Source organism: Canis lupus, chromosome 9, assembly GCF_011100685.1.
Source record: "Canis lupus familiaris isolate Mischka breed German Shepherd chromosome 9, alternate assembly UU_Cfam_GSD_1.0, whole genome shotgun sequence".
Lineage (NCBI taxonomy): Eukaryota > Metazoa > Chordata > Mammalia > Carnivora > Canidae > Canis > Canis lupus.
In genome coordinates, this window is record NC_049230.1 from 16,463,581 (window position 1) to 16,572,479 (window position 108,899).

At 40.3% G+C, this 108,899-nt stretch overlaps 2 protein-coding genes, 1 long non-coding RNA gene and 1 pseudogene across 19 annotated transcripts; all 4 read right to left on the reverse strand.

Moving 5' to 3' along the window:
* Window positions 1–9,574: 9,574 nt before the first annotated feature.
* LOC119873247 lies at window positions 9,575–13,915 on the reverse strand. Its single transcript, XR_005364321.1, has 4 exons — window positions 13,865–13,915; window positions 12,228–12,277; window positions 10,967–11,068; window positions 9,575–9,913 (listed from the first exon to the last, which is right to left on the reverse strand). It is a non-coding gene; the product is annotated as an uncharacterized LOC119873247 (long non-coding RNA).
* A 96-nt stretch (window positions 13,916–14,011) lies between these two features.
* Window positions 14,012–27,153, reverse strand: LOC102154478 (annotated as a pseudogene).
* Window positions 27,154–42,174: 15,021 nt separating this feature from the next.
* On the reverse strand, window positions 42,175–62,533 carry LOC119876679 (myosin regulatory light chain B, smooth adductor muscle-like). Its single transcript, XM_038549497.1, has 7 exons — window positions 62,434–62,533; window positions 58,496–58,549; window positions 57,831–57,935; window positions 48,041–48,094; window positions 45,754–45,807; window positions 43,520–43,624; window positions 42,175–42,230 (listed from the first exon to the last, which is right to left on the reverse strand). Exons 1-7 carry the CDS (start codon window positions 62,531–62,533, stop codon window positions 42,175–42,177), a joined length of 528 nt encoding a protein of 175 aa, XP_038405425.1.
* Window positions 43,540–96,091, reverse strand: LOC119876629 (rho GTPase-activating protein 27-like). Of its 17 annotated transcripts, XM_038546973.1 has the most exons (16): window positions 92,650–92,853; window positions 91,982–92,413; window positions 91,274–91,456; window positions 90,962–91,042; window positions 90,807–90,890; window positions 90,384–90,451; window positions 89,971–90,061; window positions 89,364–89,468; window positions 65,574–65,678; window positions 58,496–58,549; window positions 57,831–57,935; window positions 56,755–56,805; window positions 55,963–56,018; window positions 55,177–55,282; window positions 46,278–46,383; window positions 45,777–45,807 (listed from the first exon to the last, which is right to left on the reverse strand). In XM_038546973.1, the coding sequence occupies exons 1-9, from the start codon at window positions 92,767–92,769 to the stop codon at window positions 65,640–65,642; spliced, it is 1,203 nt and encodes a 400-aa protein (XP_038402901.1). In that variant the 5' UTR covers window positions 92,770–92,853; the 3' UTR covers window positions 45,777–45,807; window positions 46,278–46,383; window positions 55,177–55,282; window positions 55,963–56,018; window positions 56,755–56,805; window positions 57,831–57,935; window positions 58,496–58,549; window positions 65,574–65,639. The 17 variants fall into 17 exon arrangements, with proteins under 17 accessions (XP_038402900.1, XP_038402907.1, XP_038402901.1 ...); XM_038546972.1 differs by lacking the exons at window positions 46,278–46,383; window positions 56,755–56,805 and adding an exon at window positions 43,540–43,624 and having other exon boundaries at window positions 45,754–45,807; XM_038546971.1 differs by lacking the exon at window positions 56,755–56,805.
* Between the last annotated feature and the right edge of the window lie 12,808 nt (window positions 96,092–108,899).

Here is a 108,899-nt window from a genome sequence, read left to right on the forward strand (position 1 = left end):
CTAAGTGAAATAAGTTGGACAGAGAAATACCAGTACTGTATACCACTGATATGTGGAATCTAAAAATGCTGAACTTGGGGTGTGTGCACAGTTGGATGAACATGCAACTCTTGGTTTTGGTTCACATTGTGATTTTAGGGAGCTCAGTGTGGAGTCTGGTTAAGACTCTCTCTCTCTCTCCCTGTTTAGCCCTCCCCCCTCTCAAACGAAAAGATCTTTAAAAAAGAACAAAGACAAAAATGCTGAACTCATAGAAACAGAGCAGAATGGTCATTATCAGGGGCAGAGGTAGGAGTTGGGGAAATGTAGAGATGTTAGGTAAAAGGTACAAACTCCCATTTCTAATGTGAATAAATTCTGAGAACATAATACAGAATGGTGATTATAGTTAATAACACTGTATTATATACTTGAAAGTTCCTATGAATAGATCTTAAATGTTCTTACCATAAAAAAAAGAAATAATTATGTGATGTCTCAGAGGTGTTGGCTATAGTGGTAATCACTTTGCAATATACAAGTATATCAAATCAGCAGTTGTATACCTTAAACTTTTTTTTTTGTATACCTTAAACTTACACAATGTTATATGTCAGTTATATCTCAGTAAAGATGAAAACAATAAGTACTCCTTAAAAAGCACAGGGGTGCTCACCAGCATCTGGCAGTCTTTCTATCAGATCCATGAATTCTCTTTCTTTGATGCTGATTCCCATGTTTTCTAAAAGAGTATCCAGCTTATTGACATCAACATTGCCTCCTAAGTAAGGAGCAGGAAAGGAATATAGTAAAATTGAATGTTTCTAAACTGGACCACGCATTCACTCTGTTGTGTTATTATTTCTCTTTATCAAGCATGTGTTTTATTACAATAAAAAACAGTTCACATATTTCTTAGTATTATTGTTAAGACTTTCAAAATGAATACCAGAAAACTAGTTTTGTTCAGTTAATAGAATAAAAATTTGTCTCAATTTTATGTTCGGATTTTGAAAAGTGAGAGCTAGAGAGGATTAGTATTTTATAAAACAGGAGTTGTTTTTGTTGTCTGTATTTTCAAATTATTTGCCTCTGCTTTTGACTGAAATCTTTATCTGACAGTTCATTCTTCACCTTTTGCTTTGTGTTTTTATTTTGTTTCTTTGGGGCTGAATTAGGAAAATTCAAGAAAGTTTAACACTTTCTGTTAAATCCTAGTGCAGGAACTACTTGGTTTACCTGGTAAAGTGCAGATCTACTGAAGAAAGCATAAATAAAAACAATTATATAGGAAACAATGATTCATAGTTTAACAACACAAATAAATGTTTCAGAGTCAATCTTTTCACTATGCTTCTTACTCACGTTTGAGAGACTTTATGTCCTTCATCAGCCTTTTTAGATATACTTTTCCATCAGCTATAACAAATGGGATATTTTGAAAATGGAGTCAGAAAGATAGTATACATCTTTTAATTTCAGAAAGAAAGAATTTAGAAATCTTTGCCTAAGGAACATTCAAATGCAAATAGATAAATAGATATGCCAAAATGTTCACTTCAGTGGTAAAGGAGTGAATTGTAACACATAGTATGAGATGCTCTTTTTTTTTCTTTGTATTGACAATGTAGAGAAAATAACATCCTCAAATGATGGCTGTGGGAGTTCAAATTACAATATTCTGGAAGGAAACGTGAGAAAACAAACAAAATATCTTCCATTTTGCAACTCTCCTTAAAGGAATTTAATCTTAAGAAATTTTAGAATGTTTGCAAAGATTTATCCACAAGGTTGCCAAATAAAAAAAGGATATGTATTCATAGATGGAGAACTAGAAAAATACACATGAGAATTTTCACAGTAGTTATCGCTTTGAGTTGGGAATAGAGATGTTTTATTTTTACTTATCTGCATTATCAAGTTTTCCATGATAAATATGCATGTTAACATTGTGAAGAGAGAAGAAGTATAAGTAAATTAATATACACATAAATATTATCTATCAAATTATCTACTAAGCACTAAAAGTAAGTGTACCAAAATATTAATAATGGTTATCTTTGGGTTATGGAATTAAAAAGCATTTTTAAACAATGTTTTTTGTTTTATTTAAGCTAATGAGGAAGTTAAGAACTGAAGCCTTTTCTCAGTGTACAAAATTACCCATTTATTGGTAAAGTATATATTTGATGCTGCAGAAACGCACATAGCTACATTATTAGTGGGTGCTGGGAAAACTGGATGCCTCTCTCCCTCTTCTTTTTTTTAATCCTTTCTTTTTCTTCTTCTTCTTTTTTTTTTTTTTTTTTTTTTTTTTTTACAAATTCAGTTGATCAGCAACTTGAGGGCTGAATAATGAACTTTGCCTTTGATGGCAACTTAAAACTGAAATGGGTTGGACTGATGATTTTTATTTTTTTAAGATTTTATTTATTTACTCATGAGAGACACACAGAGAGAGACAGAGAGAGAGAGAGAGGCAAAGACACAGGCAGAGGGAGAAGCAGGCTCCATGAGCCTGACGTGGGACTTGATCCTGGGTTTCCAGGATCATGCCCTGGACTGAACGTGGTGCTAAACCGCTGAGCCACCTGGGCTGCCCAGATTGATGATTTTTATTTTATTTTTATTTTTTTAAAGATTTATTTATTTATTTATTTATTTATTTATTTATTTATTTATTTATTTATGATAGTCATAGGGGGAGAGAGAGAGAGAGGCAGAGACACAGGAGGAAGGAGAAGCAGGCTCCACACAGGGAGCCCAACGTGGGACTCGATCCCGGGACTCCAGGATCGTGCCCTGGGCCGAAGGCAGGCGCTAAACCGCTGAGCCACCCAGGGATCCCCCAGATTGATGACTTTTTTTAAATTTTATTTATTTATGATAGTCACAGAGAGAGAGAGAGAGAGAGAGAGAGAGAGAGGCAGAGACATAGGCAGAGGGAGAAGCAGGCTCCATGCACCAGGGGCCTGATGTGGGATTCGATCCCGGGTCTCCAGGATCACGCCCTGGGCCAAAGGCAGGCACTAAACCGCTGTGCCACCCAGGGATCCCAGATTGATGATTTTTAAATGAAAATCTAAGTGATGAGATTTTTCTTTGTATTTTCATTAGATTTTTAACAGTTAAACAGATTTTTAACATTAGATTTAAACAGTTCTAGTTTTAACAGTTTAGCATGTTTAGTTTATTTCATAACTTCTCACATGTGTAAATAGTTCCACAAAACTAGGCCTATAGCACCCATAAGACTCACCATTAAGTGGCAGTGTCTTCAGCAAGTTCAAATGTTCATTAGGTGTGAGCTCAATCCCCAAGTTTCCCAAACCACTTTCAAGTTTATTACCATCAACTTTGTCTCCTTAAAAAAAAATGGAGTATTGACACATGACAAGTTTAGGATATTATAATGATGTAAAATAATGAAAAAGCTGGTTTAAGAATGTCATCCTAACATATATTCTCACATATTCCAATAGTGTTTAAGGATAATGAGGCAGAACTTATTTCTTGATTCTTCATAAAGAGGGAGTGGTCTCCTAAGATGGCAAGATACCGTACCATAATTGGCCTGTAATTTATGATATCTAGTCTTTAAAAATTTTTAATGTTGAATCATGTGATTATTATTTAAAGCAGTCCTATTAACTTAATTTTATAAAAATATTCATCTTATATTCTGTGCCTACCACATTTGGTTATTTAAGCTAGCAGTTATTAATTCAAAAGCTTGTAGGAGCTTAGAGGTAGAAGAAAGGAGTGAAACTGGCTGTGGTAAACTAGACAGCACATGCCTTGTCCAAAAAGAAAACGCACCAGTTATTGTGAGGGAATACAGGACCAGTGTTACTAGATCTTAGAAAACTTGACTACAGATTGTACTCAATTCATGGATGGCCAATTTGTTAAACCTCTGATTTAAACACTAGTTAAGATCAGTATAATACAGGTGGAAACTGGGGCACCTGGGTGGCTCCGTGGTTGAGCATTTGCTTTTGGCTCAGGTTGTGATCCTGGGGTCCTAGGATCAAGTCCCACATCAGGCTCCTTACAGGGAGCCTGCTTCTCCTTCTGCCTATGTCTCCGTGTCTCTCAGGAATAAATAAATAAAATCTTAAAAAAATACTGGCAGAAGCTACAGAAAATATAATTTATTACTTAAGCATCACCTTTATTTATTTATTTAAAATAATTAATTAATTAGTTAATTAATTAAATAATTTGAGAGAGAGAGAGAGAGAGAGAGCGCGCATGCACAAGTAGGGAGTGGGCAGAGGTAAAGGAAGAAGCAGACTACCCGCTAAGCAGGGAGCCTGGATGTCGGGCTCATGACCTGAGCCAAAGGTAGATGCTTAATCAACTGAGCCACCCAGGTGCCCCTCACCCCTTATTTTTATAGCCAAATCCTAGAGAATTCAAAATCAAAGGCAAAAGTAAAGTTGAATATAAATATTTCATTAAAATATGTAAAATATCAACATTAATAAATTTATGATATAATATTGAGAAAACACTATGCAAAATATAATACAAGGTTAGAATTTAATTAAAAATGTCTTAGTAATGTTTTACTCACCTGAAAAAGATTTCACTTCATTCATCAGCCTTTCCAGATCAACTTTACCTTTTACTGTAAGACAAGGAATGTAAGACAAGGAATTAATTGGATAGAAACATGACAATGAGGCCAAGAACATGGAGCAAAAAACTTAGCAATATTTATTTGCTCTAGAAAATTTAACCTTTTGCAGGTACACACTTTCAGTTAAAAAGTAAGTCATGGGGATGTAATATATAGTATGTTGATTATAGTTAATATTGAAATAATATCTGAAAGTTATCTAAGAGAGTAGATTTTAAAAGTTTTCATCACAACAAAAAATTGTAACTGTATGTATAATGATGGATGTTAGCTAGACTTACTGTGGTGATCATTTTGCAATATGTATAAATATTGAAAAATTATGTTATATAACTAAACTGTCAATTATACCTCAATATAAAATATAGAAGCTGGTTTCATACACACACACACACACACACACACACACACACACACACACAAGAAAACTTAACCTCTTGCTATATCTTTTACAAGAAGGTAAAAGAGGAAGGATGACAGCCTGAGTGATAATAAGCATGATTATTTCCTGGATACAATTAATATTCCAGCATTTCCAATGTATTGTGCTCAGGGAAGAAAAGTGGCTAATTCCTGTCATTTAATTTCTGAAAAGTGCTCCCCGCCCCTGCAGCAAAATAATACTCCATGTTGATGAGAAAATCTAGCCGTAACCTAGGAAACGTGGAATAAAATAGAGTTAATCATAAATTTAACGAACTTGTTTTTGAGTACCCAAAAAAGTAACAGTAGAATGGCCAGAAGAAGTCTATCAGTTACCAATAATGTTGGTAATTCTGTGGTGAGAATTTGTGGGCCTTATTCTTTGTATATTAAAGTATTCTTGGCCACCAATAACTTCTGCATCAATACAAAGCTACAGTCAGGGCAAAATGGAAAACATCTGTTGGTTTATCTGGGCTATTATAGGAAACCAAGCCTATCATGAAAAAGAGATGGGATCCTTGGAGCGGATTACAATTTTTTTGCCTGTCTTTGTATATGCATCTCTATGGTTGTCTATTCATCCTTTTCTTTGTCCATCTGGTTTATTACTGGTAAAATTCTGACCCAAGATGAAAGGTCTCTCTGCCATAGGTCATCTAATTCAGGGAAGTTCTCTTTCATTAAAATATTCCAAGTTCATCTCACCTGAAGAAGAACCTAGTAGTAGGAATTAAAACATCTGTGTGATAAAGGAAATTTTTTTAAACCAAAGTTGGTCATTTTCAATTTTACTTATAATTTTATTCTTACTCTTCTGTATTTAATTTAATAAAAATTTGGAAGGGCTTTTGTGAACATAGAGACTGGAGCATGGCTCATACCCTTTCTATTACTGCCTCAAAGCAGTTGCCTTTTGAAATTCAAATGTTGATGGTCTTTCTAGGCTGCTAGGGCTATATCAAAACTTGGGTTCTGGTTATGTTCTGGAAGAAAGAATGGGAATGGGCTTCTTTCCACTCTCAATACTAGGGAAGCATCAAGAGGTGTCAGAACACATAAACAGAACTGGAAAGCTGGGAAACGCTTTGCATTTAGAATCCTGAAGACCCTGCTGAAGGTCAATTAAAGGCCAGCATGAGGGCATTCTAATTCCTCTGACCTCTAAAAGATCAAGAAGGAATAAAACAGGTGGGCAGAAACATTTATTTCCCTCAGGTGGTGGAAATACAGATATGCCAGAACAAATGTTACCTTCTTTTCTATAAGTTTGAAAACAGTGTTATGGAATATATAATATTAAGTGCTAAATAAAGAATCTTGAAGTTGAAGGAAAATTATGTAAGAGAGATCTTAGGAATTGATCATAAAATTGAAAATGTAGAGCTAGGGAAGTAAAGACATTACAAAGGTCTCATGGTGGGGAGTAGGGGAAATGGTGGGAGGAATGAGTATTCTAAAAGTTTCCACTTATTGGGATTGGGGGTGGGGATGGAGTGGAAGGAAGGGATAAAGGTGAATGAAATATCTGATGGGTATGAGCATCCTGATGGAGAATAAAGCAGTATTTTGTTGCCATTAATAATCATATGTAAGTATGACAATGAATGAGAGGAAAAGAAATGCAATTTCCCACTCATTTTCTCTCCTGTCCCCTTTATTCCCTTTCACTATTTTTTTATATTCCCCAAATGAATGAGACCATATAATGTTTGTCCTTCTCTGATTGACTTATTTCACTCAGCATAATACCCTCCAGGTCCCTCCACCTCGAAGCAAATGGTAGGTATTTGTCGTTTCTAATGGCTGAGTAATATTCCATTGTATACATAAACCACATCTTATTTACCATTCAGAGAAAATGAGTGGGAAATATCAGAGAGGGTGACAGAACATGAGAGACTCCTAATTCTGGGAAACAAACAAGGGGTGGTGGAAAGGGAGGTGGGTGGGGGGTTGGGGTGACTGGGTGATGGGCACTGAGGGGGGCACTTGATGGGATGAGCACTGGGTGTTATGCTATGTGTTGGCAAATTGAACTCCGATAAAAAGAAATTTTAAAAAATTAAATTAAATTTTTTAAAAAAGGCAACAGGTTTGAGTGATGGAAACTTGAGCAAGGCAAAAGGCAGCAAGGCAAAAGGCCCCAAGGCAGCGACCAGGAAGATGAATACATACAGGCTCACTAAGTAACCCATCTTGAAATAGCCATAGGCCCTAACTGACCAATCACAACCAGGCACAGTTCCTAATATTACCAAATAAGGGAAAATTCCCTAAGTTCCCATACTCGCTTATGCTACCCTATAATTGTGGCCCCTCCCCACAGCCTCATTGCAGTCTCTTCTTTGTTATACTTCCCTCTCCATCTTGTCATCTTGTATTCCATGTATTCGATAAACTTCTATATCTTTTGTTCTGCCTTGGGTGAACTCTTTCACTGGCAGCACCAACAGCCTCCATCAGATCAGATCACCCCACACCTAGGAGTGGAATCTGGCTCATAGAGTATGTGTACTTTCAATTTTATTGGAGACTACTAAACTGCCTATCAAAGTTGTACCAACTGCCGCTTCCAACATCAGTGTTTAAGAGTTCCTGTTGCTCCACATAGTCACAAATTTAAAAAAAGAAAAGAAAAGAAATGCAAGAATTAATGAAATGTGACCCTCTTCTGGAACTTCAAAATTAATTAGGAAGAAAAGAAATATAATGAATGACAACTTGAACAAACCAGTATAATAAGCATAAGAGAAAAGAGAAAACAAGAGTAGAAAATGAATAATAAACATAAAACAAGATGAAAATAAATACATATATCCAGTATTACACTAAATTTGAACAAACTGAAATTACTCATAAAAAAAAAAAGATTATCAGATGGGTTCCTTAAAAACCCAGCTATATAATGATTTCACAAAATATATTTCAACCACATGATAAAGAAGATTGGAAATAAAGGAATGGGCAAAGATATATAAGGCATATACAAGCAAAAAGAAACCAGTGCTGGCAATTGTTAATATCAAAGTAAAACTTAGTGTCAAATCATCAAAATAGATGTAGATAAAGAAGGACATCAAAAGGTACAATTTATGAAGAATATTATAACAGTATAGACCTATAAAGCAAAGACTATTAGTAATTTAAGGAATTTTTTAAAAAGATTTATTTATTTGAGAGAGAGAGAGAGCACGAGTGAGAGTGAGTGTGTATGAGTGGGGAGAGGGGAAGAAGGAGAGAGAATCTCAAGCAGACTCCCTGCTGAGCGAGGAGCCTGACATGGGGCTCAATCCCAGGACCCTGAGAACATGACCTGAACCAGAATCAAGAGTCAGACACCCAACCAACAGAGTCACCCAAGTGTCCCAAGAATTTTATAAAAATTCAATTAAAGTAAGAGATCTTAACCCTCTTAATAGAAGATCTATTTTGTAGACAAAATAGAAGACACAAAGGAATTGAATAATACTACTGATAAACTTGATTTCATAATACATATATAGAAGTCCACATGTAGTCTCTAGAGACTATAAATTATTTTTATATGCCTACAAACTTAACAAAAATTTATTAAGTAATGGTTATAATGAAAACTTTATCAAAACAGAGATTTTTCTTAATATCTTAGTGGCTGCATTATCTGATAGAACTCCAAAGTTTATATATAATAAAAACTTAAAAGACTTAAAAAGAAAAAGAAAGTAAGAAATATATTTCTAGATATTAGATAATCTTTGTATCTACTAGTAGAAAGTAACAAGTAAGAACTCTTCATATCAAAATGAAAAGGACTTAGTGAAGCTGCATTCAGAAGAAAATGTATGGCCTTAAACTCCTTCATTTAATAATAAAGCACAGGATCCCTGGCTGGCGCAGCACTTGAGCGCCTGCCTTTGGCCCAGGACACGATCCTGGGGACCCAGGATCGAATCCCACGTCGGGCTCCCGGTGCATGGAGCCTGCTTCTCCCTCTGCCTGTGTCTCTGCCTCTCTCTCTCTCTCTCTCTGTGTGACTATCATAAATAAAAAAATAAATAAATAAAAAAAATAATAAAGCAGAAAGATGAAAAGAAACTTAGTAATCCTAGCAGGGTGGTATGAAAGAGAAACAAGCATTCCCCAAGTGGTGGGACAAACAATTAGATAAAAAGTGGGCAAACAATTTGAACAGATACTTTATAAAGGAAGTATAAATGTCTAATAAGGACTTGAAAAAGTACTCAATATCATTAGTTATCAGGGAAATGTAAATTAAGGCCATATTGAGATAGCACCACACACTAACAGGAGGACTAAAATTAAAAATAATGATAATAACAAATGGTGGTGAGGAGTTGAGCTATGAGAACCTTCAGACATTGTTGGTGGGAGCATGCATTCACTTTGGAAAAGTATCTAACAGATTCTTATAAAATTAAAGACACATTTACCCTATGATGCAGTATTTCTACTCCCACGCCCAAAAGAATAGTAAACACATGCTCAAAAATATCTCAAACAAAAAAAAAGTCTAATACAAGAATGTTCATAGCAGTTTTATTCATGATAGTCAAAAGCTAGAAAAAGCAAAGGCCCAACAATAGTAGAAGCGATAAACATGTTGTGTATATTTATACAATATTATTTAGCAATGAAAACAAATTACTGACACAAGCCATAACACAGATACATCTAAAACTCATATGCTGAGTAAAAGATACCGTGGCAGAACATATTTTTTAAGGATGGCTGAGCTATCTATTTTCTGTTCCACATGACTTTATTACTACGTGGCTGATACATCTCCCACCAAGAGTTTAGATGGAATCTGGGCAGGTCTTGTGATTGCTTCAATAACAGCATTTGGTGCTCTATGACTTCATCCTAGTTCAGATTTAGAGAAGAACTATTATTTTCTTTTTCTTTTCTTTTTTTTTTTTAAAGATTTTATCTATGTATTCATGAGAGACAGACACAAGGAGAGGCAGAGACATAGGCAGAGGGAGAAGCAGTTTCCATGCAGGGAGCCCGATGTGGGACTCGATCCCAGGACTCTGGGATCACGACTTGAGCCAAAGGCAAACATGCAACCACTGAGCCACCCAGGTGCCCCTAGAGAAGAACTATTCTCAGTTGTCTGCAATAGACTGTTCTCCATAGGCGACCCAGGTAAAAGTGAGAGACAGACAGACAAATACCGAGATGGCAGCCATGTAGAGCAGGTATTCTTTAGCCACATTAAGAAATAAAGAACATTATTAAATGGTTTCACTCATACAGGGAATATAAGAAATAGTGAAAGGGATTATAGGGGAAAGGAAGGAAAATGAGTGGGAAAAATTAGAGAGGGTGACAAAACATGAGAGACACCTAACTCTGGAAAATGAATAAGGGGTAGTGGAAGGATACGTGGGTGGGGGGATGGTGTGACTGGATGACGGGCACTGAGGAGGGCACTTGATGGGATGAGTACTGGGTGTTACACTACATGTTGGCAAATCGAACTTCAATTAAAAAAAACCAGAAAAAACATTTATGGTGGCATCAACAACCAAAAGAAATAAAGAACATTAAAGATAGCCATATATATATATATATATTAAATATCCTTTTTATGAATACTCATGTCACGTATTGGCAAATATGGCCAAAGAGTTTAAGTGGAATTTGAGCAATATCTATCAATTCTCCCTCTTCCACAGGGAGAAAATAGGTAAGGCTGAGTGAAAAAAACAGAGATATCTTGAAATCCTTCTCTCATTTGCACATAAAACCAGCAAGAGACAGGGTGTGTTCTTTCTTTGGACCTATGTTTTCCCCTGAGCTTTTCAGAATGCCTTCTTGATGCCAAACAGCATTTTAATTTTAACAGCCTATTATAAATAGGCTCATAAAAGTCACTTTTCTGTAGTGTTCAGTGGTATCCAAAATGCTCACCATCAACTGGCAGATGTATTATGTCTTTAAGCTCCTTTTCAGTGAGGTCCATGCCCATGTTTCCCAAAACTGCATCCACTTTACTGGAATCAATCTTCCCTCCTTATGGAAAGATATATATATATATATATATATATACATATACACAGAAGTTAATGTCCCTCAAATGTGGGATAACCCCTACCTTAGGATCCTGAGGATTATGGTTATCATGTTCATCCAAAGGACCAAAGCCTGATGAGATCTTTACGAGAGGAGTGTCAAAAGTAAGAGTTAGAGCTTATTGTTTTAATTTTAGTCTTCATGTAAGTATACCCAGTATAGAATCTGAAGGTGATGGGATGACTTCTCAGAGAATTCTAGTAGAGGGATAATAATTCCTGTGTTTTGAACGACTATTGTCTCACTTTCATCATGTTTATTTTTACAGTTAACTTCTAGTTATGGTGTTATGGTAAGGGAGGCTGGTGTTCCATTACCACTTAAAATTTATTTATTTATTTATTTATTTATTTATTTATTTATTTATTTATTTATTATTTTAAAAATATTTTATTTATTTATTCATGAGAGACACAGACAGAGAGGCAGAGACATAGGAAGAGGGTGAAGCAGGCTCCTCACAGGGAGTCCGATGCAAGACTTGATCCTTAGACCCTGGGATCATGCCCTGAGCTGAAGGAGGATGGATACTCAACCCCTGAGCCACTCAGGCATCCCTTAAAATTCAAGTTAAAGTAAAATAGTTTAAATGAAAATATTAATAAGAGCAAAAATAGTGTGTGGATTTGGCAGATATTATGAAGGTGGTATTGAGAACCTTGCTTAGACATGACCTTCCTCCTGGCCTGCTTCCTGTCTATCATTCAGTCTTAAGTTCCTTCAACTTCTTGAAGGCTCTTTAGAGCTCTCCTATGCTCTCTCTTTCTCTCTCTCTTTTGGCCTAAATGTCAGATTAGTAGTCTCTTGCTGCTGAGTAAACTAACTGATGAGGTGCTAACTTTCCCTTCACTTTTGCTGTGCAGCCTGGGCTCTGATTTCTTCTTCTGTCAAAGTTTGAGAAATCCAAAGAGATACATGGGAATTCTTTCCAAGTTACATCATAAGAAATGATATCCTAAAGAACATGTTAATCTATAAAAGAAACAAAAGTAGGTAATAATGTGTTAATAGGGTTGACAATTTAATTACAAGAAATTTGTAGAAATGCCAAACGTGATGATCTCAGATTGATTTGTGTTTTATTAAGTTTCCCCCTTACCTTTAAGAAAAGTTATACCATCCAGCAACTTCTTTGATAGACCTTTCCATCTGTAAGGAAAAGCACTGTTCAGGTCATAGAAACTTACAATGTGGAGTCTCATAGATGGTAAGAAAACAGCAATTTAAGTAAGACATTTTATGAACTACCGTAGAAATTTTCTGATTTAGTGGCAAATAATGAAATTATAGGGCATAGGGATACTGACATGCTACCATTCTGAAACATCTCTTTTCCTTTAATTTTGTGATATTTTCATTTTCCCTTATTATATTGCTCTTTCTTTTTCTCATTTATTCTGGCTTAAATTTCAGATCTTTTGATAGACTCAAAAGTTATAAAAGATATAATTATATAAAAGATATAATCAAACCCTGATGATAGGAGTCATGATGACATAATTGTTGATTCTCAAACTAAAGATTAAATGGCACAGGGTGCATGGGTGGCTCACTTGGTTAAGCATCTGCTCTTGGCTCAGGTCATGATCCCAGAGCGCTGGGATCAAGTCCTGAGTCAGGCTCCCTGCTCAGCCAGGAGTCAGCTTCTCCCTCTATCCCTCCCCTCCTGCTTGTGATCTTTCTCTCCCTCATGTTCTCTCTCTCTCAAGTAAATAAATAAAATCTTAAAAAAAGGATTAAATGGCACAGATAACCTTTTAAGATATAATAGGGTCTTTTATTTTATTTTTATTTTTTATTATTTTTAAAGATTTTATTCATTTGTTCATTAGAGACACACAGAGAAAGAGGCAGAGACATAGGCAGAGGGAGAAGCAGGCTGCCTGAAGGGAGCCCAATGTGGGACCCAATCCCAGGATCATGATCTGAGCCAAAGGGAGATGCTCAACCACTGAGCCACTCAGGCATCCCAAGATATAATAGAGTCATTTAAAATTATATAACATTGATCATAAGATTACTTCTGATAAGCAATAAGATGTAGACAATTTTAGAAATTTTTGCAATTTAATAATATGCTTCCCTGGATGACTATATTTTTATTTGAAATACTATCAACTGGCAGGTTTTTCACCAGTTGCAAGAGTTCCTTATCAGTGAGTTCTACTCCCATGTTTCCTAGAACCGTTCCTATGTCGTTGACATCAACAACTTCCTCTCCTTCAAAAGGATAGAAATAGTAATGTATGATTTTAAAGAACCATTTAATTATTCTAAAATAGATGAAATCTTCTAATACTGTTTAAGTATTAGCTCCAACTACTTAATGCATAATAAAGTCAAATGAATCTTGTTTCAGTATAGTTATGGCATAACACTGAAGTGTTTATTTCCATAACTTTAGCAATAATAGAGACAAAATACATTTGCATAATGCATTTCATAATTTTCTATTATGAGAGATTAATAATAGGTAATGAAACTTTAGTCTCTTTTTTTTACACTAACATATTTTCAGTAAATACCTTAATTTGGAAAAAAATGAGATCATAGGGCCTAACAAAATGTGGCACTGTGTTTTGTTGCTGAAACACTGACAAATCAAAGTCCAAGTCTAGGAAATCAAACTACAATCAGTTTATTAAAAAATAGCATAATTTAAAGGGAATAACAGGAAAGAATATACAATATGTATAAAGAATCAGAATCATATGTATTTGATAACTTCTTTCTTACCTGTAACAGCCTCCACTTTCCAACAGCATTTTCAGATCAACTCTCTTCTAGGCTGTAAGACAAAGTTTAATCAGAGAAAAACAATAAAATGGACTCAGAGAAAAGATACATAGGACAAGAGGTCCTTTTTTTTTTTTTTTTTAGAAAGAAAAGTAAAAACCAAACTTTATTGTTGCTTTTTACCATTTGGTAACATTTTTACACACAGGCTTCGATCTTCAGAATACCCTGGATTCAGTAGAAAAACCTTTTAAATGAAGTTTTGTACAATAGAAACTTCTCAGCAGTCAAAATTTAGACTGTAAAAAAATACATGCAAAACATACTTTTCTGAAAACACTTAACTTTGAACAAAGCACCGAATTACACAAATGCAGAATGAAAACAGTATTTCAACTCCACCAAAAGCAGTCATCATAAAAGGTGTAAAAGTCACCTAACTTCACTAGGCACTGTTCACTTTTTAAACAGGAGATAATAAAAAATATTGTCCACAAACAATATCCCAACTTTAGGGCAGGTTTCAGAAAGTCTTCATCTTCATGCTTTAATAGCGACAAGGTGAGTACAATCGAGATCTAGAACGTGATCTGTATCCTCCACGACTATAGTAAGGAGAAGGTGACTGCCTTCTGTAAATCTTATCCCTATCTTGAGCAGCTCTCCATCCTCCTCCTCCTCCACCACCTCCTCTGTATGATCTGCTATGGTAGTCACGATCATCATAGCCTCGATCATATATCCTCTGTCATAGTAATCCCGACGGCGTGAGTTGCCATAGGTAGGTCTCCCCATGTAAATTCCTGGTGTTGGGGTATGTGGTCTTTTTGTTATAGAGAAATCAACTCTGATCCTACGTCCATCAAGCTCCAGTCCATTGGCATGCTCTTTTGCTTCCTTGGCATCATCTATATTTTCAAAATATACAAAGGCAAATCCTCTGGAACGCCTAGATTGCTGGTCATATCAATAGACACATCAGCAATGGGGCCATATTTAGAGAACACTTCTCTTAGATCTCTTAGATCTCTTTCTGTAGTGTACAAGCTCAATCCAAATACTCCAAGACAGCAGTTGGGGTCAGGATTTGCCCGATTCCCAACATGATGCCTGCGAGTAGACATGGGAGAGTGACTGTGGCTATGCCGTCTTCGGAATCTCGACTGTAAGACCTGCTACGGGATCGTCTATGGGAGCGGGACTGAGATCCTGATCTTGTATAATGCTTTCGAGAACTTCTTCTGGATCTAGACCTAGATTCAGATCTGGACCTGGACTTTGATCTGGAATGCCTGGAATCTTCCTTGGAGCGAGACCTTGCAGGGGTATGCCTTGCAGATTTCCCAGATCCATGAGCACTTCTACTTCTGGAAGCAGAACGGGATTCTCGCTCGCTGTAGTTCTGCTCGCCGCTGTCGCTCATGACTCCTAGCTGCCGTTGACGCTGGACGGGCTTCAATTGAAGCTGCCAACCTCTGGCGCCTTCTGTATAGAGGCTCTGCCGCAGCCTCACAGAACGCACGGGCTCCCAAGCCCCGAGTACCGAAGCGCTCCGCACCGCCTCCGCATGGGCTCTCCAAAAGGTCCTTTTTATCTAAGATTTATTGTTCCAGAAGATGACCAAGGAAAATAAGTTCGTTTACAACGAGAACCAAGGTTGTATTAAATAATAAAAATGAAAATTGTAATAATAAGTTCATTTCATATAATATTTAAGAAAATTCAGGTTATAATGATAACTATTGCAATAGTTATTCTGTAGGATATAGAATAATTCTTTGAAGAGCAATGAATCAATACTAACTTTTACAAATGTGTTGAGATGTTATTTTTCTGAGAAAGGTTATTGTATCCTATTGAACTTTGAAACATCCTATTGAACTTTGAAACAAGATATATAAAAATAACTATTACAAAAATGATTGACTTTTTCCTGAGGGTTCCTTTAAATCTTTTGAAATCCATTATCAGTGTATGTTGAATGTCCTATCTCATTATTCATATAGAATTTTTCTTCTTCAATTATTAAATGTTCTAAATCTGCCAGGTCCACATTTGTTAGTGGCTTTGTGTGATTTGGGCAGTCCTTCAACCTTACTTTTACTTATTTATTGAAATTTTGGATCTTTCTCAATATTCGCAAGGATTGTAATTTTGTATTACCACGTGTTGATGCAAAGGGCAGACAGAGACTAGTGTTAAGCAGCAAGTTGATGTTTGAAAGGAGCTAATTACTTATGTGGTCAATTTAGTGATTCCCTAAACCTAATTGGTGGATAAGAACACAGCCAAAATCCTATCATTTTACCACATCACTTATATTCATATTAACTTAAAAACAAAATAAATTAGGTTAAAAAATTAGAATTTAAAACAGACTTTGTGTAACAAATTAAAAAATATATAAGCATATGAAGAAAAGGTAAATGTCCCTTCTTTTACCTCTCCTCAGCGTCATTACTACTCCTTACCATTACTAACAGTTTTGTGTATATTTTCCCAGACGTTCCTTTGCTTATAAAGGTATAATATATATATTTTAAATTAATAATACTATACATATTATTCTCTTAACTTTTTTTTTGTTAATAGAACAAAAGAAAGCATCTCAAAATTCATGAACAGAGAAATGAGGAATGGGTGAATGGACTGGGTTATACCCTTGGTTGATGTCAGTGATATTTGGATTAGTGAGAAAAAACATGTTGCAGATCCTATTTTTGTAAAACCAGACAACAAGAACTCCTCCCCTTCTCACTAGCACCCATCTCTACTCTGAGATGTATAAAGAAATAGATTACAGGTTTTAAAGCAACAAAAATGAACAGCCTTTTTTCCCTTGAGTTCTTCTGAAAGCTCAAATGGCTTTGGGCAACAAATAATTTAAACCTTTGAAACAGTCATAATTAATCTTGCAAGCTCAACATCTGTTTAAAAATCACATTGTTTTTCACAGTGCTCACCACTAAGAAGATCCTTCATCAGATCAAGTTCCTCTTCTGTAAGCTTGACCTCTATGGCTTCTAAAACAGGATTCATCAACCTTCCCTCCTTGAAAACATGAAAGGAAAAGGAAAAAAATGGAATGATTATAAAATATTTAGAAAAATTCATAAACACGAATTATTATTTTCAACTATAGGCATTACTGTTTTTACCCAGATTTTTTTGAGATATAATTGACATATAATATAAGTTTAAGGTGATGTAATTATTTTGATATATGTATACTGCAAAATCATTACCACATAAAGTTAGTTAGCACATCCACCATCTCATATAGTTATATTTATGTGTGTGTGTGTGTGTGTGTGTGTGTGTGTGTGTGTGTGTGGTGAGGTCAGTTAAGGTTTACTCTTTTAGTGTTTTCCACAGTGTTGTCAACTATAGTCACTATGTTGTACATTATATCTCCAGAACTAACTCCTCTTATAGCTGGAAGTTTGTATCCTTTGACCACCTTCGCCCATTCCTTTCCCCATCCCCCTGCTTCTGGCAACTACCAGTCAGCTCTGTTTCTATGAGTTTGATTTTTTTTTTAGATTCTACATTATAAGTGATATCATATACTGTTTTTTTTCTGTCTGACTTATTTCACTTAGCATAGTGCCCTCAAGGTTCATCCATGTTGCTGTAAATAGCAGGACTTCCTTCTTTTATTTTTTTTAAAGCTGAATAATATTCTATTATTTATGTATGTATGTGTGTGTGTAAGTGTGTACATACACGTCCTATTTTCTTTATTCATTCATCTGTGCATAGACACATTGTTTCTGTGTCTTGGTATTATAAATAATGCTCCAATGAACATGGGGGTACAAATATCTCTTTAAGATAGTACTAGTTGTTACTGTTACATAAATATACACTGCTAAAAGAGAATGGCTTTATAGTCTAGTATAACTGCTAAACTTTTCTTTTTTTTTAAATTTTTATTTATTATTTATGATAGTCACAGAGAGAGAGAGAGAGGCAGAGACACAGGCAGAGGGAGAAGCAGGCTCCATGCACTGGGAGCCCAACGTGGGATTCGATCCCGGGTCTCCAGGATTGCGCCCTGGGACGAAGGCAGGCGCCAAACCGCTGCGCCACCCAGGGATCCCTAAAATTTTCAAACAAAGAACAAAACTACAATAGATCTGCACAATTCTTTGCAAGCAAAGTTACAATTTAAGAGTTAAAAGTTAGAATTTGTTTCCTTGAATGTTAAACATATGGGCCTAGGAAAAAGTTAGGTGGGACAGGGCTATACAATTGCAACTAAAGAGCACTAATCAATAATCTCCACAAAGAAATAGAGATTGTATGTGTTTCCTATTCTTATTCTCGGATTGTTTTCTCTGCTGCTGCTCACATTTTGGAATAAATGCTAAACCTTCCTCTCTCCTCCCTCCCTTCCTCCCTCCCTACCCTTCTTTCTTTGCTTCCTTTCTTCCCTCCTATCTTTATTTCTGTTCATATCTTACTTTAGAGAAATATTGAAAAGTGCAAACCAGTGGAGAGCTTTCATCTAACATAAAGTAAGGGTTATTACTAAAAAACCCCACAGATGTGATACAAGCAGCAAAATAATGTGTTATATTCTATTGATATAAATTGAATGCTAATAAGGAGAGAGCCCAAATGTCCTTCAACTGATGAATGGAAAAAGAAGATGTGGTATGCATATATGTGTATACAGATGTATACACACACACACAATGGGTTATGACTCAGCCATCAAAAAGAATGAAATCTTGCCATTTGCAATGATGTGGATGGAACCAGAGTGTATTATGCTAAATGAAGTAAGTCAGTCAGAGAAATAAAAATATTTCATGATTTTACTCTTATGTGGAATTAAGAAACAAAACATGAACACAGGGGAAAGAGAAGGAAAAATAAAATAAGATGAAAAGAGAGAGGGAGCCAAACCATAAGAAACTCTTAAAGATAGAGAGAGGGTTGCTGGAGGGGAGGTGGGTTGGGGGATGAACTAAATCGGTGATGGGGATTCAGGAAGGCACGGGATATAATGAGCACTAGGTATTATATGTAAGTGATGAATCACTACATTCACTCCTGAAACTAATAATATACTACATGTTAACTAACTTGAATTTAAATAAAAATTTAAAAACTTAACGCTTAAGGATATTTCATATGCCTCCTCTTCGCACTTCTTACTCACTTTTATTATAAAAATCTCACATCCTTCAGCAACCTGTTTTGAAACACCTTTTCATGAGCTATAAGAAAAAGGTACAATTCAGATCTCTAGAAAATTGATATGAAGACTCCCCAAAACATTACCAATTATGTGATTGTAGAAAGATATATTTCAATGATTTGCTATAAAAATAATCTATTTTATAGTTGTACAAACTGGACATTTAAAAATATAAGTATTTTCAACAGTGACAAACTTACCTATTCTTTGGAATTAGAGACATTTTTTTCCTATTGCTATGACTATGCCTCCACCCTGTTTGTATCACTTTCAGTTCTTACCTAGAGTATTGAAATAGTCTCCTAATTAATTTCTCCGCTTCCCACCTTCTCCTTTTCAGTTATTTATTTATTTATTTATTTATTTATTTATTTATTTATTTAAGTTCAATTTGCCAACATATAGCATAACAACCAGTGCTCCCACCAAGTGCTCCCCTCAATGCCCATCACCCAGTCACTCCAACCCTCCGCCCACCTCCCATTCCACTACCCCTTGTTCATTTGCCAGAGTTAGGTGTAGAGACATTTGTTAAAGTCTCTTATGGTGCAATTCTCAAAAACACATTAAAATGTTTCTTTCTTTTTATTCCACAGATGTTCCATTTCTCCATTACTTTTCATTGTCCTTGTTGCAAAACTAATGCTGATCTGAGGGAGTAGTATTAGTCACCTAGACAACTATACAGCAATGTAGTGATGTCTCAAATTGTGTTTGAAGAAGTAATGATAGAATTTCTTTTCAAGTCAGATGTGACTTTATATTAATTTATGGCATTTTAAAGACAAAACTGTACTGTTAAAATATTGAGAATGGCTCACACTGACCCATAAAATCAAGTTCCCTGGAAGGCATGTTGGCATTTATATGGCATTTATTTACTTACCATCAATGGGCAGTGTTTTCAGCAGTTGCTTGTACTCCTTATCTGCAAGCTCAATCCCCATGTCTTTCAGAATATCTTGTAGGTCACTAGAATCAATCTTTTCTCCTTTGAAAAGATGGAATAGTTATAAGTTAAAATACCAAGGGATGTTCTAATTATTTAAAATCATCTAAACATATATTTTTGCTGCTCTAGTCTTTTTATAATACCAGAATGAAAAGGAAAAGGCAAAGTTAAGGATTTTCTGATAAAAAGAATCAAATGGTAAATAAAAATCAGAATTTGTCCCTTAATGTTAATAAATAGATTGTATTCTTAACACTGAGAATCATACCACATAGTGCAGAAGCAAATCTGGTCATATAATTATTCAGAAATAAGGTCAAGAGATGGTTAGTATAATATAATACACAATTAACAAACTATGACATATTTTACTGAATTTTGTTAACTCTATGTGATTAGCTATTGGCAATGGACTCACTATTTTTGGGTTCTACCCTGTGTTAACTGTGTCCATCTTGTTTTTGGGTTTATAAGTACCAGCCAGATACTTTCATTGAAAAAAAGCATCAGGTGCCTTGGTGGCTCAGTGGTTGAGTGTCTGCCTTTGGCTCAGGGCATGATCCTGGGGTCCTGGGATCGAGTCCTACATTGGGCTCCCCACAGAGAGTCTGCTTCTCCCTCTGCCTATGTTTCTGCCTTTCTCTCTCTCTGTGTCTCTCATGAATAAATAAATAAATCTTTAAAAAAAAGCATCAAAGAATATAAGACTTCTTATGAGGAAATTATCTTTTATTTTACTTATAAACCTAGGTAATATTAGATTGAACTGCCGATCAGTAGATACAAATATTAATTAAAATGAATATTGAAAATACGTGAATTTATAAGTCACTAATACAATTTATAGAGAAAATGCTATTAAAATTTTAATGTAAGTCATGATTTACTGCAAATCATTTATAACAAATTCTTACCTGTAAAAGCTTTTACTTCATCCTTCAAAGTTTTCAGAGCAACTTTCTTATCAACTGTAACAAAAGAAACTGTAACTTTAAGCTCATAAAATGATCACATTTGAGGTAAAATAGCATAAGAACATTCTTTTCCCCTTCAGATTATAACAGCACTTGTGTCCCAGGCATTTTATTAAGCACTTTAAATAGTCATTCAACAAATGTTTACTCAGAATATGTGATGAGCATAGAGTAGAAGAAAAAATTTAATATATTAAAATATATTTATTTAAAAAATGTAAATTTGACCTTCTATTTAATAAAATATCAACTCGAACTTGATAATGAAAAGATGGGATTCAAACGTGGCTATCTTGTTTTCAGAATTTGGAAGACTCTTCTAGTGACAATGCCACCTGTGTCCAACTTCTACATTCCTAACTTCTTTGTCAGTGTTATTGCCTCATCTCCAATCTTGACATCTGCATAAAAAATTCTGTATTCCATTCCTTTCATTGCTAAAGGTACATAAAACCTAAAGCTCAAAACCCAATGGTAAAAAAACAAAACAAAACAAAACAAAACAAAACAAACAAACAAAAACAAAAAACCAATGGTATCTCATATGCTCACCACTGACTGGCAGATTTTGTTTCAGATCTTCAAGTTCCTTGTTAGTGAGATTGATTCCCATGTTGCCTAGAATGGTTTCCAGGTTCTTGATGTCAAACTTCCTTTAATCAAAAAGAGAAAGGCCTGTGAGGAAAATTTAGTTACTAAAAAGGTTATTAATTTAAAATTTTTTTTTAGAGAATATGGGTCTATCAAGAAATAAAACTAAAATTTTATTACTAAAATATGAATATCACAAAGTCCAACTCTAGACAAATATTTATAATAAGGAGTATACTAACAGAATCAACATGGCAATTAATTATATGTTTATAGTGACTTTGCATTCACCTGTAATAGCTTTCACTACTTCCATCAAATTAGGCAGATCAACATTCCCATTTGCTATGTAAGTCCAAAAGAGACATATAATCAATGACATTAGCTTAGAAAAAGATATAAATTATTCATATAGAATAATAAAGTCCAGCTAAATTTGACTCACCTAATTTTAATTGACATTCCTTCAAATAGAAGAGAAACAGATGCCCTAGTGCTAATTTCTAGTACTCACCATCAACTTGTAGTTGTCCTGACAATTCAGCAAGCTCCTCTTCTGTGAGCCTCATTCCCATATTTTCCAAGCTAGTATGGAGGTTATTCTTTTTAATCTTCCCATCTTAGGAAAGTGACAGTAAAGAAACATTTGAAAAAAAGTTCTATATAGCAAAACTAAAAAAATATTTTTAGTAAAACTATTAACTTTAATAGTTTAATATATTATAAAAAACAAAAGAGACAAAAGATAAAATATATTTCATGCCTCCGTTATCATTACATCTCAACAAGACTGAAACCCCAAATAGACTTGTCCACTTGAAGAACCAAAGAGAAAGTCAAGAAAGTCAGAATTAGAATTGTATTTCCTTTCATCTATTTTTGTTGAGAAACCTACATAATAAAACAGGGTTAAGGGGCTTGAACAAATAGAACTGCAGACAACTAACTCAATTACTCAGCACAACAAGTAGTAGTAAATTTTTTTTTTTAACTGACTTGACATATTAGTTAACATTGTAGCTGACCATTGCTCTTCAGTAATGACCAGCATTTTTTGTTTGTATTTGCTAGGGTTGATTTCTCTTTCTGAGAAAAAGCTGAAAAGAAATCTAAGAGGATACTAGACTTTCTGCCAGGAGAAAGTGTATATTAACAGCAGATAAAATGTAGTTATGCTGAAAGAATCATAAGTGAAAACTTATATGGGGCCAAGATTCATGCTTGGATGACATATCTGGAGAACCTAAATAACATGCCTTATAATTTTGTTTCTTACTTACCTTTGAGAGACTTCATAGCCTTCAGTAATCTATTACGATATAACTTTCCATTAGCTGTAAGAAAAGTCATAATCCATGTAATGGTAGAATGAATATGAGATTCACAAGAAGAGCATGAATGGAATAATTTCAGAAACAGAAATTGTAGCCTTTTAACAACATATATAAATCAATTGTATTTCTATACTGTCGCAAAAAGCAAACAAAAAAGGAAACTAAAAAAGCAATTCCATTTACAAGAGCATCAAAAAGAATAAAATGCTTAAGAATAAATTTAACAAAAGAAGTACAAAACCTAAACTTTGGAAACTATAAAACATTGTGGATGACCTCAATAAATGAAAAGATATCCTATGTTTATGGATTGGAAAACTTAATATTGTGAATATGGCAATGCTCCCCAAATTGATCCATGGATTCAATGCAATTTTATAAAAAATTCTAGCTGGTTTGTTTGCAGAAATTGATGAGCCAATCCCAATATTCATATGGTAAAGCTGGAGCCCCAAATAGAAAAAATAATCTTGGGGGATCCCTGGGTGGCGCAGCGGTTTGGCGCCTGCCTTTGGCCCAGGGCGTGATCCTGGAGACCCGGGATCAAGTCCCACGTCGGGCTCCCGGTGCATGGAGCCTGCTTCTCCCTCTGCCTGTGTCTCTGCCTCTCTCTCTCTCTCTCTCTCTCTGTGACTATCATAAATAAATAAAAATTAAAAAAAATAATCTTGAAAAGGAAAATGAAGTGGGGGGCTCACACTTTTCTTTCTTCCTTTTTTTTTTAAGATTTATTTATTTGAGAGAAGAGCATGTATGCTCACAAGTGTGCATGGGGCGAGGGGCACAGGCAGAGGTAAAGAATCTCAGGCAGACTCCCTGCTGAGTGCAGGGCCTCATACAAGGCTCAATCCCATAACCCATGAGATCATGATTTGAGTTGAAACCAACAGTTGTACACTTAACCAACTGAGCCACCCAGGCACCCCTCACACTTGTCAGTTTAAAAACTACAAAATGACAGGAATCAAGACAGTGCGGTACAGGCATAGAACTAGATATGTAGATCAATCAAAAAATAGAATTTAGGTCCAAAAATAAACCTTCCAATTTATAGTCAATTGATTTTTGACAAGGCTATCAGCACTATTCAATGAAGAAAGAAGGGTCTTTTCAGCAAATGGTGCTAGGACAACTGGATATTCATGTGCAAAGAGAATATTTCTTTGGATCCCTAACCCACACCATATACAAAAATTAACTCAAGATGGGGCACCAGGGTGGCTCAGTCAGTTAAGTGTCTGACTCTTGATTTTGGCTGGGGTTATGATCTCAGGGTCATGGGACTGAGCCCCACATAGGGCTTCATGCTGGGTGTGGAGCCAGCTTGGGATTCTCTCTCCCTCTCCCGCTGCCCCTGCTTGCACTCTCTCTCTCTCTCTGTAAAATATAAAAATAAAAAATAAAAAATTAATTCAAGACAGATCAAAGACCTAATTACAAGTGTTAAAACTATAAAAATGTTAGAAGAAAACACAGCAGTAAATTTGCTTAACCTTAGATTAGACAATGGTTTTTTTTTATATATGACACCCAAAGCACAAAAGAAAAAAATTATAATCTGGACATCATCAAAATTAAAAACTTTTGCGCATCAAGGAATACTATCGAGAAAGTAAAAAAGATAATTCACAGAATGTGAGAAAACTTTTGCAAACATATATTTGATAAGGAACTTGTATCTAGAATATATAAAAAACTCCTATGATTCAATAATAAAGACAACCAAATTAAAAATGTACAAGGGATATGGAAAGATTTTTCTCCAGAAGAGATATACATTTAACCAATGTGCACATGATGAGGTGCTTAACATCATTAGCCATCATGAAAATCAAAACCAGAATAACATACTACCTTACACTCACCATAATATAATCAAAGGGCAAATAACAAGTGTCAACTAGGAAGTGTAGAAATTGGAACTCTGATACACTGCTGGTGGAAATGTAAAGTAGGGTAGCCGCTTTGGAAAACAGCCTGGCTTCCTCAAAAGGTTAAACATAGTTATCATATGACCCAACAATTTTACTCTTAAGGTGTATACCCAAGACAAAAGAAAATGTGTATCCATGAAAAAACTTGTACATGAATGTTCAGAGGAGTATAATTCATAATAGATAGGATGTGGAAACCATTCAAATGTCCACTAACCAAAAATGGATAAATAAAATGTGGTATATCCATATAATAGCATATTATTCAGCAGTGAAAAGAAACAAAGTGCAGCTGACCTTTGAAAAACAGGGGTTTGAACTGTACAGGTCCATCATACATGGAATTTTTATAGTACTGTAAATGTATTTTTCTTCCTTATGATTTCCTTTTTTAAAAAAAGATTTTTATTTAGAGAAAAAGAGTACGAGCAGAGGGAGTGTGAAAGGGCAGAGGCAGAGGGAAAGAGTCTCAAGCAGACTGTGTTGAGCTTGGAGCTTGATGTGGGGCTCAGTCCCAGGACTGTGAGATCATGACCTGAGCTGTAATCAAGAGTTGGAGGCTTAACAGACTGAGCCACCCAGGTGCCCCTCTCTTCCTTATGATTTTCTTAATAACACTTTCTTTTCTCTAGCTTACCTATTGTAAGAATAGGGTATACAATATAGATAGCTTACAAAATATATATTGACTGTTTATATTATCAGTAAGTCTTTTGGTCAACAGTAGGCAATTAGTAGTTAAGTTTTCGGAGAGTCAAAAGTTTTACACGGATTTTTGACTGCACAGGGAGTCAGTGCTCCTAACCCCCAGGTTGTTCAAAGGTCAACTGTATTAACACATAACAGAACAAGGATGAACCTTGAAAACATGCTAAGTGAAACTAGACACAAAGGACTACATATTGTATGATTCCATTTATGTGGAAATTTCAGAATAGGAAAATTGTGGAGATAGAAAATAGATTACTGGTTGCTCAGAGCTGAGGGGATGGAGAAATTGGGAGGTGGTTATCAATGGATATGGGGTACTTTTCTGGGATAATAAAAATATTCTAAAATTGATCATGGTGAAGAATGCACAACTTTGTAAATATATTAGAATTCACTGAATTGTTTACTTTATTGGGTTAATTGATATGGTATGTGGATGATATCTCAGTAATGCTGTTTAAAATGTTTTACCCAAAGTTTTCATTTTTATATAACAATAAAATTAAGGAAGAGAAGCCTTTTTCAATATGATAAACTTGTCTCATTGAGTGGGCTTACTGTACTGTATAAATATGTCTTCCTTTTCTTTTTAATTCTGACTTTTATCTTTATTTCTTCCACTAATCTCTTACCTCTTTTTACTTCTTATGGTACAAGCTGTGAAGGACAATAGTAGGCATTTGTTAGCTTTCATGGCAATTTATATATGAGGAATTGCTCGGCTTCTAAAATAAACTCTAAATGAAACTTACAGTTTTATATGTAGCTTACATTTTAGTTTTAAAAAATGTTCTATCATGTTTTAGAAAAAAATTAAAATTTTCATACAGATCTACAAAAATCCAAGTTCCCTGGAAGCTCCATAGACACTTGTATGACTCACCATCGATTGGCAGTATTTTTAGCTGTTTTTCTAGTTCCTTATCTGTAAGCTCAATTCTGAGATTTCCCAGAACATTTTTTTAGAGCACTTGAGTCAATCTTCTCACCTTTGAAAATAAGAAATTTGGTACACATTTTCATTTTACATAGCAGTAGTTATTTCTAATGAAAACATTATTTTAGGATAATTAATATCTCATTTTCAGATTGAAGATTAAAGTAAAAATAAAACATTTTCAAATACAGAATCAATGTAGATGTTAGGTCAAATTTATTTCCTTAATTTGAACAAGAAAGTTTCTTCTAAAATCGGGAACTACTTTTGGAATAAAATTTGATCTAATAATTAAAAAAATAGATGCTTACATGAATTTTTCTTTGAAAAAGTCTTTATTTTTATTTATTTTATTAAAGATTTTATTTATTTATGAGAGACATAGAGAGAGGCAGAGACACAGGCAAGAAGGAGAAGCAGGCTTCATGCAGGGAGCCCAACGCGGGACTCAATCTTGGGTCTCCAGGATCATGCCCTGGGTTGAAGGTGGCACTAAACCACTGAGTCACCCGGGCTGCCCAAAAAAGTATTTTAATTAAAAAAATAAGAATTATATGATAAATACAATGAAGACATTACCTCAATCAATTTTATGCTTCATTTTCTGATTTGCTGTGTCATTCTACACTGTAGTTATTAAACACTGGTGAAGTGAATTATATTATTAATATAAACAACAGAGATTACAGAACTTGAAAGCAAGAAATAGTATGGTGATTTCATTGCAAAAACAGACAATTTTATATCAATATATGAAACACTAGAGGCAAATATTTCATTAATAAATATAGAGAAATAACAATTTATAAGTCAATGGTAGAATACTAGGAAATATCGGGGAAAAAACAAAATTTAATGTAGATAATTGAAATCCTAATTTATGGTAACTTTTCACTTGCCTGTAAAATCTGTGACATTTTCCATCAATGTTTCTAGAGGAATTTTCCCTTAAACTATAGGAGAAGATCAAAATCACAGTATATTATATTATAGATCTTATATGTTATAGACCTTATATATTATATAGATCTAATATATTATGATAGAATGCAAAACTTTGTGGAAAAACATAGAAACAACTATAATAGTTGCACTTGCTATGTGTCAGGCCCCATTCTAATTGCTTTATATATTTATTTAACAAATATTTTTAATACACTTTCCAGATTAGTATTCTACCCAATTTTTATTTTAAGACAAGCATGTATAAGAAGAAAATTCAAAACATGAAAACCATACAATTGCAATGATGCAATATGGCCTATAATAGCTCAGATTTATTTGTGTTAGTAAGAGGAAGTTATTCAGAAGTTGAGTGTGTCTAAAGAATCTGCATTCTTGCATCCAAAATTGGAAAGATTACTAACCATGATACTTGTAGAGAGGATAAAAGTTACACATATCACACATATAAAAAAACTTTTAATTTTGTTAACTGGATACTCATAAACTTAAATGACATTTTCTATGTTTTAGTCATTGATGTGTACCACCATACTGCTCTTGGGGCTTCCCTTCTCCTTATGGAAAAGGCATTTCTTCCCTCAAAGGTTCTTTTAAATAAACTCTCTCCAGGGTTAACCAGTGTATCTGATAGTATGCTTACCACCAATGTGCATGTTTTAAGCCAGATCTTTAAGTTCCGTATCTGCAAGCTTGATCCCCAGGTTGCTCAGAGTGGTGTCCAGGTTGTTGATATTGACCTTCCCACCTAAGAAAAATAAGTCCATAAAGAATATTGACTCCAAAAGAGAAGTTTTTATATTCTTTTGATATACATAACCCATTGTGAATTTCTTAAGCAGATAATTTCTCATAAAATTTGCACACTATTTCAGACAGGTTATATACTTACTAAAGCCTATAAAAGGATTCCCTCAAACCTACTATCTGTCTAAAGTAAAGATTATTTCATTCTAAAGTGAAAAAAAGTAAATTAGTTAATGTTCAACAACTTTAGCACAGAGATCAAATATTTTAAGCCATCAACTACAAAGTTATTATTAAGGCTACTTTCCTTGAGACTTTTCTTGGAGACCAGCCTACACAACACAAGGTTTTAGATGGTATTCAATACTGAAATTAGTTTGAGAGGGATGCCTGGGTGGCTCAGAGGTTGAGTGTCTGACTTCAGCTCAGGGCATGATCCTAGAACTGCTGGATTGAGTCACTCATTGGGCTCCCTGCAGGGAGCCTGCTTCTCCCTCAGCCTGTGTCTCTGCCTCTCTATGTCTCTCATTAATAAATTAATAAAATCTTTTAAAAAGAGAAATTAGGTTGAGAAAGAGAGTGAGGTACAGAAATAGAGGCTCAGGGTATGGACAAGTCTCTCATGAAGTAGATGAGAAAGGGAAGAAAGAGCTGGAGTTGTGGCCAAAGAGGAGTGTGAAGAGTTTTAATTTGTTTATTTTATAGGATGGGATATGTTGAGTATGTGCATGGGCTGAAAGGAAGGCTTATCCATAGGAGAAGAGGTGGAAAATGGCCAATGGGGTGGGGTCTTAAAGATGTGGGAGAGAGTGGATTCAAGGGCATCCTGGTAAGCCTTGAAGAGGAGAGGTACTCTTCACTCATCCTTTGATACTGGGATAGGTGTGCTTAAAGATATCTCTAAAGGTAGGGATTAGAGATAGAGAGCTGAGGGCTATCACTCTTGCTAGCCTCTATTTTCTTAATGAATAAAAAAAATCTGGTGGGAAAAAATTGGTGTTCAATAAATGCTCTGGGAATTCTGGTACTGAAGGTAAATATTCTTTAGTTCTAAACAACTGTAAGTTGACTTTTGATGAATGAACTTCCAGTTTAGTTTTTTCTATTTATTAAATTTCCTGAATTACTGCTAATCATTTCTATATTTTTTTTGCTATGAAAACTTGAAATTTGATATTTTTCTTCCTAAAACTTTGGAAAATGACAAGAAAGTGTGGTGCTTTACTTCTAAGATAGAACATGAGATTCATCTGCTAAGATAAAGATTGAGCTCTAAAAAAGTATACATTTGCAATCAGTATAAGACAGATGGCAGCAAATTCCTATTTCTGAAACAGTATAAAATGATTCATTTGCACTCTCATTATGTTTCTCACTTACCTTTAAGAGACCTCACACCTTCTAGAAACCTGTTCTTAAAGACCTTGTTATCATCTATAAAAAAGGGCACAATTAAGATCGTAGAGAAATGATGTGGTTTTATACTAAAATTATTTCAGTAAAACTGAGGTTTTCATGATGTGCCCTAGAAATTTCCCCCACTAAAATAAAATTTGAGAGAAAATTAGGGAAAGTTTATTTTATTTTTTGCATATTTTTTATTGGAGTTCGATTTGCCAACATACAGTATAACACCCAGTGCTCATCCCGTCAAGTGCCCCCCCTCAATGCCCGTCACCCAGTCACCTCATCCCCCTGGCTACCTCCCTTTCCACTACCCGTTGTTCGTTTCCCAGAGTTAGGAGTCTCATGTTTTGTCACCCTCTCTGATTTTTTCCCACTCACTTTCTCTCCTTTCCCCTATAATCCCTTTCACTATTTTTTATATTCCCTGTATGAGTGAAACCATGTGATGATTGTCCTTTTCCAATGGACTTCAATCAGCATAATACCCTACAGTTCCATCCATGTTGAAGCAAATGATGGGTATTCATCCTTTCTAATGGCTGAGTAATATCCCTTTGTATATATACACAACATCCTCTTTATCCATTCATTTTTCAATGGACACCAAGGCTCCTTCCACAGTTTGGCTACTGTGGACATTGCTGCTATAAACATTGGGGTACAAGTGTCCCAGCATTTCACTGAATCTGTATCTTTGGGATAAATCCCCAGTAGTGCAATTGTCATAGGGTAGCTCTATTTTTAACTCTTTGAGGAACCTCCACACAGTTTTCCAGAGTGGCTGCACCAGTTCACATTCCCACCAACAGTGCAAGAGGGTTCCCCTTTCTCCACATCCTCTCCAACATTTGTGGTTTCCTATCTTGTTAATTTTCACCATTCTCATGGGTGTGAGGTGGTATCTCATTGTGGTTTTGATTTGTATTTCCCTGATGGCAAGGGATGCAGAGCATTTTCTCATGTGCTTGTTGGCTATGTCTATGTCTTCCTCTGTGAAATTTCTGTTCATGTCTTTTGCCCATTTCATGATTGGATTGTTTGTTTCTTTGCTGTTGAGTTTAATAAGTTCTTTATAGATCTTGGATACTAGCCCTTTATCTGAAAGGTCATTTGCAAATATCTTCTCCCATTCTGTAGGTTGTCTTTTAGTTTTGTTGACAGTTACTTTTGCTGTGCAGAAGCTTTTTATCTTGATGAAGTCCCAATAGTTCATTTTTGCTTTTGTTTCCTTTGCCTTCATAGATGTATCTTGCAAGAAATGCTGTGGCTAAGTTCAAAAAGGGTGTTGCCTGTGTTCTCCTCTAGGATTTTGATGGATTATTGTCTCACATTTAGATCTTTCATCCATTCTGAGTTTACCTTTGTGTATGTACGGTGTAAGAGAATGGTCTAGTTTCATTCTTATGCATGTGGCTGTCCAATTTTACCAGCACCATTTATTGAAGAGACTGTCCTTTTTCCAGTGGATGGTCTTTCCTGCTTTGATGAGTATTAGTTGCCCATAGAGTTGAGGGCCCATTTCTGGGTTCTCTATTCTGTTCCATTGATCTATGGGTTTGTTTTTTTGCCAGTACCACACTGCCTTGATGATCACAGCTTTGTAGTACAACTTGAAATCTGGCATTGTGATGCCCCCGGCATTGGTTTTCTTTTTCAATATTCCCCTGGATATTTGGGGTCTTTTATGATTTCACACAAATCTTAAGATGATTTGTTCCAACTCTCTGAAGAAAGTCCATGGTATTTTGATAGAGATGGCACTGAACACGTAAATTGCCCTGGGTAGCATAGACATTTTCACAATATTTATTCTTCCAATCCAGGAGCATGGAATGTTTTTCCATCTCTTTGTGTCTTCCTCAATTTCTTTCAGAAGTGTTCCGTAGTTTTTAGGGTATAGATCCTTTACCTCTTTGGTTAGGTTTATTCCTAGGTATCTTATGCTTTTGGGTGCAATTGTAAATGGAATTGACTTCTTAATTTCTCTTTCTTCAGTCTCATTGTTAGTGTATAGAAATGCCACAGATTTCTAGGCATTGATTTTGTATCCTGCCACATTGCCATTTGCTGTATGAGTTCTATCAATTTTGGGGTGGAGTCTTTTGGGTTTTCTATGTACAGAATCATGTCATCTGCGAAGAGGGAGATTTTGACTCCTTCTTTGCCAATTCGAATGCCTTTTATTTCTTTTTGTTGTCTGATTGCTGAGGCTAGGACTTCTAGTACTATGTTGAAGAGCAGTGGTGAGAGTGGACATCCTTGTCATGTTTCCTGATCTTAGGGGAAAGGCTCTCAGTGTTTCCCCACTGAGAATGATATTTGCTGTGGGCTTTTCATAAATGGATTTTAAGATGCTGAGGAATGTTCTGTCTATTCCTACACTCTGAAAAGTTTTGATCAGGAATGGATGCTGTATTTCATCAAGTGCTTTCTCTACATCTATTGAGAGGATCAGATGGTTCTTGTTTTTTCTCTTGTTGATATGATCTATCACATTGATTGTTTTATGAGTTTTGAACCACCCTGCATCCTATGGATAAATTCCACTTGGTCATGGTAAATAATCTTCTTAATTTACTGTTGGATCCTACTGGCTAGTATCTTGTTGAGAATTTTTATATCTGTGTTCATCAGGGATATTGGTCTATAATTCTCCTTTTTGGTGGTGTCTTTGTCTGTTTTTGGAATTAAGGTGATGCTGGCCTCATAAACGAGTTTGGAAGTATTCTGTTACCTTTCTACTTCAGAACAGCTTTAGTAGAATAGGTATTATTTCTTCTTTAAACATTCGATAGAATTCCCCTGGGAAGCCATCTGGCCCTGGACTTTTGTGTTTTGTGAGGTTTTTGATGACTGCTTCAATTTCTTCCCTGGTTATCAGCCTGTTCAGGTTTTCTATTTCCTCCTGTTCTAGTTTTGGTAATTTATAGTTTTCCAGAAATGTATCCATTTCTTCTAGATTGCCTAATTTATTGGTGTATAGCTGCTCATAATATGTTTTAAAATTATTTGTATTTCCTAGATATTGGTTGTGATCTCTCCTCTTTCATTTTTGATTTTATTAATTTGAGTCTTTTCTCTCTCTTTTTTTTTAATAAGGCTAGCTAGGGGTTTATCTATCTTATTCTTTCAAGGAACCAACTCCTGGTTTTGTTGATCTGTTCTACAGTTATTCCAGGCTCTATTTCATTGAGTTCTGCTTGAATATTTATTATCTTTCTTCTTCTGCTTAGTGTAGATTTTATTTGCTGTTGTTTCTCCAGTTCCTTTAGGTGTGAGGTTAGCTTGTGTATTTGAATTTTTTCCAATTTTTTGAGGGATGCTTGTATTGCGATGTATTTCCCTCTCAGGACCGCTTTTGCTGTATCCCAAAGATTTTGAATGGTTGTATCTTCATTCTCATTAGTTACCGTTTTAATTAGAAAAGTTTTAATTCTATTCTAATTTCCTGGTTTACCCATTCATCTTTTAGTAGGATGCTCTTTAAACTCCACGTGTTTGAGTTTCTTCCAGATTTCTTCTTGTGATTGCATTCTTGTTTCAAAGTATTGTGGTCTGAAAATATGCAGGGGACAATCCCAATTTCTTGATATCATTTGAGACCTGTTTTGTGACCCAGTATGTGGTCTATTCTGGAGAAAGTTCCATGCGCACTAGAGAAGAATGTGTATTCAGATGCATTTGGATGTAAAGTTCTGTAAATATCTGTGAAATCCATCTGGTCCAATGTATCATTTAAAGCCCTTGTTTCTTTGGTGATGCTGTGCTTAGAATATATGTCATTTGCAGAAAGTGCCGTGTTGAAGTCTACCAGTATTAGTGTATTATTATCTAAGTATCTCTTTATTTTGGTTATTAACCGATTGATATACTTGGCAGCTCTCACATTAGAGGCATAAATATTCATGATTGTTAGGTACTCTTGTTAGATCCTTTAAGTATGATATAGTGTCCCTCTTCATCTCTTACTACAGTCTTTGGTACTAACTTTAATGATCTGTTATGAAGATGGCTACCCCAACTTTATTTTGAGGACCATTTGAATGGTAAATGGTCCTCCAACCTTTCATTTTCAGGCTGTAGGTGTCCTTAGGTCTAAAAATGAGTCTCTTGTAGACAGCAAATAAATGGGTCTTGCTTTTTTATCCCGTCTGAAACCCTGGGTCTTTTGATGGGATCATTTAGCCCATTCACATTCAGAGTAACTATTGAAAGATATGAATTTAGTGTCATCATAATACCTATTCAGTCCCTGCTTTTGTGGATTATTTATTTGGCCTTCCTCTTTCTTTTACAGGGTCCCCCTTAGTATTTCTTGCAGAGCTGGTTTGGTGGCCACATAATCCTTCAGTTTCTGTCTATCGTGGAAGTTCTTTATATCTCCTTCTATTCTGAAAGAGAGCCTTGCTAGATATAGTATTCTTGGCTGCATGTTCTTCTCATTTAGGACCCTGAATATATCCTGCCAGTCCTTTCTGGCCTTCCAGGTCTCTGTGGAGAGATCTGTTGTTAATCTAATATTTCTCCTCATATAAGTTAGGGATCCTTTGCTGCTTTAAGTATTTGTTCTTTATCTTTGAAATTTGCAAGTTTCACTATTAAATGTTGAGGTGTTGAATGGTTTTTATTGATTTTGGGGTGGGAACCTATCTCCTGGAGCTGAATTCCTGTTTCCCTCCCCAAATTAGGGAGGTTCTCAGCTATGATTTGTTCAAATATGCTTTCTGGCCCTCTGTCCCTCTTGGCGCTTTCTGGAGCCCCAATTATACATAGATTCTTCCTTCTGAGGCTATTATTTATTTCCCTTAACCTTTCCTCATGGTCTTTTAATTGTTTTTCTTTTTTTTTCCCCTCAGCTTCCTTTCTTGTCATCAACTTGTCTTCTATGTTGCTCACTGTTACTTCCACCTCATTAATCTCATCGTTAGGACCTCTAGTTTGGATTGCACCTCATTTAATTAATTTTTAATTTCAGCTTGGTTAGATCTAAATTGTGCAGTCATGAAGTTTCCTGAATCCTTTATGGTTTTTTCTAGAGCCACCAGTAGCTTTATAATTGTGCTTCTGAATTGGCTTTCTGACATCAAATTGTAATTCATAATCTGTAACTCTGTGGCAGAGAGTACTGTTTCTGATACTTTCTTTTGTGGTGAATTCTTCATTCTAGTCATTCTGCTCAGTGCAGAGTGGCTGTTGAGTGGGCTGAGTCAAGAACCTCAACCATGACCTAAGTAAATTTCACCCTAGATGATTCTTGTTAGGAGCGAAAACCCCAGGGGATCCCTGGGTGGCTCAGCGGTTTATCACCTGCCTTTGGCCCAGGGCGCAATCCTGGAGTCCTGGGATTGAATCTCACGTCGGGCTCCCAGCATGGAGCCTGTTTTTCCCTCCTCCTGTGTCTCTGCCTCTCTCTCTATGTCTATCATGAATAAATAAATAAATAAATAAATAAATCTTAAAAAAAAAAAAAGAAGTGAAAACCCTTCTCTCTGTAGCATTCCAGCTGTTCTCTTTTTAAATCTCAGGTCGAATTCGTAGGTGTTCTGGGTGATTTGAAAGTTATGTAGTTAAGTTGGTGGGACAGGTCAGTTGAGGACCCCTACTCTTCTGCCATCTCACCCTGCCTCCAGTAAAGTTTATAATATGGTAAATCTATTCAAAATTTGGCACACAAGGCACCATATATTATGCACAATTTCTTTTGTTAATAGCACCTCTCACCTCTTAGCCCCTTCCAGTTTAACATGCCTCTTTCCCTGACTTCCCACATTTGCCTGTAGGTATCTACAAGGTAAGGGTAGCCTCAGAAATGATTTCCCCTCAATGGTATGAGTCAACGTGATGTAGATGCTTATTCTAAAACTGAAAGTTAAACATAGATGGAAATTTCCCTCAGGAATAAGTGAACATTTAAATTATTTTGATATGGGCATTTATTTATTTATTTATTTTTGCATCTTAGCAAAGGGGGATAGCTTGAGTTTTTAAAAAAGCTTAGAAGGAAACAAAACAAATGAACATAGGGGAACAAAAGAGCAAAACCAAGAAACAGACTCTTAGCTATAGGTAACAAACTGTTGGTTACCAAAGGGGAGAAGGATGGAGGGAATGTGTGAAATAGGTGATGGGGATTAAGGAGTACACTTGTGATGAACACAGGGTGATATATGGAAGTGTTGAATCACAAAATTCTACACCTGAAACTAATATTACACTGTATGCTAACTAATCGGAAGTTAAATTTTAAAATTTTAAAGAAAAGTTTATAAAACTCTCACATTAGTATTTGAAATGCTTACCATTGAAAGGCAGGTTTTTCATCAGCTTCAAATGTTCCTTATCTGTGAACTCTATTCCCATATTTTTCAGAATAGTTTTTACATATTTGACATCAACCTCCCCTCCTTAAAAAAAGACAGATATCATTACACATAAAAATTTAAAGAATCTAATGATTCCAAATAGCGATAATTAATCTATGCCTATGTAGCTTGAATATGTAGAGAATGAAGAGCAAAGGCCAATGAGACCTCTCCAAGTATACTGACTATGACATTCACAGGAAAAGAACTTAATTTTTAAATATAACAAAAGAAGTGACAATGGCAAGGCAATTCTGAACCCAGTGAAATTTTTTTTTAAGATTTTATTTATTTATTCATAGACACAGAGAGGCAGAGACACAGGCAGAGGGAGAGGGAGACGCATGCTCCATGCAGGGAGCCCGATGTGGGACTCGATCCTGGGTCTCCAGGATCACACCCCAGGCTGCAGGTGGCGCCAAACCGCTGCACCACCCGGGCTGCCCTGAACTCAGTGAAACTTATGTTATGTATTTGTCTATTCAATTAGAATTATTATAAATTATTCAAATAATTTTATCAATAAGGTAAGATCTGTTTAGTCTCATTTTTGTAAGTTTTCTATAGTCTTTACTAAAATTCTACTTCATATGTTATTTTACTAATATAGAGTTTGGCTGTTCTAGAAAAAGAAGAGCAAAATATATAAATAAAAAATCTACCAGAAAATAAATGAATTGCTAGTAATTTAATCAATAAGGAAATAAATGCCACAACTAAATGGCAATTGAGGGATAATGATAAAATATAATTACTATAAATACTAAATGGTTTAGATTGATATTTTCTCACTTACCTGTAGTAGCTTTTACTCCATCCATCACCTCTTTCAGACCAATCATCCCATTAGCTACAAGAAAAAGCACAATGCAAATGTCAGAAGTGCAGAACACAAATTTAAAAAATATATTTTGTGGAAACAATTCCATTAAAAATTTCTTATATTTTCATTTTACCTGAGACCATTTATTAAATCCCTCTCAGGGAGTTAAGATGATTTCCATTAATACAACGGTCTCTTATATCTGAGAAATTGGGTTAGGAAAAGTGCTCTTTCTTGTGTTTTCAGATGCCATTATAAGCCATAGTTGAAGATACTATTGGGGTTGGCCAGGTATTCTGGAAACTTTGTGTACCAAAAAACAGCTGAGGAAGGGGCCATTAATCTAGCTTGGTATGTTCTAAGATTGTTTCCTGCAGGAGATAATGCATGAACTATATTAATGTATCAGAACCGCTGATCTGACTATGGAGGGATGCAAGAGATTTCACATGGAGGAGAAGTGAAGAAAAGGGAAAAGTCTAGGGACATCATGCTATGCATGTGAGACTACAAATAGTTCAACATGGCTTGAACAGAAGGAAAATGAGAGGAGATATATCCAGACAGGCAGATGGAGATTGAATGTCTCATGCACTACGATAAGAATCTTTGAATTCATATTAGAGTGAAGACTTCGGTAGACAGAAGGATAGATAGAATAATGGGCCTATTGACTTCTCTATAAATAGATGTTCATATCCTTATTATTTTGGTTTCTTATCATCCAGACCTATTAGAATCCTAATATCCTCTGCAATTCTTGGTATACATAAGAAAGGTGATACTATTTTAGATTAATTATAATGAAGATCCAAGATTTATTCTGACTTTGAAATTAGGTTCTCTGCCAAGTATCCATTGATAAACGAGTGGATAAAGATGTGGTACACACACGCACATACAAGGGATATTATTCAGCCATAGAAAAGGATGAAATCTTGCCATTTGCAGTAACATGGATGGAGAATATAATGCTAAGTGAGATAAGTCACGCAGAGAAAGACAAATACCATATGATGTCACTCATCTGTAATATTTTAGAAACAAAACAAAGGAACAAAGAAAAAAAAGGAGGGGGAGAGACAAATCAAGAAACAGACTCTTAACTATAGGGAATAAACTGATGGTTAGCTGAGGGGAGGTGGCTGGAGGGGATGGGGGATATAGGTGAAAGGGATTAAAGAGTACACTTAGCAAGATGAGCACTGAGTAATGTCTCCAATTGTTGAATCACTATATTATATATCTGAACTAATATAAATTGTATGTAAAATATACTGTAATTAAAATAAAAAACCTTAAATTAAAAAGATTGGGCTCTCCTCAAACCTTTCTAACATGTGTCTGCCAATTACATATATTTTTAAACATATCAGATACAAAGAAAAAATAAAAAGATGCCCTGAGGATATCTGTAGTGCTCACCATCAATTTGTAGGTTTTTTGGTAGCTTTGAAAGTTTCTCTTCTGTGAGTTCAATTCCTAATTTTTTAAGAGTGTTGTCCAGGTTGTTTACATGAAACTTCCCCCCTTAGGAAAGAGACAATGTAGGAATATGAAAAAAAAGTGTATTATACCAAAATTTTACATGCATATCAACATTCTATTTATTGTTTGTTTAAGGTGAGGTGATGAATGTGGTAATCATTTTGCAATGTAATAGTGTATCAAATCATCATACCGTATACTTTAAACCTACATGTTATATGTCAATTATGTATCAATAAAGTTGATAAAGAAAAGAATATCCTATGGCCAACTGACTGAGGAAGAAAAAATACTGAATCCGAGCCATTTTGGCTTCCTGTTGCTGTGAATCTATGAGAAAAGGATGACTTTACTGGTTAAAGTGATTTATTCCCCTGACCATCAGGGAATAAATACACTCTGAGAATATAGATAAATATGTCTAGAATATAGGACATCTGATGATATTCTATTGTCTTTTGATTAATTGTAAATTAAACAACCTAATACAATGCAGACAGGTCTGATAATGACCCTTATCCCTCAGGAACAAAATTTAGGATCACCTACCAGGTAAGGAAGTAGGAGAAGCCAAAGTTCTTGGTGAGAAAAAGAGCAATATGGAATGGGAGTGGGAAAAGAAAGATATATACTAGCTACAACTACATGACAGGTTGCTAAAGGACTGCATAGGATTATAATAGTCATGAGTATATCTATATTATTTGATATAGATATACTTGTGGATATTTTAACCAATTCCTTTCTTTTTATCTCCTATTTCCTCACATCTACAAAGGATTTGTGAACAGTATTAGCCTTATATATCATTGTTTAAGTTACAGGATGCCAAGGAAGAATGTGAGTCAATTAGAAAATAAACATAACCTAGAGAAGGAGAGAATGATAGTTGGGATTTTGAAACATCTTCTGAGAAGAGTGTTAGCATAGTAGTTTTGGTTGTATGAGAAATGGTTATTACTGTTTTTTAAAGATTTTTAAAAGTTTATTTATTCATGAGAGAGAGAGAGAGAGAGAGGCAGAGACACAGGCAGAGGGAGAAGCAGGCTCCATGCCAGGAGCCCGACGCAGGACTCGATCCCGGGGCTCCAGGATCACGCCCTGGGCCAAAGGCAGGTACCAAACCACTGAGCCACCCAGGGATCCCGGTTATTACTGTTTTTATTAGAAATATTAAAAAGGCTAAAAGATATATACATGGATGCTTAGTTGCCAAGGGGTGGTTGATGGTTCACTTTTACTATGTCATATTAGCTAAGCTGTAATTATATTCTATGATTTCCCTTCCCTATAGAGTTCTGGCTTGCCACAGAATATTTTGCATGAGATTTGGAAGGTACAAATGAAGAAGCTGCTATTATACTCTAAAAATCAGCATCAGGGGCTCCTGGGTGGCTCGATTGGTTAAGCATCTGACTTTTGATTTTGGCTCAGGTCATGATCTCAAGGAGGTGAGAACGAGTCCTGCATTGGGCTCCACACTTGGTATAGAGTCTGCTTAAGATTCTCTGTCTCTCCCTCTGACCTCCCTCCTACCCCTCTGCCTTCCGCTCCCCCCCCACTGCCCAGGCTCACAGGCACATGCTCAGTCTCTCAAAAAAATTTACAAAAAATAAGTAAAGCTCATTGTCAGGTTCTAGGTGCCATTACAGCTCATGATATTATTCTTAACCTTCTGGATTGCTTTGTTGACATGAATTGGAAGCCAGGCCTACAATCTTCTGGCTCCTCCCACTTCTCCTAATCTTGGGTTAAGTACATATACATCTCCATGGGGAATGTATATGTGCTTGTATTCACTTGTACTCTTTTTTAAAAAAATATTTTATTTATTTATTTTAGAGAAAGAGAGAAAGAGTAGAGGAAGAGCAGAGAGAGGACAAGCAGACTCTGCACTAAGTGCCGAGCTCAACACTGGGCTTGATCCCAGGACCCTGAGACCATGACCTCAGCTGAAATCAAGAGTCAGACACTCAACTAACTGAGACACCCACCCAGGTGCCCTATCAGGTCACTTGTATGCTTCAGGATGGGGGGAAATAAGACTGACATGGATTCCAGTTTGTCTTCATGCGTTCTAGTTTTCTTTTGTTTTCTCCAACTCTTTCATGTCCAATTTTTCCTCCTGAGTACTGATCCTGCTGACTGTAGTGATTTCAGGACTTCAGGCCCACCAACAAAAGCAGAGGTGACAGCTTTCACAGACTTCTTCACCAGCTCTCACAATTATATATAATCTAATCCTTATAATAAATCTCTTATTCCATGTCATTCATCATGATTTTGCTTCCCCAACCAAGCCCTAATGGATATAATAATCATAAATTCTATCAAAGTAAAACAGAAAAAAAGAAAAATGTATTTTTAGTGTTTGTATACTTACCTTTCAACAAAGCTAAAATCCCAAATAGACTTGTCCAAGTATGGAGAAAGTCAATAAAACAGTTAAAATTAGAGCTTGTCTTAGTAAAAAGCTTGTATAATAAAACAAATTAAGAGGTTGAAGCCAGTGGAACTGTAGACAACCAATATAATACTTGTATGCAATAAATAGAGGGTATGAATATATATATTTTTGCTTGAGTTTCTATGTTAGAGCTGACTCAATTCCTTGAATAAGCCTAATACTTCACTTTATGCTGTGACTTTCTATGTTTGATTGCTTTTTTGTGGGGGAGGGGTATACAGATTTGAAAAAAATGCAAGAGTATATGGAATTTCCTACAAGATAAACTATATGCTGTTATCAGTTAAAATGTAGATAGACTGAAAGAATCATAAATAAGGAATGATACCAAAGTAAGGAGCCGGGATTTGTAACTGAACGGCGGTCAAGTTGGAGAATGTCATAAAATACAATTTTTACTTCGGTTTCTTACCACTGAGAGACTTCATACCCTTCAGCAACCCATTTTGATATACCTTTCCAGCAGCTGTAAGAAAAGTCATAATTCATGTTAGGGCGAAGCTAACATGGAATCACAAAAATGGCATGAATTAAATAATTTCAGAAATAGTATTTTAAGAAACGTTATCTCTTATTTTTAGTTTATTTCATCTAATATAGCGAAGTTTAGAAATAGAAACTTCTCTCATGGTGACAAATATTCCTATTCCAGTACCTGAGGGAGTCTACTTGCTTAAACATGAATATAGCTTCCCTTTCTTTTTTTATTCTTTCATTTTTTATTTAAATTTAATTTAGTTAACATAGAATGTATGTTACTACTATGTACTACTGTCTACTTCAGGGTAGAACTTAGTGATTCATCAGTTGCATATAACACTCAGTGTTTATTATATCAAGTGACCTCCTTAATGCCCATTGCCTAGTTACCCCATCCCCCTCTTCCCTCCCCTCCCCTCGAGCAACACTCAGTTTGTTTCTTATAGTTAAGAGTCTCTTATGGTTCATCTCCCCCTCTGTTTTTATCTTATTTTATTTTTCCTTCCTTTCCTCTATGTTCATCTCTTTTGTTTCTTAAATTCACATGAGTTAAATAAAAAAGGATTACCCTTTCCTTTTATTTATGCTTTCTATCTTTATTTTTTTCTTCATGGATTGCCAATCTTTTCTCTTCTCATGATATAAACAAATTAGAGGCTTGATGAGTAACAAAATGTTTAGCTGTTAATGTCAACTCTCATCTGAAGAGTTACTTAACTTCCATTATAAATTCTAAGACAGGTTGCTATATAACTTAGAATTCACTTTAATATTTTTTCTTTTGTGTTTTTGGAGGAAAATAAACAGAAATGAAGTTGGAGATATTCACATTGACCTAAAGACCCACAAAAGACCTCCATGGCACCTCTATGATATCTCACCATCAATTGGCAATGTTTTCAGCAGCTTCTCTTTTTCCTTATCTGTGAGCTCAATCCCCAGGCTTCCCAGGAAATTCTTCTGGGTCACTAGAATCAATCTTCCCACCTTTCAAGAGAGGGGAGGGTACACATAAGAGCTTTAGGTACTCTCATATTATCTCAAGTTATAAAATATGCTCTCTGCAGCTTAATGATATCCAAAATTCAAGATGAAGAGTTAGGAAAAGATATTATCAGTCGTAGACTCATTGAGCATGTCCTATGGTATTTATTAAATACTGATTTAAATAAAAATTAAAAGAGTTTTTGCTAAAGTTGGAAAAGACAATTTCCAGAATAAAATCTGAGGAGTGAATTAAGATAATGCTGATTTGTATTTGAATTACTCTTCAAAGCATTTGATTGTTTTGGTGAGAATTATTGATGATTTAAGTGAATATATTATCTCAATCTTTTATAAACTTTACCATATACATTTCTAGATTATGTTCATCTAAATATTCGTGACATGAAGCATATTACTTGCACAAACAACAGAAAACTTAGGATTTAAAATTGACATGTAGTCTTGTATTCTATTGCAGAAGCCTTCTTAATGCCAATCCAAGGGGCCTTAGATGCATGTATTTAATAAGGAAACATCAGACTTTAGTGAGATACTAGAAATGCCACTGAAAAAAACTAATATAAAGGACTGAAACCCTAGATTTACCTTAATTTCTCACTTACCTGTGAAATTAGCCTTCCCTTCATTCATCAGTCTTTTAAGTGAAATCCTATCATCCGTAGGACAAAAGTCAAAGTCATATTGAGATTAAAAAGACTCACAAAATACTGCGAAAGAGAACATAGGAATAAAGATAACAAATCCTCGTTTACTATGTGACAGGCATTATCTTAAGTGCCTTATATATGCTTATTTAAGAAATATTTACTGAATAATATTTTTCTAGGATATGGATTTATTCAATTTTATTGTTTTATTATTAGAAAGAAAAGCTTAAATATAAAAGTATACCATTTCAATAATATAAAGTTTACTTATAGTTCTATAATATTTCAAACCCCTATGTGTTAGTAATGGGAAGGAATTCAGAAGTACCACCATCGAAGTGGCCTACATTTTTCTACTCAAAATGTGGAAGACTGTTTTCTAGTAACCATAATATAGATAATGAACATAAAAGACATACATACAAAGTGCAATGCTTTCATGTTGATTTTGGTAACTGCCTGCTTATATGTTGGTTACATGCTTTGTCTGTATTTATAGCTTCTTGATTACTATCAGGGTAGATTACCATTCCTAATGCCCCTTTCCCTTGGACCGCTGTCTGTGGTTCTTATACTTAAGCTCCCTCGGCATGCACCTATGGTATCGGAAAACTTGCTCACCATCAGCAGGGAAATTTTTAGTCAGAGCCTTAAGGTCTTTATTTGAGATCTTGACTCCCATATTATCCAGTATAGCACTCAAGTCGTTGGTATAGATCTTCCCATCTAAAGAAAGAGAAAGTCCAGGAAGAAAATTATGTAACTCCAAAGAAGAGTTTTGTTTTTTAAAATATTATTTATTTATTCATTCATTCATTCATTCATTCATCCATTCACTCATGAGAGACATATAGAGAGAGGCAGAGACATAGGCAGAGGAAGAAGCAGGCTCCGTGTAGGGAACTTGATATGGGACTCAATCCCAGGACCCCAGGATCACACCCTGAGCCAAAGGCAGATGCTCAACCACTAAACCACCAAGGAGCCTCCCAAAAAGGTTTTTAATTCTTTAGAGACACAAACCCTGTTGTGAATTTCATGAACTATATGTCTGTGTTCATAAAGATTGTATATAATTTCAGGGGGGCCATGTATTCTCTGAAGCCTATTCATAGACACCCCCCCTCAGTAATAGAATTAATAATGCCTGTAAAGTGTCAAAAAAAACCCCATCAATTTTAGAACAAGAGACTAAGGACTTTATGTCTACAGAGAATGTCAACTATGCATTAGAATTAAGGTCACTTCTCTTGAGACTTGTCTGGGGGACCAGAGTATTAAACACAAAGTTTTAAACAGCACTGAATAAATATTGAGTGAATTCTATTCTGGATGGAAACATGTTTTACTTCTGAACAATATTTTGTTATTTGTTCAGAAGTAAAGTAGTAACTATATTTAATTGGATATAATAAAGAAGTAATAATATTTAATTTGATGTAATAAAGAAGTAACAATACTTTCTGATGACCAAACTCCCAGTTTAGTATTTATTGGCAGCTGGTTAAATTCCCTGAGTCACTGCTAATCTTTTCTGCTACATTTTGCTGTGCAAACTTGATATTGGAGGGGACAGGTGACTTGACTTCATCAAGATAAGAAGCTTTGCAAAGCAAAAGATACCGTCAACAAAACTTAAAGACAACCTACAGAATGGGAGAAGACATTTGCAAATGACGTATCAGATAAAGGGCTAGTTTCCAAGATCTATAAAGAACTTATTAAACTCAACAGGAAAGAAACAAATAATCCAATCATGAAATGGGCAAAAGACATGAAGAGAAATCTCACAGAGGAAGACATAGACATGGCCAACATGCATATGAGAAAATGCTCTGCATCACTTGCCATCAGGGAAATAAAAATCAAAACCACAATGAGATACCACCTCACACCAGTGAGAATGGGGAAAATTAACAAAGCAGGAAACAACAATTGTTGGAGAGGATGTGGAGAAAGGGGAACCCTCCTGCACTGTTGGTGGGAATGTGAATTGGCACAGTCACTCTGGAAAACTGTGTGGAGGTTCCTCAAAGAGTTAAAAATATATCTGTCCTATGACCCAGCAATTGCACTGCTGGGGATTTATCCCAAAGATACAGATGCAATGAAATGCTGGGACACCTGCACCGCGATGTTTATAGCAGCAATGTCCACAATAGCCAAACTGTGGAAGGAGCCTCGGTGTCCATCGAAAGGTGAATGGATAAAGAAGATGTGGTGTATGTATACAATGGAATATTACTCAGCCATTAGAAACGACAAATACCCACCATTTGCTTCGACATGGATGGAACTGGATGGTATTATGCTGAGTGAAATAAGTCAATCGGAGAAGGACAAACATTATATGGTCTCATTCATTTGGGGAATATAAAAAATAGTGAAAGGGAGTAAAAGGGAAAGGAGAAAAAATGAGTGGGAAATATCAGAAAGGGAGACAGAAAATGAAAGACTCCTAACTTTGGGAAACGAACTAGGGGTGGTGGAAGGGGAGGTGGGTGGGGCGTGGGGGTGACTGGGTGACGGGCACTGAGGGGGGCACTTGACGAGATGAGCACTGGGTGTTATTCTATATGTTGGCAAATTGAACACCAATAAAAAATAAATTTATATAAAAAAACTTGATATTGGATATTTGTTTTCTTGAAAAGTTTGGCAAAATCTTGAGAAAGTGGAAGACTTTCTTCCTGGATTCAAAGTAAAAGATTGGCAGCTAAAGTGAAGCTTGATCTTCAGTGGTAGCATACATTTGCAATCAGTATATGTGAGATAGCAGTATTCACTAACATCTTGGAAACAATATAAATGCAAGGATCCCATTTGTCTGCACTTTCATTATGCTGCTCACATACCTTTTAGAGACTTCAGAACTTCTCTCAACCTGTTTTGAAAGATCTTGTCATCATCTATAAGAAAAGGCAGAATTTAAATTGCAGAGAAATGTGGAAAATGATTAGAATATTGTTAGGAAAAGTGACTTTTCAGGACATTTCTCTTATAATAAAATTTGAGAGAAAACTGGGTGAAATTAACACACCAAGCATTCTACAACACTCATGCCTCTTTTCTTTCCCCAATTCTGCTTTATTCATTTCTAAACAATCCTTTTCTTCTTTCCCCAAATCCCAGATTAACACCCCCCCTTTTTTCATTCTTGATAATAGCACTCATCATAATGGAAATGCTGTTTCCCAATCGAAAAGTAAAACTGTGTAATAGGGATTCATTTCAGGTATAAATGGATGTTCTAAAAAATTTTTTTTAAAGATGAACTTTCTATTTCCTTGAGCTGAGAAAATGAAGATAATTTTAGAGGTTCTCAAGACACAGAAATCGAAAACCTCTTTCTGGTTATATCAGTATTTAAAATGCTTACTCTTAGAAGGAAAATGTTGGACCAGGTTCAAGGATTCTTTATGTTTGAGCTCTATCCCCATGGTTTTCCAGGGCAGTTTTCACACTGTTGGGATCTGCCTTTTCTCCTTAATAAAAGGATTAAAATAATGACATCCATGGAATTGATGTACAATTGAACAATTTCAAATAATGAAACTAAATTATGATCCCTATACAAAATGAGTACAAGCTGGGGAAAGTGAGGATCTCTGAGCTCTGACCAAATAAATAGAAGTAATGTCATTCATGGAAACATAATTGGTTTTCTAAAGGCTAATAAGAGAGGGCACTCTCACTGGTAACCATGAGAATATATTCTGTAGGACTTCTAACTATGGAGAACATAATTAACCAAGGGCCACACCTTCTGTCTTAAAATTAATCTGTGTTTTTTTGCACTAAGGCCATACCTACCATTGGCACTGGCCAAGGACTGGATGCAGCATAGATACTAAGAGAGCCCTGTTCCTGAGGGAGATGGGATGATGACTTTGACCTTAGGGTTTTTTTTTCTTTTCTTTTCTTTTCTTTCTTTTCTTTTCTTTTCTTTTCTTTTCTTTTCTTTTCTTTTCTTTTCTTTTCTTTTCTTTTCTTTTCTTTTCTTTTCTTTTCTTTTCTTTTTTCTTTTCTTTTCTTTTCTTTTTCCTTTCCTTTCCCTTCTCCTCCTCCTCCTCCTCCTCCTCCTCCTCCTTCTTCTTTCACTGATTTTATTTATTTATTTGAGAGAGTGAGTGAGAGAGAGAGAGAGAGAGAGAGCATGCACAAGTGAGTGCACACATGAATGGGGTGGAAAAGCAGAGGACAAGGGAGAAGTAGACTCCCCGTTAAACAGGGAGCTCAATGTAGGACTGGACACTAGGACCCCAAGATCATGACCTGAGCCAAAGGCAGACACTTAAACAAACCAAGCCACCCAAGTGCCCCTAACCAGAGGATTCTTGAAAGCAGTATTGCCAGATCATCTTTGGACTGAATTGCAATCTAGGATGCTTCCACCCAACCTTTTCTTCCTCTTTCCTTCACTTGGTGTCAGATTTGCATTGCAGTCTGACAGCCTCCCAGCATTTTCATGTTTCCTCCTTATTTTCTCTTAGGCAGACATTTCCCCTAATAATGTCCTTCATGTTTAATCCTTCCTTGGTTTCTTGGAAGGCCTGGACTAACAAACTCAAAATGATAATGACAAAAAATGGGCATTATAAATCTCTTTTGTTAATTAGCAAACTGCAAACAGCTTATCCTAATAATTCTATCGACATGAAGAACCTATCACGTCTTCTTTAAGTGATTACCAGAGTCTTTTCCAAAGATCATTTCACCTTTTATTGCAAATTCTGGCTGTCTTATTTTTTTTAATATCTTATTTATTTGACAGAAGTGAGAGCAAGTGCGCGAGAGCACAAGCAGGGGGAGTGGCAGGCAGAGGGAGATGGAGAAGCAGGCTCTTTGCTGAGCAGAGAGCCCTACAGGAGGTTCAATCATAGGACCCTGGTCTCATGACTTGTGCTGAAGGCAGATGCTTAACCAACTGAGCCACCCTGGTGCCTCATGGCTGTCTTAAAATAAGGAAAATGAACTGTATTAGTGGAAAACACATCAGAAAATACTCCAACTTTTGGATTTCTGGTATGAAAACACTAAACAAATGGCAAAAAAGATAGAATTAGCATATCAATTAAGGCATGAAGAAAAATAATCATTATAAAAAATAGGATCCTATATTTACATTAATTTCTCACTCACCTGTAACAGCTTTTACTCCATCCATCACTTTACTCAGATCAAGTTTTCCATTAGCTATGCAAAGAAGTGACAATTGAGATGTATACTCAATGTCATGAGCTCCAAAAACATATACAAAGGATGCATGTTGATGAAAAATTCCAGATAAGTTCCATTAATATCATAATTTTACCCACACTTTCATTAAATCATTAAATCCTGAATTTCAAGGATTTAAGCTGATCTATATATTTGTAAAAAGATGTCTTAGATATTGGAGTTGCACAAAGGAAAAGGCAATTTTTCCAGTGTTTCTGGATCATTGTTATTGGTCAGCTATCTCGTAACCCTTCAGGTATTGTCATGAGCTGTGAGTGCCACAGATCATATAGGAACCATTAATGCAAATTAGGCTGTTAAATGATTGTATCCTAGAGTATGTAGTGCCTGATCAAGTTAAAATATCAAACTTTAACTAAAAGAAAGGGGCATGCATAAAAAGAGCCTTCTACATGGAAGAGAGGCTGAGAAATGTAAAAAAAAAAAAAAAACACACACACACAAAAACAAAAAACCACAACACCTCAAAACCTAGGTACAACATATATAATATATACAACATATATATACATACATACACAATGTATGGAGAACCACAGTCAGTTGAGCATGGCAGAAGAATAAAGTACAGATTTGGGAGAGAAAAGTTCATATAAGAGAGGCAGCAGGTTGAGCTCAGATAATTGAGGGATTTGTAAGCTAATTTAAAAAGCTTAGCTCTTATCTACTAGATTATACAGAATCAGTGAGGGGTTATAAGTTCAGAGATGATATAGACCAATTTGCATTTTATTTTAACTTTATTTAATGTTACATCATAATTGCTTCTAACAAAAGCTTATACTGAAATAAGAGAGTGATGTCATCAAGATGGTGACATAGGTCATTCCCGACTTCAGTCCCCCTCACAAAAAGACCATCTTCCAAGTATCCATAGACAAGACATGATTGGGAAAATCCCAGAATACGGTGGTGAGGCTGAAGCATCTCCCTAAACTACAGAGGCTGAGAAGGACTGCCTTCGAAGGGTGAGAGAATTGGCTGTACTCTGACAGTACTGCCCCTCTCCTGGGCTGGTCCAGTGCTGCACCGAGAGGGCTTCCCAGAGCTACAGTTTCTCTGGTGGGAAAAAGAGCCCGAGGGGAACATCCAGCTCCTTCAGAGTTATAGATTGCTTCCTGCAAGGCCCATCTGGGTCTTGTCTCATAGGTATTGCAGAAGAATCTGTGGAACTTGACCACTGGATTTGACCTCCCTGGGAAGGGGAGCATGGCTTAGAGCAACCAGCCCTTGAATCCTGGCAGACTGTGTTTCTTCTAGCAGCAGTGCCTGAGTAAATAAAAGTGTCTGAGTAAAAAAAAAGACAGTGGCTTTGCCCCTCTGTGGAGACAAGCTGGTGGCCCCTCTGGCCAAAGAACTGTTCTGGGTGATTAGGGTCCCCAGCCAATAAGCCATGATGGCCTTGGAGCCTGTTCTGCCACCCTACCCAGGAGAGGAAGCAAATTTATGACTCCTGCCTACTGCTGGGTATAGCCCTCTGTCCTGCCTGACCAAGAAGCCTATTGGGAGTATCCCAGAGACTGTGTAGGTCACCTTACAGTCCTTCTTGCAGCAGTGCCTGAATGAAGAACTCAGTTGTTGGCTCTGCCCATCTCCAGAGCTGAGCTTGGTGGCACTGCCTGTCTAGGGAAAACAATGGATAGTCCTGTCTGATCAGGTACCCAGCCAATAAGCCATATCAGCAAAGGAGCCTGTACTATAGAGACTCCTGGGCTGGGAAGGACATTCAAAGTCCTAATCATGGATGAATATAGCCTCCAGCTCTGTCTGATCAGGAAGCCTAACCAAAATACCTGGGAAGCTATACAGCCCATCTTAAGGATATGCTTATAATGGTGACTGAGCAGAGCCAAAAAATTTGACAACCTAGAAAAATGGATAAATTCCTAGAAACATATAACCTACTAAGACTGAGTCATCAAGAAATAGAAAATCTGAAGAGACCAATAACAACTAAGGATATTGAGTCAATAATCAAAATTTCCCCAACAAAAGTCCAGGATCAGATGGTTTTATTGGTGAATTTAAAGTAAACATTTAATGAAGAGTTAAGACCAATCCTTCTCAAACTCCAAAATTTAAGGGGACAGAACACTGCCAAGCTCACTTACAAGGTCCATGAGAAAGTAGCTCATCCTCACTAATCATCAGGGAGATGCAAATCAGAATCACAATGAAATATCATCTTCCACCTGTTAGAATGGTTAGTATCAAAAAGACAAGAGATAGCAAGTACTGGCAAGGATGTGGGGGAAAGGGAACCCTTGTGCACTATTGGTGAAAGTGTAAACTGATGCAGCCAATGTGAAGAGTATGAAGTTTCCTCAAAAAATTAAAAAATAGGGGATCCCTGGGTGGTGCAGCAGTTTGGCGCCTGCCTTTGGCCCAGGGCGTGATCCTGGAGACCCGGGATCGAATCCCACATCGGGCTCCCGGTGCATGGAGCCTGCTTCTCCCTCTGCCTGTGTCTCTGCCTCTCTCTCTCTCTCTCTCTCAATGTGACTATCATAAATAAATAAAAAATTTAAAACAATTAAAAAATAGAACTATCATATGATCCAGCAATTACACTTCTGTGTATATATCCAAAGTAAAAAAAATTACTATCTTGAAGAGATATCTGTACCCCCACATCCATTGTAGCATAATTTATTTATAATAGCAAAAACATGGAAACAACCTAAGCATCTATCAGTGGATGAATGGATAAAGAGAATGTGGTGTATATATACAATGGAATATTATTCAGTCATAAAAAAGAAGAAAATATACCATATGTGACAACATGGATGGACCTTGAGGGCTAAGTGAAATAAGTCAAAGAAAAGCAAACATTGTATGATCTCCTTTATATGTCTAATATAAAAAACTCAAACTCATGGAAACAGAACAGACTGGTGATTGCCATGGGGCTGGAGTGTGGGGGAAATTGGTAAAGGTGGTCAAAATTACAAACTTCTACTTATAATATAAATAATTTCTGGGATATAATATACAGCATGATGACTATAGTTAACAATACTGCATTGTATATTTGAAAATTGCCGATAGACTTAAGAGTTGTCATCCTAAATGAATAAAGATGTGGTATCAATGGAATATTACTTAGCCATCAAAAAGAATGAAATCTTGCCATTTGCAATGATGTGGATTGAGCTATAGCATATTATGCTAAGTGAAACAAATCAGTCAGAGAAAGACAAATACCATACGATTTCACTCATATGTAGAATTTAGGAAACAAAACAGATGAACGAACATAAGGGAAGGGGGAAAAAAAGAGGGAAACAAACCATAAGAGACTCTTCATGATAAAGAACAAACTAAGGGTGACAGAGGGAGGTGGGTGGGGGATGGGCTAAATAGGTGCTAGGTATTAAGGAGGGCACTTGTTACGATGAACACTGGGTGTTATATATAAATGATGAATCACTAACTTCTACCCCTGAAACCAATATTACACTAAATGTTAACTAACTAGAATTTAAATAAAAAATTTGGGGGAAAAGAGTTGTCATCCTAAAAACAAAAATTTGTAACTATGAAATGATATATGTTAACTAAACTTCTTGTGGGATTTAATCATTTTGTAATACATGTATTACCAAATCATTATTCTTAAACTTATGAATATGTCAATTGTAACTCAATAAAACTGGAAAAAGAGAGATAAAAATCAATACATACAAGACAAAATTACAATAGCAAACTGTGGAAGGAGCCTCGGTATCCATCAAAAGATGAATGGATAAAGAAGATGTGGTTTATGTATACAATGGAATATTACTCAGCCATTAGAAACGACAAATACCCACTATTTGCTTCGACGTGGATGGAACTGGATGGTATTATGCTGAGTGAAGTAAGTCAATTGGAGAAGGACAAACATTATATGGTCTCATTCATGTGGGGAATATAAATAATAGTGAAAGGGAATATAAGGGAAGGGAGAAGAAATGTGTGGGAAATATCAGAAAGGGAGACAGAACATAAAGACTCCTAACTCTGGGAAACGAACTAGGGGTGGTGGAAGGGGAGGAGGGCGGGGGGTGGGGGTGACTGGGTGACGGGCACTGAGGGGGGCACTTGACGGGATGAGCACTGGGTGTTATTCTGTATGTTGGTAAATTGAACACCAATAAAAAATAAATTTATTAAAAAAAAGACAAAATTGACAGAATAGCTACTTTCTATCCATCCTCAATCTCTTACCCTTAGGTTCTACTTCTCATCACCACGTTTTGCTATTTTGTTTTTAGTTCTTCTGGTTGTTTTCTCCCTAACTGAATTATATGCTTATTCCTGTGTTTCTTCAATAATCGATGTTAGTGAATGTCTTTTAGTTATTATAACTAACATTTATTTATTTAATTTCCAATACTTATACTACTAGGGATGACCTTAATCCTCTTTTCTTATTTTTGGGGGAATATTTCTATTTTAAAATTTTAAAGAAGATTTATTTGAGAGAGAGTGTGCATGAGCAGGGAGAGGAACAGAAAGAGGGGGAGAGAATCTCAAGCAGATTCCTTAAGATACAGGGCTCAATCTCAGGACCTTGAGACCATAACCTGAGCCAAAATCAAGAGTCAGATGCCCAACCAACTGAGCCACTGAGGCACCCCTATTTTAAATTTTTTATATATGATTTTTGTAACTGTAAAATATACTTAGGCCTTTAATTCTTTGGTTTATCATCTTTGTTTTTTGGGATTTACTCTTTATTTTTATAGTTCTTAGGATTCTGAAATTTACAACAGTATGATTGCCTAAGCAACTAAAGATTAATTTTTGCTGGTCACGAAGTAGGCTATTCCATCTGGATACTCATGTCCTTAATTTTTAAACTTTCTTCCATTTTTTTTCCTTGATACCAATCTGTTCTGTTTCCATGAGTTTGGGATTTTTATATTAAACATATAAAGGAGATCATACAGTATTTGCCTTTCTTTGTCTGACTTATTTCACTTAGCCCTCAAGGTCCATCCATGTTGTCACATATGGTAGATTTTCTTCTTTTTTATGACTAAATAAATAAAATCTTAAAAAAATAGGGACGCCTGGGTGGCTCAGCAGTTAAGTGTCTGCCTTCAGCCCAGGGCGTCCTGGAGACCGAGGATCAAGTCCTGCATTGGGCTCCCAGCTTGGAGTCTGCTTCTCCCTCTGCCTCTGCCTGTGTCTCTGCCTCTTTCTCTGTGTCTCTCATGAATAAATAAATAAAATCTTTAAAAAAATAAATAAATAAAATCTTAAAAAAAAGAGTTCATGTCTCCTAGACATAAGATGCAGAGCAATAACCTTCATGTATTTTACCAGCTTCTGTAACTGTGTCAAGTTTATTTCGCAATAATGAATCCCTTATCCTAGATCACTCTGCTTTCTTGATCAAATCCTAACTGAAACTGTGCCTTTTTCAATATCACATATTAAACTTTTTGTTTAGGCAAATACATTTATTTTTTTTCTTTTCTTGCTTATTTAAGAAAATCTCCTTCAACCTAATGTCATAAAATATTCCCCCAATTTTTCCTAATATTTTTCTTTATTTATATTTTACATTTAAAGCTTCAATTCACATAGAAAGTATTTTATTTATTTGTAAGGTAAGAGATTTCTAATTTTTTTCTTTTAGACAGATTGTCAATACTATTTAAAAATCATTTAATATAAATCAACATAGCAATTATACTGGGATCTATTTTTTAACTATTTTTTTAGTCTACTCCTTTATCTATTACTTACAATGAAACTTTGTTTTGATTATAGTAGTTTTATAGTAACTGCTGATATATGGTAGAGCAAATCTCCATCCTAGTTTTCTTTTTCATAATTTTCTTGGTTAGAGTTGGGCATTTATTCTTTCATTTGTTCTTTTAAATAATTTATAAGCTCTTATAATAAGACCCCACTAGGATTCTGAAAATTTTATATTAAATATTTTTGAGAGGAAAGAGTTTTAATAGATGGTCTATAATACATTAACTTCCTTTACTGTGGGGATGCCCTTGGAGGAAAAAAGGAGGCAAGTGACCCAGTTTAATATCTTTGTCAAGATAGTCTGTTTATCCTCCAGATAAACAGACTAATAATATTAGTTATGGGAAGAGATTTTATGTTTGAAATGCCCTTAGCAGTATGTCTCTGGATAAGAATTACCTACAGTAAATAGAACCCATGACTTATGAGGCATGGCTCCCTGGAAAAGTAACATAGGCTATACAACTCTCTGGAGATGTTTCATAATTTAAGTGCTTCTGTTGTGTAAGGTGACCCTGTGGCATTCACAGAGAGACTTCATTTATTCTGGGCCAGAATGGCATGTCCAACATGGGAAGGAAGAAACTATGAAGTTGCTCTTGACATTTCAGACTTGTATTTGCTTTTTTTGATTGCTTTTATCCTTGACATTATTTAGTAAAGCTTGATACTTGGTTACATCTCTGATTCATGAGAGTTTGATTTAACATCTGATCCTGTTAGTTTATTTTTCAAGAACATTAATATTTTATTTTATGTTCCAGTCAAGATTTTATAGTTTTATTTATATGAATCCTATTTCTATAAAATTCATGCCTAGATATTTAATGGTTTTTGTTGATGTTATAAATCAGATATTTTTCCTATTTCTATTTCTACTCGGTTTTTGCTAGCTTAGGGAAAGCAATTAAGTTTTGCACATTTATCTTATGTTGAGCCACCTGAATCAAAATGGCTTATTGAAGACTCAGTTCTAATAGATTTCTTTTAGTTTGTGTGTTTCTTGGGTTTCCTAGATACACATACCATCTGAAACTAAAGGTTACAGTGTCTTTCCCAATATTTTTACATCTTACTTTCTCACTGCAGTAGCTAGAACCTTTAAACAATGTTGCATGGCAGTAACATCAGTGGGCATCTGTGCCTTGCTCCTAATTTTAGGGTTCCCTAAGATTTTGAACATTTATTATACCACTAACTAAATCTAGCATTAGAAAATCTTATCTACAAGACAGAAAAAATTCCTTTTAGGGACTGACATTAATATCTATTATCCATACCATCAACATGTAGATTTTCTCTCAGCTGTGCAAGTTCTTTTTCAGTGAGCTTGATATCCATCTTTTCCAGAAGAGGTATCAAGTTTTTTTATACCAACTTTTCCCCCTTAAGAAGGGCAGAAAAGGAACAGGAGAATAAATGATCTAAAACATGAAAAATACTTTAATGCCTTTGACTGTTTTTAGTGCGTATGCATAGCTATTTATAAGAGACAACAAAAATATGATTTGCATCTTTGTATTCTTATTGCCATTACTGATAAGACTATAACTTCCATTTGGCTTTATCAAGAGTATAGAGAAAGTCAATAGGAACAATGGAAATGGAATACATTTCCTTAAAACCAATATTGGTGACAAGTCTTCATAGAAAAGAAGTTCTTAGAAGAAGGAAATCAGGTTTAACGGCAACTGGCACCTACTCATCTGTTACTTCTAACAATCCTAACACACAATAAGAAGTATTTATTTCATTGCTCAGACTCCAAGATTGGCTGTGTCTGCTGCTGGACAGCTTTCCTAAATGTGGTAAAGTGAAGCTATTTCTCTACTTCAATTTTGCTGTGCATATCCAAATGCCAGTTATTTATTTGGGAATAAAATTAGGACATTTCCAAGTATGTTATTTCCTATGAGGATAAAAGTACATACACCATTTCTCTGTTAAGTGAAAATACAGTGAAAGAAGCAAAAGTAAGGAATAAAAATATAAAGAGGGAAATAGGACTCAAAATCTTTTGCAAAGTTTGAAGATTTCAGACAACAACAATGCATTAGAATTCTTACTTTTTTTAAAGACTTCATAGCCTGTAATAGTCTATTTTGATACACGTTTCCACCATCTGTTTTAAAAAATGGAGTTACTTTATGATACAGGATAATAAATAAGAGAATGCATAAGAATATAATTTATTTCTTATATTCAGAAATAATAATAATTTCTTCTAGAACATTTTGTTCTATTTTACCTAGAAGTAGCACTAAAGTTAAGGAATGCTGAAACCTTTAAATGTACACTTTGTCTCACAAGGCTATTTTTAGCAGAATTCTATCATGCTGAAATACATATGATCAGGTTGCAAAAATAAAAGTATTTCAGGTATTTCACATCCATTTACACACACATGTTGATGTCCTTTGTCCAGTGTCCATTCTTACATTGGGTTGTCTTTTTACTTAACAAAAAGGTCTTTAAGAAGCCCTTCATTATATTTTTATTACACCTGATGCAAATAGTTTCTCTAAATTGTAATTTGCTTTTTTTCCTCTCATGCAGAAGTTTTAAATCTTGTAAATTTGTTATTTTTGGGTGTTTGATGGTAAATATTTCTGCAATTGATTCAGAAAAAAGTGTGTATGTGTGTTGGAGAGAGAAAAAGAAAGTATTATAATAAATGATAAAACAAGTGGGTAAACTGAACAAATTGGTGATTCTGAATAAAGGGAGTTCTTTGTACTATTCTTGAGACTTCACTATAAGTTTGCAATTATGTCAAAATAAAAATAAAAAGTTAATAGGAACCAAAAAATCCAACCATATTAAAATTTTTTCTAAGCAACATTTGGGTCATTGCTTACCTTATCATGGCAGGTTTTCACTGGAGAGTTTAGAGATTCTCAAACCAAAATCTATATATGACAATGACAGAGCTTTATTAATTTTTAATTTTAGCCTTTTATTTTAATGTGGTTTGAGACTTACAGAAAGTGGCAAAAATAGTACAAAAATTCTTGTACTCTTAACTCAGATTTTTCAAGTGTTAACATTTTACTATATTTGTTTTATTATCCTTTCTGTATGTGAATGTTATTTTTTTCTGAATTTGTGAGTTCGAGACACAATGCCCTCAACTTCTGAATACTTCAGTGTGTATTTTCTTTATAAAAAAGTATATAACTGATAAATCACTAAATTCTACCTCTGAAACTAATAATACAGTATATGTTAATTAAATTGAATTAAAATAAAAATTAAAAATATATACATACATATATAAACATGCATATATATTTTTCTCACATAACCACAGTATAATTATCCAAATTAAAAGTTTAAAATTGGTATGGTACACTTAACTTATGTACAGAATTTACTCAAATTTCACTAATTGCTCCATTGATATCATCTATAGCAATTAAGCATTAAGTTGTCATGTCTTGTTATACTTTATTTATTTATTTTTTTGTTATACTTTAAAAAAGAACAATTTTATTTATTTATTTGAGAAAGAGAGAGCAAGTACAAGTTGGGGAGAGGGGAGGGACAAAGGGAGATGGAGAAGTAGGCCCCTTGCTGAACAGAGAGCCTGAAAGCAGGGCTCCATCCCAGGACCCTGAGATTATGGCCCAAGCCGAAGGCAGATGCTTAACTGACTGAGCCACCTAGGTGTCCTCTCTTTACTCTTTAGTGTAGGACAATTCTTCAGTCTTTGTACTTCATGATTTTAACATTTTTTTGGAGAGTACAAACCACTTAATTTGTAAAATATCCTCTGGGTGACAGGTTTTTAAAAATAACCCAAATTTTCTATTTTCCAGTAGTCTTTAGGCATTAAATTCTAATGCCTAAAGCTCCAGTAGCTTTTGGACTTCCCTCTCAGGCTTATGCAAAGTCTAGTCATTAAAAAATTTCCAGCTGTATATTTTAGGCTTACCACTAAGTGGCCGGGCTTTCACCAGCTTTGTATATTCTGTATCAGCAAGTTCGATCCCCATATTTCTCAGTAAATTTTCCAAGTTATTGATATCAACCTTTTCACCTTCAAAACATTAGAAATAGGTGTACATATTATTGATGATCCCCACTTTTAGGTTAGATAGCAAAAACACAATGCAAGTCCTCATTCATTACATAGTCTTGAAACCTTAGTTGATCTTTTATACTAAAAGGTAAGGGATCTTTTTAAATTCTGGGAAAAATAAATTAGTCCCTATTACTGTTAAAATTAATCCACATAGGTAGCTAATGTAAGAAAGAGTTATATGACTTTATTAATAATGTATTCTTGCCAATGTTAACTCATTCCCTCAAAAATTCACTGTGCCACTTACCGTGCTGTGCCTATCTAGAGTTTTGTGCAGGGAAATATTTTATTAGGAAGTAAAACTCTACAGAAATCAGGATCTTACTAAGATTTAGTCCTGTAGATGTTTTTTGTATTGTTTTATTTTTACTCCCTTTTGCCAAACTTAAATTTATATAATTTAAGACAAAACTTTCTATTGGATCTAGTGGCAGAATATTGGGAAAACATCACAGGAAAACAGAAATTATTGTAAAGCCTTGAGGCCCCCAGTTTATTAGTAATGTATCACTAACCTGTGAAAGATTTCACTGCATCCATTACCTGTTTCAGATCAACTTTCCTGTCAACTGAAAGACAACATACAAATTACACTTATATAGCACTAGAGATGAGAAAATGAACAAAAAGAATTTAGTAATTATCATTTGCTCTAGAATCTTATCCTATTTACCCCTTTCATTAGTGTGAAGAAGAAAAGGGTTTTAAGCTTCACAAATACAGTTAATATGACATTAACTTTTTTGCTTTAAGATATTAAAACTTTTAGCCATAAAAGAATATGTTAAGAAAACCCCTTCTATCTTAGCTTCTTTTTAGCATTTGGATCTTAGAAAATTATTATTTACCCAGGCTATTGGGAAAAATTAAAAAGTTAACATCTACAATATTTGAATGTTTTAAGTTTGGAAAATTTCCATTCATTTAAAGTCAGCCCATACTCACTATTTAATCATTATTTCAATTAAACTGAAAAGACTTCATTGATTCTTTATATGCATAGGTTAGAAATGATTTAAGACATACTAGAGGTTAACTGTAGCCTTTACATGTAATAGATATTCAATGGTTCATTTTATCAGTTTTTATTTAAAATTTTTTAAAAAATTTATTTATTTGAGACAGAAAGAGAGAGAACATGCAAGCAAGCACATGGGGGGTGAGGGACAGCGAAAGAGGGGGAGAGAGAATCTCAAGCAGCCTTCTCACAGACTGTAAAGGTGGATGTGGGATTCGATCTCATTACCCTGAGATCATGACCTGAACTAAAACCAAGAGTTGGATGTTCAACTGACTGAGCCACCCAGATGTCTGTGTATCAATTTTTAAAGGGACAATAATATGGAAACGCTACATAGAATTAGCTCACTAAATCAGAATCTCAATTATATTGTGTTCCCAGAAAGAGAAAAGCAGCAAAAAACATTTTTGTGCATTTATTTTCTGACTATTTACCTACTGTTTGACTAAGAAGACAAAGTTTGAAATATAAACTACATTATTGAGAAAATGTAACTAATAAGGACAATAAGAAAATCCATTATGATCTTAGATAGGCATTTTGAGCTAAAAGAAGGTCTTTAAGGCAAAAGTTGAATGGTCCACATCTAGAATCCTGTTTCTCTGAATATTAGTGTAAATTCAAGAAAACAAACAAAATAAAGAAACAAAACACACATGTTGCACTGGTAGATCAAAAATAATGGACAATAAAAGAGTAGTTTAACAAAATATCTTTTATAAGAAGCTTATCTCTGATAAATGGAAAGTAAGAAATGGCAAAAGATGAGACAGAACAGCATTGGAATAAGGTGAGAAAAAACGGATTTGCTCAATGGAAGTAGCTATGTAGGAAATGTTCCAGGTGAGATATTTTTTGGCCTTACTGGAATCTTCTAAGGTTAACATATTACAGTTCTTGTCCTTCCAGAAGGGAATCACTTTCTGAATAGTCGCACTTCAATCTTATTTAACATTTCTTAGAAACCAGAGCTTGTTTCTAGCTTGCTTGCTTATTTATTTATTTATTTATTTATTTATTTATTTATTTTTAAGATTTCATTTATTTATTCATGAGAGAGATAGAGAGAGAGAGAGAGGCAGAAACACAGGCAAGGGGAGAAGCAGGCTCCATGCAGGGAGCCTGACGTGGGACTCGATTCCGGGTCTCCAGGATCACACCCTGGGCTGAAGGCAGCACTAAACCGCTTAGCCGCCTGCCCTGTTTCTAGCTTATTAAGAGGGACCTAAAGCCTGTTATCAGCTCTTGGATGATGGATGGAGTCTGCATACATCATATGGGAATCCTAAAGCCTTCTAAGAAGGGAGAACATGTCAAACATGCTGGCCCAAACTGTGGATAACTTTGCTCCGTGAAAAAGGGTCTATGAGGGAACAAAAATGGTGACACACTATTTCTTTCGCCATATTTTAAATAGCTGGGGGAACATGGTCTCTGCAAAATTTTTTTTTTTTGGTCTCTGCAAATTTAAAGCGATTTGGGGTGAAATTTTAATCCTTATGCTCATTAGGCTTTCTCTGTTTCTCCCTTATTTATTTCCATTTGGCTCTTTTAAATTCTCTTATATTCCATGGTCACAGGTCCTGTCCTCTCCTCTGCACTCTATTTCTACATTTTTTCTTTTTCCTTGCCTCCTTCCTGGCCCTTCACCAATCCTGGTGACATTCTCAGCAATGTGTAGACTTCACAGTAAAAGAAACCACTAAGAGAGTGATGTAAATGTCAAGAGAAAAGGTTTGTCTTTACTTTAGTATTGGGTCTTTCTCAAAGTTTTTCTAAATGATTGATGTCAAGTGAACATTTTGAAAAGGTTTGTAAATAGAATCCCACAAGCTTTTAGAGGGACTTAATAATAATAGTAATGATTATAAAAATAACAAAATGACGATAATAATAAGCAACATCATTGAACACTATTATGTGCCAGGCACCGGTCTGATTTAATCCTTATAAAATCTCTTATTAAGTAGGTGTTCTTAATGTACCACTTTCATAGATGAAGAAACTAAGGCATAGAAACATTCAGGTGACACAAATTTTAAGCTGAAGGGTCAGAATTCAAACCTAGTCAGTCTGGCTTCAGAGTCTGTGCCTTTCACTACTGCACTGGTTTGACTCTGTATGATAACTCACCATGCGAGGCTCCCCATCAGCATCAAAGGAGCTGCCTCACCTAAGATTATGTCCCCTTTCTGAGAACAGCTTACACTCAATGACGAGTTCGTGTAGGCACCAAGGCACAGCCCCTGGAGGCCAGCAGAGGCTTCTGTAGCAATTGAACTATAGGTAAACTTCCTCTGCCCAATCCTGCTTCCTTCATTCCCTTATAGATATTGTCCTGAGAGTATCCCCCAAGAAACCTCTTGCATATAAATCTCTGCTCAGGTTTGTTTCGTAGGATCAAACAAATGGCAAGTTACCAAGAAAATATGCCAATAAAAATTATATACATATTGTTCATTGATTCTGAAACATGAATAGGGAAGTTAGGAAAAGCCTCACTGTTTCCACCTTACAAATGGAATTTAAAATTCCTGAACATTAGCATGGACTCATGGAAACTCCTAGAGATGTGGCAGTCCATAGTGTCAGGAGTGGGAGAAACAGGACTTACTTCCTAGACTCACCACAATGGTCTTCCTCTGTGGTGGCTGCCATCCACAGTGAAGGGGCAGTCATATTCATCACTCCTTATTCTTTTTAACTTTCTATTTTTAAAAAGATTTTATTTATTTACTTATTTATTTGAGAGAGAGAGAACAGTGGGGGAGAGGGGCAGTGGGAAAGAGAGGTAGAGAAGAAGGAGGGATGAAGGGAGGGAGGGACAGGGAGAGAGAGAGAGAGATTGAGAGAAAGAGAGAAGCAGACTCCCCGCTGAGCCCAGAGCCTGAGGTGTGGCTCAATCTCAGGACCTGGAGATCATGACCTGACCTGAGCTACAGGCAGACACTGAACTGCCTGAGCCACCCAGCTGTCCCTTAACGTTCTATTCTGAATAGCTACCAGAAATAGGACTATCACTATTTACTTAAGAAAATTCCTGGTAGCACTTTAGTAATATTCAATTATTATAATTTCTTCCTTCTATTCCTCATCATATTCTACTGCCACCTCTCCTCATCTTCGTCTTATTTTACTCCTTTTACATTTTCCTCTTTTCTGATTTATTCTTTTTCTCTGTCTTGTCAGTAGTCCTACGGATTTCCTTGAGCTTAGCTCCACAGTGCAAAAAGCTGTTGTGAAGTTGAGGAGACTGATGGGAGAAAGGATTGAGTCTCACTGTAAGCCTCTTTTTTTCCCCTCTAAGTTTTTCCAAATGGCTTTTTTATTCCAAATAATCATACTCAGGGTTTTTTGTTAAGAAAATGCACATTTTCCTGTGCTCCTGTGGAGTACAGTTTGTTTACAAAACAGTAATGTTTACATGTTTACCATTTTCTGGAAGATTCTGTGTCAGATCTTTAAGTTCCTCTTCTGTGAGGCTCATGCCCATACTTCCTAGAACTGTGTCCAGCTTGTTGACATCAACCATTCCTCCTTGGCAAAGAGACATGTATATAGATAAAATTTAAGGAATCCGTGATCTTGCCCCTCCCCCCGAAAATTGGACATCCACATGCAGAAGAATGAAACAAGACCACTCTCTTTCACCATACACAAAGATAAACTCAAAATGGATGAAAGATCTAAATGTGAGACAAGAATCCATTAAAATCCTAGAGAAGAACACAGGCAACACCCTTTTTGAACTCGGCCACAGTAATGTCTTGCAAGATACATCCACGAAGGCAAAAGAAACAAAAGCAAAAATGAACTATTGGGACTTCATCAAGATAAGAAGCTTTTGCACAGCAAAGGATACAGTCAACAAAACTAAAAGACAACCTACAGAATGGGAGAAGATATTTGCAAATGACATATCAGATAAAGGGCTAGTTTCCAAGATCTATAAAGAACTTACTAAACTCAACAGCAAAGAAACAAACAATCCAATCATGAAATGGGCAAAAGACATGAACAGAAATCTCACAGAGGAAGACATAGACATGGCCAACATGCACATGAGAAAATGCTCTGCATCCCTTGCCATCAGGGAAATACAAATCAAAACCACAATGAGATACCACCTCACACCAGTGAGAATGGGGCAAATTAACAAGGCAGGAAACAACAAATGTTGGAGAGGATGCGGAGAAAAAGGAACCCTCTTACACTGTTGGTGGGAATGTGAACTGGTGCAGCCACTCTGGAAAACTGTGTGGAGGTTCCTCAAAGAGTTAAAAATAGACCTGCCCTACGACCCAGCAATTGCACTGTTGGGGATTTACCCCAAAGATACAGATGCAATGAAACACCGGGACACCTGCACCGCAATGTTTATAGCAGCAATGTCCACAATAGCCAAACTGTGGAAGGAGCCTCGGTGTCCATCGAAAGATGAGTGGATAAAGAAGATGTGGTTTATGTATACAATGGAATATTACTCAGCTATTAGAAATGACAAATACCCACCATTTGCTTCAACGTGGATGGAACTGGAGGGTATTATGCTGAGTGAAGTCAGTCAGTCGGAGAAGGACAAACATTATATGTTCTCATTCATTTGGGGAATATAAATAATAGAGAAAGGGAATATAAGGGAAGGGAGAAGAAATGAGTGGGAAATATCAGAAAGGGAGACAGAACATAAAGACTGCTAACTCTGGGAAACGAACTAGGGGTGGTGGAAGGGGAGGAGGGCGGGGGGTGGGAGTGAATGCGTGACGGGCACTGGGGGTTATTCTGTATGTTGGTAAATTGAACACCAATAAAAAATAAATAAAAAAAATAAATAACCAAGGCAAAAAAAATAAATAAAAAATAAATAAAATAAAATCTCAAAAAAAATTTAAGGAATCCAAAAAATGACAAAACCACTAATTTTTATAGTATTCTGATTAACACTTTCTGATCAAAATGGAACAAAAATCAACGACAGATAATAATTAAAACCTTTGCTTCAAATAAATCTGGTTTCAAGTACTAATCTACTTAATACTTGTCATAATACTTTAAAGAGGAAAATTAATTAATTTGAAGGTTATCTGCAGTTTAGCTTTCTGCAGTGTCAGTTACCCACTGTCTACCATGGTCCAGAAGCATATATCTTCCAGACATACCTTTGGAAGGTCAATAGTAGCCTAATGCTACGTCACAATGCCTACGTCATCCATGTCCCTTCATCTCATCATGGTAGGCATTTTACCACCTCACATCATCACAAGAGAGAAGGGTGAGCACAGTACAATAGGATATTTTGAGAGAGAGAGAGAGAGAGACCACATTCATATAACTTTTATTATAGTATATTGTTATAACTGTTCTATTATTATTATTAATCCCTTACTGTGCTTGTAAATTAAACTTTATCATAGGCATATATATATGAAGAAACATAGTTTATGTTTTATATATTTATACACACACACACACATATATATATATGAAAAAATATAGTATATATAGGGTTCAGTACTATCCAGGGTTTCAGGGATCCACTGGAGATCTTAGAACACATCTCCTGTGGATAAGGGGAGACTACTGTATAGTCAATTCAGTATTGGAGTCATATGGAGATGACAGCTTTTATATTTTTTTGATCAATAAGTGAAGTTTATTTTTGTTAACTGAAACTTGTGATTATTTCTACTAATGACCAAATTACCTGCATAATTGAGCCATTCCTTTTTTTAAAAAAACATTCATTTTTATTCTTCAAAGTCCAAAAAATTCCCTAAGAGTACGGAGACTTCTTCCCAGCACACAAAAATAAAAATACAATAGCAAATTATAAATAGTCTTATGAAGGAGCATAAGATCAATAAAGATGCCCAGTAACATTCAAAATTTAATGACTAGGGAAGAGTGGAAATAAAAAACTTGAGAGACTTCAGATCTATTTGTATTTTCTCACAATTCTTACTCACCACTAAGAGACTTAATACCACTCATCAGTCTATTTTGATAGATCTTTCCACTTGCTTTAAGAAATTGCACAAGGGTCACAAATTATGTAGAAATCCACTAAGGTAAAATATAGGAGCTAGAATTTTAAAAAGATATATTTGATTACTTACACTAGAAATATCCAATTTACTCTAAAATAATAAAATCAAGAAAAAAAGAAGACTCACAATGCAGATATTCCACCAGCTCATTAGCAGTAGAGGCAGCTGCTCTTGGCTAATGCCCATACTGAAGTATATTTTTTTCATTTCTCCTTTTGACTTGTCTTTCTTCACCTCTAGCACCTACTTTGTTCTCATGTTCACAGTTTAATTTTTTGCCTCTCAGAGGACTCAAAAGTGACAATATGATTTTTTTTCTCCTTAATGGCAGAATTCATGACTGTTGTTTTTGTTATTCCTAAACTGAGATGGAACTTCTTCATTCTGAGGCAGAACAAAATCATGCTGTTTCAAGATACGTATTCTTTTTTCCATGATCAAATAAAGAAAAAATTTTAAACTTTTCACAAATATGTAACAGTAAGTTCTCTTAAAGTCTATAGTAGTATCGAAATTCTTTCTTACCATTTATTGGTAGATTTTTCAGCAGCGTCAACCATTACTTTCTTGTGACCTCTATTCCTGTGTTTCCTAGATGATTTCCCACATCACTGACATCAATTTCCCCTCCTTCAAAAACACAAGATGGAATTAGATAAGAACTTTAAGAATGACCTAATTTCAAAATGTGAAAAAAAATCAACTCAGTCTGTTCCATGTGAATTTTACTGCTTGATGAAAGCAGAGTGTGACATATCCAATTATATAACTAGTAGCTTTCATGTAAATAAATCCCTTCCCTTAACACTACTAAAATGACCATGATGTCATATCTAATGGATATAAAATAACACAATTACAAAAAGTGAACTATCAACACAAGAAAATAAGGATTACATATTTTCTAGTGAATTAGGATTTTGTTAGGATTGATCCAAATGATTCTGTCATCAGATTAGACAATGTTTCTGATCATCTTTAAATAATATAATCACCTATATCTTTATTAGCACTTTACTATTTATTGATTTGATTTAGAGTATTCCCCCCCGAACATAGAAAGTGATATATTAATGTCAAATTCAAAAAACAAAGAATTTGGTACCCAGACACAGAACTGAAATTGTTAATACTAAGGTGTAGACAATCAAAATCCTAATTCTAAGAAGTAAGATTTAAAAAATTCTATCAGGGGGAGGAGCAAGATGGCGGAAGAGTAGGGTCCCCAAATCACCTGTCTCCACCAAATTACCTAGAAAACCTTCCAATCATCCTGAAAATCTATGAATTCGGCCTGAGAATTAAAGAGAGAACACCTGGAATGCAACAGTGAGAAGAGTTCGCGCTTCCATCAAGGTAGGAAGACGGGGAAAAAGAAGTAAAGAAACAAAGGCCTCCAAGGGGGAGGGGCCCAGGAGGAGCCGGGCTGAGGCCGGGGCGAGTGTCCCCAGGACAGGAGAGCCCCATCCCGGAGGAGCAGGAGCTGCACCAACCTTCCCGGGGGGGAAAGGGGCTCGCGGGGAGGTGGAGCAGGACCCAGGAGGGCGGGGATGCCCTCGGGCTCCCGGGGACAGTAACAGCAACTGCGCCCAGGAGAGTGCGCCGAGCTCCCTAAGGGCTGCAGCACGCTCGGGGGACCCGGCGGGACCCGGAGCAGCTCGGAGGGGTTCGGGCGGCGGCTCCGCGGAGGGGGCTGCAGGGCGGGAGCAGCTCGGGGGGGCTCGGGCAGAGGAAGAGGCTCCGTGCGGAAGGGGCTGCGCGGTTCCAGGAGCAGCTCAGAGGGGCTCGGGCAGAGGAAGAGGCTCCGTGCGGAGGGGGCTGCGCGGTTCCAGGAGCAGCTCGGAGGGGCTCGGGCGGCGGCTCCGCGGAGGGGGTTGCGCGGCCCCGGGAGCAGCTCGGAGGGGCTCGGGCAGAGGAAGAGGCTCCGTGCGGAGGGGGCTGCGCGGTTCCAGGAGCAGCTCGGAGGGGCTCGGGCGGCGGCTCCGCGGAGGGGGTTGCGCGGCCCGGGAGCGCGAATCCACCAGCGCAGGCTCCGGAGCACAGGGCGCCGGGACACAGCCCAGGATCCGGCCTCCCCCCAGGACAGGCAGAGGCCGGGAGGGCCCAGGACAGCAAGGACGCTCCTGCCCCGAGCTGAGCAGATCAGCGGCCCCGCCCGGAGCCTCCAGGCCCTGCAGACGGAGTTCCTGCCGGAGCTGAATCCAGGTTTCCAGAGCTGGCCCCGCCACTGGGGCTGTTCCTCCTGCGGCCTCACGGGGTAAACAACCCCCACTGAGCCCTGCACCAGGCAGGGGCACAGCAGTTCCCCCAACTGCTAACACCTGAAAATCAGCACAACAGGCCCCTCCCCCAGAACACCAGCTAGACTGACAACTTCCAGGAGAAGCCAAGGGACTTAAAGTACACAGAATCAGAAGATACTCCCCGGTGGTTCTTTTTTTTTGTTTGTCTGTTTTGTTTTGTTTTGCTTTTTGATTTGTTTCCTTCCCCCACCCCCCTTTTTTTTTTCTCCTTTTTCTTTCTCTTTTTCTTCTCTCTTTTTTTTTTCGTTTTTTTTCTTCCCTTTTTTTTCTCTTTCTCTTTTCTTTCCTTCTTTCTCTCCTCTCTTTTTCTCTTTTTCCCAATACAACTTGCTTTTGGCCACTCTGCACTGAGCAAAATGACTAGAAGGAAAACCTCACCTCAAAAGAAAGAATCAGAAACAGTCCTCTCTCCCACAGAGTTACAAAATCTGGATTACAATTCAATGTCAGAAAGCCAATTCAGAAGCACTATTATACAGCTACTGGTGGCTCTAGAAAAAAGCATAAAGGACTCAAGAGACTTCATGACTGCAGAATTTAGAGCTAATCAGGCAGAAATTAAAAATCAATTGAATGGGATGCAATCCAAACTAGAAGTCCTAACGACGAGGGTTAACGAGGTGGAAGAACGAGTGAGTGACATAGAAGACAAGTTGATAGCAAAGAGGGAAACTGAGGAAAAAAGAGACAAACAATTAAAAGACCATGAGGATAGATTAAGGGAAATAAACGACAGCCTGAGAAAGAAAAACCTACGTTTAATTGGGGTTCCCGAGGGCGCCGAAAGGGACAGAGGGCCAGAATATGTATTTGAACAAATTCTAGCTGAAAACTTTCCTAATCTGGGAAGGGAAACAGGCATTCAGATCCAGGAAATAGAGAGATCCCCCCCTAAAATCAATAAAAACCGTTCAACACCTCGACATTTAATAGTGAAGCTTGCAAATTCCAAAGATAAGGAGAAGATCCTTAAAGCAGCAAGAGACAAGAAATCCCTGACTTTTATGGGGAGGAGTATTAGGGTAACAGCAGACCTCTCCACAGAGACCTGGCAGGCCAGAAAGGGCTGGCAGGATATATTCAGGGTCCTAAATGAAAAGAACATGCAACCAAGGATACTTTATCCAGCAAGGCTCTCATTCAAAATGGAAGGAGAGATAAAGAGCTTCCAAGACAGGCAGCAACTAAAAGAATATGTGACCTCCAAACCAGCTCTGCAAGAAATTCTAAGGGGGACTCTTAAAATTCCCCTTTAAGAAGAAGTTCAGTGGAACAGTCCACAAAAACAAGGACTGAATAGATATCATGATGACACTAAACTCATATCTCTCAATAGTAACTCTGAATGTGAACGGGCTTAATGACCCCATCAAAAGGCGCAGGGTTTCAGACTGGATAAAAAAGCAGGACCCATCTATTTGCTGTCTACAAGAGACTCATTTTAGACAGAAGGACACCTACAGCCTGAAAATAAAAGGTTGGAGAACCATTTACCATTCGAATGGTCCTCAAAAGAAAGCAGGGGTAGCCATCCTTATATCAGATAAACTAAAATTTACCCCAAAGACTGTAGTGAGAGATGAAGAGGGACACTATATCATACTTAAAGGATCTATTCAACAAGAGGACTTAACAATCCTCAATATATATGCCCCGAATGTGGGAGCTGCCAAATATATCAATCAATTATTAACCAAAGTGAAGAAATACTTAGATAATAATACACTTATACTTGGTGACTTCAACCTAGCGCTTTCTATACTCGATAGGTCTTCTAAGCACAACATCTCCAAAGAAACGAGAGCTTTAAATGATACACTGGACCAGATGGATTTCACAGATATCTACAGAACTTTACATCCAAACTCAACTGAATACACATTCTTCTCAAGCGCACATGGAACTTTCTCCAGAATAGACCACATATTGGGTCACAAATCGGGTCTGAACCGATACCAAAAGATTGGGATTGTCCCCTGCATATTCTCAGACCATAATGCCTTGAAATTAGAACTAAATCACAACAAGAAGTTTGGAAGGACCTCAAACACGTGGAGGTTAAGGACCATCCTGCTAAAAGATAAAAGGGTCAACCAGGAAATTAAGGAAGAATTAAAAAGATTCATGGAAACTAATGAGAATGAAGACACAACCATTCAAAATCTTTGGGATGCAGCAAAAGCAGTCCTAAGGGGGAAATACATCGCAATACAAGCATCCATTCAAAAACTGCAAAGAACTCAAATACAAAAGCTAACCTTACACATAAAGGAGCTAGAGAAAAAACAGCAAATAGATCCTACACCCAAGAGAAGAAGGGAGTTAATAAAGATTCGAGCAGAACTCAACGAAATCGAGACCAGAAGAACTGTGGAACAGATCAACAAAACCAGGAGTTGGTTCTTTGAAAGAATTAACAAGATAGATAAACCATTAGCCAGCCTTATTAAAAAGAAGAGAGAGAAGACTCAAATTAATAAAATCATGAATGAGAAAGGAGAGATCACTACCAACACCAAGGAAATACAAACAATTTTAAAAACATATTATGAACAGCTATACGCCAATAAATTAGGCAATCTAGAAGAAATGGACGCATTCCTGGAAAGCCACAAACTACCAAAACTGGAACAGGAAGAAATAGAAAACCTGAACAGGCCAATAACCAGGGAGGAAATTGAAGCAGTCATCAAAAACCTCCCAAGGCACAAGAGTCCCGGGCCAGATGGCTTCCCAGGGGAATTTTATCAAACATTTAAAGAAGAAACCATACCTATTCTCCTAAAGCTGTTTGGAAAGATAGAAAGAGATGGAGTACTTCCAAATTCGTTCTATGAGGCCAGCATCACCTTAATTCCAAAACCAGACAAAGACCCCACCAAAAAGGAGAATTATAGACCAATATCCCTGATGAACATGGATGCAAAAATTCTCAACAAGATACTGGCCAATAGGATCCAACAATACATTAAGAAAATTATTCACCATGACCAAGTAGGATTTATCCCTGGGACACAAGGCTGGTTCAACACCCGTAAAACAATCAATGTGATTCATCATATCAGCAAGAGAAAAACCAGGAACCATATGATCCTCTCATTAGATGCAGAGAAAGCATTTGACAAAATACAGCATCCATTCCTGATCAAAACTCTTCAGAGTGTAGGGATAGAGGGAACATTCCTCGACATCTTAAAAGCCATCTATGAAAAGCTCACAGCAAATATCATTCTCAATGGGGAAGCACTGGGAGCCTTTCCCCTAAGATCAGGAACAAGACAGGGATGTCCACTCTCACCACTGCTGTTCAACATAGTACTGGAAGTCCTAGCCTCAGCAATCAGACAACAAAAAGACATTAAAGGCATTCAAATTGGCAAAGAAGAAGTCAAACTCTCCCTCTTCGCCGATGACATGATACTCTACATAGAAAACCCAAAAGTCTCCACCCCAAGATTGCTAGAACTCATACAGCAATTCGGTAGCATGGCAGGATACAAAATCAATGCCCAGAAATCAGTGATATTTCTATACACTAACAATGAGACTGAAGAAAGAGAAATTAAGGAGTCAATCCCATTTACAATTGCACCCAAAAGCATAAGATACCTAGGAATAAACCTAACCAAAGATGTAAAGGATCTATACCCTCAAAACTATAGAACACTTCTGAAAGAAATTGAGGAAGACACAAAGAGATGGAAAAATATTCCATGCTCATGGATTGGCAGAATTAATATTGTGAAAATGTCAATGTTACCCAGGGCAATATACACGTTTAATGCAATCCCTATCAAAATACCATGGACTTTCTTCAGAGAGTTAGAACAAATTATTTTAAGATTTGTGTGGAATCAGAAAAGACCCCGAATAGCCAGGGGAATTTTAAAAAAGAAAACCATATCTGGGGGCATCACAATGCCAGATTTCAGGTTGTACTACAAAGCTGTGGTCATCAAGACAGTGTGGTACTGGCACAAAAACAGACACATAGATCAGTGGAACAGAATAGAGAATCCAGAAGTGGACCCTGAACTTTATGGGCAACTAATATTCGATAAAGGAGGAAAGACTATCCATTGGAAGAAAGACAGTCTCTTCAATAAATGGTGCTGGGAAAATTGGACATCCACATGCAGAAGAATGAAACTAGATCACTCTCTTTCACCATACACAAAGATAAACTCAAAATGGATGAAAGATCTAAATGTGAGACAAGATTCCATCAAAATCCTAGAGAAGAACACAGGCAACACCCTTTTTGAACTCGGGCACAGTAATGTCTTGCAAGATACATCCACGAAGGCAAAAGAAACAAAAGCAAAAATGAACTATTGGGACTTCATCAAGATAAGAAGCTTTTGCACAGCAAAGGATACAGTCAACAAAACTAAAAGACAACCTACAGAATGGGAGAAGATATTTGCAAATGACATATCAGATAAAGGGCTAGTTTCCAAGATCTATAAAGAACTTCTTAAACTCAACACCAAAGAAACAAACAATCCAATCATGAAATGGGCAAAAGACATGAACAGAAATCTCACAGAGGAAGACATAGACATGGCCAACATGCACATGAGAAAATGCTCTGCATCACTTGCCATCAGGGAAATACAAATCAAAACCACAATGAGATACCACCTCACACCAGTGAGAATGGGGAAAATTAACAAGGCAGGAAACAACAAATGTTGGAGAGGATGCGGAGAAAAGGGAACCCTCTTACACTGTTGGTGGGAATGTGAACTGGTGCAGCCACTCTGGAAAACTGTGTGGAGGTTCCTCAAAGAGTTAAAAATATACCTGCCCTACGACCCAGCAATTGCACTGTTGGGGATCTACCCCAAAGATACAAATGCAATGAAACGCCGGGACACCTGCACCCCGATGTTTCTAGCAGCAATGGCCACGATAGCCAAACTGTGGAAGGAGCCTCGGTGTCCAACGAAAGATGAGTGGATAAAGAAGATGTGGTTTATGTATAGAATGGAATATTACTCAGCTATTAGAAATGACAAATACCCACCATTTGCTTCAACGTGGATGGAACTGGAGGGTATTATGCTGAGTGAAGTAAGCCAGTCGGAGAAGGACAAACATTATATGTTCTCATTCATTTGGGGAATATAAATAATAGTGAAAAGGAATATAAGGGAAGGGGGAAGAAATGTGTGGGAAATATCAGAAAGGGAGACAGAACGTAAAGACTGCTAACTCTGGGAAACGAACTAGGGGTGGTAGAAGGGGAGGAGGGCGGGGGGTGGGAGTGAATGGGTGACGGGCACTGGGGGTTATTCTGTATGTTAGTAAATTGAACACCAATAAAAAAAAAAGAGAAAAAAAAATAAAATGTGGACCAAGGCAAAAAAATAAAAAATAAAATAAAAAATAAAAAATTCTATCAGGTACACCTGGGCAGCTCAGGAGTTGAGCGTCTGCCTTTGGCTCAGGGTGTGATCCCAGGGTACCGGAATCAAATTCCATATCGGGCTCCTTGTAGGGAGCCTACTTCTCCCTCTGCTATGTCTCTACCTCTCCCTGTGTCTCTCATGAATAAATAAATAAAATCTTTAAAAAATTCTATAAAATAAAAGACAAAATGGTAGAATAAACAAAGAAATAAAAAAATCTTTGAAATATAATTTTGAGTAAAACGTATACTCTTAGATTAATATTAACTTCTCACCTGTAAGAGTTTTCACTCCATCCATCAACTTATCAAAATCAACCTTCCCATAACCTATAAGAATGGGTAAAAATAAGAATAATAAGGTGATCCAGACTCAGAGAAACAAAGTATGAAACCCTTATATTGTGAAAGTCTACTTTTTCTCATTGTGCCCTATCTCAATCTTAAACTTATAAATCCTGGCTTTTAGAAACTCTGTAATAGAACATGTGCCCTATTCCCTATTAGAGGTTGATAAACTATGGAACACTAGCCAAATTCAGCCCACCATCTATTTTTTTTCTAAGGTACATGTATCTTTTTACATTTTCACCACCTATTTTTATATGGTCCATGAGCTAAGAATCATTTTTACATTTTTAAATGGTTGAAAACCCCAAAAGGATATTATTTGTGACACATAAAATTTATATAAATTTCAAATTTTAGTGTCTATAAATAAAATCTTTTTTTAAAATTTGGATCCTGATTTATTTATTTTTATTTATTTATTTATTTATTGGTGCTCAATTTGCCAACATATAGAATAACACCCAATGCTCATCCCGTCAAGTGCTCCCCTCAGTGCTGGTTACCCAGTCACCCCCACCCCCAGCCCACCTCCCTTTCTACCACCCCTTGTTCGTTTCCCAGAGTTAGGTGTCTCTCATGTTCTGTCTCCCTTTCTGATATTTCCCACTCAATTTTTCTCCTTTCCCCTTTACTCCCTTTCACTATTTTTTATATTCCCCAAATGAATGAGACCATATAAAGTTTGTCCTTCTCTGATTGACTAATTTCACTCAGCATAATACCCTCCAGTTCCATCCACATCAAAGCAAATGGTGGGTATTTGTCGTTTCTAATGGCTGAGTTATATTCCATTGTATACATACACCACATCTTCTTTATCCATTCATCTTTCGATGGACACCGAGGCTCCTTCCACATTTTGGCTATTGTGGACATTGCTGCTAGAAACATCGGGGTGCAGGTGTCCCAGCATTTCATTGCCTCTGTATCTTTGGGGGTAAATCCCCAGCAGTGCAATTGCTGGGTTGTAGGGCAGATCTATTTTTAATTCTTTGAGGAACCTCCAGAGTGGCTGCACCAGTTCACATTCCCACCAACAGTGCAAGAGGGTTCCCCTTTCTCCACATCCTCTCCAACATTTGTTGTTTCCTGCCTTGTTAATTTTCCCGATTCTCACTGGTGTGAGGTGGTATCTCATTGTGGTTTTGATTTCGCTGATGGCAAGGGATGCGGAGCATTTTCTCATGTGCTTGTTGGCCCTGTCTATGTCTTCTTCCTCTGTGAGATTTCTGTTCATGTCTTTTGCCCATTTCATGATTGGATTGTTGGTTTCTTTGCTGTTGAGTTTAATAAGTTCTTTATAGATCTTGGATACTAGTCCTTTATCTGATACGTCATTTGCAAATATCTTTCTATACACTTGACAATGAGACTGAAGAAAGAGAAATTAAGGAGTCAATCCCATTTACAATTGCACCCAAAAGCATAAGATACCTATGAATAAACCTAACCGAAGGGGTAAAGGATCTATACCCTAAAAACTATAGAACACTTCTGAAGGAACCTTAGGAAGACACAAAGAGATGGAAAAATATTCCATGCTCATGGATTGGAAGAATTAATATTGTGAAAATGTCAATGCTTCCCAGGGCAATTTACACATTTAATGCAACCCCTATCAAAATACCATGGACTTTCTTCAGAGAGTTGGAACAAATCATCTTAAGATTTGTGTGGAATCAGAAAAGACCCCGAATAGCCAGGGGAATTTTTAAAAAGAAAACCATATCTGGGGGCATCACAATGCCAGATTTCAGGTTGTACTAAAAGCTGTGATCATCAAGACAGTGTGGTACTGGCACAAAAACAGACACATAGATCAATGGAACAGAATAGAGAATCCAGAAGTGGACCCTCAACTTTATGGTCAACTAATATTCGACAAAGGAGGAAAGACTATCCACTGGAAAAAGGACAGTCTCTTCAATAAATGGTGCTGGGAAAAATTGGACAGCCACATGCAGAAGAATGAAACTAGATCATTCTCTTACACCATACACAAAGATAAACTCAAAGTGGATGAAAGATCTTAATGTGAGACAAGAATCCATCAAAATCCTAGAGGAGAACACAGGTAACACCCTTTTTGAACTTGGTCACAGTAACTTCTTGCAAGATACATCCATGAAGGCAAGAGAAACAAAAGCAAAAATGAACTATTGGGACTTCATCAAGATAAGAAGCTTTTGCACAGCAAAAGAAACAGTCAACAAAAGTAAAAGACAAAAAAAAAAGTAAAAGACAACCTACATAAATAAAATCTTATTGGAACACAGACACACTCATTTGTTTACACATTGTTTATGGCTGCTATTGCACAACAGCAAAATTGAATTGATGATAGAGATCATATCGTCCACAAAGCCTAAAATAATTATTATCTGGCCTTTACAGAAACATTGCCAACTCTTCCCTAGATGATGGAGTCTACAGACTGACAATATATACTTCTGAGTTATTTAGATTTATCTTACTTTATAAACATGGGAGAAACCATTACTGATGTTGACCATATTCTATGACCTTGCTCAATTATGGTATGGCCATAAAGCCTACGTATCATCATATAATAAATGGAAAAATGATAATACTTTTACAATCTTTCATATACTCCCAATCTAAGTCTTCAATTACTATGATAATCATGGAATAGCTAGTGATGCATTATTGGTATACCTTTGAAGCAACTGTTAAAAAGATTTAATCATCTCATTATAGGCAAATTTCCCTTCCTTTCTTACTTTCCACTACTTTTATTTATTTAGTCATATATTAGTTACTGACAAGTGGCCAAGAAGTCCCTAGGCAGTGGTGTAGTGTTTAACCGGTCATCAAGATGACCACTGAATCTGAATCTGTCAGGTTGGCTTGTCGCATTTCTGCAGATTTTGATGGTAATGAGACAATAAGCCCAAATGGATTAAGACAGTTAATTACTTATAAATGAGAAGCAAGATCAGCATGGTGTTGGATCTCTGCCTCTTTAGTCCTAGGTACATCACTGAACCAGCTGGGCCAGATGACTGGTGGCACATACAATGAGATCTTCTGATACCAAGGAGCTCACTCAACACTATAAGCAACCAGTTTTATGGACTTACACAGAAATCTGCAACTGTGTACCCTAAGGGAGAGGGGTGTGAAGTCTGAGTTCAATTGAACTTAGGGAGATGAAGGAGCAATGACCTTGTAACAATCTCCTGCAGATGGGGAAGCAGATGGAGAAACTGTTTGGTGGCAGCTTCTCATAAGGCTGCTTATGTCCCCTTGTTCCAGGAGGCATCATGAAGCTTTCAACAAAGACTCAGGTTAGATTTGTGTCAAGATGTATTGATGTGGCCTATGTGGAGATGTGCAAAGTTGTCAGAGAAGAGCATTTCCCTCAAGTTACATACCTAATATTTGAAATATGCTAGAGGTACAAAGATATTTAAAGTACACTCTCTACTATTACTTCAGAGTTTAGAAAAACTGCTTTGCTGAGTAAATAAATTTCAGAGATAGTGGACAGTTGTGGAAGACTCTTGATCCAATTGCCTGATGTATTCTTATACACACCACATAGTAACTTTCCTTTTCTATATATAACAAATTAAATTAGGGGATTATTACCCATTATTCTTAAGCAAAATATTTTAAATATACATGTGTCCTACTGCAAAAGATAGAGTATAAACTATAATTAAGAATATGAAAACCATCTAGACCTGGATATTTAGTCACTTTCTCCCTTATTATTTAGAATGTTTATATTTATTGAATGATATTTAAGCAGATTTTTAAAATACTCCTATGCAAATATAAAAATATGTGAAATAAACTTGCAATTAGTATAACTTCATATTTAGAGTCTAATTCTTTCAAATTGCCATTCAACTCTTCAACTTAGAATCACTGGTGCATATATATTTTTGAACTAGCATTTTCGTTTTCTTTGAATAAGTACTCAGAATTATTGGATCATATGGTATTTCTATTTCTAATTTCTTGAGGAATCTCTGTATTCAGCTATATCAATTTACATTCCCACCAATAGTGAATGAGAGTTCCTTTTCCTCCACATCTTCACCAACACTTGTTATTTCTTATGTTTTTGATTTTAGCCAGTTTGACAAGTGTGATGATATTTCATTGTGATTTTGATTTGCATTTCCCCGATGAGTGATACTGAATAACTTTTCATGTGTCTGTTGGCCACCTGTATGTCTTCCTCAGGGAAGATCTATTCAGGTCCTCTGACCATTTTTAAATCAGATTGTTTTTTGGTGTTAAGTTGTAAAACGTCTTTATATATTTCGGATATTAACCCTTTATTGGATATATCATTTGCAAATATCTTCTCCCATTTGGTAGGTTGCCTTTCTGTTTCGTTCATGATTTCCTTCACTGTGCAAAAGCTTTTTATTTTGATGTAGTCCCAATAGTTTATTTTTGCTTTTGTCTCCCTTGCCTTAGAAGACATATCTGGAAAAATACTGCTATGGCTTATGTCAAAGAGATTACTGCTTGTGTTCTCTTACAGGATTTTTATAGTTTTAGGTTTCACATTTAGATTTTGAATCCATTTTTTAAAAGATTTTATTCATTTATTCATGAGAGACACACAGAGAGAGGCAGAGATGTAAGCAGAGGGAGAAGCAGGCTCCATGTAGGGAGCTGGATGTGGGACTCCATCCCAGGACTGCAGGATCATGCCAAAGGCAGGTGCTCAACCACTGAGCCACCCAGGTGTCCCTTGAATCCATTTTTTAAAAGATTTTATTTTTCTATTTGAGACAGAATGTAAGAACCAGTGAGAGAAAGAGAGCACCAATAGTGGGGAGGGACAGAGAGAGAACAAGCAGACTTCTTGTGAGCAGGGAGCCAAATGCATCGCTTGACCCCAGGAACCTGGGATCATGACCCAAGCAGAAGGCAGGTGCTTAACTGACCGAGCCACCCAGGTATTCCAGTTTTTAACCCATTTTAAGTTTCTTTTTGTGTATGGTATTGGAAAGTGGTCCAGTTTCAATGTTCAGTTTTTCCAACACTATTGTTGAAGAGACTATTCCACATTGTATATTCTTGCCTTCTTTGCCATAGATTAATTGACCATATCATCATGGATTTATTTCTGGGACCCCTATTCTGTTCCATTGATCTATGTGTCTATTTCGTGCCAGTATCATACTGTTTTGATTACCACAGCTTTATGGTATATCTTGAAATATGGAATTGTGATATCTCCAGCTTTGTTTTTCTTTCTCTGCCTCTCTCTCTGTCTCTCTCATGAATAGATAAATAAATCTTTTTTTAAAAAAGGAGCAGTTTAAGAAGGTATAGAATATATAAGATTAAGAGAATTATGTTTGTTTGTTTGTTTATTTATTTATTTATTTATTTATTTATTTATTTATTATTGGTGCTCGTTTGCTAACATATAGAATAACACCCAGTGTTCATCCCATCAAGTGCCCCCCTCAGTGCCCGTCACCCAGTCACCCCCAACCCCCGGCTTACCTCTCTTTCTAAGAAAATTATGTTTTTATTTGTTTTGTTTTGTTTTTAATTTTTTATTGGTGTTCAATTTACTAACATACAGAATAACCCCCAGTGCCCGTCACCCATTCACTCCCACCCCCCGCCCTCCTCCCCTTCTACCACCCCTAGTTCGTTTCCCAGAGTTAGCAGTCTTTACGTTCTGTCTCCCTTTCTGATATTGCCCACACATTTCTTCTCCCTTCCCTTATAATCCCTTTCACTATTATTTATATTCCCCAAATGAATGAGAACATATAATGTTTGTCCTTCTCCGACTGACTGACTTCACTCAGCATAATACCCTCCAGTTCCATCCACGTTGAAGCAAATGGTGGGTATTTGTCATTTCTAATAGCTGAGTAATATTCCATTGTATACATAAACCACATCTTCTTTATCCACTCATCTTTCGTTGGACACCGAGGCTCCTTCCACAGTTTGGCTATCGTGGCCATTGCTGCTATAAACATTGGGGTGCAGGTGTCCCAGCGTTTCACTGCATCTGTATCTTTGTGGTAAATCCCCAATAGTGCAATTGCTGGGTCGTAGGGCAGGTCTATTTTTAACTCTTTGAGGAACCTCCACACAGTTTTCCAGAGTGGCTGCATCAGTTCACATTCCCACCAACAGTGTAAGAGGGTTCCCTTTTCTCCGCATCCCCTCCAACATTTGTTGTTTCCTGCCTTGTTAATTTGCCCCATTCTCACTGGTGTGAGGTGGTATCTCATTGTGGTTTTGATATGTATTTCCCTGATGGCAAGTGATGCAGAGCATTTTCTCATATGTATGTTGGCCATGTCTATGTCTTCCTCTGTGAGATTTCTCTTCATGTCTTTTGCCCATTTCATGATTGGATTGTTTGTTTCTTTGGTGTTGAGTTTAAGAAGTTCTTCATAGATCTTGGAAACTAGCCCTTTATCTGATATGTCATTTGCAAATATCTTCTCCCATTCTGTAGGTTGTCTTTGAGTTTTGTTGACTGTATCCTTTGCTGTGCAAAAGCTTCTTATCTTGATGAAGTCCCAATAGTTCATTTTTGCTTTTGTTTCTTTTGCCGTCGTGGATGTATCTTGCAAGAAGTTACTGTGGCCGAGTTCAAAAAGGGTGTTACCTGTGTTCTCCTCTAGGATTTTGATGGAATCTTGTCTCACATTTAGATCTTTCATCCATTTTGAGTTTATCTTTGTGTATGGTGAAAGAGAGTGGTCTAGTTTCATTCTTCTGCATGTGGATGTCCAATTTTCCCCAGCACCATTTATTGAAGAGACTGTCTTTCTTCCAATGGATAGTCTTTCCTCCTTTATCGAATATTAGTTGCCCATAAAGTTCAGGGTCCACTTCTGGGTTCTCTATTCTGTTCCACTGATCTATGTGTCTGTTTTTGTGCCAGTACCACACTGTCTTGATGACCACAGCTTTGTAGTACAACCTGAAATCTGGCATTGTGATGCCCCCAGATATGGTTTTCTTTTTTAAAATTCCCCTGGCTATTCGGGGTCTTTTCTGATTCCACACAAATCTTAAAATAATTTGTTCTAACTCTCTGAAGAAAGTCCATGGTATTTTGATAGGGATTGCATTAAACGTGTATATTGCCCTGGGTAACATTGACATTTTCACAATATTAATTCTGCCAATCCATGAGCATGGAATATTTTTCCATCTCTTTGTGTCTTCCTCAATTTCTTTCAGAAGTGTTCTATAGTTTTGAGGGTATAGATCCTTTACATCTTTGGTTAGGTTTATTCCTAGGTATCTTATGCTTTTGGGTGCAATTGTAAATGGGATTGACTCCTTAATTTCTCTTTCTTCAGTCTCATTGTTAGTGTATAGAAATGCCACTGACTTCTGGGCATTGATTTTGTATCCTGCCATGCTACCGAATTGCTGTATGAGTTCTAGCAATCTTGGGGTGGAGACTTTTGGGTTTTCTATGTAGAGTATCATGTCATCGGCGAAGAGGGAGAGTTTGACTTCTTCTTTGCCAATTTGAATGCCTTTAATGTCTTTTTGTTGTCTGATTGCTGAGGCTAGGACTTCCAGTACTATGTTGAACAGCAGTGGTGAGAGTGGACATCCCTGTCTTGTTCCTGATCTTAGGGGAAAGGCTCCCAGTGCTTCCCCATTGAGAATGATATTTGCTGTGGGCTTTTCATAGATGGCTTTTAAGATGTCGAGGAATGTTCCCTCTATCCCTACACTCTGAAGAGTTTTGATCAGGAATGGATGCTGTATTTTGTCAAATGCTTTCTCTGCATCCAATGAGAGGATCATATGGTTCTTGGTTTTTCTCTTGCTGATATGATGAATCACATTGATTGTTTTACGGGTGTTGAACCAGCCTTGTGTCCCAGGGATAAATCCTACTTGGTCATGGTGAATAATTTTTTTAATGTACTGTTGGATCCTATTGGCCAGTATCTTGTTGAGAATTTTTGCATCCATGTTCATCAGGGATATTGGTCTGTAAACTCCTTTTTGGTGGGGTCTTTGTCTGGTTTTGGAATTAAGGTGATGCTGGCCTCATAGAACGAATTTGGAAGTACTCCAACTCTTTCTATCTTTCCAAACAGCTTTAGGAGAATAGGTATGGTTTCTTCTTTAAACGTTTGATAAAATTCCCCTGGGAAGCCATCTGGCCCTGGACTCTTGTGTCTTGGGAGGTTTTTGATGACTGCTTCAATTTCCTCCCTGGTTATTGGCCTGTTCAGGTTTTCTATTTCTTCCTGTTCCAGTTTTGGTAGTTTGTGGCTTTCCAGGAATGCGTCCATTTCTTCTAGATTGCCTAATTTATTGGCGTATAGCAGTTCATAATATGTTTTTAAAATCGTTTGTATTTCCTTGGTGTTGGTAGTGATCTCTTCTTTCTCATTCATGATTTTATTAATTTGAGTCTTCTGTTTCTTCTTTTTAATAAGGCTGGCTAATGGTTTATCTATGTTATTAATTCTTTCAAAGAACCAACTCCTGGTTCTGTTGATCTGTTCCACAGTTCTTCTGGTCTCGATTTCGTTGAGTTCTGCTCGAATCTTTATTAACTCCCTTCTTCTCTTGGGTGTAGGATCTATTTGCTGTTTTTTCTCTAGCTCCTTTATGTGTAAGGTTAGCTTTTGTATTTGAGTTCTTTGCAGTTTTTGAATGGATGCTTGTATTGCGATGTATTTCCCCCTTAGGACTGCTTTTGCTGCATCCCAAAGATTTTGAACGGTTGTATCTTCATTCTCATTACTTTCCATGAATCTTTTTAATTCTTCCTTAATTTCCTGGTTGACCCTTTCATCTTTTAGCAGGATGGTCCTTAACCTCCACGTGTTTGAGGTCCTTCCAAACTTCTTGTTGTGATTTAGTTCTAATTTCAAGGCATTATGGTCTGAGAATATGCAGGGGACGATCCCAATCTTTTGGTATCGGTTCAGACCCGATTTGTGACCCAATATGTGGTCTATTCTGGAGAAAGTTCCATGTACGCTTGAGAAGAATGTGTATTCAGTTGAGTTTGGATGTAAAGTTCTGTAGATATCTGTGAAATCCATCTGGTCCAGTGTATCATTTAAAGCTCTCGTTTCTTTGGAGATGTTGTGCTTAGAAGACCTATCGAGTATAGAAAGAGCTAGATTGAAGTCACCAAGTATAAGTGTATTATTATCTAAGTATTTCTTCACTTTGGTTAATAATTGATTGATATATTTGGCAGCTCCCACATTCGGGGCATATATATTGAGGATTGTTAAGTCCTCTTGTTGAATAGATCCTTTAAGTATGATATAGTGTCCCTCTTCATCTCTCACTACAGTCTTTGGGGTAAATTTTAGTTTATCTGATATAAGGATGGCTACCCCTGCTTTCTTTTGAGGACCATTCGAATGGTAAATGGTTCTCCAACCTTTTATTTTCAGGCTGTAGGTGTCCTTCTGTCTAAAATGAGTCTCTTGTAGACAGCAAATAGATGGGTCCTGCTTTTTTATCCAGTCTGAAACCCTGCGCCTTTTGATGGGGTCATTAAGCCCGTTCACATTCAGAGTTACTATTGAGAGATATGAGTTTAGTGTCATCATGATATCTATTCAGTCCTTGTTTTTTGTGGACTGTTCCACTGAACTTCTTCTTAAAGGGGAATTTTAAGAGGCCCCCTTAAAATTTCTTGCAGAGCTGGTTTGGAGGTCACATATTCTTTTAGTTGCTGCCTGTCTTGGAAGCTCTTTATCTCTCCTTCCATTTTGAATGAGAGCCTTGCTGGATAAAGTATTCTCGGTTGCATGTTCTTGTCATTTAGGACCCTGAATATATCCTGCCAGCCCTTTCTGGCCTGCCAGGTCTCTGTGGAGAGGTCTGCTGTTACCCTAATACTCCTCCCCATAAAAGTCAGGGATTTCTTGTCTCTTGCTGCTTTAAGGATCTTCTCCTTATCTTTGGAATTTGCAAGCTTCACTATTAAATGTCGAGGTGTTGAACGGTTTTTATTGATTTTAGGGGGGGATCTCTCTATTTCCTGGATCTGAATGCCTGTTTCCCTTCCCAGATTAGGAAAGTTTTCAGCTAGAATTTGTTCAAATACATATTCTGGCCCTCTGTCCCTTTCCACACCCTCGGGAACACCAATTAAACTTGAGTTTTTCTTCCTCAGGCTGTCGTTTATTTCCCTTAATCTATCTTCATGGTCTTTTAATTGTCTCTTTTTTCCTCAGTTTCCCTCTTTGCTATCAACTTGTCTTCTATGTCACTCACTCGTTCTTCCACCTCGTTAACCCTCGTCGTTAGGACTTCTAGTTTGGATTGCATCTCATTCAATTGATTTTTAATTTCTGCCTGATTAGCTCTAAATTCTGCAGTCATGAAGTCTCTTGAGTCCTTTATGCTTTTTTCTAGAGCCACCAGTAGCTGTATAATAGTGCTTCTGAATTGGCTTTCTGACATTGAATTGTAATCCAGATTTTGTAACTCTGTGGGAGAGAGGACTGTTTCTGATTCTTTCTTTTGAGGTGAGGTTTTCCTTCTAGTCATTTTGCTCAGTGCAGAGTGGCCAAAAGCAAGTTGTATTGGGAAAAGGAGAAAAAGAGAGGAGAGAAAGAAGGAAAGAAAAGAGAAAGAGAAAAAAAAAGGAAGAAAAAAAAAACGAAAAAGAAAAAAAAAGGGAAGAAGAAGAGAAAGAAAAAGAAAGGAGAAAAAAAAGGGGGGTGGGGGAAGGAAACAAATCAAAAAGCAAAACAAAACAGAACAAAAAAAAAAAAAAAAAGAACCACGGGGAAGTATCTTCTGATTCTGTGTACTTTAAGTCCCTTGGCTTCCCCTGGAAGTTGTCAGTCAGTCTAGCTGGTCTTCTGGGGGAGGGGCCTGCTGTGCTGATTTTCAGGTGTTAGCAGTTGGGGGAGCTGCTGTGCCCCTGCCTGGTGCAGGGCTCAGTGGGAGTTGTTTACCCCGTGAGGCCGCAGGAGGAACAGCCCCAGTGGCGGGGCAGCTCTGGAAACCTGGATTCAGCCCCCGCAGGAACTCCAGAACTCTCAGTCTGCAGGGCCTGGAGGCTCCGGGGCGGGGCCGCTGATCTGCTCAGCTCCGGGCAGAAGCGTCCTCGCTGTCCTGGGCCCTCCCGGCCTCTGCCTGTCCCGGGGGAGGCCGGATCCTGGGCTGTGTCCCGGCGCCCTGTGCTCCGGAGCCTGCGCTGGTGGATTCGCGCTCCCGGGCCGCGCAACCCCCTCCGCGGAGCCGCCGCCCGAGCCCCTCCGAGCTGCTCCTGGAACCGCGCAGCCCCCTCCGCACGGAGCCTCTTCCTCTGCCCGAGCCCCTCCGAGCTGCTCCCGGGGCCGTGCAGCCCCCTCTGCGGAGCCGCCGCCGGAGCCCCTCCAGCTGCTCCAGGTCCCGCAGGGTCCCGCGGTGCGCGCTGCAGCCCTTAGGGAGCTCGGCGCACTCTCCTGGGCGCGCAGTTTCTGTTACTGTCCCGGGGAGCCCGAGGGCATCCCCTCCCTCCTGGGTCCTGCTCCAACTCCCCGGAGGCCTTTCCGCCCCGGAAGGTTGGTGCAGCTCCTGCTTCTCCGGGACGGGGCTCTCCTGTCCTGGGGACACTCGCCCCGGCTTCAGCCCGGCTCCTCGCGGGGCCCCTCCCCCTTGGAGGCCTTTGTTTCTTTATTTCTTTTTCCCCGTCTTCCTACCTTGATAGAAGCGCGAACTCTTCTCACTGTTGCATTCCAGGTGTTCTCTCTTTAATTCTCAGGCCGAATTCACAGATTTTCAGGATGATTGGAAGGTTTTCTAGGTAATTTGGTGGAGACAGGTGATTTGGGGACCCTACTCTTCCGCCATCTTGCCCCTCCCCCCTGTTTTGTTTTGTTTTTTAAGAAAATTATGTTTGAACAGCTGTTTGGGGTGACGAAATATAAATGTCTTACAAAATTTAGAATAAAATATCTTGGGGTACCTGGGTGGCTGTCAGTTAAGCATCTGCTTTTGGCTCAGGTCACGAGCTTGGAGTCCTGGGATCAAGACCTGCATCAGGCTTCCTTCCGCCCCTCCTCTCCACTCATACTCTTTCTGTCTCAAACAAATAAATAAAATATTTTTAAAAATTTGATAGTTCAAATAGATGGTTAAAAGTGGAATTCTTAAAATCACTCAAGGAAAGCATGTAGAATAAAAAAAAACATGTTTCAGGATTGGAGGATCTAAGAAATGAAGGGTTAGCAAGCATATGATCACTTTTAAACTTAATACATAAATTTTTTATTCTACATTTTGACTATTCCTCAGACAAACATCCTGGATCCTTTGTTATCTACAAGAAAACATATTGCTAAATTTAAATTTTAAAAAATAGGGCAGGATTTCTTTTTATTTTAGGAATGGGTTTGACTCTAAGATACTGACATTTCCTTTTAGCATCAAATAATCCTCATTTCAAAAATTTTCATATACACATTCACACTTTCTTCAGTAAAGCTCTGCAGAAAGGCAGAGTAATGCTCACAGTGCTCACCATCAACTGGTAGGTTATCTGTTAGACTTTGAAGCTCCTTTCCTGTGATTTCTAAAACAGTATTGACTTTACTTCCGTCAACCCTTCCACCTTAGGAAATAGAAACAGTGAGAAATTTAAAATATGAAAGCACATTAAATACTAGAAATATTGGAGTGCCTGAGTGGCTCAGCTGGTTAAGTGTCTGACTCTGGATTTTGGCTCAGGTCATGATCTTAGGGTTGTGAGACTGAGTCCTGTGTTGGGCTCTGTGCTGGGGATGAAGCCTGCTTAAGATTCTCTCATTTTCCCTCTGCCTCCTTTCCCCCATGTGCTCTCTCACTCTAAAAATAAATAAAAACTTAAAAAATAAGTACCAGAAATATATCAGTGCTCTGTTACTATTGAATTAAAAATGTTTTACTGTTAAAATGAAAAAATGAGGAATAAGGAAAAATCTATTTTTCAGTACTATTAATATTGCTTTGAAACATGAGTACCAAACTTTAACATGTGTTAAAGAACCTTAAGTTTTGTTTAGATGAAATGATGGACAAGAAATAATTTATGAAAGGGTTTTGCAACTGAAGATAAGGACAATTAATTGAATTTATAGTAGAGAAGGATTTTTTTAAAAAGTCTCTGTTGTCAGAAAACTTGTACTGGTTTCCATCCCTCTATCTCTCTGCTTCTCTCTCTGCGTCTCTCATGAGTAAATTAAAAAATATTTTTAAAAACCTGCTTATGTCTTGACAGTATGTATGTACGGAGTTGTGACATAAAATGTAGCTCACAGCCCAAGAACAGTATAATCAGAGGAGAAGTGCCCCTCTGGAAAGGAACCATCTTCTGACACTCAGTAGCAGTATGCCCATGGGGCAATTTACCTTCCCTTTCTTCTCCATTTCCTTATTATAAAAGGAAGAGACAAACTATTACCTAAGGCCTCTCCCAGTTAACAGTCTATGGAGTCTGGACAAAGGGAATGGAGAGTGGTGGATCAAAAACTAGGAGGAGGAGGGAAGTTTTCCTGCCGCTTTACAGGAAGGAGTCCTATTTTTCTGCCTTCCATCAGCCTTGAATACTAGCCCTCTTAGCCCAAGACTCTGTAGCCAGGCCTGATGGTCAGTACCAGCAGGAACAGGTGCACCCAACCCCTCTCCACCCTTTTTCTTTAAAGGAGTAGTGACAGTAGATGCTCTGTGTCAGTTCCATTCTAACTCAGATTTGTCTGGGAAGCTAATTTTGCTGGATCCAGGCAAAGCATTAGACTAAATCAATATTCTTTCTGCCTTTGGTAGTTTCCTGGGTGTAAAACAGGGGAGTGAAATAGGAGTTCTAAAATCTAGTTCTGAAATTCTGTTTTAATAATTGCCAATTTACCTTGAGCCTCCTTCTTCATCTTCCACTGGTGCTGCTCTATGAGAATATCTGTTTTGGAAGAAAACATATCACAGGTACCCATCTCAATGACCATGCCTCCAAATCTGTATTCATTCCTTTGTATTTTAAGTCTTATTCAGCCTTTTTTGAGGGCAGGAATTCTATTTTTTAGTAGTCCTTTGACTCTTCCATAGTCCCAACTTGGGAACTTGTGTGCAGCTGGCAATACATTTTATTGACTGTTTTAGATGACATCCAACAGGTAATTCCTATTAAAAATTCTTAGAAGTGGGATCCCTGGGTGGCGCAGCGGTTTAGTGCCTGCCTTTGGCCCCCGGAGCGATCCTGGAGACCCAGGATCGAATCCCACTTTGGGCTCCCCGTGCATGGAGCTTGCTTCTTCCTGTGCCTCTCTCTCTCTGTGTGTGTGACTATCATAAATAAATAAAAATTGAAAAAAATTCTTAGAAGTAAGAAAAGAAAAGTATCTACCAGAAACCTAAATAGCAACATTGTTTTAAAGTCTAGGACAAGAGTAGAATGCCTATTATTCCTGTTACTATTCATCATGCTGAAGAGGTCCTAATCAATGCAATAGGAAAAAAACTTCTTTTAAAGATTCCAGGCATCTCAATGCAATAGGAAAAATTAAGTATTGGAAAGGAAGAAACAGAACATATTTGCATATGAAATTATGGACAACCTAAAAGGCCCAAGAGAATCAACTTAAATTTACTGGAAGTGGGATATCTGGGTTGCTCAGCAGTTGAGCACCTGCCTCTGGCTCAGGGCATGATCCCAGGGTCCTGGGATCGAGTCCCACATCAGGGTCCCTAAATGGACCCTACTTCTCCCTCTCCCTGTGTCTCTTCTTCTCTCTCTGTGTCTCTCATGAATAAATGAAATCTTTAAAAAAATAAAAAATAAAAAAAAATAAAAATAAAAAATAAATTTTACTGGAAGTGATATGAGAATTCAGTAAGATGGCTAGATACAAAATCAAGAGCTCAACATACAAAATGCAGTAGCTTTCTTATGTTCCACAAATAACTAATTAACAAATGGAAGAATGGTTCCATTTATAATATCAATAAAAGGAAGGACACCTGGGTGGCTCAATGGTTTAGCGCCTGCCTTCAGCCCAGGGTGTGATCCTGGATCCCGGGATCGACTCCCACATCGGGCTCCCTGCATGGAGCCTGCTTCTCCCTCTGCCTGTGTCTCTGCCTCTCTCTCTGTGTGTCTCATGAATAAATAAATAAAATCCTTTAAAAAAGATTAAAAATATCAATAAAAGACATAAAGTACCTAGGAATAAATTTACAGCAAAGAATGGGGAAGACCTTTGAGATGAAAACATTAAAAGTCTTCTGAAGGACATTAAGAAATGAATATATGATACCGTGTTCCTAGAATATTGCAAAGATGTCAATTCTCCTCAAACTCAATGCAATTCTATTCAAATCCCAAGATAGTTTTTCTTTTTTTTAAAATAAAAACTGTCCAGCTGACATATGGTAAAGGGATATGCAAGTCTAGCTATGAAATGTATGAAAAAGGAGGTCAAAGAGCAGGAGCTTAACTCTACCAGACATCAAAATAGGTTATTATAAAGCAATTGGAATTAAGTATATAGAATGATATGGGAAAGGAAACTGGACTGATAAGAGTCCAGATAAGAAAAGTATTTTAGAGACGCCTCAGTGCTGAGTGGTAGAGCATCTGCCTTTGACTCACAGGGTGAACCCGGGTCTGGGGATCAAGTCCCACATTGCGCTCCCTGAGACGAGCATGCTTTTCTCTCTGCCTATGTCTCTGTCTCTGTGTGTGTGAGTCTCATGAATAAATGAAATCTTACAAAAGAAAAAAAGAATAGTATTTTAGATCTGTTAAGAAAGAATGAGCAATTCAATAAAAGATTTTAAAGTAACTGGTTCTTTCTGTAGGGGGAAAATGTTAGATCCCCTACCTCAACCATACCTAAAAACAAAGCAGATTCTATACAGGTTAAAAAATATAAATTACAACAAATATAAGTAGAAGAAGATAGTATAAAGGCAACAAATGCCTCACTAACAAGACCCACATCCCATAGGCCACAAGGAAAGAACTCGCAGATATGGTGACAGACTCAAAACACCTCCTATTTTTTGTAGTCTCGCCCCCTTCATCCTTGGATTGTTGGTCATCTTCTGGTGATTGTAGTTGGGTTCCTGGAGAGGGAACTGCAGAATCCATGATCCCGGAAACTCTGTGGTCAGATCCCCAAGGTGGGCACAACTTTGGCTTTGAGTCCTGAGAATTCCAGTCCCACTTTCCCCAGGTTCCCCTTCTTGGGGCTGGCCTAGTGAGGATCTCAAGCTACCAGTAAGCCCCCTCTCCTCCCAACCCCTACCACTCACCTCCAGCACATTCTTCCTGCTAGATTTCTCTTTGGGGGCCCAGGAGAGAGAGGGCCCCCTCAACTCCACTGTGTACTCAGGGGTAGAGAGCTTGGGAGGCTGCCTCTGTGGGAGAATCATTGGGGGAAGCAGAGTTACTGGGAGCCCACAGTTCAGACAGGCCTGCCACAGCCCCTGCCTCCAATCCACCAGGCTCCCTTGGCTCAAGGGCCAGAATGGGGAAGGGGCACCCAAGGGTTCCTGGAACCCAGCGGTCCTGGGCTCGCAGGTCCTTTGCTGCCTGCCCACCCAGGAGAGGAAAAGGGAAAGGCACAGCCCTTGTCCCGGGGAGCAGGGGCCCCAGTCCCCAGTCCGCCTGCCTCCCAGGCTGGAGTGGCCACCCTCAAGGACTGCTCCCCATGCCCAGGGTGGCTGGAAGCGCTTGTCATGGGCTGAATCCACTGTCATCACCCCCTGCCAAGGCCCGGCTCCCTTGTCACTCATGATCCACTATTGCAGACCTAGCCTCTGACAAGCCAGATCAAGTAAAGAGCTGCACGAGTCAGGAGCAGATGGGGCTGGAGGTGGGGGGCAGGCAGTGTCCCTACCCTGGGAGCCTGGGCCTTACCAGGCCGCCTGCAGCTGAGGCCTTCGAGTCCTTGAAGAATGTCAGGACGCCACCCTCCAGCACCGTCCAGGAGGCACTCCAGTGCTTCTTCCTAGGTGGAGGTAGGGAAGTGGGGGGGTGGGGGGCTGGGCTTGCATTTGGCCCTGAGCTGAGGCCCCCTTCCACCCCCAGGAGCAGGGCACAGAGCTTAAGAACACAGCTCAACTTGGGCCATCCAACGGTGAGGGCTGGACTCCCAATTCTAACACTTGGTAGCCAAGGGACCCTGGGCAAGTTACTATCTCTAGGTGCCTCAGTGTCCTCATGCGACTTCTTAGCAAGCTGCTATAAGGATTAACAAGAGCCGGGAGGGGCTCGGTAAATGTCATCGTTAAGGCCCACTCTGCCGTGGTCTGGGTGCAGCCGCCTCTTACCGGAGCCGCTTCCCCTTGTCCACCGTCTTGGTGCGATGAAGCACACCGGCCTTGTCCAGAGTCTTGATCTTAGAAAGCCAAGGGGAAAGAGGAGGCAGTTAAGGGGCTGGGCCACAAGGGGGCAGAGGCTAGTCTCCTCCACAGCCAGCAACTCCTTACAGGCTGGGCCTGAGTCACCACTGAACCCTCCTTGCCGCTGGTGCAGGTGGGGTGCCAGTTCTCAGCCCAGGAGGAGAGATTTTCTCCCAGTTCCCAACCTCACGCATCCCTGGGGGGTGGGGGATGACCCAGACCCAGGCCCAGGCTAGTCGCTGGGGCCTGTGGGGGAGACATGCCCAAGTCTGTCCCGGCCCCCACAGCCTTCAGGAAGCCCCTGTGTCTTCTGTGGGGGTCCTGCCAAGGCCTACGAGCTCCTTCCCTTCCCTTCTCCTCAGGGGGGCTGGCCTGGGCTGGGGTCTCACTGTCCTGGTTGGATCTGCAGATGCTTCGAGGGGCAGGGACAGGAACCTGAGGAGAGAGAGACGTCATCTATAATCCCCTCCTCTCTCCCCAAGGCTCTCCCTATCCCAGCTGGTTACCTGGGGCAGCTCCCACTGAACTGAGGTGTCTTCTGGGTTGTAGAAGTAGGGCTTCCCATGTTGGTCCTCCAACCGCACCCACTGTGGGAAGAAGGATGGTCAGGGCTCTCAGCCCACCTCATGGGAGGCAGGCAAAGTTTCCCCCTGTACCAGAGCCCAATTCAGCCCCAAGGAGTTTGGAGGGTCAGGTGCAGGCTACCGGCCCAGGAGCTGCGGTTTATGGTGTTAAGGGGAACTACTGGAACTACTAGTGAGGACGAGGTGGAGGAGTGACCGGGGGGCTGTCCGGGCACATCTGCCCGCTGCCCATACCTGCTCTTGGGTGTAGTGGTTGGTGTAGAGTGTCTGGCCCTCGGGGCTCACATGGCAAGACCAGCCCGGGGGCGCGGCCAACGGAGAGGTGGGCCGAGGCTCACTCAAAGAGCCCACGGGGGAGTAGTCCTCCTCGGGGTAACTGGTCAGCGACTCGGGGTAGTCCGTTTCAGGGGTAGGGGGCTGCAAGGAGCAGGAGACAGAGTCAGACGCTCTCCGAGCCAGTAGGGACCCTGGGCCCTGCCCTTTCATAGCAGGCCACGCCCCTCTATAGCAGTCCAGGGGACTGCGGGGTGCAGGAGGCGGGGCCTGAGGCCTGAGTCACCCCGCACCCCCCGCACCCCTCCCCCCCCCCGCCCCGCGCCTCATCCTCATTCCCGGGGGGCGGGGGCAGGAGGCGGGGTCCGAGGCCTCAGTCACCCCGCCCCCCCTCCAACCCTCCCCCGGCCCCGCCCCTCTCCCTCATTCCCGGGGGGCGGGGGCAGGAGGCGGGGTCCGAGGCCTCAGTCACCCCGCCCCCCCGGCCCGGCCCCGCCCCTCACCCTCATTCCCGGGGGGCGGGGGCAGGAGGCGGGGTCCGAGGCCTCAGTCACCCCGCCCCCCCCCCGGCCAGGCCCCGCCCCTCACCCTCATTCCCGGGGCGGGGCAGGAGGCGGGGCCTGAAGCCTCAGTCACTCCGCCCACCCGGGCCAGGCCCCGCCCCCTCACCCTGCGGTCCCCGGGGTCCAGTGGGCTCAGGCCTGGCTGCATGTCCTCCAGCGCGTCCTCGGGCTCGTCCTCGGGCTCGTCCTCCAGCTCGTCCTCCGGCTCGTCCTCCCAGACGGCCTCGCCCGTCAGCGGGTTGTAGAAGAACACCCTGCGGCTCTCCTCATCCCAATACTGGCCCCAGTCTGTCTCGAGGCTCTCGCGGCTGCCCACCGAGGCCGGAGAGGTGGCTGGGCTGGCGGCGCCCTCAGAGGCCTCGAAGGGCGACTCCCAGGTGGTCACGCCCGTGTCTGGGTTGTAGTAGTAGGGGCGCCCGCTGCCCGCGTCCCTGTGCGTCTCCCATGCGGGGGGGCGGGGGACCGAGGCGGTGCCGGGTGACGTGGGCAGGGGCTGCCTCTCGACGTTCTCGTACACGGGCTCCGGGGGGTCGTCCACCTGTGGGAGCAGGAAGGAGGCGTGACCGTCAGGGCAGCTCCGGGGTCACCCAGTCCCGACCCAGCCACTTCCCACCTGGGCGACCTTGGGCAAGTTGGAGTACCCCCTGCTTCAGTCCCGCCGCTGCACAATGTCTGCCCTGCCCGCTCCGGAAATTGTAGTGAAGAGAGAATGAGGAAATATTCGTGAAGGGGCATTGTCAAATATGAAATGTCCCAGATGCGTAGGGCACTTACATTATTTATTAGCAATAATAAAATATCGATATCTTGAGTTCTCCCAGCTGCGCACTCACTGTGCACTCCAGGGGGCCAATCAGAGGTTGGGCAGGAATAGAGAAATGGCCTGGGCCCCATTCCTTTTCCTCCCCATTCAGGTCACAGAGGGGCAGGGCCCTGCTGCACTCTACAGCCCCCACCCCTCCTTCCTTCCTGTCCCTGAAATCTCTGGGACTGGAATCCGTACCACCTCTGATCTGGGACTGAAACTTCCTGAATGTGGTTTTTGCAGACCTCAGGATCAACTGCAGAGAAGGGAGAGAGGCAAGCCAGATGGGAGGAAGGAAGGAGGAGCTAGGAAAGATGAGCCCCTCGTGCCCTCCAAAGGAAAGCGAGGTGGGCTGGAGGGTCCGGCCACACACAACATACCTCTGGTCATGCTCAACACCCCACTGCTCCTTGCGGCCTGCGGGGCAAAGTCTACGCCTTTAACAGGGCACCGGAGGGGCCTGTCGCCTCTCTGTCTACTTTATTTCCTGCCATTCATGGCCCCCTGCCTTGAACTTTATGCTCTAGTAGCCTGGGGCTGCTGGAGGCTCCACCCTCCCTGCTGTATATCTTTTATGGGCCTGGATCCTTCAGAGTGCCTAGGCCCATCCCCACCCCTTTTTTCACCTGGCCCACTCCAATTCCTTCTTCAGGACTCAGCTCAGGTGTCAGGTTCAAGACCTTTCCTGAGATTCCTCTGGCGTGCCCACCATCGCCTAGCACCCTCAGCTGGCCAGAGGGATAGATAAGGACACTCTTAAACCCCAGGCAGCAGAAGAGCACCAGAAGATTAAGACTGTTTCTAGGATGATCTAATGCTACGGGGGAAATGCAGACTTCGACATGGGGAGCAAGTATATAGTTTCAAATCTGTGTTTTTAGAAACCCTCCAAAATGCTAACAGAGATAGTTATCTCCTCTGGGCAGTATAGTTATGGGGATGGGGTATTTATTTATTTATTTATTCTTTAAACTTTTCTCAAAATTTTGTACAATCACCCTCCCCCCCGCCCCGCCTTTTTTAATCACAGAACTGCCTGTGATGCCTTCACTAAGCTGTAAACTTCCCAAGAGGGGAAGCCGGTCATGTCAAGGTGGCATCTCCCTGGGCCTTAGGAAGGCGCCTAAAAACACACTCGTTTGTCCCACAAAGATTCACCTGTCCGGTGCACGCACTGTTCTAGGCACTGGGGAACGCAGCAGTGAACAAAGGGACCCACATCCCTACTGGGCAGCCTGTGTAAATGGTCAGGGAGCAGGGAGGGAGATGAGCAGGGTGAGAAGTGAAATGCACAGCACAGCACGTTGTCCGTGGTAGTTACTGCTAGCAGGAGACAAAGTGTCAGAAAAGCAGTGGTACAGTTTTAGATCATCAGGGGCAGGTCCCAGGCATGGAGGGAACAGGAGGAGCTGGATACACCAGATCCTCACTCCTCTCCCTCACCCTGCAAGCGCTTGTGTGGCTGAGACAGAACCCCCCACCCCACTTCTCCTTTCTCTCTGTCCACCGCAGCCATCCCATATTCCACCCACACCGGCCCATGGACCCTCCCGCAAACACAAAGCCACCTCCTATCTCTGCACCTTTGCTCCAGTGGGTCCTTCAGCCTGGAACTCTCTGCTCTCATACCTGCCTACCCAGATCCTGCTCCTCTGCTGGTGCTCTGCTCCAAGCCTCCGGGAGAGGCCTTCTCCCTCAGGAGAGACGTCTGGCGCACGGACATGCTGTTCATCCCTCTGTTCGGGCCCGGCAGCATTCCGCCTTGGGTTGTCCACTCATGTCCACCTCTGACCCCAAAGGCGGGGTTTTGTTTTTGAGCAGGGGACCCAGGATGATGTACTTGACCCCAGTTGCCCTCTAGCTGCTGGCCCAATGCCCTGAAGCACACATCCAATCCACCAAAAGTACTTATTGCTTGAGTACAAAAGCCAATTCCAAGCCACATTTCAGCAGCAAACAACAAACAAACACACCTGACACCACAGGAGACTCAAGTTAGCTTTGGACAAGGACTTCCTGGGAGTGGGGGTTCAGCACAGGAGTCTCTTTGGGAGACCAGGATGGAGGCAGTGGACAGAGGAAGGTGGGTGACCAGACACATCTCCCACCTGCCCCAGCTGGACCTGCTGAGGCAGGCACCTTCCCCTCCTTGGGACAGGGGCTGGGAGGTCATGTGGGGCATAGATGAGCTGAGGAAGGAGCCAGGCTCTATGGAGCGGGGATTTCCACCTGCAGGCTGCTAGTTTTGGCTGTGAGTCCATGGGGAGTCCCAGGCTGGCCAGGGTGATGGGGATCTCACACGAAGTAGCCCTAGTGGGTACAGAGGTGAGACCTAGGAGCTGGATGTTTAGGCTCTCAGCATGAGGGGGCTGTCAGAGGAAGAGAAGATGCAGAATCGCACTGTGGGGCTCCAGGCTGCAGACCAGAGGCCAAATGGGGGCAGGGCAGGGCCCCTGGGAGGGGCTGCCCCAGAGACACAGGCTGCTTCAGGAGGTAGGAAGGGGCTTTCACTGGACGTGAGCAGGCAAAGTCCAACCCCCTGTCAGTGATGCTACAGCCCTGTGGTGGGAGCTGGACCACACGCAGCGGCCCTGAGGCCCCTTCAAACTCTAGAACTTTCTCCCTGTAGAGCCCCTCCAGTGCTAGGATAAAGCCAGGATCAGACTGGATCCCCCTGTGCCCTCTGGCCTTCAAGGGGAAGCTCGTGCAGGTTAGAGCAGGGTCTGCCACCCTGCCCACGACTCCTGGAGGTCCAGGCAACACCCAGTGACAGCCCATCAGTGGGGCCCTGACTAGGCACCAACAGCTCTCGGGGCCCAGATCCCAATCACAACAGAGACACGGGGGACAACAGTAGGAAAGGGGAAGTGGTCTCCTACCTCAGCGGCAAGAGGGGCTCTGGCTCTCACCACGCCCAGCTGCCCAGCCCCGCAGCCCTCCCCTTGCCCACAAGCAGGTGGCAGGCCTGCCTCTGCCCCTGCGCTGATCACCATCTCTCAGGGTCCCCCTGCAGCCCCTCCCAGGCAGGCGAAGGCCTTGGCAAAGGGAAGAGGAAAGCAGGGAGGAGTCCCCGAAGTCTGAGAGATGTCCTGCTCCGAAGCTCCGCTCAGCCAGCCCCTGAGAGGGTCAGAGAACAGAGGCCCACTAGTGGCACCTTGATCCAGAGGCCCTCGGCCGTCCCCACCAGAGGCTGAGCTTGCCCCCAAATGCCACGGCCCCCTACCTGTCCCCGCAGGGCCTGACTCCGCCTCCTGGTCAGCCTGGCAATCATGTCCACCATCCTGTCCCCTCAGAGCTGCTGGGACGAAGCCCTGGGCAGGCTTTAGGGGTGGAGCCAAGGGGCACAACCCCAGGGCTGGCACAAGGCAACAAGGAAACAAGAAGTGGCTTTGAGATGGCGGGAGGCTGAGCCTCCAGCCCATTTCCTGTCAGGGCTGCGGAAGTGCTGCCTGAGACAGAGGCTGCCTGCTGTGGGGGGAGGGGGGTGGGGTGAAGTGGGGGGGGGTCTTAGGTCGGGGGTGTTTCTATGTGTCCAGGGAAGCGCCGGCCTTCCTACTCCATACTCTGATCACCGGCAAGGTCTGAATCCCAGGGCAGATACAGCCAGGGAGCAGGATGGCGCCAAACCGAGGTTGGGGGAGGGGAGGCCAGACAGCTGGGAGAGGGCAGAGGGGGCAGTTGGGTGCTGGGGCCCCAGGCTGGCGTAGACAGGACATGGAGTGGCCCTCAACTCCCCCAGTACCCAGGGCGATGGGGAAGAGGAAGCTTGTGTGTGGGGTGCCGGGGCGGGGGCGCAACGTGTCAAAGAGGAAGGGGTCTGGGCAGCTGTGGCATCAGATGGAGTCAGTGTCTGGAGTTCTGCAGCCTCACAGAGGACAGGAGGGATTCTGACCACACCACAGTCCACTCGCCTGACTGCCTGAGCCTGTCCCCTCCCGGTTCGCTCTCCAAGATGCACGCATGCATCCTCGCCTGGGTGTCTAATACGTGCACAAGTATGCCTGCGTCCCCACTCTCTAAGGACCCGGAGAAGGGGACAGGGACTAGCCTCTCCACAACCCCACAACCAAGAGCTTCCCCTGGGCCTGGTCTCTCTCCTGCTTCAGGCTCTGACCCCACCTTCCACCAGGATCCCAGACCCATTGTCTCCTGCTCTTCCATTCCAGTAACCCTCCTGTCCCCAGCCCTGGTCTTACTTCCTCCCCTGCCCATGCCCCCCAGACCACTCCTTCCCTGCACCCACTGTGGGCCCAGGACAGGGACACCCAAGGAGAGCCAGGCGTGGTGTAGATTTGGAGTGTGGGCCCTTTGGGCAGACCGCATCCAGAACAAGCCAGGGATTCATGCCCTACTCTGCCCTCCAAGCTCCTGTATTGCTCCCCTCCCATCCCAGGTGGGACTCAGAAGCCTGGAACACTGAGGGCAGAGAGGCCTGGGGTCCTCCCACTTGTCACACACATGACACATCCCACTGCCCCCGCCCTGGGGGACATGGGCCACACGCAAAATAGGTCACCAGGAGAGATGGAGCCAGGCCCAGAAGATGGGAAAGGCCGGAAACTCTGAGCTGGCAGCAGGCAGGAGCTGGGGAAGGAGAGAGAGGACGTGGGTGTGGGGACCTGAGCCCTCAGCACTGCCCCGCTGGAGAACTAGGGAGCAGGGTCTTCCTGTGGCAGGAACCAAGAGTGACAGTACAGGAGACTGGGACCACCGAAAAGGCAGCCCACGTGCTGTTCCTCCTCTGTAAGAAGCTGGGCCCCCCAGGCCTGGGGTCTTCCCAGGGGGCTCTGGCCCCCCACCACAGGGGCTGAGCCAAACCCACACAGCTCTGGCCTGCTCTTCTTGGTCAAGGAGCTTGGTTCCTCAGGCTTCCAGTCTAGGCTTCCCCTCAGCAAGAGGAGGCGTGACCACAGCAGCTCCCCAGTGGTGTCCTCCTCCCTCAACCGCATCTTCACGCCTGGCCTGGCCCTCTAGAGGCACACGGTGGAGGAGGGGACAGAACAAGCCGGCTGCTCTGTCCTCACCTCTTCTCCCCAAAACCCTCACAGGAGGCTTGTGGCAACCAGAAAAATCCTATCAGCTCTCTGAAGCCAGAGGCAAAAGAAATGCCTGCAAACCAGTGACTGGAGCCCAGAGACTGGCTCAGGGGGGCTGCCGCGGGGTCGGGACCTCCTTTGCTGACTTCAGTGCCTCCAGAGCTGAGCGGAGGGAGAGTGGAGGATGGGTTGTGATCTTTGCCTCAGGGAGCCTTGCAGGGTGCCCAGAGCTGGCGTCCTTCCCTTCCCTGAGCACGCCATCTCCAGGACGGAGTCCGGGCCTCACTGTACCCACCCCCAGCCCTGAGCCACAAGTCCACTGATGTGCAGTGGGGGAACTGGGGGTCCCCTCAGAACGGAGGGAACCACGCCTGGAGCTGTCCCCAGAGTCTGGTGTAACAGGTTTGGGCCGGGGCTCAGACCCCTCGTTTTGTACTAAAGCCCAGGTGAGGCTCAGTGTAACCTTACTGCTCGGCCTGTAGCCTGCGAAGACGAACACAGTAGCCCGAGGTCAGGTTCCTCTGTGGGGTTTAGAGCAGAGGCATCATCATTTGATTAAAGGGGGGCGGGGAGAATGACGCAGGATTCAGAGAAATGGCTTCTTGTGTCGCTGGTGCCCTAGCTTCTCCCTGGGCAGCCCCTTGAATCTCTGCACCTCTGTTTCTTTATCCATAGAATGGTGCTGTCATGCTCTCCCCGCTCCCAGGGCTGGCCTCTGTGGAGGCGTCAAGCCGCCCCCGGGATCCTACACCCTACACTCTACACTCAGGGACGTGGGAAAGAAAGCGGGGTGACACTTCCGTTTTTTTGGTTCTGGGTTTCGATTGAGTGCCCTCGGCTCTGGACTCTGCCCTCAGCCTCTTGGTGACCTCATGGGACTGTGTGCTTGGCCTGCTCCTCAGGGTAGGTGGGGTAGGGGGTGGAGCCCCTTTGCCACTCACATGCTCTGTGCTCTGGATAAGGCTGGCTGACGCCCAGGAGGAATCAGAAACCGTCTGTCAAGGAAACTGCTGGCTGGCAAAGGCTGTCATCGTGAGCCAACCGAGGGAGAGAGATGTGACAGGGGCCTGTCCCTCCAAATGTGTCTGCACCTGTACCCACCGCACCTCCTCACTTCCCCACTGGAGGGACCAGGTTCCCCCGTCCAAGAGGGCCTCCCGAATATGGGCCCCTGAGGATCCCACTGCCTCTTGCTCAGAAGCTGCCTCTCCACAAACCTCTCACTAACCCTCCCACTTGATGGCTGCAGGCCCTTTGGCGTGGCAACAAATTCCAGGTCTCTCCATCTTAAAAAGAAAATGTGTGCTCCTGGACCCAGCTCATCCTGCCTCCTTTCCGGAGCCCACCTGTTGAAGGTGTGTGTGTGTGTCTGCCGTCCTGCTTCTGACGTCCAGCCCACTGCCCGGGGGTCCTACAACTCCTTTGATGACAGCAGTGGTCCTTGGAGGGTCTGACTCTCCTCAGGACTTAGTCCTTACAGGCCTCTCCCTCCTCACCCTCTGGTGCCTCCTGGGCTGTGAGCCATGCTCCTCTTCCTCCGCTTAACTCCTTGATACTGGGTCTCCCATTTGCTTCTCACTCTCCTGTCCCAGGGAAGCCCAGCCGGATCTGTTAGCTTAACTACCTGCAAGACCATCTCCAGGAGCAAAAACCTGAGTGGAGTCCTGGGGGTCCTTGGTACACCCTACAAGCTGCATATCCCAGAAACCAAGTTCACCTTCCTCCCCTCCTCCTTCCCATCTTGGCATCATCTTGTTTTTGTTTTTTCTTTTTTTTTTTAAGATTTTATTTATTCACGAGAGACACAGAGAGAGGCAGAGACACAGACAGAGGGAGAAGCAGGCTCCCTGCAGGGAGCCCAATGTGGGACTTGATCCCAGGACCCTGGGATCATGACCCAAGCAAAAGGCAGCCGCTCAACCACTGAACCATCCAGGTGCCCCATCTCGGTTGTTCAAGCAGAGACCTAGAGTCCCCGAGGCTGGGGACCAGCCTAAGCCTTTCGGACCTATCAGTCCCCAGGTAACACAGGGGCTAGGGGAACATGGCAACCCCACCACAAGGAAGCAGAAATTCAAATCTAGAATAGATGTCCTATGGGGCTACCACTCTGGTCCCTGTCCAGGCAGGAGAAGAGGGAGGGAACCAGCAAGAGAGATTTAAGAGACAAATGAGATGCATGGTCCTTGAGCTGATTCTGGTTCAAACAAAGTGACTATGAGAGATTTGTTTTAGGACAATGAGGGACATTTGACTATGGCCTGGATCTTAGCTGATATGAAGGAACTAATATTAATTTTGTTAGATATAATAATGGGTATAGTATTGTGGTTATCGAAAAAAAACATTTTTAAGAGATACAGGCTGGGGCACCTCAGAAGCTCAGCTGGTTAAGCGTCTGCCTTTGGCCCAGGTCATGATCCTGGAATCCCTGGGGCGCATAGGGCTCCCTGCTCAGCAGGGAGCCTACTTCTCCTTCTGCCTCTTTCCCCTTGCTCATGTTCTCTCTCTCACTCACTCAACATCTCTCAAATAAATAAATAAATAAATAAATAAATAAATAAATAAAATCTTGTTAAAAAAAGACATACAGGCTGAGTTTTTAAGGGATGAGATAGGATAAATTCTGGAATTTATTATTTCTCAGCAAAAAGAAAAAAGAGAGAGAACTAACTTGACAAGAATTGTTAAATCTAAGTAATAGGTATAATTATATTAATTATAATATTCTTTTCACTTCTTTGCATGTTTGAAAATCTTCATAATAGGGACACCTGGGTGGTTCAGTGGTTGAGTACCTGCCTTTGGCTCAGGTCATGATCCTGGGGTCCTGAGATCGAGTCCCACATCAGGCTCCCTATAGGGAGCTTGCTTCTCCCTCTGCCTCTCTCTGTGTGTCTCTCATGAATAAATTATAAAATCTTTAAAAATTTTTTCATAATAAAAAGGGGAGAAAACCTCCCTTAAACTTGTTTGCTCTTCTGGATTCTCAGTGTTACTACTCCAAGGTGTTCACTGTTTCTTATCCAGAAGACAGGCCCTTCCAGCTCTCCCCTACCCCTGGTAGTAATTTCTCTCCTTTATGACGCAGCTCTGGCTCTAGGAAATCTGGAAACATGGCAGCTTAAACATGTCCTGCTTCTTCTCTTCTCCTGGACGCTACCCTCAAGGAAGGGGCTGTGCCAGCTCCTGGGCAGGGCTGGCTGGCCGGAGTAGAGGGCCTGAGATAGAAGCTGGAACCCAGGAGACCCCGGGGCAGACCAGGCCACCATAGGACCCTAGGGGGAAAGCAGGGTGACCCCTAGGAGCTGACAGGGAGTCAAACAGGTGGGCTCAGCACTCTCTGCCCAACAGGCTGGGGATGCCGAGGAGGCAGCAGGCAGGGAGAATTCTTGATGGTGTCTTAGAAGAGGCTGCCCAGCCCGGCTGGCCCACTGGCAGAGACCACCATTCCTCTGCTCTAGGGCCGTGCCTAGTGGGGACACTTCAACAGCTCATCCCAGCCCCAGTGAGAAAAGACACATAAACCCCACTCCTCCTACAGGACAGTGGCTGGAGAGAGGTGGAGCAAGAGAACAACCAAATCTACCTGGGCTGCAAGACCCTAATACAGCAGGGTCAGGACGTGCTAAAGACCAATCACCAATCCGGGTAGGAAGAGGAGTTTGTCAGTAAAAGGTGGCAGGATAGGTGGATGGCCATCCAGAAAAATAATTAAAGGTGGGTTGACATCTTACTCTGTCCACTCGGATATACCCCCAAATAGATCAAAGATTCAGACATAAAAAGCAAACCATAAAAATACTTAAAGAGAAAAACATAAGCAAAATTGTATATTAAAAATAAAAAAGGCAGAAGGGCACCCGGGTGGCTCAGTGGTTGCGCATCTGCCTTTGGCTCAGGCAGTGATCCCGGGGTCCTGGGACTGAGTCCTGTATTGGGCTCTCCCTGCAGGGAGCCTGCTTCTCCCTCTGCCTATCTTTGCCTCTCTCTGTGTGTTTCTCATGAATAAATAAATAAAATCTTAAACCAAAACCAAACCAAACAAACAAAAAAGCAGAGACTCAAACTCTCAAAGCCATACATTGGACCACGTAAGTGCATCTTAAGTCATTTGCGTGGCCAGAAAATAACATTAGCAAAGTCAGAAGAGAAACTTACATGACAACTCCTGTAAGAGATAGAGGGCTGTTTTCCTTCGTATGGCAAAACCTCCTAATAACCAATAAGTAAAAGACCATAAGTCAATGGAAAAATGAGCACTGGCTCTGACAGGTTGTTAACAGAAAAAGGAAAACAACAGTCCTTAAATCTATGAGAAGATGCTCACTCTCACTGAAAAGAGAAATGCAAATTCAAGCTATCCTAAAATCATATATTTTACTATTGGATCAGCAGGAAACGACATCTTGTTGACACCTGGTTGGCAAGGCTGTGGGGGATCAGACACTCACATTTGTGTTGGTGGGAATGTAAATTGGTATAAGCCCCCAGGAAAGGGACAGCAATTTGGCAAAATTTAACAAATATCCATCGTTTATCCTTCCACCCAGCAATCCTACTTCTGGGATTTATCCTTGATTTATCTGCACGTGGGGTGAAAGATTATCTATTACAGGATTGTGCATAATAGCAAGAGATGGGAAACGATTCAAGGGCCCATCACCAGCGGACCGTTGAAGAATTTCTGATACATCCGTACAGTGAAAACCATGTAGCTCTAAGGAAGGAGACTGATACTCTCTCTGCACAGACTCCAAGATATATTGTTAAATCAAAAAGGCAAAGAAGAAGCAAGATGTGGTGTTGTGTGTACTGCATGTTACCTTTACGGAAGAGAGACAGAAAAGCAAGTAATCAAATGTGTTTTCATAGGTTTGTGTTTGCATAAAGAAACTCTGGCAGAATCGAGAAAGAATTAATGAAAGTGGTGACTTATGAGTTGATGGAGAGAACAGGGCACAGAAGCAGGTGTGTGGGGGGATTTTTATTATACTTTTTAATATTGCTTTTATTTTTATTTTATGTTTTAAAGATTTCAGGGCAGCCCGGGTGGCTCAGCATTTAGCGCCGCCTTCAGCCCAGGGTGTGATCCTGGAGACCCAAGATCGAGTCCCACTTCGAGCTCCCTGCATGGAGTCTGCTTCTCCCTCTCGCCTGTGTCTCTGCCTCTCTTTCTGTGTGTCTCTCATGAATACATAAATAAAATCTGAAAAAAGATGTCATTTATGTATTCATGAGAGACACACACAGAGAGGCAGAGACACAGGCAAGGGAGAAGCAGGCTTCCTTCGAGGAGCCTGATGTGGGACTGTATCCCAGGATCCAGGATCACTACCTGAGCCAAAGGCAGGCGCTCAACCACTGAGCCACCCAGGCACCCTATTGCTTTGATTTTTAAAAACCGTGAAAGTACATTATCTAATTTAAAAAAAATCTTGCTATTAGCAAGATAGAAGGGCTGGAAAACACAGTGACTACTGGAACAACAACAAAAGGGAAATCTTCAGGAGATTCAAGTAAGACACTAAAGAAAAAAAAAAGACTACTACTTTAGAATTTAAAATATATCATGTACTACTCATTGAAGGTGAGGACAGTCCCTTTCCAGACTCAAATTTGTGGCCTGGAAGAGAAAGCAGGAGAAATATCTCAGAACTGATGTACGCAGAGGCAAGACATAGAGGGGGCAAAGCTACAAAGCTGGAGACGCCAGTCAAGAGAGCTAACGTGCAAATGAAAGAAAAAGGCAAAGACCCCAATACTCATGCAACAAAGAGATTTCTCTAAGCTGAAAAAAGACCCACGGCTATCCGGAGACTGACGGGGTTTTATGAGTTCCAGGAGGAGGAGTGTTGAGAAAAAGCATCCCTCCCTTCTGCACATCCTAGAGGGGATGTTTGATCAGGAGCCGCGGGAAAAGCAGAAGCCACGAATGAAATGCAAGGGGTAGCAGGACAGCAGAGGACAGGACAATCAGGAGCAACCTGATAGAAGGGGGAAAAGTGAAACCGTTAAAGATTCTGAAAAGAGTGCATTATCCCAACAAAAAGACAGTCAGTTTTGGGTTTCCAAGTTCAGTGGTAGGAGATATATATAATAGAAATAGACTAAATAACATGATAATGTTGAATATAGAAGGATACTGAGAGATACTCAGCCAGTTGCAAAAAAATAAAACCCAATAAAATAGAAGAGCTGGCCCTGCTTGTAACAGCAAGATGGTGATTCAGGTTGAAACCACCCACCGGGTAAAGAGGGACCCAGGGGATGATACAAAGGCACACTCTGTGAGGCCAGGACATCAAAATCTTGTGCACTGCCACAAAGTGTAGTTAAATATAAAAAGCAAACCTGAGATGCCTGGGTGGCTCAGTGGTTGAGCCAGCTGCCTTGGCTCAGGGTGTGATCCCGTTACGTGATCCCGGGGTCCCTGGGATTGAGGGATTGAGTCCTCCCCGCAGGGAGCCTGCTTCTCCCTCTGCCTGTTCTCTGCCTCTCTCTGATGCTCTCATGAACAAATAAATAAAACCTTAAAAAAAAAAAAAGCAAAACCTGCTAAAATTACAAGATCTTTACAAAGAAAATCTGAGCGAGAGGATGTTAATAAACCTCTATTGGAACTGGAGTAAAAAGACAAAAAACAAAACGAAGTCTACAAAGGAACACAGGTTTCAATAACGTAATCGATCAGCTTGGCTTGATATATACCAGACCTTATGTCCCTTAGATGGAAAATATACGATTTTTCCACTATGAAAAACTTAGAAAAACCATTTATTTCTTCGGTCACGAAGGAATCCTAGAGAAATTTAAAAATGGAGATTTTGCAAAATCTAGGAAAAATGAATACTTTCCTAGGAAAAGAGGCAAAATGGCCAAAGTGAACAAGAGGAGTGGAAAACGTGAAAAAGACCAACTACCGTTGATGAGAAAAAAAGTCTGCCCCTAACAAAGCACAGGTAGGTCCAAGGGTTTCAGGGAGGAGGCTGAATGGTAGGAACCTCTCGGATTCAGCTGCTGTCCCCTTCCTGGCCAGGAGGCAATCCTAAGTTTCTCTCTAGCGACTGGCGGGATTCTGGGACTCTGGGGGACAGCTCCTCCAGCGCACTCCCACGGCATCCTGCAGGCAACCCCTGCCACACCAGATCCTACCTGTGGGTCTGCTAGCCCATCTCTCTTCTGGGACAGAAAACTACCTGATGGCAGGGAACATGCATTGTGCTCAGTGGCACCTGCCATGTACTGAATCCATGACCAGTAGGTGAAAAATCGCAGTGCCATTGTCAGTGTACCGGGATGCCCCGGGGTCTGTAAAAACTCTCCCACACAGAGTAAAGCAGAATGATGAAAAGAAGCAAAATGCTAATAGTCATTATTATTTAAAAAAGATTGATTTATTTATTCATGATAGACAAAGAGAGAGAGAGAGAGGCAGAGACACAGGCAGAGGGGAGAAAGCAGTCTCCATGCAGGGAGCCTGACCTGGGACTTGATCCCAGGACTCCAGGATCACGCCTTAGGCGGAAGGCAGGCACTAAAGCGCTGAGCCACCCAGGGATTCCCTCTAATAGTCATTAGAGTGAGATTGCCCATATTCGCCAATATTTGCAATGGCGTTAAGCTATTTTTAAAAAAAAAGATTTTATTTATTTATTTGAGACAGAGAGATAGAGCACGAGTGGGGTATAGGGGCAGAGGTAAGTTAGCGTCTATCCATAACTAGGAATTCCGATCTGAGCCAAAGGCAGATGCTTAACCTAGGGAGCCTCCCCAGAGCCCCTCCTTAAGCTATTTTTATGGGGGGGGGGGATAGTAATTTACAAGTTGAGAAGATTCCAGGAGCACTCCAGTTGCAGTGCAGCAGAGGCAGGAGGCCCCCCTCTGGCACCTTTCTTGGTTCCTCCTGGCGTCCTCTCCTAGGGCCAAGTTGGCTCAGCCCCCAGGACAGACATGGAAGCCCTGAGAGGGCCCCTGCCCATGCTCACCCAATTCCTCACGTGTGACCTCCACCGAGGACCCATAGGAGCCCAGAGCCTGGGCTAGGCAGAAGGGGTCCTGCAGGCTCTGCTGTGCCTAAGCACTGCTCTGGAAGTCCCTCAACACCACATCCTTCCTCAATTTGCAGAGAGCCTCCTGCACTTGAGCAAGGACCCCTATGTCCCTCAGACCCAGTCCCTGGCAGCAACATTCCCTCAACGCCAATCAACCTCAACTGTCCCCTGACCTTCTAGTCTGGAACCCTGACCATGTTTGCATCAGCTGGGCCTGGCCCTCCCCACTACTGGACCAGACAGCTCCAGGAAAGGCAGAGACAACAGATTGAGTGAGAAGCCGGCCCCTGGCGCTCAGGAAGGAAGTGGGGAGGCAGGTGGACCCGTCTCAGGGGGGCTGGGACTGAGAGGGTGAATCTAAGGCTCAGTTCAGGGGAGATCACCCAGGGGACTCCACAGAGCCATGGGGGCTGCCAGGGCCCTGGGAGGTTGCTCCTTTCTGCCCTGGGAGCTGTGGTGGGGAGGACTACTGGTGCCAGGAATGTGGGGCTGGTTGGGAGGGGGCTACCCAATAACTGCTCTTTCATGGGTCGGCCTTAGGCTGGGCATGGGCTCTAGGGTCAGCCGGTGGCTGCATGGTGAGTCATGGGGAGGAAAGGGTCAAGCCAGGTGTGAAGAAACCAGCCGGGCCAGCCCAGGCTGCTGTTCTCCAATGTGTGGTGGGGGGGAGGTAAGACAGTTGCTGGAGGAGTGCATACAGACAAGGGCGCTCACTGCCCCCCCTCCTTGGCCTCAGCTCCCCTGCTCCTCCTATAGGGCGCCCCTGGCTGGTCCCAAAGGGGGATCCAGGTGGAGGGATCCCTAAGGCCAGTGTTCCTTTGCCTTAATCACCGCTGCCTGGTGGCGGCTCTTGGAGTCTGTCCCAAGGGGTGGGTGCCAGGCCTGGGATCCAGAGAGGATGGTGAGGTGCCTGCCCGCCAGGCACCTGGCAGGGGAAGTTTCAGCATGAGTGCAGGAAAAGACCAGGTGGAGGTCAGGGAAGGAGAGAGAGGGTGGGAGAGCTGCCCAGGGCACGACCCCGCCTTCCCCGGGCCCCATTGGAGTTGAGGGGGTCACTCACAGTTCTCAGCACAGGACAGGGAACCAGGGGCCCCAGAGGCTCCTTCTAGTCCGCTGCCTACTCAGGTGAGTAGGGCTGGCTGGCTGCATAGGAGGCTGCCGAGGCTCGGCTGCACCTCTTCCCTCCTGTGGCCAATGTCTGGTCAGCAGGGTCGGGCTCCCGTCCAAAGGGCCGCCTTGGCCTTTCCCACCTCAGAGCCCTGGAGTGGGGATGGTGAGCCACACCCTGAAATCCCCAAGTCAGCAGGGTCCCCCTCCCCCACTCCACCGCAACCACGGGGAGGAGTCTCAGAGGCCCCTCCTCCTCCCTTAGAGGGGGTGGGGGCAGAGTGCTCCAGAAGGTGTGCCTCTGCCCTCTCCTGGGACAGCTTCTCCCACTGCGCCCTGGGTAGCTGGGTGCTGGCTGGTGGACGAGGGCTGGGAATTCCTGCCTCCTTCCCTGTGGCCGGTGCCCACCGCTGGGGACACGCAGGGTGCTTGGAAAGTGAATACTTGTTTGCCTTCCGATTGTCCTGTCCCTGCTGAGGGGAACAGGCTGGCCAAGGCTGTGGCCACCCAGCTGAGACTGCCTTCCGAGCTGCTGCGGGGATGAACCTTTGAGTGAAAGCCCATGGGACCACGAGCCCCTTTGGGACAGGATCGTGTCAGGTGTAACATGCTTTGCGTCCCCAGGGTCCAGCACTTTGACCAGCACACAGCAGGTGCTCATTACATGTTAGTTGAGTGGAAGGTGAATGACGAGCCTATAAAATGCCACACAGTGCAGAGGCTTCTCTCCTCTGGGGTGGGTCCCTGCCTCTGCTGATTCCTCCCCCCATGCCACCCTCTCCCCTTGTCCACTGGTCGACTATCCCCAATGACCCAACCCTGATCCTATGTCACCTCCACCCTCAGATCATTGCCCCTCGCCTCAGAGGAAATGGGTCCCTCCCTCTCTGTCCCGTCTCCCCAACCACCTCTTCACCATCCTCAGCCTCCCACTCTTCTGGCTCCTGACCGTTTGCTTAGATTTGGGGAGCCTCCCCCCTTGACCTCCACCTGCCTCTGGCCACAAAGCATCTCTCCCTTCCCTGCCAAGCTCCTGAGTTGTCTACGCTCAGCCGGTGTCCTTACCTCATCCCTCTGGCCCCTGCCTTGAGCCCTCAGTAACCCCTTGACCAGCTCCTGATAAGGTGGCTGCTGACCTCGCAGTCACCGTTTCTGATACATGTTTAATGGCCTTTATCTCACTTCTCCTTTCTTCTGGACGTTTCTCGGTGTCTGGACAGGCACTCTCCTGTTCTTCCTCCTTGTTGCCTATTCCTTCCTCTGGGGCTTCTCTTCCCTCCCTTTGTCTATTACCCGAATGTGGTGGGGCCTGACTGTCTCAGGTGTTCCCGGCCCCACGTCCACGCACTCTGCCCGCCCCCGGTCCACATGCTGCAGGCCACACGCTGCAGGCCTTCTGCTGGGCAGCAGGCCCCCTCTCCAGCTGCTGTCTGGACCTGGCGCCACCGAATAAACAGACCACTGTCTGCGGGGTGTGCGACTGGGAGACTGCGACTCATTCCGACTTCTCTCCCACCTTCCTCAGCCCGTCGGCCACTAGATTCCAGGGAATCGACTTCCCAAATCTCCTGTCATCACTGTGTGCCTGGGAGACCATGGAGGTCTGTCCTCTGCTATTCTCAAAGTCCCAGCCACGGGGGTCTTTTCTGAACCCCCTCTCTTCTCTGCTGAGAATCTTCCAGCAGCTGCAGGATTAAGTCCACATTGCTGGTGAGAGTCCATGAGGCCCTGCCTGGCCAGGCACTGCCCATTCCCCACAAGAGCCCCAGCAGTACAGGATGGGAGTGGAGCTGCAAGGCCTCAAGGGTGCCACATCTCACACCTGCACCCATGCCTCGGCACCACGGCACGCTGGGTGTCCTTCTATCCCAGATGGCCTGTGCCACGCTGGTCTGAGGCATCTGCCCTCTTGCCAGGCTCCTGACTCAGATGGTAGCTCTCCAGGGCTGGCGCTGTGCCTCATCAGATGCTTGGCAGGCAGGTGGGAGGCCAGTTCATGCTTAGTCAAGGAGTGAATGAAGG

Coding starts and splice junctions, on each gene's coding strand:
- LOC119876679 (XM_038549497.1), bottom strand. CDS start 62,533: ATGGTTGATGTCAACAAGCTGGACACAGTTCTAGGAAGTATGGGCATG. Junction 58,550..62,433: donor ACAGAATCTTCCAGAAAATG/GTAAACATGTAA, acceptor GTTGTCTTTCAG/TTGACAGGAAAGTTGATCTG. Junction 57,936..58,495: donor TGCAGTGAAATCTTTCACAG/GTTAGTGATACA, acceptor AATGTTTTGAAG/GTGAAAAGGTTGATATCAAT.
- LOC119876629 (XM_038546968.1), bottom strand. CDS start 92,769: ATGGGGCCCAGGCCATTTCTCTATTCCTGCCCAACCTCTGATTGGCCC. Junction 91,457..91,981: donor TGGACCCCGGGGACCGCAGG/GTGAGGGGGCGG, acceptor TGCTCCTTGCAG/CCCCCTACCCCTGAAACGGA. Junction 90,062..90,383: donor GACAAGGGGAAGCGGCTCCG/GTAAGAGGCGGC, acceptor ACCTCCACCTAG/GAAGAAGCACTGGAGTGCCT.